At 37.6% G+C, this 144,179-nt stretch overlaps 3 protein-coding genes across 4 annotated transcripts; 1 reads left to right on the top strand and 2 right to left on the bottom strand.

The window, feature by feature from the left end:
* Positions 1-16,235: 16,235 nt before the first annotated feature.
* Positions 16,236-36,482, bottom strand: mpped2 (metallophosphoesterase domain containing 2b). Its single transcript, XM_077210568.1, has 7 exons — positions 36,196-36,482; positions 34,094-34,306; positions 32,715-32,896; positions 31,728-31,953; positions 19,249-19,364; positions 18,996-19,109; positions 16,236-17,375 (listed from the first exon to the last, which is right to left on the bottom strand). Exons 2-7 carry the CDS (start codon positions 34,219-34,221, stop codon positions 17,257-17,259), a joined length of 885 nt encoding a protein of 294 aa, XP_077066683.1. The 5' UTR covers positions 34,222-34,306; positions 36,196-36,482; the 3' UTR covers positions 16,236-17,256.
* A 32,383-nt stretch (positions 36,483-68,865) lies between these two features.
* nav2b (neuron navigator 2b) lies at positions 68,866-140,239 on the top strand. 2 transcript variants are annotated; one of them, XM_077210520.1, is made up of 41 exons: positions 68,866-69,090; positions 73,298-73,415; positions 73,883-73,935; positions 75,618-75,690; positions 75,773-76,025; positions 76,840-76,908; positions 77,251-77,390; positions 81,447-82,401; positions 82,500-82,609; positions 85,240-85,351; positions 87,017-87,367; positions 92,620-92,742; positions 110,635-110,764; positions 115,711-116,008; positions 116,909-117,548; positions 119,020-119,397; positions 119,609-119,674; positions 120,439-120,590; positions 121,249-121,425; positions 123,534-123,586; positions 123,773-123,796; positions 124,173-124,247; positions 127,620-127,703; positions 127,792-127,912; positions 129,452-129,618; positions 130,258-130,296; positions 130,737-130,909; positions 131,919-131,999; positions 133,616-133,769; positions 133,902-134,049; positions 134,137-134,234; positions 134,320-134,415; positions 134,507-134,675; positions 134,773-135,008; positions 135,251-135,405; positions 135,515-135,586; positions 136,199-136,395; positions 136,806-136,924; positions 137,006-137,209; positions 138,527-138,611; positions 138,704-140,239. In XM_077210520.1, exons 1-41 carry the CDS (start codon positions 68,866-68,868, stop codon positions 138,760-138,762), a joined length of 7,032 nt encoding a protein of 2,343 aa, XP_077066635.1. In that variant the 3' UTR covers positions 138,763-140,239. The 2 variants fall into 2 exon arrangements, with proteins under 2 accessions (XP_077066635.1, XP_077066636.1); XM_077210521.1 differs by lacking the exons at positions 130,258-130,296; positions 131,919-131,999 and having other exon boundaries at positions 138,527-138,778.
* Positions 140,240-140,945: 706 nt separating this feature from the next.
* dbx1b (developing brain homeobox 1b) lies at positions 140,946-143,530 on the bottom strand. The gene is made up of 5 exons (XM_077210567.1): positions 143,176-143,530; positions 142,883-142,984; positions 142,408-142,410; positions 141,338-141,537; positions 140,946-141,236 (listed from the first exon to the last, which is right to left on the bottom strand). The coding sequence occupies exons 1-5, from the start codon at positions 143,528-143,530 to the stop codon at positions 140,946-140,948; spliced, it is 951 nt and encodes a 316-aa protein (XP_077066682.1).
* Between the last annotated feature and the right edge of the window lie 649 nt (positions 143,531-144,179).

The raw sequence follows: 144,179 nt of genomic DNA, 5'->3' as shown, positions 1-144,179 counted from the left end.
CATGTAACATGTTTAAAATGTCGAAATATTTCGGGTGCATAAGCAACTATAAAAAAGAAAAATCATAAATGAGAGCACTTTATGATTCTCTCAGACAAAACTGAGACTAAATTTGCTGAAGTGTCTTGCTTCTATTGTCTCCTGAGAAAAAGAGCCCACTCGGATTTGCTGAGATACCAAAGTGCAGTCAAAAGTCTGAGATCTCGTCATGAGCTCAAACATTTCTCATCAAAGTATATCAAGGCTAAGTTGTCTTTAATTTGATACTTAATTTGATACTTAAGTACTTATTACTGAGATAATATACTTGTAAAAGAAAGTGTACTTCGGTGCAAACTAAATGTAATGTTTTCAGACTCTTAATTGCAATTAATTGAAAATGTTATTATAGTTAAAATGTATATTAAATGCAATTAGTAGAACTTTTCTTTTTTGACCCACTTAAGTACTATACATCTTTGTATGTAATTTTATAATTACTTCTATTGTCTTAAAGTGTACTGCTGGATGTTCTGATACGCATTCTAAATTTGATTTATTCTAAAATGATTTTCTTTTGGAACTTGTATTTAACTTTAAATGTTGGCATATTGAATAACACTACAGTTAAAATTATAATCAAGCACTGCATATGTGCTTTAGCATCGACAACACATCAAAATAAAACTATTTGAAGTGCACTACAAGTGCACTATGAAAAAGCAACCTTTGTGTAATAACATTCTCCTATGAGTTGTAAAGAGACTCAAGCTATTGTTAACCACAACATTTACAGTGATTACTTGTTTACTTTTCCAAATGACAAGATTATTCTGTGATTGTTTGCATCAGTGTTGTGTAGATGCATGCAAGTGCCGTCAGGGTTGTGCCTTCGCTGTGTGTCTGCAAGGCACTTCCAGAGGTTACATTGTGCTAAGCTAATTATGAGCTTGCCTTGTCACTAGCCGAGAGCTAGCATAACGCCCGGATCAAGCGTGTGCTTGCCATTGACTTCAAGTGATGAGTGTACAGGCCACGGCCGAAGTTATGTAGAGCTTTTCAGAGTTGGATTGAGATGTCAACCGTCAGACAATGAAAATAACAGACGCACAGTTGAACCACATTCACTCCATTGATCCATTTTCTCCAAGAGTAAACAAATCATCAAAGCGAAGATCCGTGCCACAAGGTGGGTGGTGTAGCCGTGGCAGATTTGCGCACGTTTGAGATTTAAAGTGTAACAGGCCAATGTGGATGTTTGTATCCATGCATTTGTGTGTTTCCCTGTGCGGACCTGTGTGTGTGACAGCAAGCGCGTCTTCGCTGTATAAGGGGGAGGGCGGCATTCTGCACCCTTTCTCACACTATCCCCAGTGGTGCGTGGGTCTGTGAGGCTGCGCTTAGTCAAGCAAGCCGCCCATGCTCACTGGCATTTCCTAAATGCGGCCCAGCTGGAGGCCGACTATCTCGCCCGCCTGAGTGGCACACTCACACTCTCTTAGCAGGAGAGGGAGGGACGGCAGAGAAGGAGGGAGACGTGTGGCGGCTGATGGAGTTCTGCCCCTCGTTCGCCATCATCGGTACCGCTACGGCTATTAGCCACTGCAGCGACGCATTTGATGCGCATTTCCTGTCACAGTGGTCTAGCTCCATTTCGAATGCGCACGAGGCGCTTAATTTTCATCATCCGACTGTGTGATGCCCTTTCTTTTAAGTAATGTCAGTGTCTTTTTTTTAATGGTATTTCTGTCAAAAGTCTCTAAAGGTAATAAATGAAGCTTACGGGGGTGGATAGCTAGTGGGCGGGAGGGGCAGAGAGAGATAATTGACTTTCCAGAAAGCTTATGAAATTATCTCCCGACTTCAATCATTAACATGAACGGGCATCTGTCAGGAGGGGTTGCACATGCATATGCACACAAAATGCAGCCAAACATCAAAAGATCGGGGGGTTTTGGGCCACATAACCTGAATTTGTTAAAATGACCACAACAGGTTCGTATCTGACAATTATGACCTTGCAGTGTATCAGGTTTCTCACATTTGTGATTTTAATTCACGCAATAGTGACTTTATATCTCAGAACTGCAACATCATATCTCATATTAGGATTTTCAGATTTCACAATCATTACTTTTTATATTTCAATTACAATTTCATATCTCGAATTTGTGATTACTGGTACTCACAATTACGACTTCATATTTCTCATTTGTGACTTCAAAATATTTTGAACATTTGTATTTCCATGTCTTATCTAATTTTTCCTCACAACTGTGACTATATCTCAAATTAAAATTTTCATATTTCACATTTATGACTATACAGTACATCTCAAAATTAGCTATTTAATTTCTCACAATTGCAACTTCTTACTATTGCAACTTGAAATCTCACAGTTGTGACTTCATACAGTATATAATATTTCTCACATTTGTGACTTTATTTCATGTTATAGTGACTTTGTATTGCAACTTCAAAACTCAAATAAGATTTTTATTTTTTATGACTTTATATATCTCAATTACGACTTTGATGTTTTAGGCCTATGTGATTCTTCTCTTCAATTCTGCCATTTTATACTTCTGTATGGCTCTTAACATAATGTTTTTGGGAACACTTGAGTTTAGTGTACACAATTCTCGCTTTATTAACTAGTTGCTTATTAGCATGTACAGTATATTACTAGGGTATTGGCTGTTTATTAGTACTTATAAAGCACATATTAATTCCAACATATTAATGATCATATTCTACATTCCTTAATTAATCCTACCAAATACCTGAACTTAACAACTACCTTACTAACTATTAACCCTTTCGCACGTACGATCACACCGGTGTGATCAGTCTTGGCTGGTCCCTGGAGCGTACGATCACACCGGTGTGATCAGTCTTGGCTGGTCCCTGGAGCGTACGATCACACCGGTGTGATCAGTCTTGGCTGGTCCCTGGAGCGTACGATCACACCGGTGTGATCAGTCTTGGCTGGTCCCTGGAGCGTACGATCACACCGGTGTGATTAGAACGGTCAGTGTATCACGTGATCAACTGCTAAATACAACGTGCTTTCGCGCGTTGACTGCCGCTGAGCCAGAGTCAGACGCACTCAGTGCTGTCATATATCACAACTATTGAGTGTTTTCAACCACATAATGTTTATTTTTAGGTTTCAGACATTTAAATACACATACTACTAGCAAAACAATGATTTTGAGTTTGTAAAATACACACTGATGTATATGGAAGCGGCAATAATAATCCTTTCCATTATAATAAGACGACACTTTTGTTCATATCAGATACACATTGTGTAAGTAGCTTTACATTTTACCCTATTCATTTCCCAGTTCACCGGCCACTTACTTTCATGTATTTCGTGAGAAGTGGAGGAATTGACGTGTTGTAAATCCAACAGATCCGTTTCTCTGAACTGTGAAATAAACTAACATGGCGCCGGCCATCAGGCATACAGCTAAACTAACGCGATCGTTATAAAGTTTAAACAACAAAACACATCCACTTGCACATATTTGACAATCGGAATATCAGTGTTTCATGCTATAGCTAATACATTTGTGTAGATTTTTTAATAAAAAAGGAAAAATTACATAAAAGCAGATCATCATTCATTCAGCGCTGTGTTGTGGTTGCGCTGTGTCAAGTGACAAGCAATGACGCGTCACCATGGAAACATTAAAGTGACAAGTTCTAAATAACGGTCGCCTTGAAAAACTCATGCTGGGGGGTCAGTTACTGTACGTTCACACCGCCGCCGGCGAGAGCGGCAAAATTCGCTATCGCCGCCCTGCCAGCGACGCCGTGGAAAGATTCGTGGACGCTCTGATGCTCTGACGTAGATCGAACGCATGGTCTTTTTTACAACTGTATTTAAAGGTGCCACAAAGCAAACAAGGATGTCGATCGTTATTTTTGCAGAAAATTGATCGATGGAAAAAACTTAACAATTATAGTGACATGTTTGCTAATGAAATAAACAAATTAAAAGCCATTTGTGTGGTGTGGCTTTTGTGTTCATGGTTAAGTGCTATTATAATTTGCATTCCCGCTGAAAAACAAGCGTTCTAGCGCGAAAATATTGCCTATAAATACTAGTGTTGCGCGCCTTATCAAATTCAAATGATCAACCTCCTCAATTTTGCTTGGGAACTAATGTGGTCGGAACCAAAGTTTACAGGACTGCGTTCTCTGGACTCCTCTCAAACGGAGCAACTCTATATTCCGATTGGTTGCCGCCGGTTGCCGCCGAACCGCGTCATTGCTTATTACCATAAAGTTGACCTGACTTCAACTCTCCTCGCCGCTCTCACCGTCCAAGACGCGCCGCGCCGCTCTCGCCGGAGCTCGCCGCCGGCTCTCATAGACAATGAATGACTTCCGGCCACTTTGACGCTCTCGCCGGTGGCGGTGTGAACGCACAGTTAGAATATTTTAAACTTACGTGTGAAAGGGTTAATAAGCAGTAAATAGGAGTTCATTGAGGCAAAAGTCATAGTTAAAAGTTTGTTAGTGAGAATTTGACCCTAATCTAAAGTGTGACCTGTTTATTTATTAAATGTACAAACCTGTCTGAAATGCATTACAGAAACTGTTAATTGATCAAGCCTATTTCTGACCTCAAAATAGTCATTCTTATGACTTTTCCAAGTGATTTACTTATTCAGGCATTAATAGCAACAGCAACACTGCCTCGTTTCTGCATAATATTCATATACGCTATTGGTTATAATAGAGCTGTCTAGATAATTATTAGTCATCATTAAACTGTCCCTCAAGGGTTTATTCTCAGCTCATATTCATTTCATTCTTGAAGGCATAATCATGGCTCAAAGAATAAAGGCTTGCGGTTTAATAATTCTGTGTAAATACTTAAAGACACAGGGTTTTTTTTACCTCAATATTACAGTCATACTTAAGTTAAAAACACAAAAACCTCTATGAAACAGGCTTTGTTATCCAAATTGTGAAATTATGTTTTGTCATCTACTTTAATCACTCATTGTTCTCTTTCTAACAATGGAACCCCAAAAGGAATCACATAAATTGGTGGGAAATTACAGTACGCCTGTAACAGTCGACTCAAAACATTCCATTTGATTTAAATCCATTGTTGTGCCAGCGGAAACAAAATAAAAGAAAATGTTGAACCCCCCCCCCCAACATGCATTCTGCATTTTGCATAAACTCTTTTAGTAATTCTCCCGGTGGACTGCATTGTCTCCGACGTGCGTTTGAATTATCCAGCTCTAATGTGTTTTTCATTAACACAGCTCTTAAAGACCCTGCGCACTGGTGGGTGTTGTGTTGACCATGTCAGATCCAAGTAAGGAAAGAGAGAGACGAGCAACTAAAAAAAAAACTTTCTAGTGCCATTTTGTTTTGTGTGCACTGTAATTAACTTGCCAGCAGTAGCACATTAGCATTGCATTAAGCTCTCAAGAGCGGAGCTCAGCCGCTAGGTAAACAACAGGAGATTGTGTTGGCCATGACTTATGTTGCTTTGGAGACTCGGTGACCCCCATTAGAGCGCTGCCCTCCTCCTGGTGCCCACAAAAGCGGGCACGGCTTTAACTGTCACCCTAGCACCAGCGTGTAATGCCCACCATTCTGGCTTGGGTAATTATTACTCATCTCTGATAAGATTGCTTACCGATGTGGCTCATTATATTCAACTTTTGTGCAGGCAAAACTCTGTCACATTCTGTATGATGCTTTAGGAATTTGAAATGTTCCCTTTTCAATATTCGCCTTTTTGCTGTACATGATGATTACTTATGATTAATGATTGATTAGATGTTATATTGGCCTCAGATTCAAAAGGATTGGATGTTGATTTCAGTCCATTGTGAGGGAAATCTGGGCAAATTGTCTCAAGTGTTGTTAGTCAAATCACCTTTATTTATATAGCGCTTTTTACAATACAGATTGTTTCAAAAAAGCTTTACAGAGATAACAGGAAAATAATGTTGTAATAGTATTGTTAAATATAAAATTAAATGTCCCCAACTAAGCAAGCCAAAAGCCAATGGTGACAAAAACCGAACAGTGGCAAGGAACCAAAACTCCATTAGGTGACAGAATGGAGAAAAAAACCTTGGGAGAAACCAGGCTTAGTCAGGGGGCCAACGAACGAACATTGTATGATTATGATTTAGGCAGCATTACAGGTCAGAAGTCAGATGGGATCAGAGCTTTCACAATATTTATCCAGTTCCATCTGGTTGGGGTCGGAGTCATCACGCTGGTATGGAGATGAGTTTGTTGAGGTGTCCATGAGGCCTTCACAGGGCTGATGAGGCTGGCACGTCAGGGATGTGTTGTCGTCGTGTCCAGGCGCAGGTCCTTCATCAGATCTGGATATGGACTGGATCCAGCGGACTGCGGTAAACCTCGGGATAAACAGAGAGACTAATATTAGCATAGACGCCATCCTTCTTATGATGTACAAAGTACATCAGGATTTATGGGAAGTGTTCCTGTTTCCGGCTGATCTCAACTATGCAGTCTGACATTGAATTATAGAAGTCTATAATGTGTTATGTGTATGCCAAGTCAAAGAGATGTATTTTTAGTCTAGATTTGAACTGACAGACTGTGTCTGCTTCCCGGACAATGTTAGGAAGATTGTTCCAAAGTTTTGGTGCTAAATAATAAAAGGATCTACCGCCAGTAGTCGATTTTGATAATCTAGGTATTATCAACTGGTCAGAATTGTGAGATTGCAATAGACATGAAGGACTTTAATGCGTTAAGAGCTCGCTCAAGTACAGGGGAGCTAAACCATTTAGTGCTTTGTAAGTAATCAGCAATATTTTAAAATGTATACGATGTTTAATAGGGAGCCAATGCAGTTTAATAGTAAGTCATACCAATTTTTGCACAAGTATGTTTTAGCAGTGCTTTTTTCCTCCAAACACTTCATAGCATTTTAAAGCATTAAAGTTGGGGCGATTTGTTGCATGTTTTATACAAATTTTGCATAAAATGTATAGGTAAGCCAAAACAATGTTTTGGTATTTTAACTAGCTAATAAATTATTTTGTGTTTGGTAAAAAAAAAAATTTCTATGTTCCCTGTGGTTTTTTATGTCGATATAACATGTATGTTGTATTTTGGGGACAATTGAACAACCCCCGCCTTAATTTAAATTCTAAACAATGTTTTGCTACTGTTTTATTTTAGAATTAACATTTTAGCTAGTTCGTAAATAATTTTGTGTTGCTTATTGTTTCTTTTTGTATGTTGATTCTAATCACTTTGTTCAACTCTTTGTGAGTTTTTATCAGGGCAAGTTTTCACCTGTGTTTCATACAAATTTTGTACATGATTTCTGTTAGCCAAAACATTTCTGTTGGCCTTTCCATTTTAGCTTGTTCATTAATTGCTTTGTGTTTCATAACAGTGTGAAAAAAAGCATGTAAAAGGCTTGTTCAATTGTGACTTCTTTTTTTTAAGTTGAATTTTGATCAAACACGGACTCAATTAAGTCTCAATCTGAGCAATTTGTTTCAAAGTACTTTTTAAAATGAAGGTCGATAAAGCTTTTAACTATTGGAATGGAAGATAATGTAACTATCATATGGTGTTTTTTTGCCAATAACTGTTTTATACATGTCTGTTGAAATTTCATTTTTTTACACAATATCTGATAGCCAATTTCTGTCACACATTCCATTTTAGCTTGTCAATGAGTTTCTTATTGTTTAAATTTAGTTGAAAAACTCTTTAATAGGTAGAGAGTGTGAGTGTGAATGTGTCCCAGTGCACTCAGTGCTGGGTTGTGACAGGAAGGGCATGCGACGTAAAACCTGTGCCAAATCATGTGTGTGTGAAGCGGACCCTGCAAATGAGCGGGAGTAACGCTAAGAGAGAGAGAAAAACTCTTTAATAGGCTGTTCCATAGTGACATCTTGCCCCACATAATGCATTAACCTTTTTCTTACATTTAGATGTTGAATATTGCTCAAATTGAGAAATTTTTTTTATAGGAAAAAAATAAGAACTACAACTTCTAAGACAACCTTCTATGGCGTTCTGGTGATTTTAGCGAGGTTTGGTGAACATTTCTCCAGCTGTGACATTTCAAACCTCTGCAAAATAGCCTTGAAGCATTTGGACGCCTTCCATTCATCCATTCATCTCAATATGCACTCATCCATCCGTTCTTTCTGTCCATTACATGCGGTGGCTCCTTTAGCGAAGCTCTCGTTCGCACCAGACGTGTCACCCCTGATGCGCAGTGCTTACAGGAACCCAGCAGCCCCGGCTCTGCGTGTCCTGTCACGTTGCCGTATGACTTGTGTCAGGAACAATCTGTTGCCGATTTGTCCGTCTCTGGTGGTGTCCAGCCATGCGGCAGGTCCGCGGCCTCTCTGACCTCAGGTGATGGGACACTGCCCTGTCACATGATATTTGCAGATAGACTTGCACACCGTGTACGTGTTTGCGAAAGTGTGTGAGTGTTTGAACCCTGTAGGCTGTTTGTACAGTAATTAGCTACAGTAGGGAGGAGGTGGCAAAAGTAATTCGAACAGACAAGAGTTTTTACACTTGAAAGAGAGATCTCACACACACTCAGATTTTGAAGTGTGTGTGTGTGGGAGAGACTGAGAAACCGACTTATACCTCAAAGATGTTGTTGATGTTTTAGTATTGTAATTCCAGTTATGTCCACAATATGCAAGGCCTAAACTTTTAGTCATGTGGCTTATTATCCCAAATCTTTGCCCAGAATTATGGATAGAAATAAAATACAGTAACGTGCAACTCACACAAAATCTCTTTTTGGCCATAAATTCACAAGCAAAAACATGTATTTGACTTTCAGTGCATTCAAGATAAAAATTATATAAGTTTGTGTAACAGAATTATTTTTTATTTATATAATGTATTTTATTAATTGTGTTATATGTAAATTAAAAATTGTAAAATAATTATTATTTAAATTAAATGATTGATTAAAACATTTACACACACATATATATATATATATAATACAATATAAATAATAAATATTGTATTTAAAATAAAAAATATTAAATATAGAAAGTTTTAAGTATTTAATAAATATTTAAATAAAATATTTAAAATATATGAAGTTAAAATTTTTCACTGAAAAAGGAAAATTTACATTTCAACTTAGCATGAGAACATAAGAAAAAAAGGCATCTTTAAATGAAAAAGCTAGCTTTATTTCTCTTTTTTTCTTACTTTGAAGTTGAAATTGAGAGAGACAAAATTGAGAGAATGTGTCTTAAAATCTACAGAACTGCAACTCTAGCTAGACAACGCTAGCTCAGAAGTGTGTAACATTAAAATGTAGCAAAAAGAGAACAAAAAATAAAAATATGAAGATATTACAACATTAAAACATGCATTTCCATGATGTATGATGTTAGGCCTTTGTGTTAAGTCTAGAACAGACAGTCTCCTCAAAGCATTGTATATGTCCCAACAGGAAAGGCAGGGGTGCCCGCAGTGTGTGTGTGTGTAGACGTGAGGTTTTGTGTGAAGTGGTCACTGTGGGGCATCGGCAGCAGCTGGGACCGTCCACTCAGGGGTGTGTGTCCTGGGGTGTGATGGCCACTGACGGTCTGCAGAAGGTGGTCGGGCCACAGCATGGCAAAGTCGTCTGTTTGCTGAGGAGGTGACCAGGAACCCTGGGGGAAATGAAGAGGACACATACACACTTACACAAACACACATGCATGCTACATTTGAAGAGTCAAACCGAGACACCATCCTGGACATTACTGGCAAAAAACACCAGGTGATATTTGCATTATCTTCCACTCCAATAGTTGAGCGCTACATCCATTTTAAGACTACTATGTTTTATTTCTCAAATTTTGCTCTTTGAGTCCTAATTTGTATTTTATTGAGCTGTCAACTTTGGCATTTTGCTTTGTAAGTTGTACAGTATATAAAACACAAATGAGATATTTGTTTACAGTAAGAATGAGCTATGAAAGCTATAAAGCTGTAAATTGTAAAAAATAAAAGATGTAAAATTGTATATATCAAAGCTCAGATCATTTATTTTTGGAATAATGCGATGAGAAATGTGCTTTTATATTAAAAAAATCTGAGCAAGACATCTTTGAGATCTGAAATTCTTGATCAGGCCGGCAGTAGCTAAAGTTTTGAACTGGATAATTTGAGTAAAATATTATTTTGTCATATTTTGTTGGAAGATATTTGTTGTGCATCTTCTTCAGGGCCATTTTTAAGATTGTGTTTTTTTTTTCTTATAAAAAAAAAAATCAAAAATGTTCAAAATCAACAAAAATGTACATTTTTTGTTGTTTTCATATTTTGTCGTAAATATGCAAATATATTGTGCATCTTCTTGAGGGTATTTTTATTGTTTTATTTTTTAAGATTGTATCCCTGAAAAAAGTTTTTAACAAAATTTACAAACATTAAAAATGTAGTTTTAACATAAAAATAATAAAATGTAATATTAAATATTTTTTTAAGTCTTAAAAAGTAATGTTATTTTTAATTAAAATAAATTTTAAATAATATTATAATAAAAGAAAAATAAATATTCTGTTTATGATTAAAAATAGTTCAAGGGGTGTGCAAACTTATGAGCACAACTGTTCATACATGTGTAAGAGTGCGTGTGTGCGCGTGTGTGTTTACATCCAGACCGACCGTGTCTTTGATGCTGCAGGTGAGCCGGCCCCAGAATCAGTCTCCTCCTTTGCATAAGCACTAATGACAGCAGCCAGAGCATGTAAATGAAGACGCTTCGCTCTGATTGAGAGAAAGCAATGTGTCTGAGTAGCCACACACTAATCATCCCAGCGGGAGCTCCATCTGATTCAGTCCCATCATTCCGCATGTGTTCAACATCGGCCCATTTAAATGTCAGGCCTTGATGGGCCACCCCAACTGCAGACAGGAGGGGGAGGGGTGCGGTTGTGATCTGATGAGACGAAATTACCTTTTAATTAGTCGATTCTTTAGACTTTCATAATTGTTTTGGTCTTACAACAAATGTGAGGCCTGTAATTTTAAAAGCTATTTTCAGGATGAAAGCCCAGGCAGTATGAGAGAGTTTGAGAGGTTGAAAATTAAAGCAACAATTCGGTGTTTGTACAGTCATTTAGTGTTTATGTGACTGGTTTATGTTTATGACTGGTTTGAATCATACTTTTTTAAAGTTCAAAGAAGGTAATTTAATAGTGAGCCTGATCCCAGGCTAGTTTCTGTGACAGGGACCTTTAACCTCACCTTTGCTTGTCATGTCATTGGCTTTTTGGGTGTCCACTTTACTTTCAGCTCTCTGAATTATTGATTCTCTTTTGAATGAAATATTAACATGCTCCATGTGCATCTACCTTACTGTGATTTACTCCTGTATCTTTTATTTCAACATAAACAGAGCACTATTGATATCATAAAGAAAGCTAAGAGACAATGAGTTTATGTGTTGTTTTTATGGCACTAGAATGTAAAGGCACTCTCAGATTTTCTGTGACTTTACCCTCAGGACACACACTCACACACTAACACTCATGTTTGCCGGAAGACACAAATGACATTTATATTTCAATGTTCTGATTCTCTGTTATGAATGTGTATGTGTGGAGGGTAAATTATGTTTCATGTAAATGTAAAAATGCATAAAGTTAGGGTTATCTATATGAGGGTGTGTTTAGGGTTGGAGGATAGAATATACTGTTTGTACAGTATAAAAAAAATCATTATTTCTATGGAAAGTCCTCGTAAAACAAGGAAACCCAACGTGTGTGTGTGTGTGTGTGTGTGTGTGTGTGTGTGTGTGTGTGTGTGTGTGTGTGTGTGTGTGTGTGTGTGTGTGTGTGTGTGTGTGTGTGTGTGTGTGTGTGTGTGTTACAATTATATAAATATTGTCATGTGATGTTTTTTTAAATGTGAAAATTAAAATAAATTAAATAAATATACATATAGGCCTATTGCATATTTATATATAAAATGAAAAAGATAGAAAGAAAGAAAGGGTTAGAAATGGTCTTGACAGTTTTTATATTGTAACATTGTGTAGATCATGGAGTTCTGTTTCCCCCTAGTGGTCAATATAAATACAACTGCATCTTAAATGATATCTGTACTTTTTAAGTCACATACTTTGTACATTGAACAGTGGAAACCCATTATATATGGATGTCCTATTTTTTCACCATTTTAAATAAAAAATAGATATTTGTTGAAAGAATGGGTTTAACATATTTTATATTTGTATTATTATTAGAAATCTTATATATTATGTTCCAGTTTTTTAAGGCTTTACCTTTGTCACTTTCAGGATTTGAGCGCAATGACCTCCATGGTCAACAGGATATACCAATATACCAATTCATTAGTGTAATATGATTATTCATATCATACAGCCATGTAAGCACAAAACTCGTCTGTTTTATCCTATTATACTAATACCAATAAATGATTTAATTAATTATTAAGAAATTATATCTAGCAACGATGTAGTTCTGAAATATTCCTAGTATCAGTGCATGCACTTACTATTTTTAAAATATAAATTTTGCATGTATTGAATTAGCATTTATTTCCCAGAGGATGCATAATTAAATTAAATGTTGTTTGTTTGTTTTTGTTTGATCTTGGAAAATCCATTGGCCTACATGGGCGTTCAAGTTGGAATTCGTTGTCGACTAATGAGTGCAGACTTCTGAACTACTTGAAATAATAGAGGCATGAAGTTTTTTTTTTCTGTTTACAAAAGCAAAGAGTGAAACATATTCATCCCAACTCCTGGTAGGTTGAATATGAACTGTAAATACAAGCAGACTGATAAAACCACACACATATACATGTCAAAGACCAACAATTAAACATACTATCAATAAAAGTATTACGTCAGAAATGTAGCAGAGAAAACACAAGAGATAATTCTTAATAAATGAAGAATATGTTCATAGAATAATTTAATAATCATAACGGTTTCAGGCAAGGTGGCCAAGTCCATTTCTAACCATAGTTTTCTTTGGCCACAAGATGGAGCCAAAACCCTCAAGACTGAGATTCGTCTCAGACACATCATGTGGTGTGGTGTATATCAACAAACTATTATTAATAGTTTCACATATATTTAAACAGAGAAAAGGCATATTCCAGGTTGAGAGTTGGTTTGTGTATAGGTTGAAAAGTTTAAAGTGAATTATGGCATGGATTCTACTTTTAAATTGGTGGAATTTAGGCATATCAAAGAAGTCCAAATGTTGTGTACCTAAATAATGTAATATAGCTACGTCTCAAGCATATTATAATGAGCAGCAATAATTGGTTTCTAAGATTAGAGGATAGGATTAGGATTTGTTGCAGGGTCAAATTCAGGTTAAGCATAGGATTAGTATATATTTTAGGATTAAGAAAGGACACAAAGGAATAGGGGACATCTTGAAACACAAGGGGAGATAAGACTGACTGACTAGTGTTGACGTGTGATGTAAAGTCATCCCTAACATTGGCATTGACTGTACATTATCCCATTTATTACATGCCTTCTCACCAAATAAATATTTGCAAATTATTTTACATCTGTATATTATCTTAAAGGGTTGGTTCGCCCAAAAGTGAAAATTCTGTCATTTATTACTCACCCTCATGTCGTTCCAAATCTGTAAGACTTTTGTTCATCTTCGGAAAACAAATGAAGATATTTTAATGAAATCTGAGATCTTTCTGAGCTTTCTGTCCCTCCATTGGCAGCTTACGCAACTACCACTTTGACGCTTCAAAAAGTTCCTGAAGAGATTGTTCTGGAAGAATGTTTAATGGAATGATGTGACCATAAAGGAAACTTTTTGGACCCATGGATCAGCGGTAAGACTGGTGCAAAAAAAAAGGCAAAGCATATGAGCAGAACACCATCTCCATGGTCAAACGTGAAGCTTTCTGTTGCAGGAAGTGGACATGTTGACTGTATGAAGGACATCATGAATTCTTCGACGTATTAAGCCATTAAGCCATCAGCATACACCATCTTGTTTAACACATTGATTTTGTCATCATTTGCTATAACCAAATTCATTCGATAAACTCCTGAGATCATCTAACTGGGTGACATAAATTACATTAATGACACAATTTCACATGCTCTTCAGTAATTGATTTGCCTTGAATTATTTTAAGGCGTTAAGGATTTTTAATTATTTGCATGTTAACGCGTTAAAGGGGTCCTATTATGCACTTTTACGAAGTCTTGATTTTGTTTTTTGGGTGTACTAGAATATGCGTTCATGCTTGTTCGTTTAAAAAAAAATTATATTAAGGACGGCGTAAATTTCAAACCAATCCAAGCCTGATTCAGACTAAGAATGTTAACAAACAAGAGGCTCGTCCAGAACAGATGTCACCCACGGACTATGCAAGCAAAGAATTCACAGGACGTTTCAGAGTGGTATGTTTAATGATAAAAAAAATGTTTTTCATACAATGTTATACATCATTTAATTGTGTTATTTGTTGGAAAACTGTAATACAAACAGTAATCAATCACAAAACCATGGTTAATTTTCCCAAGGGGAGGTGAACAGTCTTACAAAAGCTACAGTAAACACTATATCAACACTAATGTTTGCGAGCGGAGGCTAACAGCTTTTCCCTTTGTTTCCATCGTAGCAACAACACAAAACTTATAATTGGAAATGTTAATAGAAAACACAACTACAAATAATAAGACATACTTACAAGTTGTGATCCACAAACAACAGATTGTCCTGACAAAGTGGGAACTGCTCCATTTCAGGGGAAGCTTTTGTGCGTAGCCTGCATTGTTGTTCTGGAAGCAGTTCTCCGTAAAATGTGCAGCACACATAGAAACGTTGGGATTATAATGTTCTGGAACAGTGTTTAAAATTAATTTTAACTCTAAGTTTATCAGCCTTAGGAAGATCCAACAAATGATTTGTGTAAACGGGGTGGACAAAAAAAGTGTCACTCTTTGACATAGCTAGCAGCAGCTCAACCAGACCATGCACCTTTTTTTATGTATTCCGTGGGAGGGTAGGCCCTATTATTTAAATGAGTGACATTGTGACTTCATAAAACCGGGGGGAAACGCCTTGTAGTTCAAATGAGCCGTTATTTGTAGTTCTTGGAAAGAGTATTCTGTTAAATAAAATATCTCGCTTTGGAGTGGACTTTGAGCTATTAACCTTGCAGATCTTTTTATGCTCAAACAGCAACATCACACACTTAGTTCAGTCGAAAAAGTGAAAAAAGCAGGTCATCATGAGTGTATAATAGAAGGTCTCAAACAGGAAACAGCTCTCTAATGAAATTCCAGGACATTTTCAAGATACGTTTTTGCTTGGGGGTCGGGTGTGTGTGTAACCAAGCGTCGAGTCTGATCTCGTGTCTCTAATAACCTTGAGAGAGACGTTACGCCGTCGAAAAAAGTGCACCGTTCTGCATCTTCTTTTTCGCGTCTCGTGTTGGTTGACACTGTTAGCGTCTGATTTTACATCTTTGCGGCTGATATCAGTGGGAGCACACGCGGGGTCAGAGTTGGCCTCAGCCTGTGACATCCATCAGACGAGCAAGCCATGGCTGCGCTGACAAATATCCACGATCAATAGCATCTGACAGGACAACACGAGGTTATGGCCATCCCTGTCGACGCTATCTATTCTCTTTCAAGTCTGACAGATGTGGGGTAATTAACGGACTTCATCAATCAATCAAAGCCGTTGCTAAACTCCGAATTGAATGTGCGAACACATCGTTATTTACTCTGTGGGAAAGAAATAAAGCTCTTAAAGGGATAGTAGTTCACCCAAAAGTGAAAACGTCGTCCTCTTTAGTTGTATCCACTTTCACCTGTGACTTTATTTCTTCCGTGATATAAAAAGGAGATGTTTGTACAGGTCGAACAAGCTGCACTTTTCCACATAGTGAGTGGTTACCACATTAAGCAATGTTTTCAGTGGATATTATTTCAGTTTGGTAAACACAAAGCTTACATTTGGCTTCATGTGACCCATATAGCCTACATGTCTTTGCTATTATTTAATTTATTGCTCTTTTTTTGGCATTTGACAGCACCTGGTCACAATCAACTTTCTCTCTCTGGGGGGGAAAAAGCAGCTCAGACATTCTTCTAAACGTATTTTGTGCGCCACAGAAAAATTCAGTCAAGTTAGGCTTGGAATGAAATATGGGTCAATAGGTGCATAAATAATAACATTTCTTTTGATAGAGTTTAAAAAGAAAAAAGACAGACATCAGATAAAAACCTTGTTTTATTTGCATATAAACTTGGCTAAAAGTCACAATGGATAAAAAAAAAGCCACAAAACATAAAAAAAGCATTTACAATATCAGAAATGACAAAAACGTTTTTTTTTTGTGTGTTCACAAGATTCCAGATCCACAGTGAAATATACAACGCACATATTACAACTAAAAATGGAGATGAGGAGAACTGAAATGGCTTAATGTTGTCGTATACAGTTTTGAAAAATGCGATGGTGTTGCAAATCTATACGATAAACAATTGTTTGAAACTTTACAGACATTTACCGAATATATCTTTGTTTATCTCCTGAGGCAGTCACATTGTAAATTCTCATCCACTTTTAAAACATGGTATCTTTATGATCTCGAAAATTTGTACAGTCAGTCTAGCCTAAACTGTAATTGTAGGACAAAGCACCACAGCAATAATGCGAAATTAAATTCACAACACCCCATTAAAGAACGCTTTCATCTTTTGACACAAACTGTGCCACTCTTTATGTAGAGAGTACAAAATGCTCGCCTGATGGTGTTTAATGACCTGGTAGATAAAGATGTCTTCATGATTAGAAAAGAGCAAAGTCTGATTGCAGCAATAAAATTCAGACCCAATGGACCCTTTGACATGAGTCTAAGTATGAACTTACCATTTAATCCAAAATTGAATACACCACACAATGAGTTCATGACTTTAAATAACTTTATAATAATTTTACAAAGCACAATTAAATCAGACATGGTCAAGTATTGCTGACGCTTTTAGGAGTACCTTTATAATGCACTTTTTAAGATCCTGACCAATAAAAAAAGGAAGTGAAGGCAACTGATACAACCAAATTACAAATATGAATTCACAAGTTCTTCTTCGCCGACAATAGTCATTTAAATGGTGTCGGATTCAATCCGACTTTAAAAAATATTTCATTTCCATGCATTTTTAAATACAAGCAGTACAAATAGACCATTAATTAAGGAAGAGTTATGTAGAAAAAAGGGCTTTAATGAGTCTCAGGAATTTGCTGGGTTGGGGAGATCAAAAATGATTGGTGGATTGGTGGGCTGGAAGCTGACTGTACATGTGGAGGAGTTGATAAATGTTGTGTAGCCATCTGTCATTGTTCCATACCCTGAGAACAAGAAAATATTTTTATGAATATGTTTTATGTACATTTTATTTAAAATATTTAAATACTTGTTTATGCATTTAAATATTAGTTTAATATATTTAAATTCAAAATATTTTCAATTAATTAAAAAAAATTTACTTGCATTTAAATAGTAAATTAATAATAAAAAATAAACATACACGCACACACATATATAAAATAATTAGAGGTGGGCATAGATTCATTTTTTAAATCTAGATTAATCTCACTGGAATCTTGGAATTAATCTAGATTAATCTAGATTAAAATGGCTCATTTGAATTCTGCCGAAGGAATTCAGAATATGTGTGCTACCCAAATAATGACTAAAAGTAAGTCTTTGAGAATAGTTCGCCTCGCGTAGGGATGTGAATTTGTGCCGAAAATGTCATTCGACATTAGAGGAGCAGAAGTCGAATATCGGTCAAAAAAAATTATAAAACAAAATAAATAAATAAAACGCACAATTACAATGACAGAAAGGGAGGCCAATTTCATCTTTAGCGATTTGTCACCAAACAAACTGTTTATTAATTGAACAAGTAACATGTTTTCGTCGTTTTTTTTTTAACATAGTAGCCTAGGCTAATTGAAAGAAGAAAAAAACAATAAGCACGACGTAGCTACAGTCCGTTTTTGCATCGCCAAACCAGATGCTCGTTAGATCAAAAAATAATGTCATATGTCATAATGATTTTATGTGAACCTGCCTTTACCGGCAATAGCTTCCTCCTTTTTAAACAAATTAGTTTCAATCAACGTAAACTATTCGTGTGACTATGCCCCTGCGCAATACACACACATTAACGCAGGATGGCGGGTGTTCATTTCATAAACTGTACACAATGGTAGCTTATTTATTTTGTAGCCTATAAATTAATGTATATGTCCAACGGATAATGTCATACTTTTTAGTAGTGCTATCGCGACGTAATAATCTGTTTGGTTGTAAAATGTATTACCTGAATGAAATGGAATCGAATGTATCGTCCTGTGGAATCATTCATTCACAGACAGCTTACGAAGATGTTCAACTAATAAAGATCTTCATCGCTGGCAAAAATATGATGCATTTGCAGATTTGCGTTCACTAGACTAAACTGTAGCTCTTGATGTTCTTAAATCTTCCTGTTACGACTCCGTGTCGAGTGTGATTGAACGCGCTTCAGAGTTCAGACGATTCAGTGCGTGAGGAACTGAACAGAACTGATTCGCGAACCGATTTAGACAGATCTGCCAACTTGTTTGATGAAGTCTTTGAACAGAATCAACCCATCTCTGATTCATTTGTAAATTGAGCATCTCTCATGCCCATAAAAAAGATAGGCTACAGCGCTTGGAATAAACTCATTTAACAACATGTAAAGTAATGAGAGGAACGATCAACGTAACATGTAAAAGTATACACCTTGTGTCCCTGAAAATATAACGATATTCGAAAAAGCTATTTTATGATCCCAACCCAACTTTGTGAATAGATTAACGGCGATATTTTTTTTATCGCCCGATAAGAGTCTCACGTTAACGCAGCACGTTAACGCCGATAACGGCCCACCACTAAAAATAATATATATATATTATTAAAGAGAGTTAAGCCCTCACCTTCATGGATTCCTCCATATGCGTGAAGTTTGGGTCGGACCCTCTTTTGAACAGTGTTGAGTAGTTCCACACAGCCGACTCTCTGAAGTTCTTTGGGGACCCAGTCTCTGAACCCTGGACAAAGTCCAACATCACATCCTTAGTGGCGTATCATCACATTTATGATGACTTTAAAATGCAACCATCAATCTGCAGACACAAACTAATGTATACTCTACATCTAAGGTAACATTCACATTTCCTCAATGCTTACCTAAAGGAGGCCCATGTGTCATAAGAATATCTACGTCTTCAGGGATCTGGTTCCACTTATCGAGGAGAGACTGGCCACGAGGTAAGTTAAAACCCCATCCATTAAACCATGGGGTCCTGTGGGAGCAGACAAACGCATTTTACACACTTCATAAATGTCAAAATCATAATGCATATGCCTGCATGCTGTTCTCACACACGTACGGCAAAAGTCGACAGTATTTGCAAAACTGATCTCAAAATATGTTAGTTGTTACGTTGCATGAATCTGCAGCAATTTTTTTTAAAATATATATAATTTTAATAACAACTAATATATATATATAGTGTGTGTGTGTGTGTGTGTGAGAAAAGTTGACATTTAAATTTAGACTAAATGACCACTCATTGACAGATAGCTGATGGGCAACTAGATGACACATTTTTGACCATCATGATCTAACCCAAACAGTATCCAGATTACTTTTTCTTTTAAAGAAAAAACAAACATGAAAAATGCCTCAAGAGTATTGCCGCATTAGATATGAGGCCACGGCACAACTCAAGCTATTCATTTGAGCCTCCATCAGGACGTCCAGCGGTTCGGAGCGGAGCAGAGGTCATCTGCAGAGGAGGCAGATTGATCAAGCTGTCAGCACCAATGAGCAGAAGCATGTTAATAAGAGTTTTATTTCCCCTCTGGGATGGGCCTGCTGACAGCCTGCGGTAACCCGGGCCAGACCTTTATTTACCACTCTCAGACCCAGTCTGATAAGGGCCAAGTGTCTGGGCCCAGCTAGACAAGGCTGTGCAAGGCCAGGGCTAAATGTAGGCCTTGGTAGAGAGGGCAGGAACTGACCCCGTGCTGATAAGCAGAGCTGGGTGATGGATGGAGACTGAGCAGACAAATGAGAGTAGGAAGCACTGCGTAGAGCAACGTCTGCAACTGCTCAACGCCACTTCAGAAGCTGCACTACAGTGCAGGGTTTCAACATTTCTTGAGAATGTTCTTAGATTTTATATTTTCTTAAGACTGTCCTTTAAAAAGAAAAAATTAAGAATTTGAAATCCTAAAATAATGTACTTTTTTAATCATCTTATTACATGACTCTGTGGAATACTCGTTTCTGATTGGTCAATAGCGCCACCCAGCGGTAAGTTATTCCCAGATAACAACCGCTCAAAACAGAACGCTTTTTCTTCGTGGAAGTTTTGCATTTGGTGAGCTAATAGAATATTAAAACTCAGTCAAATCAATATTTTGTATACAGTTATTAATTATGCCATGCAGTCGTGGACTCGCGCTCTCTCGTTTCATACAAACGCAGCTGCTGCCATTTTGTGACTATTGTTTTGTACACTGTTGGATTATAAGATACAAACACGTATGATTTTAAAAGAGTTCAATCTGAAATCAATGTGTTATCTCCATAATTATTTATGTGGCGAAATGCTGTGTATTAAGTGGTATGACTTTATACCGTCCGTATCTCTTGAATGTCCGTCTAGTTTGAACTTGCCGCGCTGCAACCGCTATCTCCGCGGAAACTTTGCGTTTTAAGAGCTAATAAAATATTTAAACTCAGATCAATATTTTGTGTCTAATTATTTACTTATGTGGCAAGAAGCCATGTAATAAGTAAGGAATAATTGACGACAGGCCATTGAATTATTAGAAAAATAATGCACACCCGAGGTGGTAATGCGGTCACGACGCGAAGCGGAGTAATTCAACGGCCTGTCGTCAATTATTCCTTACTTATTACATGGCTTCTTGCCACATAAGTAAATTATTAGACACAAAATATTGATCTGAGTTTAAATATTTTATTAGCTCTTAAAACGCAAAGCTTCCGCGGAGATAGCCGTTGCGAGGCGGCAAGTTCAAACTAGACGGACATTCAAGAGATGTTCAAGAGATGTAAAATCCAACAGTGTACAAACATGCTTCTGTTTTAATTAATTTGTTCTTGTTTTCTATAATTGACAGTAGAAAAACTAATAAATTAAACACTCAAAGCCCTTTAATAAGTAGGCCTATCATTAAATATTTGTTTGTATATAATATGGAATAATTACGAAAACCCATGCAGCAGGACTATCAATTTATTTCAGTTTATTCAGTTTAATTTTCTATATACTTTATTTATTAAAATTAAACTGCATGTGTCCTTTGATTGTGAAGTTAGACATCGAAAATTGCAGATCAAGTGCATGGGGCTGCATGTTTTTTCTTGTTATGAATTGGATCCTATTATCGTTATTACTGTTAACTTCGCGCAGTGATATGGAACTGTAATTCGGTCAAACCTGCCTGAAACTACTTTAGCCGTGCGTTTCCCTGAAAATAATTGCACACCTTAGAACGTTCTCAACCAATCAGAATCAAGCATTCAACAGCCCTGTAGTACAAGTAGGATTATCCCTTACATAAATAACCTCTTAAAGTTAGGACTTTTCTTGAGTCCTCAAGAAGAAGATGTTTAATGAATTTATTGGGTTGCTTTAAATATTAAGATTTACAAGATATATGAATCACTGCTCACGTAGAATTAAATTTCTTTTGTTCAGTGTGGGGAATTTGCATGACCAACTTGAATATGAACAAAATATGTGTTGGGAACTTTTTCGCCCTCACGCGAAAATTCCGATCGTGTGGATTCCTATCGGAATGACTGAATTTCCCCCATGAAATTTCTTACTAAGGATGTGCACTAGTACTCTGAAGTGACACCAAGTCAGATCAGGACTGATTACTAAATTTCTAATTATATAATTATACAAGGCTCTTTTTAAAACACTACGCATTTAAAAATGTCATTTAAAAATGTGCTTAACACAAAATATGTGTGCGTATTTATTATGATCATTACGATAATCTCCAAGAAGTGCAAAGAAGTCTTTGGCAAGAGCATGACTTAAGAAATTTCTTAAGATAAAGTTCCTAACTCCTTTCATAAGTTTAGTAAATCCGACTATGATATGACCTGATAGATAAATCTGATGATTATAAAAACATTGGGAAGGATGAGATAACAAATATTAAGTAGCTAAGTTGTAGCAGCTAATAGCATTAATGAGTCTCAAAGAGCTTGATACTGCCGTACTCACCGGCATGCATTTATGTATGAGCACACATGCCCAGTTGTCCAGAGGTCATTTTACAACGAGCACTTGACAAAGTCGGAGCCTCTGAGAGGCAGGAGGTTAAGACTAGAGGGGGAAAAGGTTTTCAAAGCATGTTCCCTGAGACCTGGATCTTTTTTCATTCACTGAATAATGTTGAAATAGACGAGGAACTAGGGCCCAGTCCTTTGTACCACCTCAAAATAACAATAGAGAGAGAGGAAGCCCTGGAGCAGTGTATTGAAAACCAATTACAGAGAGAACGAAAAAGGTTTTAGAGGCAAAAAATAGAAACACATGGACTCTGTCGCTTTAAAATAACTGCCAATTAAACTTAGAGACCCAGTTAAACAGGGTCAGTCAAATAACAAAGTTTTCCTCACCAGATGCATGTTCCAGCATCTACTCTGCAAAAAAACAAACAAAAAAACGCTATATATATATATATATATATATATATATATATATATAATTACACAATGTGGCGATTAACTAATCTAAGACAATTGCTGAGAAATTACCCCCAAAAGATAATTTAAAGTCATTATTGTGTTAAATGAGAAAAGCATCAAATAGACATTACAAAAAGTAACTTTAGAAATAATTATATTGGATTGAAGAATTATATAGATATTTAATCCAGCATATAATTTATTACACAAACTTTTAGGCTACAACATATACATTATATTAATAAACATTTTTTCCACTATACCTTTAATGGGTTTTTTATTAAAGTTTTTATTACAAGTCACCTTCATTTAGAAAGCGCTGTTAACAGTATGGATTGTTGCAAAGCAGCGTTACAGTAATAATAGAAATTACCGTAACAGATTGTTTAGACTTTACCGCAGCTCTAGGATAAAGTTATTGACCAGCTAAAGTTAGTTTTGATTGATTCACTTCCGTTGCAAAGATCATTAGTTATTAACTTAGGGGTCGCTAACACGACACCGTTCTAACAGGAAAAACCCTTAACGCGCTCCGGCCACCCATCCGCATAAAACAGCTTTACACAAAAATTGCTTTTAAAATTGCTTTACCAAAAGCAATGCTATAGAAATAGAATATAAGTAAGCAATCAACAAAATGTCAATCATTGCTGTTGGTCAGGACAAAAAATGTACATGAACAAATATAGCTTTTATTGCTTATTTTGATATTATTTATTAGCTTTTATTTTTTATTAACTTATGTGCTTTTGCCATAGGCCTAATCTTTGATTTGCACATTTAACAGTGATTACCACCATTCTTTTGTGTTTGAGACAAAGATGTAATCAAATTTTCAAATATAAGCTGTCACTTTACTACTATTCTCCTAAACCAAACTTAAGAGCGGAGCCATATGTGGATACGACACTACACGTCCATCATCACAGGCTGGACTCATAGACTCGGCAGTATCCACTGTTTGTCTATCCATTAACGCTTCTTCATAGATTGGAGAGAATGGAGTTGATAGTGGATGAAATAGAGGCTGAACACAGGAAATGGCTGCTGAGGTCTCAGTGTAAGTGTGTGTATGTAGACTTGTCCATGGATGATTGATGGCAAGGCAAATAAAGGCGAATGGTTGCTTTCGAACCAGGCCTGTACCCTTGGGTACAATCTCTCAAACCCTGTAAGTTTTCCTGCAAAAATACTCAGGCTCGTCTGCTTTAACTCACACATCAACGTCAGACTCCGAGTCGGGCTTTCATCCGCACATCAAGATAGTCATAAATGTGATGTCATTACATATCCCCACATAAATCAAACAAATAAAGGAAGGCAGGATAAAATAAATGTATTATTACAGGGCTCTCTGGATCTCCTAAATTTTGCGGTCTCTTTTTTTCTTAGTCTAAATCTCAATCAATATTTCATGTCCATTCATTATTTAAGTAGCTGTGTAATAAGTGAGCAAACGTACAGTCTGTTGGTAATTATCACAAAATAAATCACCTGTGCTGAACATTAATATAATACATTTAAAGATCATAAAATAAATGTTTAAGTTTTTTACAAAATTTGATATAAAATTTGGTATAATTAACCCCCAAAATGTTTTAAATTAAATATAATTATCTTTTTTTAACTAAAAATAAAAAAATAAAAAATACTAAGAAAAGGAACAAAAAAGTTGTATTTTTTTTAACAGAGAGAGAAACAAAGCTTGCACTGTCAGAAACTGTTCATTACTGGGACACAAATGTATATGGGCCCTTCTACAGAATTGGTGCAAACTGCTGTCCCACAACCAAAAAACACACTTAAAAAGCATTTAAGTATTCAAATTTGAGATGGTTACAAAGATCCTTCTATTATCCATTCAATCCCACAATAATATTTAAAATATCAGTAAGCTTAATATAATATAAAATCATAATTTATTGGGTACTTTCAATTGGGAGGTGGCTGTCCCGAACCCTAACCCCTAAATTTCAACTTGTGAAAATGATATTGAAATGTTTTTTTTTAAAATGTTTTTTTTTAAATATCTTTTTGATTTCTTTTTAAAAAGTGAAGTTAAAAAAAAAAACATTTATTTTATATTTTATTTTTAAATCATGAAACTTTATGTAAAAAAATGTGTCTCGCATTTTCATGCCACTAACGAAACGGTGTGTGTTTTAGTCCATTGGCTGAGACTGATTTTAACCACACCCCTACATTTTTGATCAGGAAATATTCCTGTGTGCCTCTCTCGCATAGCCTCTCTTTCATTGTAGATAGTTACCATCATGTTGAGGGAAATGACTTCAAAAGTATTAAAATGTGTGTGTAACTTTAAGGAACGTCACTACCAAACACCTTTTTTCAACAATTAAGCAAACTTTTTTGGGTGTTATTCCATAAAATTTAGTTTTTATGTCTGTACAACTGTTCAGAACGGTGCTATGTAACCTTGTGCTGGTTATCATCTTTGAGCTAGGCTCAAAAGTATCTTAAATGGTCACTACCGAAACATGTGAAGATTCGGTTGTGACATTGTTTTTTTGAGTGTTATTCGATAAAATTTAGTTTTTGTGTGTGTATAACTGTTCAGAACTGTGCTAGTTAACCATGTTCTGATCAGCATCTTTGAGTTAGGCTCAAAAGTATCTAAAATTGTCACTACCGAAATATGTCATCATTATTTTGGTAGTGACAAAAGGGAACACAAAATTATTTATTTGGAGGAAATAAAATTGTTAGTACATTTATGGAAATCATTAGTGTATCTAAGTATACTGTTTTAGTATGAGAGTTAAAATTCTGTGATGTGATCGCTACCAAATCATTACTGTCACTACCGAAAATGTGCCGTCACGACCCAAACATTGATGTTTTGTCTAAAATAAAGTATATTGAATTATCAACTAAGATGTTTTTATAGTGTTTGGTTCAATGTATATTCAAACTAATGAATCATTAACTTTGAAATCAGTATGATTAAATTAATATCTTTTACAAAGAAAGATTGGATTCAAAATACAACAGATCTTATAAATTATACTTGAAATATTGTTAAAATTCTAATAGTTATTGATTTACCTGTGCTCGCCTTGCTCTGTTCTGTGATGCACCTTCGTTGAATGAACGAAATGACTCGAAAAAAGATTTGTTCATTTTGATAAACGAGTTCGAACAGGAGAGTCACGAACGTGCATCACAGAACAGAGCAAGGCGAGCATTTGTGCCTATAAAACTTAAACTTTTTTATTTATTTTTGAAATGACCGATCGTTTCGCAAGATAAGACCCATATGCATCGTCTGGTGTCGTTTAAAGCCATTTGAAGCTGCACTGAAACTGTCATTTGGACCTTGGACCGTTTGGTACCCAATGAAGTCCATTATTTGAATAAAAATCCTAGAATGTTTTCATCAAAAACCTTCATTTATTTTCGACTGAAGAAAGAAAGACATGGACATCTTGGATGACATGGGGGTGACTAAATTATCAGCAAAAGTTTTTTAAAAAGTGAACTACTCCTTTAAATTATTTATTATTGTGTTTCGGTAGTGACAAATTTGGGGAGAGGAAAATAATCCAAAACTTTATGAAAATACAATATAATAATAAGCTGCACAATTACTAAAAATGTGTACCTTGGATATTATACAATTTGCATACATACAAAATTTGTGTAAAAAGACAAGTCGTTTTTTTTCAAGTCGTTTCCAACACTGACTTTGAACCAATTCTGTAGAATGGCCCATATTTGTGTCTGCGTGCGTGTGTGTGTTTGTTTTGGCTGTGTCAGCACTTTGTTTTGATGAACTCAAATTGACCTGGACACACTCACAGTGGCACACAGGAGCAGCCGGCTGAGCCTCAGTAACTAACTAACACACACAAACACACACACACACACACACACACACACACACACACACACACACACACACTGCTTGCTTTGGAATCAGTGTGCCACTCTAATGCACAGGCCTGCTATTCCTTCAAACACCTCACATGCAGACAGAATAACTGAAATATTTAACAGCCTCTGACAGAAATGCAGCGAAATAAGAAGATCAGAGAAAGATTTGTGATTGGGAAAGTAATGTTGGAGACGGTTATCAATGGTCAGAAGAGAAAAAGCAGAGATGAACACGGGACAAAAGAGAAACTAGAGAGTAGAGAGGAACTGAGACGGGATACATACAGCACACATCCCAAAGCAAGATTGGCAGCAAATATATTAGAACATTAAAAAAAAAACCAGAAAGGTTAGGTAACGACTTGCCAACAAAATTTAAAAATAACCTCAGACCTCAAAGATAGACTAAGGTAACAAAATATGTTGTGTGAAGAAATTTGTTTTGAGAGAAACTTACATGAGGTCAACATATTTCCATACAGCCTGCTTACTAACAGCATCAGACTCCTTTTCTAGTCTCTCTCTCTCTCTCTCTCTCTCTCTCTCTCTCTCTCTCTCTCTCTCTCTCTCTCTCTCTCTCTCTCTCTCTCTCTCTCTCTCTCTCTCTCTCTCTCTCTCTCTCTCTCTCTCTCTCTCTCTCTCTCTCTCTCTCTCTCTCTCTCTCTCTCTCTCTCTCTCTCTCTCTCTCTCTCTCTCTCTCTCTCTCTCTCTCTCTCTCTCTCTCTCTCTCTCTCTCTCTCTCTCTCTCTCTCTCTCTCTCTCTCTCTCTCTCTCTCTCTCTCTCTCTCTCTCTCTCTCTCTCTCTCTCTCTCTCTCTCTCTCTCTCTCTCAGCTTACTTTTATAGAGGCTTCTGTTCATAGCTGAGAGGACCGGATGGACAGAGGTAATTACGAACAGCATGCAAGTTCTGTGTTTCCTCCATCAAGGTCAGTAACGCATGGAAAAAATTTAAACCATGAGCAAGCTTAAGTATAACAAGAAAATGCTTCTGTAACTCAACGGTAAGAACGTGGCACAAGCAACACTAGGCCCATGGGATTGATTCACAGGTAACATGCAAGCCATCATATTGTGGATAGATGAATGTGAAAATCAGAAGAGAGATGAGAAGATTCATGATCAGACTGTTATAGATTCTTTTCAACATCTTAATTCAGTCAATTCAATTCAGAGGAGTCAATTATTATTCATTAGCAGGCCTTCAAGAGTCTAACACTACCTAGGTGCAGCACATATTAATACACATTTAGCTCTCAAAATGTTATTAACAAGCCTGTCAAATCTTACATCTTTACTAAAGTCAGTGCATTACATGATTTAACGCTTCATAAAATGCTTTTAATTCTCATCCTTGCTGGTGGAAATGGAATCTTTTAGAAAGGAGGCAAATTTACATGAGAAACTCAATACGGTGCCTTGACAGTTTAGAGCAAAGCAACCAACACAGCCATTTGTAAAACCTGCTTTATCCCAAATTCAGTTCTCTTTCATGTCTTATTGTGCTTGAATGGTGGAATACACACACATTTATGTTAAAATGCCCATCGTGTGGAGTACTTACTGCTCTTGACTGAATAACTTTTGTAGCTTTAATAACAATACATTTATATTAATTCATATAATGAATGCTATGCAGTATTTTATTTTTACATATGATTATTCAATTCATGGTAAATAACATACATGGTAAATAAATCTATTGTACCTGAAAAACGTAGTTAAATGCATACTTCGGGTCTTTATATTAAATAATTGAATACAAAGGTTTGGGGTTGACATTAAAATGTCAAAACATTAAAAATAAATTCCAGCACTCATTGTAACAGGATGAAAACTCTATACCAATGCTTCATCTGCATTACACGCATCACAAGCCAATTCATAAAATGGTGGGGACATAATCATCCTAAGCTAAAATTTGTGGGGACTCTTCCCAACCGTCCCCAACTTAAATGACACCTATGCTACTAATACTTACTACCATCAAGTAATAAGCGCTATAAGTTTCGCACTGATCTGACCACACACATGGAGAGAAAACCTCACACTTCATATCTAGTGTCCGCACAAATGCATATAAACGGCTTTGCGGTGTTTACCCTAAAAAACCCACAAATTATTATTATATCATCCCTGATCATTCATTCGCAAGCACACCATAATCAAAACACATTAGCACCGAGGATGAAGCCGTGAAACGGTTTTATATGGCAGCAAGAGAGACACACCCCCACAATCTATCGTAGCCTAGCCTCGCAAACACTCACCCAAGATGAACTCAGGTCACATGACTTACGTCTGCCTTTCCTAAGAGGATTAGAGAGTCTTTGATTTTCAAAAGCCAAACCACCGTCTAGCACAACAAGCTTACACGTTAATCAAACCAATCACAGCTGCAAGCTGGAATATATGCGACACGTATCGGTGTGGATATCAGGCGTAATGTAAGTAGGATTACCAAACGCGCCGTTATCAGGATAGCGGTTGCCAAGCTATGCAAGATAGCCCTGCTTCTATTGGATGATCTGGTTAGGCATACGAAGGTATATCAGATATTTGTCTGGTACGACAGAGAGGGTAATCAAGCCAAGGTCAATGTAGCGACGGGAGCCCTGCCATGAAAGGGAATACTGAGAAATAAACTGACATAAAACAGGCTCGTCTTCTACCTTGGGCCAGACGGGAGTCAAGCCTGACTGAGCACTTTGTAGGCCAGAAGAATGAAGCCGTGTAAATGACCTCCTTGATAGCTGAGGCCCGGGGTCAGGCAGGTCAGAGCGGCTCACTGTGAGCATGCACTTGGAGGGGCACAACGGGGTCGGCCTCACGTTTTGATCCTGGCTCCCAACAAAGCACCAGGATGTGTTGGAACAAAAAGCACTTCCTGCAGGAGAGGCTGGGAAAAGTATGACCAAAGTGCACCCCCACCAAGACCACCCATCACAGATGTCTGGTTTCCCCACTTCTTCACAAAATTAGCATTCTAATTCTGCCTGGCTGAAGACGGCAAGATATTTTAGATAAACATACTAAATATAGTTTTATGTTTGGTGTATGCTCTACGAGAGATATAAATCACAACGTGGTGGTTTAAATAGTGGGTTTGATTCACTAACCGTCTATGTATTTTTGTGTAATGTTTGTTAAACCACACACACAAAAGGTGGCTTAAGAAACAAAAAAAACAATATATAGCCTATATTAACTGGAATATATGCGACGCACACTCACACAGACACACATATATATATATATATATATATATATACACACACATACACACATACTTACGATAAAAAATAAGATATAAATAACATGACAATAACATATTAGGCTAATGAGGTTTCGAATATTTATAATATTGATTCAGAATAATCTGGATTCATTCATTAAAATAAAATTGTATTATTTATTATTATAACTAAATGAGTTACAATAACACTAACTTAAGTTTTAATGTTAAAACATAAATAATATATACAGTATTATATAATATATTCATATAATAAAATGTAAATATAATATATATAACAATGCAGCCTGCAATGATTAAAGCAAATGAGCAAAACATTTTTAAAAAATTTTGCATGTGAACTTTTTCTCTGCACAAACACATTTTGTATGACATTGTTAGTGAATGAAGCCCAATGCGTCTTCCACAAACAGATCTGCAGAACCAGATACCAAGGAAGGACATAGCGACCAGAAAATGGATGATAATACAAACCTTATTAAATTTGTACACATATTTTTAACAAAAAAAACAAAAAAAAACTTCAACTGTCAACTGTCATTCATTTTCAACTGACGCTCCAGCATCGTTTCCAGGGGCAGGTGATAAACTGCTTTCTAGTAGCTGTCGACTATTGTGTCACACTGCCACAAAGAAGCTCTCCGTGCCAAACACTGCTAGGCATCTATTCACACCTGAAATCTAACAGAGCTTTGTTGGTCTCCCATCGGAGAGGGGGCCAGCCCAGTGGGTGAGGGGTTAACTGGGATAATGATCTGCTTATCAGAAGCTGAGGTCTTTGCATTAAAGATGCCAATGTGTGATGGCGGCTGACTGTGTGTGGGTTAAGAGTAACAGAGGAAGAAAGATACAGTAGATGGAATGAAAGAGAGAGAGAGAGAGAGAGAGAGAGAGAGAGAGAGAGAGAGAGAGAGAGAGAGAGAGAGAGAGAGAGAGAGAGAGAGAGTGAATGTGCGTATGTGTGTAACACTATCTGTAGCGAGTGAGAACATGTCTCGTGTCCAGCGGAGCAGAGAGTACAACAGTGTCTAGCATGACCCAGGTCTACAGAGATCTCTCTGTAGACTATCAGTTGATCTTAAGGAAGAAGACAGCCATGAGAAATCATACAAGAGACATAAACATTATTTGATTCCACTGAATCAAACACAAACTTAATGTGGGTCAATCAGTCATCTGTTACTTAACTAACGGACTTTACATTTGTTGCATATGTTTTGTACATAGCACTGATTCTGATTTATGGCGCTTTATCTAAAACTTAAAGCAGCTACATTCTACATTATCCTTAAAAAAAGAAAGAAATCTTGGAAATATGTTTTACCAAAAAATATTTTCTAAGTGTTTTAGAAGTTGTTCTTAATATTTACAGTACCATATCTGATCAAATCAGATTATCCAAGTACCATTATTATTTAATATATACACTATTTAAAACATGTTTACTAAAAATATAAAAATCCCAGTCCTGTGATGTACCATCTAGGAGTAACAGTTCAAGATTTACAGTCGACATGAAATAACATTTGAAACATTTTATTTCCATAACATTATGTTTTTATGAGTGAAACAGGATATTCAACAAGATATGTAGGAGTAACTTAAGTGGACTGTGTGACATTGTGTGACATCACTTTACATAAACTAAGCCTGATTATGCTTTTGCTGAGGATATCTGATTCAAATGTCTGATACTTCACTAAATATTCTGCTCTACAGATGTAGCAAACAAAAAGTAACAAACTATTTAATAACAGTGATTTAGAAATGCTTACCACGGAGTCCCGTATATCCTAAATCCTTTAATGGTGACCTCAGAGTCCTGCAAGTACACACAGTTTGTAAGGAGGGACTGAACGTCGTCAAAATCCTCAGGCCTCAGCTTGGACACCGAGGGGAAACGGTAGTAATCCTGCTTTACGAGTTCCGCCATAAAGTCTTTATCGAAGGTAAGTTCGTGATTTCCCGCGATGACAACTTTGTATTCATATGGAAGACTGCCTGTAAGAGGAGAAAGATAATGAGAATAACAGATTTTGGCAGAAAATGGAATTTTGCAATATTGTGGCCATATGACTTCAAATGAGATGTTAGACCAGATTCTTTAGTGACATAGAATCTTAAAAAAAGAAAAAAAGATTATCAAAAGGCTTTGACCAACCGAAAGTGAATTTACAGGTCACTGTGGCTGCCATTCGTAGGCGAAAGCATGTCTTTGATTTCCACAAATAAACAATGGTTCTGACCTCTGTAACCCTAAAGAACCTTGATTTCATCGAAGTGAATTGCTGCCGAGGCCAACGAGACCCGGCCGAAGGGCACCTATTAAAGCCAACAGATGGGCATTTTTCAATTTCCAATTTGACCTCCTTCACCTCCAGTATCAGCAAATGCCTTCCTACTCGTTAGAAATGCTGTGCACATTGTAACTTACTTATTTAATTCAGTCAAAATTATGGAACAATAACGTCAGTTTTTGCATCAAAATTACAAAATATACAACACTGATGTGCATCAATCTTAAAATAGGGCACTGGCCAGATTTGCAATTTGCAGGAAGTTTTTTGCAGTTAAAACAAATCCTCAAAACAGCACAGCTTTTAAGTTCATAAATGAACCGTTTTTGTTTTAAATTCTGCCATTTCTGGTAGAAGCAACTTAAACGGTATCATTAATATTGACCTTTTGTTTGGGAGTTTGTGTTGTGACAGCAGGGGAAGTGCTTGTCAGCAAAGGTGACAGGACTGGTTTTGCGCACTTACCTAACCAGTCATTAAACTTCTTCACTTCAGACGGCAGGCCAAGCTCTGTAAAGTCGCCCGTGTGAAGCAACACGTCACCAAAGGGCATCTGGATTCCATCAGTCCTCGAGTGCGTGTCTGAGACACAGACAAAACGCGTATGACCCACAGGCTTCGGCGCATCGTAGGGAAGTGGCTCTACCCTGTGAAAATTAAGAGTGTGTTTGTTTCTGAAAGAATGTTTGTTATATGTTTGTCTTTATATGAAAGAATTTGTTATATGTACAGATGACTTATTAGCGAATTAAGGACCGGTTAAAGATACTTTACAAAAAAAAAGACATTTTTATAGACATGTCTATACAATGGAAGTCAATGGGGTCCAAAACAACTTTGGTCCCCATCGCCTTTCATTGTAAAGGTGGAAAAAAAAAACACTTAAAAGTCATTAAGGCTTGCTATTAAATTCAAGTGTGAATTGAAAGTGTAAGGAGGAACATCCCATTTTTGAGATTCTTATTTGTGAATCATGTAATATTCTACTTGTTTTCCCAGCATTATTGCCATATATTGAGCTGATAAATTGCTCTGTCCTGCACATCTGTACATTGCATCAGGTTACATAATAGAATTTAACGACAAATGGATGTTTCTTCCACACTTAAGCTAAAAGCAATTCAATGGCACATGCATCCTGGTCGATCCCTTTTGCTTGTGCTGATGTGCCTTAATTGCATGGTACCATTAAAGCAGCAAAGGCTCGGCTAATCAGGCCGTTCCATTCTTTCCATTCATTCCAAGCCTCATTATGCCATCATCAGCATCAGTCAATAATCAGGTTTCTTTAGAGGTGAGCTCTGACCCTGGGGTCAAAGAGCTATTGTTAAAGAGCTAATCAACTCAACTAACCTTTGACCTTCCCCCGGTTAATAACACTCTTACACTGCTTTAGCCCTAAGATCTCTATTATGATTACAAGAAATTTAGGCACAAATGCTGAAAAAAATAAATAAATGTACTGGTTTGATATATACACAACCTAAAATGTTTACATGTCTCTGATTCTTGCGTTCAGTCTGAAAGACAGCTCATGGCTATAAACAAAGAACGAATAATTAACAAATAGCGAATTTGAAAATGGACTGGATTTATACAGTGCCATTATCTTGTTATGGACCCCTCAAAAATAGCATTAAAATGCCTAATCTGAAACAAAATTAAGTTAAGATGGTCAATTTAATTCATTACAACAGAAGTGAAGCCCCAGGAGCCTCTGATCACCTGGCGGGGTGAGATGAGACAAAAGCGGCCAGATGTCCTCTGTCAGCATTCTATTCTGTCTTCAATCAATCAATGAAATCAATGTTTCAGTTACAGGGACACTGTACACAGACACTCACATGTGGACGTGAGGGGGCTGGAAGCGGCTCTGGTTGATGTTGTAGTGGGTGAAGGCCTGGGTCGGGTTGGAGCTGTACTCATCCACAGAGATGGTGACCTTCCCCTGCGAGGATATTCTGCGAGCCATGGCACCTCTGTTTGGGGCATGAGCAGGTCACAGTGGTAGAGTGCAGATCTGGTGAGCAAGCATCCTTTAGCCCCAAGGCTTGGATCTGAGTCACCACATACAGGGACACCAAGATGCAAAACGTTAATGATGCAAATCCAAATTAAACAAGAAGGTACTGAGTATCAACAAAATATTCTAAATCTGTCCTTAATGCAAGTTTAATATATGACGTTTTGGTAGAAATTATCTTATATCTGCTGCTACTGATATATTCTGTTATATTGAAAAATAAAAATGTTATACTCAAAAAAAAAAGAGCTCAGCAATCAATTTTTCGGAGCCCCAAGTGGACATGGTGAAGGGGGGAAAAAATTAGTTTAATGAATCTCCATTCCACAATAAATTTGTATTTGTGAAAGAATGAAAAATTTTGTTGCACCAAGAAACTTTGATGATTGAAATAATATGTGCTGGCAGAAAAAAAGCTAAGTTTCACGAACAGACACAATACTTTTGTGGGAAAAGAGATAAGACTAAAGTTTTGCAAGCGAAACACATTTTTTTCCATCACCATATCCCTTTAGGGGCATTGTATAATTTCACAAGAGAAGTATTATATCAGTTTATGAAAAATCTCAACAAAAGAAACTATTTTCTTTTTTAAATATATTAAGTTAGATTAATTAAGAACTTTTCACATCAATGCAAGCAAAATGTTTACTTCAATATTCATTTTATGGTGAGCATAAAACCTAAATAAAATCAAAGGTTTTATGCACACTAAAAAAATAATAGTGAAGTAAAAATCTAAAAGTTCAGGAGTCCCAAAATTTACTTGGAATAATAAAGAACCAGTAAGAAATAAAGAGCTGAATAACAAACAACTTAAAATATAGCAAAATATGTTAAATATGTGCTAAATATGATCAATAGAAGAAGCAACATTGATTGCTGTGAGAGTTAAATAAAAAAACATTTTAAAATCTGTTGCACTTGGGCTGGGGTCCTAAACATCCTGTCATGGTGTATTTTGTAATAATACCCATCTAACTGTATTTTATCCATTACATAACTTATTCTTCATTTTTTTTTCTTGGTTGAGAACCTCAGCTCTGCTTGCTGTTGTTCTTGCAACATGGATTTCAAACTGTCAAATGCACCTTTCCCACAATGCTTTACTGCCTTCTCCCTATGACAACAAAGACAAAAGCTAAATTCATTGTTTAAAAAATAATAATGGCTATTTATTATTTTTAAGTCATATCAATATGTGTCGTAGGTAATTAAAAGACATATACAAGATTGTTTTAGGGGGGGGGCCTCCCTCATTGTTACCTGCATCCATTTATTTTGTTCAGCTGCACCGCCTCACACAGTCTCAGACGGGCTAACCTTTTGCCATAAACTTGAACTTTGCTCACCCTCCCTGGAAGACTTGAGACCGGTCACATTATTAACACTTATGACCAACAGCTCGCGGTGAGCTGGAAGCCTCTGACTCTGTAATTATCTGTCAACAAAAGCCAGGCTTCTAAACTGGCGTCAGACTGCACGAGGAAAGTCTATATTTCATTGTAGGCTACTGTTAATGCAAAATCTGTTCTTCTTACTATGAGGCAACTGAATCAAAAACGTTCATTCAGATAGCATAAATAACCCGTAAATGACATAGAATTTGTGCACAAAGCAAGGCACGAGTAATCCTGAGCACATAATAATCAATAAATAGAATCGTTTTACACATAATTCCTCTATTCAGATGCAGAGCTATGAACGTGAAAGAAACTTGACGGCGCGAAAATGTTACAATGTATCACTGCGAAAATGTTACAATGTGTCCGCTGCGCTCGTTTAAAAATGTTCCTATGTATTTTGAGGTAATTCTAAACGATTTCCCTCGAACATGATAACCAGCCACCTCTAACCCATTACCGCTTTGTGCCTCGCTATTTTCCCCCCTAGCGCTCTTCTTCAAAAGCGACTTGTGTGTACCTTCTCTTTTGGCCCAGAACCGCTCGGGGGTTGTCCGCTGATGTGTCAGAGACGACGGTCATCTGGTATTTCGGAAGCCGTGAGGGGTTGAGGTCGCGGCGTGCAGGGCAGAACCTTCGACCCCCGGGGTCTCTCTCCACTAGCACTCTCACTGAAATGCGACAGACGAGGAAGGAGGGAGACAGACGAGAGAGAACAGCCTCGACGTGGGAAGAGGGGGAGCCCGAGAGAGACGACGAGTGCAATGAACGATCGCTGCCACTGGGGTCAGAGAGCACATCAGAGGAGTCGAGAGGTAAAAAGACGGACAGCCATTGGGTTGCACCTTTCACCGGAAGTGTACGCAATAGGTCAGACAGCCAATGAATTTGGCAGCGTTATTTGCATATATTTTATAATAAATATAGACTGTCATTAAGGTAAAATCTTATTATTTTTTTAAGCAAGAGCTGGCCCATATATCAGTTTGGCTGTATGGTCTAGCACAGAGGTTCCCAAATATGTATATTATAATTAAAAAGTGTAAACGTATTTTTGTAGAACATTTTTTTATAATTAAAATTGTCCCAAAACAGTTTTACAGCACCCAGTATATCAAAAATCACTGTGTAAAACATATTCATTAGTTTAACACGTTAACTTTAACAGCCTTAAAGACACCATGATATCAATATAGACCATTCTTGTTTTTTATTAAATATTGCAGCTTTAGTTATAAACTATTTACCATGTACATCATTATTTTATTTTTTAATTTATGTGCCCTCGTATAAAATTTTTTTTTTTTAAAAACTTGCCCTCCCTCTTCCAAAGAAATCTGTTCTCTGATGATGTTTACAGGCGCGAGGGCGGGACAACCAGTCACTCACATGAAGTCACAGCAACAACAAACCACAACTATCCAATCAAATTCCAGATGGATAAAATCAAGTCTGGTCCTAAATTTTTTTCTCGTTCGAGAAGCCGTTTAACTCGGGTATACATCACAATAGGAAAGAAAAGACTATCACAACTTCTGTTTCATGCCGATTTTAAAAATGTAAAAACTTTTTTCATTTTTTGCAGTTAATTGTTATCACTAATAAATCTGTATCAGTTTACAGAGTTCATAAAAGCAGGGCTGACATCTGGTTGATAAGGGCAGCGGCTGTGTCAATATTACAAAGCTTTAGGCAAGTAATTTTTCATTACCAGCAGGGTTGACTTCTGCAACAGACTCCTTCCCGGAGTACCCTCTTATGTAGCCTACCAGTTATTTTATTTCACTTTATGTCCATTTATTTATACTTTATTTTAATTTCCCTTTTATGTTTTTAAAAATGTATAAACTTGACTTGGCTATGATACAGATGAGATGCTCTTTGAAATACCATACTATAGAAATAACTATACAGATTGAATACTGTTTATTTAATTGTTCAATTAATGCAGTGACACTGCTGAGTAAAAGAGATCAAACCTACATGCTCGCATGCACATCCTAAAACCTTTATTTTGTTCTTGCATGGGCACGGTTGTCATTATTGTGTGTGCATGTGTGTGAGAGAAGATACATTCTTTGAAGAACAGTGGGTGAGGGAGGCAGGGAAAGCAAGCTGAAAGAGAATTTCAATTCCATGGCAACCAGGCTGTTCAGGCTTCCATGCCTTCTGTCATCCAGCTCTATAGTGACAGAGCCTGGCATCACCAGCACTGCTCTCTTGTCTGTTCAGCACAGGAGAGCGAGCGTCAGATCATTACTGCTGTTTTCCATTCAGAGCAGAGTTGTATTGGTTTATGTGGGATGGTGGATGTGCTGGTGGGTGTGTGGGTGTTTTGGTTGGTTTGCCTTTGTTGTGCATATTCATTGCTAAGCCTTTTTTTGGTGATAAAATATGATGAATGCTCTCAAAGGATGGATCAAGATGAAATCCTCTCATGTCAGGATGATTCTCCCTCAGGAGATGTACCATACACAGCATACAGTGTTTGTGTTGTTGTGCTGCTCAGATTCTTTGTTGTATGTTCAAAGAACTTTAAAGAGAATGTTAAATATAGCCTATATATAATATATATATACACTGTATAAATAAAAATATTTTAATTGGCCTTGAAACTAATATAAAATATTTATATATTTAATACATTTATTGTTATTTAATAAATAATATAATATATGGCCACAGCACATAATCATACAATTTATATTTGTTAAATATAGGCTACTTAAAAGATAAATCTATCTCAGAAAGATATCACTCAGAAATGCGTCACTTTATGGAGGTAAAATGGATTGCAATTCGACTTTAAAGAAGTACCGTATTCATTAAAGTCAATATTCAAATACATTTTCTAGCAGTCCACAAAGTACAGTACAGTAAAACTAATCCCTTTTTAAAAAGATGACCGTTAGCTGACCTCCAAAAGCAATGAATAAGGGACCAAATCCATAATCTAGAAAGGATGAATCAATACACACTAATTCCACATAATGCAGTGGGGTTTGGGGCCTCGGCAGTGGTCACTGGGCATTTGCTGTTCCCTGCAGAGTTCTCACAATTGCAACAGCTTGCCAGGAGTCATTATGAAATGAATTGACTCTGGGAGGCTGGGGTAATTAGTGAAGGGGGCACAGGTCCACACTTCTTTGGACCTTCTTCTCTAACAGTGACGCATTCATTTCCATTATAAGACAGCAGCTGATTCAAACCATTCATTGTGAATATTTGGAATTTTGGGGGTAAAAATTACTAAAATAAAATAAAATAATTTATACAGGCTTTATTGATGTTGTAATATGAGAAAGAGTGATATATGTATGGGTAAATCGCATTCAAAGCTTGCCTGTATTATTTGACCTCATACCACACTATACTAATGCTGAATATGTTTGTCTGTCATTGACTGATGTAGAGTTTGATATTGATCGCGCAACCCAGCTAAACCAGTTTATGCGTCTTTCATGAACATGAATATTTGTCAATATGTCAAAGGCACTGTCACTTCCTGGGCCCTTGGAACTCCTCCGGTACACAGTTTAACCCCCTTGGAGGAGGAAGGCCTGGTGCCCTTTGACCTTTTCAATAATTACAGGAGGACTGAGGAGTATAATAATGGGGCACTCAGCTATTCCAGTGAATAAGGAAAGAGGGGACTTTCCTCCAGCGCAGTTGTCAGTCATTGCAAAAGACATGTATAGTCAATAGTAAATGTGCATTTTCAGCATATAGGTCAAAACAACAGGATGTATACTGTATTATCAAGGGGTTATAAGAACTACAATGATCAAACTGCAGTGTACAGTTATTGATCAAGGACATACACCAATCACTGATCGAACTGGCTTGTACAGTGGGTGCTGTTTACATTGGTTGTGTAGCAAAGTAGGATTGCAAATTGATTTTGAAGTTAATTAATCATTAGAAGAGATTCCCTCAAACTTTTCTTACATTACTGCATGTATTGATGCTGCTTTCAGATACCAGACACATTCCTTGTGCCACTTGCTTTGCAAAATGCTGACTATTTAAAAGACTGTTATTGCTCATACTAAGGATTAGAAGTCCTCAAACTTACTACTGAATCGGAATGATACCCGGACACCCTAACAACAACATTGCACTGCCCTAGTAACCACCCAAAACATCATAGCAATGCCCTAGCAACCACTCAGAACACCCTAGCAACCTCCATGCAACCTCCTTAAATACTGCACTAAAACATTCTAAAAACTTCTCATAACACCTATAGCTAGCTTTTCCTCTGACAGGATTCACTCACAATTTCATCAAAAAAGTGAACTGCAACCACATAGCAACACCCTAACAACTACCAAGAACACCCTGGCATCCGCTAAACAAAACATTAGCAACCACTAACAACAACCTAGCATAGTGTCTGCTTTTGCACTGATAAGCACCACTTACCCTTTCTTCAGAAAGTGTACAGCAACCACCTAGCAATGCCCTGGCAACAACCCAGAACATTCAAGCATCCACCTAGAAACACCCTAGCAACCACTCTCAACAACCTAGCATAGTGTAGGCTTTTGCACTGACAAGCACCACTTACAATTTCTTCAGAAAGTGTAAAGCAACCACCTAGCAACACCCTAAGAACTACCCAGAACACCAATGTAACCTCCTAGAAACGCCCTAGCAATCACCCAGAACACATTAGCAACCAGTGTCGGTTTTTGCACTGATAAGCACCACTCGCCATTTCTTAAAAAAGTGTAAAGCAACCAAGTAACACCCAAAACACCACATAGAAACTCTACCGCACTTCAGAAAAATCGTCTTCTGAGGATGAGACTAATCGGTTACATTAAGCAGGATAGTTATCAGAGGCTTGTTTTGGCTCTTTTCCCCTTTCTCAATTAAATCAAGCAATTAGCAAAACAACTTTTATGTTAATTGCATTAGATGTTCTTTCACAAAAAGATAGTGTTCACAGAGATGCAAAAACGGAGTTTAAACTTATACAGGGCCTGACCTCACAAATGTGCCTCGACTTATAATGGGCCTGTGCCCTGTCTGACATTTATCAGGTCTTGAGAAAATTTAAGATCTTAAAAGGAGTTTTTCACCAATTCCAAATCACCTTTTTTCACAACAACTGATATGGCAATGGAAAGTAAATCTTGCCCAGCAAATGAAGTATTGATCTGTGTCTCTCTGGCCTTGCTATCACCTTGTCTTCAACGCTGTTATACACTGACTTGTTTCTACGGGCTATACAGAGAGAGAGAGGGCAAAAAAGCTACAGATAGAATGTCATGTGTCTCAGCTTATTTAGACCTCAACCTCGTTCCTACCCTCCCTGTCACCTCAGGACCTCTGTCTCTCTCAATCTCTGATTCAATTAATTCTTCTACCGTCAATCACTGATGTTGCCAAAGCAGGTTTATCAAAGGTTACAGTTCTTGCAGTCTTCCACAAATGACAGCTGTACTTATTACTTGTTCAAAGTAAAGAATTGAATTCTATTAAACACTATCAGTCTATCACATCACATGTCACACGTACCTCGAGATCACATGGGTTTAGGACCACCGAGAACCTTCATGAATTTGAATGCATCACTTCTAATATGTGTTTCAAGTGAGGAGCTTGCAAAGCAGCAGAGATTACTCCAATGATATGCATCTTTTTGTGTCATAAATTTCCGGGCACCGTTGACAACTGTCGGGTTATTATGTGCTCGCATTGGCGAAGCAGTGAATGAACTGCCTCGTCGAGACTCGCTGACAGCACAGACAGGAGCATTGTTTGAGGAATTATGGTATTCAATTTCACATCAGTGACAAACTCTCTTCCTGTGTCATAAAAACAACGATAACAGGACAGATTTTATGGCCGGCCTCCTTCGCTCAAAGTGGCCTCGTGAATTTCAATGGAATGAAACAAAGGAAAGGGTGCATTTGTGTTCCAGCTGCGAAATAAGAAAGTTGGAGGCGGTCATGGAGTTTTGCCTCAAGCAATAACAAACGCTCTATAGCTTCTATTCCACATTATACGACAAATCCAGTTCCAGAATCTACAATAGCGCTAATGTGTATCCCAGCAGCACTGTCTCTATCACTGCGTTTGTCTGTGATTGCGTGTTTCAGGTTACATCGGTATGCAGGTGGCACCATGTGACTGTCATTAATTCGTTGATTAAAACAATTATCATGTGACCAGCATCAGTTCTGTCACTTCACTGGCATTCCCAATGGCCTCATGGGATGGTAAATATAGTTAAACACTATCAAACGCAGCCAATGATTCATTCAAGAATGAAATGACGTCAGAACCCGAGCGACTGTCTGAGTTAGTGAGTCATTGAATCATTCGCTCAACCAATTCGTTCAAAACAATGATTAATTTGGGAACTAAACATGTATGAATCTATCATTCACTGAGCTGATTCGTGCAAAATTTCAGAATAAAAAAAAAAATTACTGTCTTAATGATTCACTCAAATCATTTATTGTAATCATAAAATCATTTATTGTAATTTTTTATTATAATTTATTTACTGAAATAGCTTATCATTCAGACAAATGACTTGTTCAAAGTACAGTTTAATTCGGGAAACAAAACACTGTTGGATGCGACGGTTTATTTAGCTTTGTTTACAACTTTTTTCTTTGGCAGAGCAAAAATGGAAAAAGTAACTGCAATATTGTAACTAATATGTGTAAATTCTTTGTTCAATGGATCCATAGAAGCAATATCACACCACTGGGCAAATCAGTATAAATGAAAATAAAATAAATTCAAACGATAACATCTGGTAAAGGTTATGCATGTACAGTAGCCTATACATTTGCTTTAGATGCTTGGTGTTGGGCAAAAATGCTATAACCTATCTCTTTCAATCCTTGATATTATTTTCCTCAACATTTCCATAATTCTACAGTATTAGACTGCAGGTGGGAAATCGAGTCGGATGGGTAGTCCATCAGAGACTACAACTGAACTGTCATGTCTTGTATACATGAGTGAGCATGACGATTTGCATACAAATTAGTATATTTTTTTCTTGGCGCTTTACTTTGGCTAAAGGGATTGAATCAGTCTCATATCCTGCTGTCTTAAACTGTTAACAGGCAGAGGTTGACAGTAACAAAGTACATTTACTTACACTTTTTGAGTATCTATACTTTACTTGAGTATGATTTCTTCTTTAAACTTTTCATTTTCAACCACAATACAACGTCTGTCCAACATTGGAGATTAATGTCAATCTGGCGTTGGATTCTGACATCAACCTGATTTTCATTTTCAACATTGGGTTTGGTCTTCTGTATCCGAATTTTGTCATTTTTTTGGAGCACACTAGCTTATAGATAACATATTCCTACTAAAAGCCAAAACACTTTAAATATGGTACTATTTGAGGGAACAGCATTTGGGTGTCCGAAACCATTGTGGATGTTATTGAATGCACTTATTCAATTTCACATTCAATCTCACTACTGGAACTGTGTTCTAGAAATAAATTAGATATTTATATGAGGGTAGGAAGGCATGTTCAGAGGCATAAGGTACTGTAAGTATTACACGCAACAATAATAAAGCAATGCATTGAAATTAACTTTTTCCTTTTGATACTTAAGTACTTTTTAAAAAACAAGTACTTCTGTACTTTTACTTAAGTAAAAATTGGTCTTTACAACTTTTACTTGTAACAGAGTAATATTTGACCAGTAGTATCTGTCCTTTCACTCAAGTGTATAAGGAAGTTGTGTACTTTGTCCACCTCTGTTAACAGGAATGCAGCTAACAAAAGACACCATAAAATTCTGATGCAAAATGTAACTTTTGGATTCTGCATTTTCACTATATAGTTTGAAGGTTTATAGGTGTTTTAAGGGTGTTTTAAGTGTTATTTTCATACAGGGCTTAAAATGGGAGTTTATTTATAACATATAATGTTGGAATAAAACAGACAAACTGAGTCAAAAACCGCAATGAAGCCTTTACACCCTCATGCTGTTTTCATGTATCTGTGAATAAAATAATTTAATTTAATAATTCAATTAAATACATTATCTTTATGTGGTCTGAAACATACATAATTATGGATATTTATTGTTAAATATCAATTTAATGTTAAGGATGATGATGATTTAAGGTTTCAAAATTCATAACCCCATTATCATAAATCCTTTATAGGCCTGGAAGTTAGAACAAGGATGTAAATATTTATTATGTGGGATTTTAGGCCATCTGATCACACAGTCACACTAATTCTGTAGAATTCAGGCATATTTGAATAGAGGAGTCATCTTCAAGATCACAGATGACGGATCTTCAGAAAGCCACAAGTAAACATGACACCTCCTCTCTGTCTTCATACGGTAATCCACAAATTAAACCCTTAATCAGAGTGACGATGACCCAAATCCCATTACCAGCCCTCAAAGCGGCTGTTGCTGATCTTAATTAAAAATAAAGTTTACTCTAATTAGCGGCTTTGAATGAGATAACAGTAGGCCTATCTGATAATTGTAGGCTGTTTATTAAATAGACTAGATTTGTGTCAAGTAACAAATTATCTTTTTTTCGTGAAAAAAACAAAAACATTTATAAGTTATTGTTTTGTTCCATACATTTAGTCGACTCGAGTCAACTGTGTGTGTGTGTGTGTGTGTGTGTGTGTGTGTGTGTGTGTGTGTGTGTGTGTGTGTGTGTCTCCGATGTATAGGCGTTCTATATTGCATTATGTCTATTTTTGCTCTCTGGCGCCTCTTGCTGTTATGTCATAAGAATTATTACACAAGAATTCAAGAAAATAAATTATATGCTATAACACAACAACACAAGAAAATAAATTATATATATATAATGTATTTATTAATGGAGATATCGCTATTTCAGGCATATTAGGGCTTTGAATCAAACAAAAATGTTGTGTTCAAAGTCAAACTACCACCCTCGATCTCCTTGTGTGTCAATCTGCATTGGCTCCTCTAGATGGCGTAGCCTACACATTCTTCACTAACAAAGTTCCCATTACGACGATAAACGCTGTTGATAGACGGGATTGGGTGGTGTGTGTGTGTTCTTTTGGTTTGGCCATGACGTCATAAACAACACCTACTTTTCCAGCCGGTCCCGCGTGCATTACCCTAAAGAAGAGTTACACCGTTTTTGTAAAGCAAATGGAGCGTCATACTGCGGTAATTTACTTTCCACTTCTACATTTTCTGTTATAAAATGCTGCCTGAGTTAAAATATTGCAGGTTACTGTGACAGTGTTGCAAAGTGTATTTAGGTGCAACCGTGCAAACAATTTGTTCGCACCTAATTTAGTGAATTACTCATTTGCCTAGTGCATTTGTACTCAACTGCACTGAAATTCAAAATGTAAATGTTTCTTTAAAGTGTGTCCAAAAATCATCCTTTCTGATGGATCTCTTCATGTTCAAAAGTTGTTGCCATCAGAGATGTTTATTTGTACAGACCAGTTTATGACACTTTTACCTTTACTTTTCTCTCTCCTTTACTCACTCACTAAGACACACACACACACACACACACACACACACACACACACACACACACACACACACACACACACACACACACACACACACACACACACACACACATCTCAATCCATGCGTGACTCTAGGTGGCAGAGGATCTCCAATATGACAGCTCTATGGCTAATATGAAAAGTGACTTGAGATGCTCACTCGTGCATTGCTGGAGAAAAACGAACGTTCTAGGACTGAGCCACTCTCAGTCCCCCAGCAACTTCCATTACTCCTCATTTGGGATCATGAACCAAAGATCAGTGTCTGCAGATCCTCCAACTCTTGTTGTGTTGGATCAATCAGTTGAGCAGCGGGGCAGCCAAATGAAGGTTAGCAAAGCCCCTCGTTTGATTGTAGCTTTAATGACTACATTTAATGTCTGATAAGGGGGATCAAGGAACATCTTGATCGAGGAAGAATCTCGGAATATCTCGCACGTTTCAGGAGTGTTTCAAGTTAGAAGCCCCGGGGTTTCGGATATAATGGAGGTAGGTTCAGAGACATGCCAACACCTCTGTCCTCATCACCAGAAACAGCACCTTCAACAGAAGAGGAAGACTGTCACCCATGCTCTCGAAGACCAGAAAAAAGTAAGTTGGGCATATTTAATTCACATTATCAAAAAATTCGTAGCTGTATTTGCTGCAAAAACCTCTCTGAAATCTCCTTGCCTATTTTGCTCACAAGGTGAACATTTGGTGAAATAGGTTTATTTATTTTTTAGCGTTCTCTCTCCCACGTTTGTCTCATTCAAGAATGCTTGGAGATAGAACAAGAACTTTTAAAATTAAGACATTTTAAAGTGAAATCCAAATTCTGTCTTATTTTACCCAATCCCATGACTTTTCCACTCTTTCTTCAGTAGAACATAAAAGAAAAACTATTTCATCCATACAATTGAAGTAAATCCAAAGCACAATTTTTCCACAGAAAAAAAAAGTTTTTGAACAACATGAGGGTTAGTAAATATGACAGAATTGTTATTTTTGGGTAAACTATACATTTCATAAACAAATAAATCAAATACTTGGTAGTTTCCACATGGATGGCAATTCCCGAGCCTTCGCTCACTAAATATTCCAAAACATGTGCTTAGAATAAATTAAAGCGAATGCTCAAGCACCACGTCATCCATATGGTCTATGGAGTGTTTCTATTGACACTGGTACCCCAGATGCCTATATTCGAACAGCTGGGGCACCATCCCTGCTCGTGCTTTGAAGAAGCCACATTCCATGTTCACTGTCAAATCCATTAGTTAATTTGCCATGATAAGTGAGGGTGATTAGATCTAATGATTTGCTGGGTGTTAGACGGACCTAGAGGCCTTCGTAGGAACTTAAACATCATAAAGAATCTGACTCAAATCTCTCCTGACGTATGCCAGGCTAATTGTCTGGATGAACTAGGTTTCTGATTAGTCAAAGCATGTGTTACTTCAACACACGCGTGTATATATATATATATATATATACGTATGTGTGTGTGTGTGTGTGTGTGTGTGTGTGTGTGTGTGTGTGTGTTTGTGTTGAATTAACACGTGCCTTGACTAATCATAAACCTAGTTCATATATATATTTGGACACAAAATTACCTTGAGACCATTTAATTCAAAATCATGCTCAAGCATCAAATACTAATATTATTAAGCATAGCTTACGTGTCAGAATACTTTTTAGGGTCACTGCATACTGGCATGTTCTATTCCTTGTAGAATGGATGGAACATTCATCTTCAGATTTTTCCCTCCTTCTGTGGTCAATAAAGAACGAGTGTTTGCTCAGTTCACCTGCAGTGCAGCTGCACATTCATTATGACGATAAGGGTGTCACGGCTTGACAGTTCAACAAAGAACAGGTTGTTCTCACCAATCTTTGGCATACCCCATTTCTCTGAATTAAAACGAGATGTTGATTTTATTGCAACCGTTTATATGTGGTTTTCCAGCAAAATTTCCACTGAGGTCTGCAACATAAATCCAGATTAAATTGTTGAAGCCCTCCCAATCACCCCCCTCCGAATGCTTTTCTTTCACGACTGAGCTTAGCTCGGCCTGTGGACTTGTGTGTTAATTCACTGTTAGCCCTGTCATCACCATTAACTGTTTCCACTGACACGGAATCTAATCACTTTATAGGGGCCATGAGGAACGAAGAATTGTCCAAAGTCCTCCTCCTCAATGAAGACGAGCTTGCCAGTAGACATTAGGCTCTTCTGGGCTGACTGACTAGCAAAGCTAAAGTTCTTTTCGCTAAACTTTGTTAGATGCACATGTGAGCTGTTCTGATTTAGCTTTCTATTCCAGGCACTCGCCCAACCAGGTTACACTGGGCTGAAGTTCAACATTTTGAAGTTTGTGGTTTGCTTTCATGTCTTTTAAGTTTTTCAATGCACCATTTTTCAGTTGTTCGAGTTGTTGGTTCACCTGTACTTAGAAATAGAATGTGCTCCAGTGTATATATTCATATTAAACTCTGACATACAGTATTTTCACTATTATTCATTGAATACTGCAAGTTGAAAAGTTTATGAGTAACCTTGTTGAACCAATAGGTGCATTGATGTAATTTTTTTTTTTTTTTGGTGAAGTTGCTTCGAGGTGAGTAAAAAACAGCATTGAAATACAAAGACGAATTTTCTATTCAGTCCTAATTTACTAATCAATCTATTGACAGTTTTTTAAATTTATTTTTTGTCAAGTTAAGGTTCTGTTTCTTGTGTGGTTGTATCTCTCACAAAATCAACCATCCGCTGTAGTACCTGCTTTGTTCTGAAATCGGACTTTCTGGGCATCCAAACAGTTTTAGAGAGGCACATGCACTTATGTTCACATATAAACATTCATCAACTCACACATCAGTTGTGGTGAACGGATGCTAAAGCATGTTTGTTTGACGTGCGAGAACCAATGAGGTTCATTTTCGTGTTACGCAGCACGTTTGAGCTTCCGTAAGAACCAATAAGGTTCATTCTCGTGTTATGCAGCACGTTTGAGCTTCTGCAAAAACCAATGAGGTTCATTCTCGTGTTACGCAGCACGTTTGAGCTTCCGCAAGAACCAATGAGGTTCATTCTCGTGTTACGCAGCACGTTTGAGCTTCCGCAAGAACCAATGAGGTTCATTCTCGGTTTACGCAGCACGTTTGAGCTTCTGCAAGAACCAATGAGGTTCATTCTCGTGTTACGCAGCACGTTTGAGCTTCCGCAAGAACCAATGAGGTTCATTCTCGTGTTACGCAGCACATTTGACCTTCCGCAAGAACCAATGAGGTTCATTCTCGTGTTACGCAGCTCGTTTGAGCTTCCGCAAGAACCAATGAGGTTCTTTCTCGTGTTACGCAGCACGTTTGAGCTTCTGCAAGAACCAATGAGGTTAATTCTCGTGTTACGCAGCACATTTGAGCTTCCGCAAGAACCAATGAGGTTCATTCTCGTGTTACGCAGCACATTTGAGCTTCCGCAAGAACCAATGAGGTTCATTCTCGTGTTACGCAGCATATTTGAGCTTCCACAAGAACCAATGAGGTTCATTCTCGTGTTACGCAGCACGTTTGAGCTTCCGCAAGAACCAATGAGGTTCATTCTCGTGTTACGCAGCACGTTTGAGCTTCTGCAAGAACCAATGAGGTTCATTCTCGTGTTACACAGCACGTTTGAGCGTCCGCAAGAACCAATGAGGTTCATTCTCGTGTTACGCAGCACGTTTGAGCTTCTGCAAGAACCAATGAGGTTCATTCTCGTGTTACGCAGCATATTTGAGCTTCTGCAAGAACCAATGAGGTTCATTCTCGTGTTACACAGCACGTTTGAGCTTCCGCAAGAACCAATGAGGTTCATTCTCGTGTTACGCAGCATATTTGAGCTTCTGCAAGAACCAATGAGGTTCATTCTCGTGTTACACAGCACGTTTGAGCTTCCGCAAGAACCAATGAGGTTCATTCTCGTGTTACGCAGCACGTTTGAGCTTACGTAAGAACCAATGAGGTTCATTCTCGTGTTACGCAGCACATTTGAGCTTCTGCGAGAACCAATGAGGTTCATTCTCGTGTTACGCAGCATGTTTGAGCTTCCGCAAGAACCAATGAGGTTCATTCTCGTGTTACGCAGCACGTTTGAGCTTCCGCAAGAACAAATGAGGTTCATTCTCGTGTTACGCAGCACATTTGAGCTTCCGCAAGAACCAATGAGGTTCATTCTCGTGTTACGCAGCACATTTGAGCTTCCGCAAGAGGTTTGTTCTCGTGTGTCAAGCAGGTTTGGTTAAGCTTCTGTTTATGTTCGTTGATCAATGTTTGTATGTGAATAAAAGCCAATATGTTCATCATATAAAGCCATCGTGTCTCTTCTGAAAATTTGGACTAAACTACTCAATTCATATGGATTAGTTTTACAATCTCTTTATGAACTTTTCTAAGCATCAAAGTGGTTGTTGTGTAAGCTGCAAGTGGAGGACAGAAAGCTCTCAGATTTCATCATAAAGATATTCATTTGTGTTCTGAATATAAACAAAAGCTTATGGGTTTGGAATGACATGATGGTGAGTAATTAATGAAAGAATTGAAAATTATGTTTGTCATAATGTTCGTAATTCTGTCATCGTAATACTCACTCTAATGTTGTTTCGTATTTGCTCTGTGCAAACAAAAGACACTAGCTCCTTTTTCTATGCATTTACAATTTAAGAGACACTGGAGTTTCAATGCAAGGATGCAGTAACACCATAAAAGTGACAATGTTCATTTTTGGCTGAACTGTTTCTCTTGCTGTCCCATTGGATAACATTCTCTGTAAGACACTTTTGTGAACTCTTCATTTATCTTTTGTAATGCTAATTCACATTTTTTTTTCTTTATAGTACCAGCAGTTGCAGTTTGGGTTAAGTTAGGTGAATGACTACCCACTATTCCATTGTGGAAATCTTTTGTTCATTTCATCTCAACAAGGTTTGAATTCAAATTGGTTTCACATCAGATGCAAAATATTACATCCTGGTTTTAAATTGAATTCCATTGATTGAATTCCATAAATTGTACTCCTCACAATAATAATAATAAATAAAAAATCCCTGGAGTTTAAAAAAGCAGAATGAGATGCATACTATGCTATACTTATCAGTGCATCATTGCATCTTTACTTTTTTTTTTCTTTTTTTTTTTGCATTATCATTTTTATGATAGACATGTTCCCTTTCGAACGGTCACTTCGTATTGCGTAGCTATACGCAGTGGGGAAACTCCTTTTCCTCGATTTACTGAAGCCTTTATGTAAAGCGCATTTGCAGCTGCACAGCTAGAACATGAGCGTCTGGCTCGCTCATAGGCTGCGCTGCGGCAACTGCACATCCAATGGCGCAGGCGCCTCTGACGTGCAACCAATGAGATCACTCTGCGTCATACACGTCAGAGCCCGCCAAGGGGGCGTGACCTCAGTCTATAATAGTCCCCGAATTCGCCATTATAGCAGATTTTACTCCTTCAGCGACAAACTTCACGTCTCTGACCATTTATTGAGCCTTCGCCGTCGAACAAGCCTTCAGTCTGAGCGAGCTACAGTTCAGCAGACTACACATCTCAACCGTGTTTCTCCTGACGCCGTCTCTCCTGTGGCTATCCGGCGATATCCTTTTCAATATCTGTTTATTATGTGTTTATATCTGTATCAGCATTGTTCCATATGCCTCGTGTTATGCGAGGCCTACGAACACGCGAGCTGCATTTCATGCCTGGGACTCTACCACGCAGAGAATGCACTCTCTGTCGGCGGATGTGCGGCCTGCGCGTGCATGCCTATCTCCGTGCTGCGAACTCGGCTAACGTTAGCTCTCTCTCGAGACGGCGGCGCCGCATCACGCGCGCTCCCTTCTCCGGCCCTACTTCAGCCGAGGAAGAAGAAGCGCCACAGCCAACGGCATCCAGAGAGCACGGACGTTTGTGAATGCACGCCGGCCACGTCCCCGCGTGCTTCACTCACTCCAGCTCAGTCATCTCCGGTCCCGTTCGAGGGAGATCAGCGCCCCCCCACCACCACGTGGCGGGCCTCGTCTCTTTCGGCGGACCCAGCGAGGCAGGACTAACTCCGACGCTGAAATGCTTCGGATCCTAACACAGGCCGTCGCGGACCTCGAGCTCGAGTGGAACTAACCGTGCTAGCTGGCGCCGACCAGCAAAGCCGGCGAAACAGGCCTCTCAGCCCCGCCCTGCGGCTGATGCCGAACGCTTCCCGCCAAAGCCGTCCTTGCACGCAAAGGAAAGAGAGGGCACGTGTCCCGCGCTTGCCGGACCACCCTCAAAGAAGCCAGCAAAACTTCCCACAGCCCCCTGTACAGTTCAGGCGGCTGGGGATTTTATTATTGTAAACAGGCCCGCAGCAGTGAGCGCGTCTTTACAAACAAACGCCGTTTTCACGGCGACCCAAATAAAGCACACGAGCACAACACATGGGTTCACGGTCCCCCTTCACTAGGCGGCCCCTCCCTTGTTGTAACACTGACTTCCCCACACGCAAATGCTTGTGCAGTCAGTCCAACATTCAATGTGTGTACAAATCACAATATATGGGTTCACGGTCCCCCTTCACTAGGTGGCCCCTCCCCTGTTTTAACACTGACTTCCCCACACGCAAATGCTTGTGCAGTCAGTCCAACATTCAATGTGTGCACAAATCACAATATATGGGTTCACGGTCCCCCTTCACTAGGCGGCCCCTCCCCTGTTTTAACACTGACTTCCCCACACGCAAATGCTTGTGCAGTCAGTCCAACATTCAATGTGTGCACAAATCACAATATATGGGTTCACGGTCCCCCTTCACTAGGCGGCCCCTCCCCTGTTGTAACACTGACTTCCCCACGCGCAAATGCTTGTACAGTCAGTCCAACACTCAATGTGTGCAAAAATCACAATATAAGGGCATCAGGTCCCCCTATGTTAGGTGGCCCGTCCCAATCAGTGTGTCAAGCCCTAGCCACACGGGTTATAGCCTGGCAAGCTATCCCCGATGTGTCGAGTTGAGTTATAAACGCTATAAAGCGAGGCAACTCGCTCCAATTCGCTCGCAGACCCCCAAAGTTTCAGGCGGTTCTCGAGACTTCGGTGAGAAGCAACGTGGGTCACATGCTTCGCACCGATGTACAGAATTCATTAGCAAAAGGGGTGATAGAATTAGTCCCCCCTGTGCTAAAACATACGGGTTTTTACAGCCGCTATTTTCTAATTCCGAAAAATGACGGCGGCCTCAGACCCACTCTAGATCTGAGACATTTGAACAAAGCTCTCATGAGACGGCCGTTCAAAATGTTAGCTATCAGTTTCACAAGCACAACACATGGGTTCACGGTTCCCCTTCACTAGGCGGTCCCTCCCCTGTTGTAACACTGACTTCCCCACACGCAAATGCTTGTGCAGTCAGTCCAACATTCAATGTGTGCACAAATCACAATATATGGGTTCACGGTCCCCCTTCACTAGGTGGCCCCTCCCCCGTTGTAACACTGACTTCCCCACACGCAAATGCTTGTACAGTCAGTCCAATACTCAATGTGTGCACAAATCACAATATAAGGGTATCAGGTCCCCCTACGTTAGGCGACCAGCCCCAATCAGTGTGTCAAGCCCTAGCCACACGGGTTCTAGCCTGGCAAGCTATCCCCGATGTGTCGAGTTGGGTCATAAACACTATAAAGCGAGGTTACTCGCTCCAATTCGCTCGCAGACCCCCGGAATTTCAGGCGGTTCTCGAGACTTCGGTGAGAAGCAACGTGGGTCACGTGCTTCGCACCGAAGTACAAAATCTATTAGCAAAAGGGGCGATAGAATTAGTCCCCCCCGCGCTAAAAAATATGGGTTTTTACAGCCGCTATTTTCTGATTCCGAAAAAAGACGGCGGTCTCAGACCCATTCTAGATTTGAGACATTTGAACAAAGCTCTCATGAGACGGCCGTTCAAATTGTTAACTATCAAACATATCCTCGCACAAGTGCGCCCGGGGGATTGGTTTGTCACAATGGATCTGAAAGATGCTTACTTTCACATTCAAATAAATCCTCGTCACAGGCCATTCTTGAGATTCGCCTTCGAGGGCCGGGCTTATCAATACACCGTTCTGCCGATCGGTCTATCGTGGGCACCCCGTACATTCACGAAGTGTGTGGATGCAGCGCTTTCTCCTCTGAGATTTCAGGGAGTGCGCATGTTAAATTATCTCGACGACTGGCTGGTGCGGGCACAGTCGAGAATCGAGCTATTAGCTCAAAGGGATTTGATTCTCGGCCATCTAAAATGCCTGGGTTTCACAATCAATGTTTCAAAAAGCAAACTAACCCCCAGTCAGAGCATGATCTTTCTGGGCACAGTTTTAGACTCGAGAGCTATGACAGCGTGACTCACACAGAGCGCGCGCTCTCGGTGCGAGCGCTTGCAGGCACTTTCAGATTGCGCGAGCGCGCGCCACTGAAGAAATTTCAGAAACTGCTTGGTCTCATGGCAGCAGCATCGCCAGTACTCCGCATGGGATTACTGCGCATGCGCCCGATGCAGCATTGGCTGAAACGCTGTGGGCCAACTCATGCATGGCAGTCAGGCAGCTTGCGCGTTATGGTGAATCACGGTTGTTTAAGAACCCTGATTCCCTGGCGGGCTCAGAACTGGCACCACGAGGGGGTGACAATGGGAACAATTTCCAGGAGGAAAGTGGTTCTTACAGATGCGTCCAACCTGGGTTGGGGAGCGCTGCACGAGGGCATGCCTGCATCCGGCCTCTGGTCGAGCACGGAGCAGAGCTTACATATCAACTGTCTGGAGATGAAAGCAGTTGGGTTGGCCCTGAAGGCATTTCTGTCGAACCTCAGAGGTCACTACGTCTTAGTCCGCACAGACAATACGTCAGTGGTGGCCTACATGAATCGCCAGGGGGGCATCAGGTCAGGGAACCTGCATGCGATGGCGAGAGACCTCCTCTATATGGGCACAAACCAACCTGAGCTCTCTGAGAGCAGCGCATATCCCGGGCGTCCAGAATGTGGGCGCGAATATGCTTTCATGGGACAACACTCCCCTCGGCGAGTGGTCCCTGAACCCACAGACGGTCAGTCTAATATGGAAGGTGTTTGGCGAGGCCGAAATCGACCTTTTCGCCTCGAGAATCAACACCCACTGCAAATTGTTCTTCTCGAAGAACAGGGACGCGCTGGCCCATGTCTGGCCCAACCGTCCCTTTTATGCCTTCCCCCCCCCCCGTCTCGATGATTCCACAAGTCATCAAACGGGTCAGAGAGAGCGGGTGCCCAGTCATTCTGGTGGCCCCTCTCTGGAAAACCAGATCGTGGTTCCCGGAACTAGTTCAGTTATCGGACACAATCCCATGGCCTGTCCCACTGAGGAAAGACCTCCTCACACAGGTGAACGGGACATTGTGGCATCTGAGACCCGATTTATGGGCCCTTCATGTTTGGCCCCTCAACGGGTACCCAAGGACCTTCCTGAGAAGGTTTTAAGCACTATATCCCCCGTCGACTCGGCGCCTGTATGCTTCAAAATGGTCAGGTTTTTCCAGCTGGTGCTCGAAAAATCAGGCTGACCCAGAGTCATGTGTGATATCAGTGGTTCGCTCATTCTCACAGGAGCTGCTGGACGCGGGTTGCTCCCCGTCCACGCTCAAAGTGTATGTGGCAGCCATAGCAGCACATCATGTTCTGACGGCTGGCCAGTCACTGGGAAGAAACGACCTGGTCGTAAGATTCCTGAAAGGTGCGAGGAGAATGAACCCCTCCAGGCCTCCGTCTGTGCCGCCTCTGGACCTCTCCACGGTCCTGGGGGCTCTGAAAGGTCCGCCTTTCGAACCGCTCCAATCGGTTGATCTAAAAACCCTCTCGCTGAAGACCGCTCTCCTTATGGCGTTGGCATCTATCAAACGAGTGGGAGATCTGCAGGCGCTCTCTGTGAGCCCTGCATGTTTGGAGTTGGGTCCAGATGACTCCAGAGTCATCCTCAAGCCCAGACATGGTTACGTTCCTAAAGTGCTCTCAACACTGTTCAGAGCACAGGTGGTGACATTATCAGCCCTCCCTCCTTCTGCAGAGGATGGAGAGGTTAATCTTCTCTGCCCTGTCTGAGCGCTGAGAATCTATCGGGAGCTTTCTGCGTCTTTTAGACAATCAGAACAGCTTTTTGTCTGCTTTGGTGGTAGATCCAAGGGGGATCCAGTCACTAAGCAAAGACTGTCTAGATGGATAGTGGATGCTATTTCTATGGCTTATACCGCAGCGGGTCAAGTTTGCCCTATAGGTATCAAGGCCCATACGACCAGAGGTATGTCTCGTCATGGGCTTGGTCATCTGGCATTCCCATAAGTGATATTTGTGATGCGGCCGGCTGGTCCTCGCCTTCCACATTTATGAGTTTCTATAATAGGGAAGTGCCTTCCCTGCAGGCGAAGGTGCTTTCGGTATGATTAAGACCTGTCGGTGGCTGGTCTTGTCATATATTACTGTGCACTATCACATTCACATATATATATAAAACCCGCTGCTGGCTGGTTGTATTCATGCATAAACCCGCTGTTGCCGGTTATATTTACATATATATAAAACCCGCTTTGGCCGGTTATATGACATATATAAAACCCGCTTTTGCCGGTTATTTTCCATACATATATAAAACCTGCTTTGGCCGGTTATAATTTCATATATAAACCCACTTGACTGGTTATATGTTCATATACCAATAACCCCGACAGTGTCTGGGTTCATTGGTGTAGTATTTTGGGTTATTTCTAACTGATGTGTACTATTTTAGACCTGACGGTGTCTGGTCTATTTATACATAATTATGCGGTTATGGCTTGTTCTGTATGCTCAGGGGCCTGAGTTGCAGTGGCAGCCAGTTACTCAGTGCGGCGTTTTGCATGGCGTCCCCACTGCGTATAGCTACGCAATACGAAGTGACCGTTCGAAAGGGAACTACTCGGTTACTCACGTAACCTCAGTTCCCTGAGTTAGGGAACGAGTATTGCGTAGCCAGCCGCACTATAGTAACATGGCAAGTTGTCGCTTCAGTCGTTAAACCTGCTATAATGGCGAATTCGGGGACTATTATAGACTGAGGTCACGCCCCCTTGGCGGGCTCTGACGTGTATGACGCAGAGTGATCTCATTGGTTGCACGTCAGAGGCGCCTGCGCCATTGGATGTGCAGTTGCCGCAGCGCAGCCTATGAGCGAGCCAGACGCTCATGTTCTAGCTGTGCAGCTGCAAATGCGCTTTACATAAAGGCTTCAGTAAATCGAGGAAAAGGAGTTTCCCCACTGCGTATAGCTACGCAATACTCGTTCCCTAACTCAGGGAACTGAGGTTACGTGAGTAACCGAGTAGTTATGTCTGTTTGGAATCCTTTGGAATTTAAGAGTCGTAAACATTTTATGATAAGGAAATTCCAAGTCTTTCTTAGCAAATCCCGTTCCCCTATTTCAGTTCTATTTCTTTTTGTCCTTTCTTTGAGCTGGAAGCTCAGTGGCACAGTGTACTGTAAATGCCCCCATGTGATGTGATGGGAAATGACTGGTGTTCTGATAGACTCAGGCAGCTGAGTTTTCTTTCCTTTTAACTCTGCCTTTGGCTTTCCTATTGTCTCTTAGCCCGCTTGTCTTTTATGCTATTGAAGCACACTGGATAAGATCAGATGCATGCAGATAAATATAGGGTGAATTCAGGTGAATGTGGCAACTTTGGTTATATCAAAAGTGGCCTAAATTACCCTGAATTCACCCTAAATGTAATAAAGAAATTAAGTTGTCTAACCAACTAATATAGATTCCTGTTGAAATGTATCTATTTTAACCCTCTTTCATCCATTTGTCCTCCATCTTTGCTTGTGGAGAAACGAGAATGTGGCTTTTTAATAAGTAAGTGACTGGGACTGAGGGTGTGAAGACCACCTCATGGCAGTGGTGTGTTTTCAAAGGGCAAACCTCCCCCATCTGTGCTTTGCTTCTCTAAATAATAGATGCAGTCTCAGAAACGCCTCACAATCAGAGTAAGGGGCTGCTGAACACAAGCCTCTCAAAGACCCCCAGATGGAATTCAATTGAATAGTTTCACTGTAAGTGATTAGTTTACTTACATCAATGCCTGAAAATGATTGAAAATCATCAATCATCAATGCCATGTACCATTTAGTTAAATTTTTTTATTTTATATTTGCACCCTTTAATTTTAAGTGAAGCAGAGCACTTGCAGTTCAAATCCAAAGTATATTCCCTTACAAAAGTGACATTGATGTCTTTGTGAGAACTGAAGAAAGTTTTGCTGTCTCATATGGTATTTGAACACTGAACAAAAGCATGTTACTGTGCTTTGCTGTGATGAGGTCAGTCTAACAGTAGGTGGCAGCACTGCTTCAAATTGCACACTTACTGTCAAGGTAATGATTATTCTCTATGACTGGTTTTAAATACCACTTGACTCAAGCATTGAATTATGTCAGGGTTTTTTATGCACTACAGAAACTGAAAATGCCTTAAAGCTTACTCTTAGGGTTTGGGTTCATATATTTAAAAAAGTCAGGCTAAAATAATTGGGGTTAGCCGGCTAATTTATTAGAATTAGACCATTGGAAATGACAATATTGGAAAACATAATATCTATAGGTTTCCAAAATTAAGTGTGCTTAGTAAGGTGGGTATTGATTTATTTTATTTTCTGATATTTACTTATAATATTTAAAATTTAATTACTTCATATTCTACAATTTCCTAATCTACAATTTCTACCTGAATTTTAAAATGTTTAAATTTCAAAAATATCTCATAGATGTTGAAGGAGGGACCCAGTCTATACAATTTATTCTATTTATTGAATTATTATTTATTATATATTTTTTTCAAATATTAACTTTTTCTTTCTTTTTCGGTTTACAACATTCTGCCATTGTAGTGGTGAGTTTTGCAATGTATAATTCAAGTTACTGTTTTTACTTGCTGAATATTCTGGAATCATTGCCACATTTATGCGATAATCCCACCGCTAACTCATTATAAGGCTTGGAAAAGTACTTCCTAAAGTAGTTCCTGACTTAATTTGTCCCAGTGGTTGCATGCAGGCTGGTATATTCTGGTTCATTTTGCCATGAGCTCAGAAGTTTTTGGGGATGAGTGACATCACACAGGTTGACGTGTTTTTTGGGGTTTTTGTGTGTTTCCTGCAATTAGCGTTAAGTTGGACTGCGGAGTCTAGAAGCGGGTGTGTGTTTAACCAAATATCAAAGCCATGAGGATCTGGCAGCAGAAGAGTCTACAATTGAACAGCCCCAAATATGACATTAATCGGTTGGTTTGTTTTTATTTTTATCTGGCTCTGTCGTCAATTGATTTAACATGTGTTCTTCCTTTCCTCTAATTCAAATCTTTTCAAACCACCTAAATGAAATTTTCTAAGTGGTGTATTCATTTCTAGAAGTTTCTGAGAATGCTTAAGGTTTCAGCATTGTTTCTTTAAGGAAGCAACTATTTATCTCATTGCACCTTATCTCCCAACGGAAGGTGAGAAGAGCACAATCTCGGGTCCCTCAGACACATCGTCTTATCAAGAGGCATTGTTCCGTTGGTGTTCCTGTTTCACACGTTTGCTTCCTGCAGGCCAACTGTGTCTCATGTCGCGTGCCACTGTGATTCTCTTCTCTATCTCCTTCTATTTATACCTCCTTGCATGTTCTCTCAGTTCAAGCAGCACTGCTCAAGGCTTTGACCTGCTCCTAGCTGAGGATGGGAGGCCATTCAGGGAGTGTAGAAGTGCCGTTAACCATAAAGATTGATTTCAGTTGAGTAACATCTCCCCTTCTCTTTTAAATGGCACAGTGTAGGCTACTATGTGTTAGGTGGCCAGACGTCTCGTTTTTCCCGGTACAGTCCCTTAATCATTTTAGTGTCCCGACTTAAGACAAAATCCTGTTTTGTCCCGTATTTCATCGTTAATATATATATAATTTTTATATATTATAGTTTTCATTTTCGAAAGGCTACGTCAATATGTATGTTATGTTCAAACCGTGTAGCGCGCGCACGGGATAGAGCGAGAGACCTTGCGTGTGTGTGCTAGTGTGCCTCATGAAGCGCATGTAAGACGCACTTGTTGCAATTAAACTTGTGTTTTGAATTTATTTTGCTACTTTATAAATAATTTATATAATTTTATTAAATGTTATATTCATTTTATTTGTGTGAGTACATTTTATAATGAGTACTTCATACATACATCTACAATAGTAAAAAAAAAGGTTAGTTATAAATAACAGCACTAATTTAATAAAATAAATATTTTAATAAAATATTCATATTGAACATTGTTTTTCAAGGTTGATCTATAGTGTTAATAAGTTACAGTTTGTTTTCAAGCTCATCACAACAAGCAAGCAATGTTTTTACAGATTCCACCTCCAGCTGCTAGCGTGGCTCGGTTGTACATGCTAACAGGCTGATACGCATTAGGCTAAGATGCTAATCTTGTGTGATATGTCACTAATGCCCTTATGCTATTAGCAGTTTGTGAATGTTGCTATCTCTGCTGACTGCAGACTGAGCTGGAGATGTGTGGTTTTGGTAAGAGGATTCAGGAGCAGGTGGTGTTTGGTGTGACGACGTGACCTTCTGTGTTTGATTCCGAACAAAACAACACATTCGTTTACTTTGGAAACACCGTGTTAAAGCTGAGACTCCTCCTTTGTCCTTTTTCTTCGTCTCCGTTTGAACTGTTTTGTGGAAAATAACATTTATAGTCAAATCATTTTGAGAGGCTCTTGCTGAATGGCAACCCAAAGTTAAAAAAAGGTCATTTACTCACCCACATTTAATTTGTGATTGAAATATACCTTTAAATCGTATTAATTGCTTGAAAGGTTATTTACATAAACATTGTATGACTACTGTTGACATTTGACTTGAATGGCAATGTATTTAGCTGTGATCCCTCAGAAGGTGTGATCTTGTCCCTGAACCCAGCATATAAGCCAGTAACAAGATTGTTTGCTGACTGGGCATGCAAACTGTAATCTGATCATTGGCTTGGAAAAGTGGAGTAAACTGCCGTTCCTAACAGTCCGTCTGCTGCTTCTCGCCAAGCTTGTGAAAGGAAATGGATGGGGTGGAAGAGATCTTCATAATGACCCTGAATTTACTAGGTCAAAATCTATGTTTAACCCTCTTTTGCTGGTGACCACTACATTGGGTTGTGGACACATCTTTAAAATTCATTATTAAGGTTGATTGATTAATTGATGAAGAGCCAACTACCTTTAAAATATCTACTTCAGTAGAATAAAATATTTTTTCAGTGGAATAAGTTCTAAGGAACACTTTCAAAGTACACTACTATTCAAAAGAATGTATAATATAACAACATTATTATAGCATGTTGTTTTGTGCGTTCATAACAATTGTGTGCAGTTGGTAAAATATGATTTTTTTAATAGTTTAAAAAGAGTATGCTCTTTGGTTCCCTACAAAATGTGGCAAAACTGTTAACGCTGGTAATTGTTGTAATCTTTTCAAATAAAAGAAACATGTCTCTGAATAGGTTTTAAAAAGCAGTACGGACCGCTTTTGGTCATTCTCTGATATACTGTATTACTATCTCTGGGTCTGCATCCTGTTCAGCAGAAGCTTGCCACTGTCAATGTGCAGCTGACACTTGGCCATGCACTCATTTAAAGTTGGACATATTGCACAATATGCCTGAATATACTGTTTTGTGTTGATCAGTTGTGGACAGCATATATACTGCATAATGCAAAAATTGAGAGTTTGAGAAAATGAGAATTTGATATTTTTGTTCTGAATTATTAACAGGAATGGGAGTATGTGTGTGTGTCCACGTGTGCATGAAGATGTACCTCAAAGTGCCTGCATAGTTTTGGATCCGGAAGTGATTGTGTTTCTGTCAGCAAGAGTGTACTGATAGTCCTGTGACTGTCCAGCACTGTGGAGATTTGATGAAGTGGTGTGTCTGTTTCACATCCTGCACACACTTTTGTCTGATACCGTCCAATGATGGCCTCTGGTTCAAATTGTTCCAAAAGTGAGTTTTCACGAGTGATGCCATAGAAGATCCAGTTTTGGTCGCCCAAAGAACCTTTTATTGATCAGTTCTTAAAAGAACAATTTTGTCTAGTGTGAAGATATTTTTTAAATAATCTAAAGAACCTTTTTTTTTTCACTATAAACAACATTTTGTGCAATGGAAAGTTTTCATGGATGCTAAAGGTTGTTCATGGAACCATCGATGCTTGGGGTTAAACGGATCGTTGATTCGTGATCCGTACAGTCCAAGCCAAATTGGTTCGGCACACATGTGATTCGTGGATTTATTGCAAAGTTTAACCATTATAGAGTGAAATTTTCTCATTTGCACGTGTTTTGTCTTGCCAGTTTACAAATTCAAGTGATTTTAAACCATTCCAGTGCAAGATGAGGCAAAAGAGAACTCAATTCGTTACTCGTTGCGCTATGTTCACACAGCCACAAAATTATGTCAAAATACCAATCTCAGTAAGTATTCTCGTAAATTGGTTATGTCTTAAGTGATGGTAAACATAAAATGGATATGTATCATAATATTGGATCGGTGTGTTAGGTCTTAAAGTGACAGCAGCCTACAAATACCTGCGCTGTCTGTGTCATCAATCAAACAACAAAACAAAGCTTTAGCAAAGATTTATCTATATTTAATTTATACAGTGAACACTATATACATTTAGGCCTAATTATAACATTTCTGTACCTGAATACTAATGTTAGACCTTACTTTATTTGTAATTGTTTTATTTTATTTATCTGTGCTTGTAATTTGTGTTTGTCCTTATTTTTTTCAAAAAATTATCTGACCCTTTACTCAAAAAGCGTAATATGATCCGAACCATGAGTTTTGTTATCTGTTGAACCACTAATCGATGGCATTTAAATAACTTTTGTTTTTAAGAGTGTAGCATGGTGATAACTTACTACTTTCATAAAGCTGTGCACTTTTACACTTTTAACAGGCTAGTTCTAAACACAGTAGGTTCAGCAGGTTCATTGTCCATCCCGAGACCAGTGTGATGTCGACCTGTCCTTACAGTTTAAGGTTACTGTGACCTAAGAAGTGACCTGGCAAGCTCTGTCTGGAGAAACGTATTGAGTGTGAAGTGGGCAGATGTCCACTCACAACAAGTGACCATATGGAATAAGCTGCTTCTCTTGGGCTCTGTTTAAAGGCTAACTTTAGTGAAGAGTTGTTAATGAACTGGACAGTCAGCATTGATAACCCCCCTATGGTGTGCACGTACATTCTCTGGTCTTAAAGAGAAAATATGATAATTTGCTGTTCCACAACCTGCCTACAGAAGCAGCATTTTAAATTATCGTAGCTGTCCAGAAGGTTTTCTTTATGATACCTCATTTTGGCCAGATTTTAAGCCAGTGTATATATATTTTTCATATAGAGATTGCATTGTGACTAGTAAAAAATCACTTCAAGATGGTGGATAAAGTCAAAGAAATTTGATTACTATCAGTCTTGTTACTGTATTGTTTTGAATTTAGTTAAAATTTAATTTTTTAGCTTGTCCTTTCCATTTAGTTAAATTTTAGTTTTTCTTCAGTGTTTTTTAATAAGTTTTAGTTTTTAATTTGAGTATTTCTGTGCTATGATATTTAAATAACAGTAATAACAATAATAGTTATCAGTCAAATTAATTTTTACTTTGTTTATATAGTTTTTCTTTTTTACCCAACAAACATAAGGGTACAAACAAAAAAATCATGTGCAAATACAAAAATAAGATGGTTCTTAATAATCACCATTTATATGAACACAGAAACCCCCTGTTAACAGGTTAATGTCACGTTTTCCATTCCATGTTTAATAAAATAATCGCAATGTATTCTCTGTAAAAATGCGTAATCTGCAGTGTGATGGACACGGAGATGGGTAAAAAGGTTGGTGGCTACACATTGTGCAGCGCCGCGCTGCGTGTAGGACAACTCGAGGTATCGCACACCGGACGCGCACTTTCTCGGTTTATGGCCAGCAGTATTCTTATGTTTAAGGAGATTATGAAATTAAGATAATGTCTGTAGGCCTACTATGTTATGATTGTACAATTAAATACAATAGTTGCTGAGTCTGTGAGCTGAACACTATACCTCAGAGCATCCATTAACTGAATGAATTGAGAATATCACCTGAAAATCCGATAACATCAGCCATTTTTATTCAAGCAGCTGATTTCTGTAAATTAATGTAAAACTAAATGTACATTGCAGCACTGGGTGAAGTCATTTACGATGATTTGCGACAAATATAATGTAAATTTAATATAAAACTATGTAAATGGCGCTCTGTGTCGCGGCAGGATTCTGAACAAGAGCCGTTGCTGGGTGCCGCGGACAGACGCCGAATGGCACAACCGGTGTGAAAAAGAGAAAATGTGTTCGAATTTTAAAGACGTGGCCCTGCGTTTCTCCTCCGGTGTGCCGCGCGAAACCCCTTTAAAGTGCTGTTTTCGTTTGAGCTGAAAAACTCCCATTCAGGCGAGCTTACTTTTTTCGGGTGTGGACAGAGCGTTTCACTCTCTCGCTCAGACGACGTTCTCCTCATGGTGCGTTCACACCGGACGCGAATAGCGCGTCAGGCGCGAGTGATTTCAATGTTAAGTCAATGCAAAGACGCGTTACGCGTGTAAAAAATTCCTGCGGCCCGAATGAGGCGTAGAGCGCGGCGCGGTAGACGCGAATGATTTAGTTAGTGCTATTTGTGCATTCACGCGTTTGACGCGAATTCGCGTCTGCCGCCCGAGTTGAAAAATCTGAACTTCTGCGTCAATTCGCGCCGCGTTAACCAATCCGGAGCCTAGCTGCATGCTGCTGTCATGTGGTGAAGTATCTGGAGGCTTCAATAAATTATTTTGTAATATGACTGGTTCTAATGCACAACAAAGCAAATATTTTATCACATAAAACTTGATTTCAATATATGAGACATATTCATTTTGTATTGAATGCTATTTAATCCATATATAGATATATGAAATATTATTAATGTAAAGACAACTAACATAGGCTACTGCATAAGTTCGTGTCCGGACAGTGTTGTTCGAGAGAGAGAGAAAAATCACAGGACAGATTTATCACTTTTGGAGGCTGGCTCCATTTATCATCAAAACAAAAATAAATGACAGATTAGGTGGATGAGGGCGAGGGTGCTCCTCGCTCCGATACGGGACAACAGGTCATCAAGCTGGGCGCGGGACAGGCGGAAGTACCGCTGAAAGCCGCCGTCATCCAGGCGCAGCTCCTGGAGCGAGCCAATGATGAAACTCGCCACACTGGGTTCGCCTTCGAAGGGTCTGATGGACACAAATACGGCGACGATTACCCTTACGCCGCCGTTCTGCTCTCCAGAGCAAATACTGAGGGGTGACTCTCCGGTGAATGCTCGATCAACATAAAAAAGATGGCCGCCAACGGGTTTCGATTCTGACGCGCGTAAATTTCGCTTCAAACTTTTGTTTTTACGCGCGTCAGTTTCACTCTTGACACGCGAATTAACACAAAGTGGTCAAGCGTCAAACTAGACGCGGTAGAGTAGCCGCGCGGCCCGGGCTGCGTCTTCTTTGATGTGTCAGCGGGTGAAATACAGCTGAGACGTCAACCAGGTACTCGAGCTAGAGTATTTACGTGTCATGTTATCATAACAGTCCTATTCATTTTAAACATCGTGGTTATCGCCAATACCGGTATATCGCCACACTCTAAATTAACACGATGTGGATATTTCATGCTTTGAATATCATGAAACCCGCTAGATTTAAAATAGCCAGTAACAACCTCCAATGTTTTAAAACTACTTGCTTGAAGAAAAAAAAAACTTCCAAAAAAGAAATGGCTGAATCGTGGTCAGTGGACGAGAACCGCAGACCTTCCTCTTGTTAGTTGCCGAGGAGCGGAACGATCAGTCATAATCCCACCCACTTTGAAGCGGTACTAACTGCAGTGGAAAAGCAACCGAGCTAAAGCGAACCAAGCCGTGCCGCGCCGAGTCGTACCACTCAGTGGAAAAGCAAAGCGAGCCGAACCGTACTGAGCCGTACCGAGCCGTACCATCCAGTAGAAAAGCGCCATAAGTAGCTAGGTCAAGTGCAAAATGACGAATACCTGTGTCTGATTGCAGTAATTGGCGTGGGGAGACCGCATATAAACGGGCTGGTGCAAGAGAGCGGGAGAGAGAAGGATAATTCATACCGGGGACTCGTATCAACACTCGCGACCTGCTGGCTGACAAATGGACTGAGTTTGTACAACGCATTCTCATCCCAAGGCGTCATTTTATTCACACTTTTGACCATGCTTCCAAATCCGATGCGCATGGCACCCTTTAGCGTCAGGTAGATGACGCTTATCCTCGCGCGTCATCTAACGCCTTTAGCGTCAGTTAGATGACGCTTCCGTTTTTAGCGTCAGTTACATGACGCTTCCGTAATGGGTAGATTTAGGTCTGGGGTAGGGTTAGCGTCTCATATTGACGCTAAAGGGTGCCTTGTGCGTCGGATGTTGAAGCATGGTCAACAGCGTCAGTTAGATGACGCCTTGGGATGAGAATGGGCTGGTTTGTACGACGGAGAGAGCTTTATGAATGGAATGAGTTTACACATCGGGAAGAGTTTGATAAAAGTGGACTGAGAGCTGAACCAGCAGGAAAGAGTTTCTTTGAAGTGTGCTGTAGAGACTTCTACGGTGAAGCCGCATGTGGCGCACCTTTTCTTTATTTTGTTTTCATTTTTAATAAAGTATTCGAGTCCCCGTTACGCCAACCCTTGTCTTCTTTCATCCCTACAGTGAACCTTCGTTACACTCATTTGTCGACATGATGCCGGTAAATCGCAGTGCTGTTGCGAACATATCCACATCGCTATGATCAGATGCTTTCTTAACTGCTGCTTTCTCGCTGCTGTCATTTTTGTTGTGCGTTTATTTTTTTGTAGAGAGGAAAAGCGTGCAGCACATATTTTCATCTAAACGTCACTCTCAGCAGCGTGGACCGCATCGGGATGTTCGTTAAAATATATAGCTGCAAAGGTATTTCCACCTTTGTTTTACTTCTAAGCAAAATACTAAAAAGAACTTCACTGTGAGTATATCTCGGCATTGTTAAGTCTCGAGCACAATAAGTTGCTGGCTGCAGTTCACTTAACGGCCACCAGTGGTGCTAAAAACACAGGATTCTGAATTCTACAAATAGTTCATTTTAAAAATGAAATGTGAGTGAAATAGATGGGGCATGCACTACTGCTGTAGATGTTGCCGTCCAAAAGCAGTTTGCCTTCAAATGAGTATTCTTGTGGGTTCAATGATCAAATCCATAACAACATGGGTCTGTAAAACTGATCCCATGCTGTGTGTTGTGGTTGCACATGTGTTTACCAAAGCCTCAACCTAGCAACCTGCACCTACCACCCACCATTCCTGCGGTAGGTTTATTACTGTGTCCTCTGCTTGATTCCCAGTGCTGTTTTAATGATCTGAAATGAGTATAATAAGAATCCAAGTCCAACACGTCAACGTCTGTTTGTTTAACCAATGGAAAATGAAGGGAGTCCATGAGGGTTTGTTGGTGCAGTAATCATAAAATGTGGCTCTTTTGCACCTGTTGAGATAAACAGAGCATTGAAAATTGGTGATATCTCAAATTCACAAGAAAACATTGGCTGACACATATCTGTTCGGTAGTTGATATTTCAGTTTTCCAGATCCGTGCTGGACTGGCATCATCTCCAGTTTTGCACATTCAACATAGTTTTGGAGTCAGTGGACAGCATAGACTGTGAGGTGGACAGTGATTCTCTGAGGAAACAAAGCATCAGTGCCAGGCTTCAGAGAGGCAATGGGTTTCACTCGTCCCCACAGGGATTATTGGGTTCAATCTGCAGACACTCAAAACTGCTGCTCCAACAGAATTTCATCCTCCCAAAGCCTCGGCTCGGGCTGCGTGAATAACCAAACACTCCCTCTCTCAGCATGCTGTTAGAAACGCAACCGGGCATGGGAATTCAGCGACTGCCGAAAAACAGGGCGAATGAGACTTAACATTTCAATCATGGTAAAACCGCATACAAAATTTTAACTGCAAGTATAAAATACTTAGGCTTGAGGCAGTTTTGGTCATTTACTGATTTTAATCATGCCTAATAGATGTTTTTGGCAGTGGGTAAATTGCTTTGTTGAGATGACAACGAGAACAAACAATTCTCCTTACCATTTTGCCTCAATTAGTTGTACTTGTAGTTGGTAGTGATCACACAGCCAGATTGTTAAAAAGTATCCATTTGGATTTATCTTGGAACAGAATTAGACAGAGGGGTTTCCAAATTGGGGTCGCAAGAAAAGTTCAGAGAAAATTTCTATAATAATAATAATAATTTGAATTATTATTCTAATAATAATTTTATATATATATATATATATATATATATATATATATATATATATATATATATAACATTTTAATTTAAATATTAGAATATATATATATATATATCCATACATATATATATATTGTAATAATTCTAATTATTTTTGTTTTTTATTATTTTATAATAGTTACAGTTATTTTTTTTTTAAATAATAATTTTATTTAAACCATTAGAAGATTATAGATTATAATAAATGTTTTTTACACTTTAAAAATTATGCTTTGGAAATCATGACATTAGTCACAATTATTTTAATATGTTGACAGCCCTAGATTTATTTCTCTTCAAGTTTATACATATAACAGTACTTAGGTAGAAAAATATACATTGTCAAATCAATATTTTTCCAGATAATATTTTTCGTTTTTTCCAAATTTGTAATATTTTTATATTTCCCCAAAGTATAAATTGGTCTTTATACTTTCTAAAAAAAAATGCAGCCGTATTTAATATTTTAGGGTCTGTGGCATCAAAAAGTTTTAAAAGCTATAAACTAAAGCAAGACTTTTCTTCCTCACTTGCTAATTGTCCGTTTCTCCGGTGCATTGGTGAGAAAAGTGATATAATGGCTGATTGGGCTGTCACCCAGGGGTGTTAGCGTTGAGTTTTCCCATAAGACACATCTGCTGTCTTGCTAATGGCTTGTTAATCCTTCTCAAGCTTGAGACTCATGCCTTGCTGCCACTGCATCTGTGGGCTGGTTACACTTCCATGTACAAACTGTGGGTTTCTTCTGCTCTGACAACAAATTGCATCCTGCCTGCTTCCCACTTATCTGTGATTTCTGCCTGCCAGAGAGTGTCCGCTTCTCTGGGCTATATTGGGCGACTCCTCGCTGCTGTGGGACTAGTTGCAGGTGGCGGGCGGAGTCCAGATACCAAGTCGAATATGGAGTAGAGCTTCATTGGACGAGAAGAGCACTGAAGATACTGATGACGAGGAAGGATTTGGCTGATTGTCATGGGAAAATCACATTATTAGAAGGTTTAGCAAGACGTCTGTGTGTTGCCAAGCTTTCCAGTCCTTCATGAATGTGAGTTTGTGGACACACTTCCCACTGCATTGCTCCAGCTGTTAAGTACGCGTGTGCGGTTGCTCCGAGCCTTGTGCCTCTGCAACCAGACAACTTTGTGCCAGCGTGTGCGTGGTTGAATGTAAAAGGATAAGAAGATGCCTGCTATTCTAGTCGCGTCCAAGATGAAGTCGGGATTGCCCAAACCTGTGCATGGTACCGCGCTACCCATTCCAGCTAGGGTAACAACCCAACAGAATGGACCAATGAAGCCCACGCAGCCCAGCCTCATCCCCTTGAAGTCTCCCATCTACAGACAGCAAGACACTGCAACTTTACAGAAAAAGTACCAGAATGCCAAAGAAACATCAGGAGACCCTCAGGTTGGAACACTGATGCTTAATTTGTATGTGGCTTTGTGGTTGCATTGATTCATGTTCTAACAGATGCTCTTCCTTGTATGGAAAGTTTGATTCCACACAGACAGTTTTATACTTTGATTAAATAAAAAAAGGTAATTAATAATTTGTACATTGACCGCTTGGTCAGTTATTTTTACTAGATCCCTTTAAAAGACCTCATCAAAAATATCAGGCTACAAGAGGGTTTTTTTTGTTTCTTGCAATGAAACTTGATATTTCACAATTACGACTTTGTTTTTCGTAATGGCAACTTTTTTATCTCGATTGCAACTTTGTTTCTCATACTTCAGAGTTGCGACTATATCTTGCAATGTGAATTTTCAAGTAATTGCGACTATATTTTTACAATATGACGTTATATCACAGTTACGACTTTGTAATGGCTACTTTATATGTGAAAATTACAAAGTTCTTGTAACTTTATCTAACAATTTAGTTTTCTATACTTGCGACTATATCTTGCAGTGTGACTTGTTTCTCGTAATTGCAACTTTATATCTCACAATTAAAACTTTGTTTCTTGTAATTGTTACTGTATATCTCAAAACTACAACTTTCTTGTAACTTTTTATCTCATTGGGACTGTTTCTTATATTTGCAACTTTATTTCTCGCAATGTGACTTTATATCTCAACTACAACTTTGTTTCTTGTCATTGCTACTGTAGATCTCAAAACTATAACTTTCTTGTAACTTTTTATCTCATCATTGGGTTGCAACTTTATATCTTGCAATGTGACACTGTCTCACAATTGACACTATATCTCACAATTACAACTTTGTTTCATTGCTCCTTTATATCTCAAAACTACAATTTTCTTGTAACTGTTTATCTCATAATGGGGACTGTTTCTTTTATTTGCAACTTTATGCCTCGCAATGTGACTTTGTCTCACAATTACGACTTTGTTTCTTTTTAATTGCTACTGTAGATCTGACATTTGCGACTGTTTCTCATACTTGAGATTTTTATCTAGTTATGACTGTATATCTCGCAACAAAATAAGTTTCTCAATTGCAACTATATGTCTTACAATTGTGACTTTAAATGTCCTCTCTCACAGTGTGACTATATCTCACAATGACGTTTTGTTTCTTGTAATTGTAACTTTGTATCTCACAATATAACTTTATCGAAAACCTAACATTTATTTTTTTACTCTATGATGGAAACAGGCTTGCAAGGTGTTAATTGTGTTTTTGGAATATTAATCAACAGAGAAAAACATTTATTTGTAACTCCAAAATGCTTTTGTTGGTCATGTTGAAGTTCAAACTTTGCAGAGTAAAGCTTGTGCCCGTATTCCACCATGACTTGACCCACAACAGCTGTGTACATTGTATTCATCTCTTCGAAACAGTTTCTCTTTGGCCACATTACAACCATTGTAACTACTGTTTGTAGAGCTTCCCGCTGAAAGCTCATGTGTTTATACATTTACATGTTAAAAATATTATGCTTTGTAAGAATAGATCCTGCTGACCTGGTCAAAGCAAATTGCCTATGAAAAGTCGCAATGTTCTTCTTTTGGTCCACGGCAGCGGTGTGTAAGTTTATGTCTATGTGTGTATGCGTACATGTGTTTATATAGCTTCATACGTTCAGTCGAGCTTTGAAGGCAGCGAAGAGCCAAGTTCTTCATGTGGCAGGGTAGAATGAAAAGCTCAGCCAGTTGGCCTGTAATTACAGCGCACACGCACACATAGACACGGTCATGGAGGTTTTACTACAGTGCTCCATTAGTGGCGGTGAGCCGCACTGCAGGTGGGCATTTGGCCATATGGATGAAACGCCACACACACCAATCCCAAAGGCCAATAGTGGGCACCCTTTAGCCGACACTGGTACTAATATACTACTATGCCCCCACACTGCACTGCTGTCCCTCTTTGTTTTGGCCAGGAAGCTGGAAAATGCTTCTCATTAGATGAACACACTAAATGTGTTTTGGGACAGCATTGGTGTGAGGATTAGTCATGGTTGGTTGGCTTGTAAAACAACGTGATGATTGCTGTTAGTTTGTTAAATATCTGCTTTTAGTCTTGTGTTTGGAAATGATGGAATTACCAAAAAAGACAAGGAATGGAAAGTCCATTACAAATTTAGGGACCACTTTTTGCTCTCTAAATTGTCCTGCACAGATTGAATTGCTTGGGTTTTATTCAGCTGATCTTTAAAAACTCGATTTTGAACCTTAAATGGAGAAATGCAATGTGGCCTGTTTGCTCTGTTTTACAAAAAGTGCTTTGACGGTACCATAGTTTGGTGATTCTGTCCAAATACCATAGTTTACCAGTAGTGACATGGTACTCCTAACAAAGTATGTCGATTGAAGTACTCCTGTGGTACTTAAAATGGTATTAGCATTGTAAAAGTCCAACAAAACCATGGTAATACCATGGTGCTCCTTTTTTTTTTTTTTTGAAGGTATCTTGTTTTTAGCAACACTGTAAAAAAAGTATTTTGTCAAATCAACTTGGATAGTTAATCTGGTTTAGATAACATAATATTTTGAGTATGAGGCAACCAGGTAACTTACTTTATTAAGTTAAAACAAATTTGTTTTTTACAGTGAGTGTTATTGTAAACTACTATTAAAATTCAGTAATTGAAATAAAGCTTACATAATATGAAAATGTATTAAAATTCATTCATGTTGCCACATAAAAATATAAAAAATAAAAGCTACATCATATTGTTAATAAATCCTATAATAATATATAAATAATATTAAAACATCTATGTCGATTGACCATCAAAACACTACCTGTTGATTAATCTTGAATCTTAACCCTCAGTTTTTTGTTGAGATCAATTAATGTAAAGACGTTTATTAACAGTTCTCAGTTCTCAGACCCCAAACAGAACATGATGGCTAAACGCTGATTTGTTCTAATGTAATGACGTCCGTAATGCATCTTCATGTTAACATGGAACCTGGTTACTCATACCTCTTCCCCTATATTTTTATTATTCAAGATTATTATTCCCACATGCTGTCCACCGCAGCCTAGAGGTTTTGTTTACAGTGAAGGGGGTGGAGTGGTTCTCCAGGCTCTGTGGGCAGAAACACAAACAACCCCCTGCAGAACTCACAAGGAGTCTCTGTATTAAAACCAGCAGTGGCTCCAGTTTTAAATGGTCCATGCTAGCTCTGATCTGCATGATAGGCAGTCACACCAGTTCTTTATGTCCCATTTAGACATAACTAGACCAGCAACAAAACACCTACAGCCCTTCATTTCTGACCTCTTGGGGCCTATTGAATCTCTGCTGCCTCCCAATGCTCACTTTTTGTAGTTGCATGATGATTTGAAGATAGAAAGGCTTCAGGTATGTTTGGAATTGCATAGTACCATAATACACATGCTAATTTTGCATTGTATACACAGTATTCAAATATATTGTATGCATATAACGTCAAATTCGTTCTGTATTATACAACCAGAACACATGACGTACTGTATCACACAATGCAATGTGCCTAACTTGATCTACCATTTTTGAGAACGGTGAATGGTCTGGAAGCCATAGCAACCTATCTTTTTTCAGACTGCTACTTTTTTCCTTTGTGTTTTATTTAAATTAATTCTTTAAATATTTATTCACAAAACAACAACAAATATTATGATATTTGATCAGACTGCCATTTTTTTTCATTTATAATTTGTGCAAATATATTTAAAAATATAGGCTATATTTTTTTAACAATAACATTTTTCACCAGACCTCCATTGTTTATATAAAATGTTTTAAAACATTTCAAAATATTTATTCAAATAAATACAATAACAATTATATTTATAATTACTATTTAGACATTTTTGCTATTTTTAATCCAAAAAATAATTGAACATAAAATAATCAAATATGTTTCTAAAGATAGCATACTGTTTAAATTGTTTTTCACTTTTTTGTGTTAATGTTTCAAGTATAACACTTTTTAAAAAACAAATAGATGTACAACCTGATATTCCAGACACTTTTGACAGCTTGCTTTTATTAATTTTCTTGGAAATTTCCCTGTCTACACTCTGATATTTAAATGGTAGCTGATCGGCCACAATGTGGCATTTGTCTTTCATCCATGTAAGCTCTAAACCCAGAGTTAGATGTTAAGTGCCTTTTCCTCATTCTGTCTCTCTCTATTTTTCTTTGGATGAATAGATTTATACAGATTGGGCCAACCACTACCTAGCCAAGTCCGGACACACACGCCTGATTAAAGACCTCCAACAGGATGTTGCCGATGGCGTTTTGTTGGCAGAAATCATTCAGGTTGTAGGTAAGATTAAAGATATAAAAAAATAATTTTCCATACTTCAACAAACCACTCTTCTTCCTTCTGAAAAGGTTAATACATAAAACCTACAATTTTGCTCCACCGTACCAGTAAATCTAACCATAATGAGTGTTCGAGGAGGACGACTGGGAAAGAAATGGACACATATAAGTATCAAGAAAACTCATCACCTTTGTTATTTTGAATGTGTTCTGAAGCTGTTTTATGAGATCAGTTTCTGAAAAGATTCAATTTGTGGATGGTTTATGAGGCTACAAACTGTTCTGTGAACACTTTATCAAGCCAAAATGTAATAAACGTATGCAAGAGGATGATACGCATTCTCATTCCTATTACAAAAGCCTGAATACCACACCAAGTGGATGATGTGTTCATAAAACCAACTAGCAGGTAGGCTATAGAATGGTGTTACTTTAATTCAGTGCCTCTGTTTTCGTTTTTCCATTCAGCAAATGAGAAGATCGCCGATATCAACGGATTCCCAGAGAGTCGCTCTCAAATGGTAAGACTCAAAGTTTGTTTATTGTAATTTCTGTCCGGTGTGATTGGAAAAGAAACAAACCACAATATGTCAAACTCTCAATCGAATATCACTGTCACTTGGTGGTGGATCTGGTGAAGAAGTGATCAGAATATTGATTTTTGAAGATATTGAAAATTATAGTTTTGAGAATATGGTAGACAGGCCTTGACATTTAAGCCTTGTCATGTGCTTGTCCGACCTTTGGACAAGTAAATCGCTCATTCATTTTTGTTTTGTGGTGTAAATATAATTTATTCTAAAGCAATTTTCTCAGCAGCTTTCACAAATACTTAAATCTGCATATTTTTTTATATTTACCCAGGGACGTTATTTACTTTTATAAAGTATTTTTTGTTTAACCTTATTGAATGTATGCATCATCTTTCATGTCAAATTCTTACATTTGATCAAAAAATTCAGTTAGACACTATAGGGCTGTTACCAATCAAATGAAGTAATTTACATTGCAAAATTACAACTGCAATAAATAATGTTATGAGATTAATAATGTAAATAAATGTTTGAATATACATAACAAAAATGCAATGATACTTTTAAACATAAAACTAAACCCCCAAAAGGTGGCGGCAAGTGACCGTCTTAATGAGTGCGTCATTGAGTCATTCATTCAAACGATTCGTTCAAAACACTGAATCATTTAGTAACAAAACACCGCGCTGAGTGTTGCTTTGGAACCCTTTTCGTCGTTGAAACAAAACTGTCTATATTCTGTCTAAAATGTAAGTAACTAAACTAATTTTAACTACTTATTGAACTATAAAATTAATGTAACATTTGCAATCGTGATAATATTCAGCAAAACAGCTTCCTTGGTAGTGTTATGTTACTTAACTATATCGTGTTCAGTTATAAAAATATTATATAACTCAACATTTGTATTTTTTTCCTCAGTATGTTTCTTCTGTGCTGTTATGCTCATTTGTTTTGATTTATCCAGGAAAGTAACGTTAACAAGGCAGCGCGAGCCTCAATAACGCGCCTATTATCAGAAATACACCATTAATCGGTGTTCAATCGGTGTTTAAACTGAATGTTATAAAATCAGAATCATTCCATACGATACTTGTTTTTGTTTTTTGTCACTAAAGTTTTTAGCTAAGTTACCTGTCTGGTCGCGCAAGTAAAATTCTCTTTCACTTGCCCCTTCAATAAATCCACTTGTCCCTTCAATAAATCCGGACATAACTTACTTCATCCAAAAAGAAAATTATAATTCGTAGATTTAATATTCGCTGAACATCTTCCATTTAAGTCAAATACACATGACTGCAAATGAGAGTGAGTATATTATGACATAATTTCCATTTTTGGTTAAACTGTCCATTTAAAAAAACAACCTCAGGGATGACAATGGCAGGTCTTGTTGACCTTAAAATCCTGGTGTTAACCAGCATGCTGTAGTCTGTCGTCTCGCCAGTGGTCAGGATATACATTGTAATGTCGCAGGATGTACCCACATGGTTTTAAACCACAAATCTGCCCTATTGAGGACCATCTGTTTGGTTATGTTTCCTGTAGGCCTACACCTGAGTAAGTGTGCAAACCGGAAGTGGTGGGGTCATATGTTCCGAGGGAACATGATTAGGCTTGATTTCTGACGGCAAGCTCTTGATGTATGTTCGTGTTTCTCTCTCAAACAGATTGAGAACATTGATGCCTGTCTGTGCTTCCTGGCTGCTAAAGGAGTGAACATTAAGGGAGTTTGTGCCGAAGGTGAGTGGACTCTTAACTAATGCTCAATAATATTTGAAATAAGATGTCAACAAGATTCTTTTTTTTTTCTGCCAAACCACAGAGATCCGCAATGGCAATCTGAAAGCCATTTTAGGCCTTTTCTTCATTCTGTCGCGCTTCAGGCAGCAGCAGCAGACTTTGAAACAGGCCTCCAGCAATGTTCAGATGCTCCAGAACAATCAGGCCCACCGATGCGCCATTCCTGCCCTCCCTCCTCGCACTTCTCCCCGGAGCTCTCCCTGTCCTTCTCCTATCCAGCAACACTACACCTCCTCCCCATGTGCACAGAAAACACAGACAGACCTGCAGTCCAGGTATTATTTTCAATTCATTTACTGGATAGATTCTTCATAGACAGACAACATGTCAGCTGGATCAATTTTTAATCTTTAAATAATTTGGTTGGAGGAAATGTTATTATACACACACACACACACACACACACACACACACACACACACACACAATCTTTTTTTATTTTTTTTATTTTTATTTTTTTGACAACAATCTTGTCGCATTGGACTTGCTGTGACCATGACGCCAACATATTACATTTTCAGATGCTCTCATACTGCTCTTATTTTTCTTCCTCTAAATTTTTCTTCCCTTAACATTTCCAATGATTAACCTTTCATTTCCATTTCTAATTTACAAGTTTTCTGTTATTTACAGTGTTATGTTAGCATTATTTATTTATATACTATTATAGTATTTATTAATATTTTGAGTGAACTTTGATTTTTATTTGAGTTTTTATTTTCATTTTAGTTTAAATATATACTTAAATATTTGCTTTTGTCATTTGTATTATTTTTTTAATATTTTCTGTTTAGCTTACATTTATTTTAGTTTAATTTTAATGTTTTAGTGTTAGTATGTATTTTTATTTTTTATTGTAGTAACTCAACTAAAAGTTATTTTATTTTAGTTAGTTGCCAAGGCAATATTTCTTAATTAAGATTTTTAAGTAAAAATTTTTACTCTAATATGAAATATTTGTTTATTTCAATGAACAAAAAACTATTTTAATTATTTTAGTTTTAGTTAACAATAACAACGCTGGTTATTTCTCTAACTCTTCTATTCATCCCTTTTTCTTTCTCTTTTGTTTTTCTCTTGATCTTGAAGTCATCAATCAAAAGGCTCTGATCAGAAAAAAGCCGTGAGACTCTCAGTTGCTCAGAAAAAGAACTCTAGGTCAGCTTTCCAGATTTCTATGTCCATTCTTGAAAACATCACAATGTGCCTGATCTGCTTTTCCTCCTAGTAAATAACTTTAAAGTTCTTCACCACAGTACCATCTACTGGTGATCTTGTGATTCTACACAAGCCTATCTTGTTTCCTCAGGGCCAAAAAACATGTGAATCCCCTTCAATAGTCATTTTGTTCTTGATCATATGATCAGATGTGGACTTTAATATAAAAAGGTCACTGAGGTTTATTTATGTAATTTGCACTCCAGTCTTGGGTCTTTGCAGCATAAATAGTTATTGTTTAAAGAGAAAGGTTGAGTTTGTTCTGACTGAACTCTTTGTCAGGCTTCAGAGCCCCTCTGTGAGGGCGGCTGGAACGGTCGGAGAGAGTAAACCTCGAACCTCAAACACCAACAGACGCAGCCAAAGCTTCAACCAATGTGACCGATTAAAGCCATCAATCTCTGCCTGCACTCATGAAAGAGGTGAGTTAATCACATTCATTTACACAATCTTGAGAATATTCCATGTGTTATGTAAGCAGTCATTTAGTAAAAACTGTTATTGTTAAATCATCCTGAAAAAAAACCCCCAAGTTGTCTTGCTCAGTGCACAATGAATAACTCTTTGAGGTATTCAAACCTATAACCTTTCACCCAGATCTTTAACCACAAGGCCACACCACCCATGGAATCGGCAGGCTTTATTTCAGTATTGTTTTTTACTAGAATTACCTGTGAATTTTTTTTTACAGATTTATCTCACTTTTCCTTGCTCAAATTGGTATTGGTATTATTGGTAAAAAAACTTTTTTTTTCAAGAAAATAAAGCTGTTCTTTTTTATTATATAAATATATTATTAAATGGCTGTATTATTATTATTTTCAGAAACTAAAACTGGAATTTTTAATACATATATATATTTCTCAATAAGTATCCCCCCCCCCCCCCCAGAAATTAAAATACTATCAAATATAAAGCTACTTAGAAGAATGTCCAAGCTGCTCTTTTCTTTTCAACAAATTGTAAAAAAAATATTATTTTTCATAAATAAGTGACAAAGTGGAAGTTGCTTGGACTGTCAATGGAGGGACATAAATAACTCAGATCTCATTAAAAATAACTGAATTTGTGTTGCGAAGATGAACAGAAGTTTTACAGGTTTGTAACGACATTACGGTGAACAAATAATGACAGAATTTCAATTTTATGTGAAATAACACTTTAAGCTCTGAAAAAAAACATTTTAAGTGGATAATGAAGAGAATTTAGGTCTGTTCCTCATGCTAAGTTATCGTAATGCTTAAAAAGACGGGGAAAAAGCGCACAAGTAAATGCACTTGTACTTCATGGTACTTTTATGGTAATTTATGGGTCTTTTGACCATAAAGGCAACTTTATAGTTGTATTCATTTCTTAAAACCAGCTGTTATTGGACATGAATTGTCACTTCAACTTCTACAAAATATTTCGAACCAAATCAGTTTAATGTTTTCATGAACATTTTTCTTGCTCACAATGAGTGATCCAAACCATCCTCCCTTGATTTGTTTTAACTCTGAGTTGGGTAACCGCTCATATTGTTCACATTTTTATGATTCTTTAATTGCATGCTGTTGACACATTTTTGGCACGCTGTTGTTACATTATGGCGGGCTTGGTTCACACACTTCAGCATCTAGTTATTAAGCGTGGATGTTTCCCCACTAACATGTCACATAGTTGAATATGTGGAATTGTTGTATTCAAGACATATTCATAAAACCATATAAAAAGTTTTTTTTTTTTCATTTGCACTTGCATGACATGTCTGTGTGCATGCATGCAACTGTGTTTGTGTGTGGTACGTGTGGACTCACAGCCGCACATTGCTGGATCTGGTATGTTGATGATGAGGCGTTTGCTGCTCACTAATTCAGCTCTAATTAGTGTACTTGTGGCAAAACCAGCGCAAGAAGAGAGAGAAAAGTCAATGATAAGGACAGAGCTTTATATACAGTGAGATCAAACGGCTAGGAAGACATGCGAGGAATATGACTGTAATGTGAATTTTGCTCAGATTGCCTGTAAGGTAAGCACTGCTAAAATTAGTTTTTATGCAACAGGCTAGTAAATGATTGAATAATTACATAATGCATACAAGGGCAACCAGTTTAGCAGTGCGGGAAACAGGGAAAGACAGTGACTGATCAGAACAGGTCAAATGAAATGTTTAACATTTTTACTTAGACTTTGCAAGAATTTGGTTTCTTTACATACTGAATTTTCATGCAATTCAGGGTAATTATATATGCTTTTAAATATTATATTATATTATGTATTGTATGTAATAATAATAAAAAATATTTTGTCCTTTTGTTTCTTACATTAGTATTATGACAGAAAGCACATAAAAAATGTGCCTTGAAAATGGTTTGTTTTTATATTTAACCAAATAATTAGTTTCATCACTCATATCTCAAATGTCATGAAATGCTCCACAGTCACTCTCCTCTCCTCTCCTGGCTCCTCTCTGAGCCAGATTGACCATTCGTCCTCCCTACTTGTCCAATTGTTACACTAGTTGAATGTACAAAAAGTGACACCAAGCAACGGATAAATATATATATATATATATATATATATATATATATATATATATATATATATATATATATATATATATATATATATATATATTTGATTAATTTATAGTCTTAAATAGTTTACTTAAGCAATTTTACTTTTTTACAATTTAATTATATACAGGTCCTTCTCAAAAAATTAGCATATTGTGATAAAGTTCATTATTTTCCATAATGTAATGATAAAAATTAAACTTTGATATATTTTAGATTCATTGCACACCAACTGAAATATTTCAGGTCTTTTATTGTTTTAATACTGAGGATTTTGGGTCTCTAAACGAGCTATTAACCTAATCATCTGAATCAACTAATTAACTCTAAACACCTGCAAAAGATTCCTGAGGATTTTAAAAACTCCCAGCCTGTTTCATTACTCAAAACCGCAATCATGGGTAAGACTGCCGACCTGACTGCTGTCCAGAAGGCCATCATTGACACCCTCAAGCAAGAGGGTAAGACACAGGAAGAAATTTCTGAACTAATAGGCTGTTCCCAGAGTGCTGTATCAAGGCACCTCAGTGGGAAGTCTGTGGGAAGGAAAAAGTGTGGCAAAAAACGCTGCACAACGAGAAGAGGTGACCGGACCCTGAGGAAGATTGTGGAGAAGGACCGATTCCAGACCTTGGGGGACCTGCGGAAGCAGTGGACTGAGTCAGGAGTAGAAACATCCAGAGCCACCGTGCACAGGCGTGTGCAGGAAATGGGCTACAGGTGCCGCATTCCCCAGGTCAAGCCACTTTTGAACCAGAAACAGCGGCAGAGGCCTGACCTGGGTTACAGAGAAGCAGCACTGGACTGTTGCTCAGTGGTCCAAAGTACTTTTTTCGGATGAAAGCAAATTTTGCATGTCATTCGGAAATCAAGGTGCCAGAGTCTGGAGGAAGACTGGGGAGAATTAAATGCCAAAATGCCTGAAGTCCAGTGTCAAGTACCCACAGTCAGTGATGGTCTGGGGTGCCATGTCAGCTGCTGGTGTTGGTCCACTGTGTTTTATCAAGGGCAGGGTCAATGCAGCTAGCTATCAGGAGATTTTGGAGCACTTCATGCTTCCATCTGCTGAAAAGCTTTATGGAGATGAAGATTTCATTTTTCAGCACGACCTGGCACCTGCTCACAGTGCCAAAACCACTGGTAAATGGTTTACTGACCATGGTATTACTGTGCTCAATTGGCCTGCCAACTCTCCTGACCTGAACCCCATAGAGAATCTTTGGGATATTGTGAAGAGAAAGTTGAGAGACGCAAGACCCAACACTCTGGATGAGCTTAAGGCCGCTATCGAAGCATCCTGGGTCTCCATAACACCTCAGCAGTGCCACAGGCTGATTGCCTCCATGCCACACCGCATTGAAGCAGTCATTTCTGCAAAAGGATTCCCGGCCAAGTATTGAGTGCATAACTGAACATTATTATTTGAAGGTTGACTTTTTTTGTATTAAAACGCTTCTTTTGTTGGTCGGATGAAATATGCAAATTTTTTGAGATAGGAATTTTGGGTTTTCATGAGCTATATACCAAAATCATCAGTATTAAAACAATAAAAGACCTGAAATATTTCAGTTGGTGTGCAATGAATCTAAAATACATGAAAGTTTAATTTTTATCATTACATTATGGAAAATAATGAACTTTATCACAATATGCTATTTTTTTTAGAAGGACCTGTATTATTATATAATATTTTTGCAAACCTTAATTTTTTTAACGAATATAACATTAAATACAAATAATCTTTATTCAGATTAAATTTAAATCTCATGGAATTAAAGAAATTGGAAATTAGACAACCTTGCATTTCACCATTGTGATATTTCAAAATACTGATGTTTACTTGAGCAAAAGTTTTGCAAAGTACAGAAGCGTTTGTGATGAAGAGCTTATATATAAATGTTATATTTCGTCGTGAATTCACAGAGAAAACAACCTCATCACCAATAATGGTTGATCATGGACCAATCAGCTCTTCCATTCCTCCACCCAGCTGCACCAGCACCACAACTTCCTCTAAACCCTGGAGAAGCAAGTCGCTCAGCGCTAAACACACTGCTACATCCTCCATGGTCACGGTTAAACAACCAGCTCCAGATTCTCTTGAGGTTCCTCCTAAGGTGATTGCCCAGAAGTCCATGCTGGAAAAGCTCAAGCTCTTCAACAGCAAAACGGGTTCCAGAGCCTCCAAGGTTGTCAGTTCAGACGATTTGGAGGATGTTGAACCCGAAGGTGGCCAGATTTGCCCCATCCACCCTGGAAACCAGCGGCCTGTCACCCCCAGCAGTTCTGGCAGCTCAAGTCCCAAGCTAGCGCTGAAAGGCTTTGCACAGTTGACACTTGGAAAATCTTTGTCGCCGAAAACAACATCGGCAAAAGCATCTGAAAAACTTAAAGAGAAGTCAAAGCCTAAAGAGAAAGAAAAGCTCAAACAGCTTCCTGTTACAGAACCAAAACACCTTAAAGGAGACACAAAAACTGATGGACTTGTTGTACTAGAGTCTAAGAAGGCTGCTTCCAAAGGAAACAAAGCAAAGAAAGACAATGCAAAATCAGCCATGAGTGGAATTCCCAAACCAAGCCAAGGAGGAAAGGGTTCAGCTGCAAATAAGACTGTAGCGTCGCCCCCTTGCGGTGCGGAGGGAGAACGGTCACGGAGCACAAAGATAGGAGGTCTGTCTGTGCATAAAGGGCAGAAAGATAACATAAACTACAGCTTTACATCTAGCTTAGCATTTTTAGATGGGAAAAGTTGCCAAGATCTCACCCTTGGTGTGCAGACCCACTCAACTACCAGCAATATGGTCAGTGTACAACTTCCACAGCTCCAGCAACAATTCAGCCATCCCAACATGGCCACAATCGCCCCATTCATGTACAGGTAACGGAACAACTGTGTGGTGCTGTAATGCGTTACCCTACATACTCCATGAGACTTTATTTGGCTCTAAACTAGTATGTTGTATTGTCACTATCTAGGTCTCAAACTGAAATTGATAAGACTGGGCTAGTGGCAGGAGTGGAGGAAAGGAGGGAACGAACAGGCCTGTGCAGCAAATCTATCCATACTTCTCTTGAGAACCTGACAGGTAAGCATTGTGAGCATAATGAGAGTAAGTACAGAAAACAAACTTGAGTTGCAAATAGCAGTGTTGGGGAAGCTATTTTGAAACTGCAATTGAAAATAATATAACTAGTCACAGCCACAAGTGAGTTGTTTAATCATTGTAATGATTCACAGTGAATAATTTCAGGGATTCATAGTGAATAATTTTAGTGAATTGCACCATTATGCATTTAGCAGAATTATAGCAAATCATTTTAGTTACTCGTAGTCGTAGCAAATCTTTTTGGTGATTTCATAGCAAACCATTTTAATGTTTCATAGTTTATAATTTTAGCAAATGATTTGAATAATTTAACAGTTCACTTAAATGAATCAGACATTGCAATTTTTTCTAGCATGTTTGTTGAAACCATGGAAACCATGTGAGGTAAAAACAATTCTGTTGTTTTACCATGCTACAAGGCTGAATGTTGGACATATTGCTTGTTACTGGGAAAAACTGTTTTAAAACAGTCTAATATCACTCTACTAAGCATTTTAGTAGTTTTGCCACTTTTGGATAGTTACTCCCCAACTCTAATGCCTGGTTAGGACAAGGTCTTTTACTGTGTCTTTGTATAAAATAACGATTATTTAAGAATAAGTGAGCAGTGTTTTCAGAACTTTGAGGCCAATGTCAGGCCAGTCTGAGAGTGAACAAGAAAACAAAACAGCACTCATCTGCATGTTAAAGGCTATGAATGCCAAGGAGTTGCCAAGGCCTACCAGCGTGTGGGTGTGTTTGTGTGTGTGCGCGTGTGTGCGCGTGTGTGCGCGCGTGTGTGTGTGTGTGTGTGTGTGTGTGTGTGTGTGTGTGTGTGTGTGTGTGTGTGTGTGTGTGTGTGTGTGTGTGTCCTTTCTCAGTCTGTCAGAACTTTGTGTAGAGAGAAAAACTCTTCTCCACAGGGGAAGTTCCCTGGGCTGGTGTGGACATGAGAGCTGTATTCTAATTTCCCCTCTCTTTTCCATGGAGGAAAGGAAAAGGCAGGACCGCCGTCACAAGAGTTTCTTTCATGAATCAATCGGGACATTCTCTGGGAAAACAACTCCAAATGTGTCAGACAGACCTTTTATCCATCTTTATAGAAGCGTAGGAGAGTCAGGGACACGTTGCCACCAGAAAAAGCAAAGGACATTAGTAGCTATGTGAAGTCTTTTTCTGCAACCGAGACAAATATCTGTACCACTGGAAGAAGACCTAAATGAATCTTCTTCTCAATGGAATGTCATTGTCCGTTGGCATCTCCTCTCCGAACTGGAGGAACAAGAGATGGTTCTTATGAGGACATCGTACACTTAGATGACTGCTCCAGTCTCAGGAGAAAGGACAGGTTCTGGGGTGTAGACAGTTCTGGTGAACCTCCAACATCATCTAAATGTTTGGCTGAACACACTCAACCAAGTGTTTTGAATGAAAGGGAGCTCAACACGTTCAGCTCTGTATATCAGCTGCATTTGAGCCAACACTCTTGTGTGTGGGATGGAATTGCTCGGGTTAATGAGGAAATCCTTCTAACCATGTTGGACATGTTTGAGAAGCATGAAAGTGAGTAGATGAGTGTTGGACGACATGATCTGTTTTAAAAAGCTACCTCGGGGCATTTAACATACCTGAAGTCTTTATTATCCTTTTTTTTTTTGTTTTTTGTTTTTTGTTGGAAGTCTGCCATTGTTGGCTTGAAAGAGAAAACTGACTGTACAAGAGGATGTTTTTGCATAGTGCACCGTTTGGCAATTATAATCATGTGCGTTAACTGCTTGGCTACGGCAAATCTGTTCAAATATTTTTTTATTTTTAGATAATGAACCTGCTTGGCAGAAATCTGCCTCGACAGCAGTTGACTTGAAAAACTGAATTGGACGTTTACGCTAATGTACGCTAGCGCCCCTTGCATTGAAAATCCAATCTATAGCCTACTTGCGTTGCATTATAAACTTTCATCCCATCAGATATCTTTGCAAATAAAGATATCTGAATGCTGTTTTAAAATTAAATGTCCTATATGTGATGTAGTTTGAGAGGAAGCTAGTTTTTTTTTACCCAAAAGGCGGGTAGAGAACAAAGCTTTAGCATTAGCCTCAGCGAGCAGTTCTGAAAGAGGTTGTTTGTGTTTTTTACAGCCTCTAGGAATGTACTTTTCCACGGCACTCATTCTTTTACACGTTTTACATCATGTGTGAGTGTTTGTGTGTGTGTGAGTCTGCTCTTTACCTTCTGAGCCCCTTGTGGACCTCTTATGATCAGTAAACAGCCGTTAATCCAAGCAGCCAAATCCCCTCTCACCTACGGCATACACTGCGTGTTTATTTTTAAGCAGCGGTTGGCTAACATTTCGTACGTTAACACTGGTGCAAAAAAACAAAAAGCTCTTTTATGGAACTCTAGGAGATTTAACTTCATGAGCAAAAGGGGCAGAGTTAGTGCTGTGATGCTAATACAGAGTTCGGAGTTGCTTCATTTAAACTATCCCATGGTTCTTCGGGTTTTAGCTGCATTTCTGAAGCATTTTAGGTGGGTGAATGTTTGTGTTCAGACATGCTTTTTTCGTAGCAAGCTAGTTGGTAGCAGCTGTTTTCAGACTGTGGTGATGGTGATGAGTCTGGTTTCCTCAGGTGAGGACTCCGAAACCAAGAGGCTACGTACTGCAAAAAATATTGCTGATCTGAGGCAAAACCTTGAGGAAACCATGTCCAGTTTGAGGGGGACGACACATATCAGTCACAGGTAAAACCAGTGTATTTTTCAGCCTGATAGAAGTGACTAAAGTTAAATTATTCATCTAAAATATTACTTATTTTAAAGGAATGTTCTGGGACTTGTTCCTCATTTTCCTTAAAAAAAGCAAAGGATCAGAGTGTTACATTTGAAGCGAATGAGGCCAAGCCGTAAACGTTAAAATTTACTGAGGTTTTTTTTAACAGGTGTGCTTTTATAGAATTATAAGTTACAAATGTTTGCTTTTTAAATCATTAATTTAAAAATAGGCCCCATTCACTTCAATTGTCTAAAAGTGTCTAAATTATTTTGATCAACCCAACGATGATCTGGCAAACTGGTGATCAACCCAAAGGGCTCCCGCTAGTGGTAGTTGCTTCTTACTGCACTTTCCCTGGTGTCAGTTCATGTTCAGACTCTAAATGACTTCTATTCAGTTGGGTTGAAGTACAACATGACATTAATAATGACTGGGCACAGAGATCACAGCACAGTTCAGAAAGCACCCCATTGTTCCCGGGTGTGTGAACCCTTTTATCTCTGGGGGTTTGTGGGGTTAAACTCTAAATGGCTTTGAGGAAGACATTTTGATTGGCATTAGGAGCTCATTTGGGGGGTGCCGGGTTTTTGTCTTTGCCTTGATCAGTTTGATACGCATCTCGGCCTTCCAGGGTACAAAAGCTGGCCATGAAATCGTCTGGAGGCCACATACTGCCTGCTAATACTAGATAAAAAGCTTGTTTTAATATCCCAATGAAACCCTGTCCCGACAGGATGCATAATTTTGCCAGAAATTCAAAAATGCTTTTTGCTTGCTGCTTACACTATTTCTTTCAAAAAGGTATATTTACCCCCCAAAAAACTTTCATAATTTACTCACCTTCGTGTCATTGCAAACCCATATTATTTACTTTTCTTTTGTGAAACAAAAAAGGATTTTTTGATATTTTGCAGAATGTCTATGCTGAAATATAGTGTCAGACGTGGCTTGCATTGTTGTTAGTTAACTAACTAAAAAAACTACAAGAATTAAAAAATATTTTTGTTAATTGAAATCAAGCTGAAAAAAAATTAAGTAAAGAATATAAAAAAAAAAATATTGGCAACTAAATAACATCAATATAAATTAAAGCTAAATAGATATATGAAAAAAAAACAAAAGTGACAAAAGCACATAATAGAATTACTCAAAACATAGGATGAAATGAAAACTGAAAACATAGAAATAAAAGCCTATTTAAAAAAGTAGTAAATAGTATAAAGGCATAAATTATACTAAAATAACACTTTTTTTCATTGATAGAAAAACACTATCCAATAATAAGAAATGGTTTGACTATTGTGTTTGCACATACAAAAACCTGAATCATGTAAACCTCTTCTTTGACACTTAAGATTTTTTAGGTTAAGAATATGTTTTAAGCATTATGTACTAGGTCTAACAAGTGTGCAAACAAAATCAATGCATAATAATCATTTATTGATTATTCGCTGATCATTGGTATGTGTTTTGAACATCTTAAATTAATTTGTCACATGGTGTTGTCAGTGATGTTACAACACTTTTTTTCAATATTGAAATAAAATGGAGAACAAAGTCAAGATGTTAACAAACCTATAGTTAATGGTTATGTCATTAACTTCTTGTTTTTTTTCTGTCTCACTGCCTTCCAGCACTCTTGAGACGACCTTTGACAGCACAGTAACCACAGAGGTCAATGAGAGGGCCTTGCTTACCCTCAGTTCCCGCCCTGTTTCTGCACTGCCTTGGCGGCTGGGCTCATCCAGCCCTCGTCTACAAGCTGGTGATGCCCCCTCTTCAGGAAACACGTTCGTACACCATGGTAGTGGCTGTGAGCGGCATACGCACATACATCAGACCTGCACAAACAACAGAGTCGTCCGCGGCCTTGAGCTCTCAGAGAAGGTGGAGGAGCTGGAGGGCGTCGCCACGGAAACGGCAGGGTACATGAGTGATGGAGACGTCCTGGGCAAGAGCATGAGGGTGGATGGTGTTTCCAGTGGGTGAGTGTGGTTTGATGGCGTGTTTGCAAAAGTTTTCAAATGTTTCATCTGCATAACTATTGATAGATGATACATCAGCTTTAAAGGTAGGGTAGGCAATTATTTTATATATATATTTTGTTTTGTTGGAAAACTCTTTTCACATCCTGATAGCAATCCATATTAGAAGTGGTCTAAAAACTAAAACATGTAAATGTATCTTCTGTGGAAGTCTCAGGACCAAAACATTTTCGTCCAATCATTGCATTCGGTCTGATACGATGTCCTACCTGCCTGTCAATGTTTACATGTATATGTGTGTGTGTGTGTATACACATAAACAAAATTACAGTAAGACATTTTTCAGGTATCATACAGGTAAGAATGCATCTCTTTGCATCTACCTCTGGGTGGCGCTCTTTAGTTAGTCCTTTTTGACTAGTTTATTTTGAGTGAGTTACTTTTAAACAAGAATATTATAACCAATCAATTTTCAATCAATCAATCAACTTTTTTGAATATGCAAAATTTTGATGATGGCTACAAAAATGTGCAACTCATCCTTTTAACAAGTTAAAATATCCGTTTAACGCTATATATCAAAAGATTCAGTGCTAGTGCAAGTGCGCAGTGGCTCGACGCGCCCTGCACTGAATTCCTACCGTGTCCCATGAGCGGTTAGCCACAGCTTTTTAGCATGTAATCATGTAACGGCGATCCAGCTTTCTTTATTCACATCACTCTTTCTTTGTGCCGTTCCCTAGGAGCTCTGCCAGTTTGTGCCTGCATGCTCAAAGTCCCCGGTGCACTGGTGTGGTTTGTGGCAACATGCAAATTACAGTATGTTTAGATGGTGTTGTTTCTTGGCTCTTGGCTTTGTTTTGGATCATGCAATCACATCCCAAGCCCGCCTGCTTCTTTATGCAGCTTTAAGTAGCTACTGACATAAATGTGCATTAGAGCCCCACTGCTGTACAATAACATTTTAGAAGCCTTGATAGCTCTTTCATGTTAGCAGTTATTTTGTTCATATGTCTGTTATCAGCTGTTAATTTCGCAGTCCGTCAGTAGGACATGAAAACGCAACATGTAGCCTGTGGTAAGAGAACGGGAGTCAAGGGTCATGGGAAATATTCATGGTTGAATCCTGAGAGAGGGTGAATATATGAATATTTGGGGCACAAAGAGAAAGAGAGTACTTGAACTTACCTCACAGAGATGCATTCAGCTGACTTTTCATGGAAAAATGTGCAACCTTTTGACCCCATGGAAGAGATATGAGGTTAGATCCAAATTTGGAAATGCGACTAAATGCACAAACACACGCTGCAGATGCAGAAATGTCGTGCATAATCTTTCCTGAGTCCTGTTCAAACAGGAATCAGACAGACACCTTTTATTGGATTCTCATATTCCTTCTGCTCAGTGCTGAATTCCAGTAGAGTGATTCTGTCACCACAAGAAAATCTTTGTGAGACATTTGATCATAGTTGGAAAGCTTTTAAGCCCAATTACTGAGACCATATATGGATGGATTTTGAAACGCAGTCAACATTGGGTACTTACAGCAAATTCTGTTTCTAAAACCAGATGCTTTGGTTTGGATTAGTGTCTTTTTACTAGCTTATCTTAGTACCATCTTAGTTACATGTTCGAATAATCGGATAAGGATAACATAAAAGGCATTTAAACAAAGTTTTGTGGGAGATTATGTAGGGATAGTATCGATTTTATCCACCTGGATTTGACTGAATTGTGGACGCTGTGATTTTTATATACATTTTATTTTAACATTTACAGAATAATTTGTTAGAATTTGTAGGACATTTACTGATTTTATCCTTTGAGATCTGATTGAGGTGTTTTTACTTTATTCATTTATTTTATTCTATTCTATTTTAATAACTTTTAACTAAGTAAAACTGAATATTTTGTAGAAAAACATAAAGGACTAATGTTATCCATTGGGATTTGATTGAAATGTAGATGCTGTTTTTTGGGGGGGGGGGGGCTATTCAGCCTTGGTTATGTCAACAGACACTATAGAGAGAAACTTATTACATTTAGATGAAAGATAATAGAGACAAACTTTTTTGTTCTTTACAAAGGGGGTTTTCAACCATAGACAATGTATAATCAAATAATAACCTGGTGCTATCTATCTGTCAGTCTGTCGAGTCTGCTGTTGAATGACTTGTAGCGGTTCACCAGGTCAGGGCAAATGAATAACTCAATTTAAACCAAATAATCTTAAGCCTCTGTTGCTCAGTAACTAAAGTTAAACAGAAGCCGTTGATCCCAAATGTGCCCAGTATTGCACCTGTCAAGGAGGTGTATATAATAGGAAATATTGTCCAGTTATAACATTTAAACAGACACTATTCACAATCATAGATAACCTCTTCAAAAAGTATAATGCTAGTACAGTTCAGGGATGGTATCATATCGTGGTTCTTGTGATGTATACCATAGTATTATTCATTTACCAAATGTACCATGCCAAGACAATTGCCGCAGGCTACAGGGTAGACATACTACAATAAAATTACTTTTAATCAGTTTAATCAATGTTAAATGGTCACATAAATCTACTAAACTGGGTTTGTCACAGTTTTGCTGTTTAATAAAAAAAGCCAATTAAATATTTTTGCTGTACTAGTTTCTAAATCTTTGATAGATACTTTGGAAATTATGATTGATCAGCCACAGGATTGTGAAATTCATATTTCCTGTCTTATGATCTGAATCACACCTGATGATTCATTTATTATGTAATTATCTGTCTGAACTGAAAAACATAAATCATTAGTGTGGCGTTTGCTGTTTGGAAATGTCCCACCTGTCCAGCAGGTTAGTCAGCCGCCCAGATGATGAAACAGTCACCTGACTCAGAGTGTGATTGCTTCACAGCAGGAAACGAGAGATCAAGCTAAAGGATGTGTGTCTTTTAAGATGCTGTGCCATCTCCATCTGCAAACCTAACAACCAAAACTAACTCACTCCCATTATAACAAACAATCTGATACAGTAAAAATGCTTATTTTTATATTATACAACTGCTTAATTATATATTACGTGGTAAGGTTACTGTGTTTAAACATTTATTAGATTATATGATAACACCTTTTATAATAAGATTCTGTTTTTTAACATTAGTTGCTTGTATTAGTTAACGAGAACTAACAATGAAAAATACCAATGCTTTTTGTGAGCTTATATGTTAAATTCAACCTTTAATACATTATTAATATTATTTAATGGATCTGTGCTAACATGAACTAAAATATGTTTTTATTGCTCATCATTGTGAAATGAATGTTAGCATTAATGTTATTGTAATGTGAATTACTAATTATCAGGATGAGACATGTAATTGTTCTGTTAAATCTAATAACAAATATTGTGAAATAGTTTATACCACCACATAATTCACGGTTCTATATTATTTTTTACCAGGACAATTCGTTTACTTTCAATAAAATAATGAATATTGAAGAATAACATTCATGATGGATAATATATAATTATATTATTTAAACATTTATTTAATTACTGTAGGTAGTGAATCATTTGTTCGTGATTCATTACATTTGTGTGTATGTATTTATATATATATATATATATATATATATATATATATAACACAATTTTTTTTTTAAAGTGCAACAAGGTGTTATTCAGTATTATTGTGTTGTAGTAGTTCTGTCATGCATGTGATGAACCTGTTTTACTGTGAAAATCATATTAACCTGAAACATTAAGCTATCGGATCAGCCTGTTATCAGCGCTGCTCTCCCCCTGCTGTTGTTTTAAGTGTTTGGTTCATATTGCTTGTCGCCAGAGGGCAAATGACTATCCTTTTGAGAACCTGTAGAACATCCACTTAAATGGCTCAACAGAGTAAACACTCATCCACCTTGTGCCTCAGGTTATAACACACTGTCCCACACAGCTCTCCTGTCCACTTCTGCCTGCAGTCCAACCCACAATCTGTCTTATTCTCTCTCTCTCTCTCTCTCTCTCTCTCTCTCTCTCTCTCTCTATGCAGTGTGTCCCTAGGGATACTAAGAACACAGATAGGTGCTTACAGTAAGAACATAAACACATAAGCGCACACCTTAACAGTCAACAGACATGGTCATGTGAAACCAACGACTTTCTTGATTGTCTCAGTCCTAGTTTGTGACTTTTAGTGAGGTGAGTGAATATTTTGAGTTATATGTTGGTTATGGTTTTGTTTGAGTTAAACTGAAATAGGCACTTGGTCAAGTCTATAGTTGCTTTGGGCTAATATGAACTGCTTTTGAATTGAGATTCATTTTAACCAGCTAAAGAAGTTTGTAAAGTTCATATTGAAAGTTATACTATGTGAGGTTTCATCTGGAACTTAATACAAATAAATGTTTGGGCATAATTGTGTTTTTTGTTTGTTTATTTTTAAAAATATGTTTGTATGGGTTTGTAAAATTTTATATATTATATTTTTTTTTTACGCATATAAACCCTTTATATTTCAAAATATCAATATAACATAAAAAATATCAATTATAATAACAAAATATCTTGGCTTTGAGGAATTCACTATGTTTGTTATAAAATGACTAAAAACTGTATCTTCCATAGACATAAAACATTTATTGAGACCCCAATCATCTCAGCCATGGTTATTATTAACTAAAACCAAAACCATTAAAAAAATTATTTAAAATAAAATAAAACATTACCTGAAATGAAATAAAATCTATTTCAGAGAATTAAACCTATTATCAAAAACTATACTAGTATACCAATACTACAAAACACTGATCTGACGCCCCCTGAAAATCTATATAAAGTATATAAAAATACATAGTAAATGTGTCCTTTCAGTAGAATCTATGACAATATCTTCTAACATTATAGCACGTCTCTACCTATGCATTTGCACTACATTTGGTAAAACTGGTTTTTCCTGTGGCTGATTTCTCTTGACATTGACAAACGTTTGTCTTTACACTGTTTGTAGAGAGAATTGAATTCATTTGTTATGAAAGTGAACGTCCAGACACAACATGCTGTCAAAGGAGCTGGATAAGTATAGATCATCAGACGGCGTGCAACATCATGTAAATTATCTTTTTGTTAATGCGTCTCGCTACATATTTAACTCCAGTGTTTCACAAGACAGCCTGTCCATGCTCCATTAACAGATAAGACACCGCATTAGACCTGTAATTGTGTCTTGTTTATATCTTGTGTGTTAAACTAGCATATGTGTGTGTGTGTGTCTACAGCTACATGACTGACGGAGGTCTCAACCTATACTCTCGGAGGGTTAACCGGGTCTCGGATGGCATGAACTCCGTGAGAGGGACCGTTCACCACTTTAATCCCAAGAGTCAAGAAGACACTGATAGGTAGGACTTAACCTTTCACCTTTGCATTGCATGCACTAACTCACCCTGTAGACTCTCATTTTTCATGTATTCTGTTTCTTATGATCAGTAGTCTTGAGTGTAGATCGCCACAGGACGTATGGTAGTCAAACCGGAGCATTTCAGATGGGCAACAGAGTTGCTTTTGTTTCCTCTAAATGGAAGAGAGTATTCATTGTCTTTGTGAGCGCCAAAGGCAACAGCTAATGCATCAGTTTAGACTTACATCCACTTCTTTTTGCATGTGCTTTCACATTCGGTGTGCTTTTGTGCCGTCCTGCAAGCCCTGCGGCTGTTTAACATCCCACATCCCTCACCGTTTGCACTGTCACTCCTCAAGCGCAACAATACTGTCTGTAAACATGGAAAACTGTCTGTGTTTTTACTAAACACATTCTGAACTGACAGTGGATGGAATATTTATTATTAAATGCGTCTGGTGACTCATTAGTTCAGAATAGAAAGATGTCTGATTTGTCTGCTTTAAAAGGGAAAATTAAAAATGAAGAGATAGAAAGCAAATACATAAGAGAGGATTTGGAAGAAATGAAAGTGAAAAGCAGTGGGTGGGTAGGTAAGTAGGAATGATTGATGGAAGGATTGGATCTGAAAGAAGCCTCAGAAAAGACTGAATTTTCCTTATTTCTTTTTAAGAGTTTTTGTTTGTGATCATCATAAGCTGCTCATTGATCATTCATGTATATATTCTGTGGAACACAAAAAGATATTTTGAAAAATGCCTGTTTCTTTTCTTGTTGTTTTGGACCCCATAGGGTTCAGGTTCCGCAAGTAATAATCCCATTGGGTAGGGATTTTTAATGATAAGTTAAAAACCTTTAAAAACGGTCCTAATGTGAGCTACAATGTTGTTAAACAATGGTAATCTATTTGTTGAAGCCGTCAGTCCACATTATTTCAACTTATTTTTAACAGCAAAATTCTTGGTGAAAAACTACTTTACCCATGATTCAGCAGAGAATCTCCTCCAATCAGAGAATTGAGAAAAGTAAATTGCAGCAAAACAACACTTTAGTGCCCACCGACTCCCATGAAGCACTGCAAATGATGTAAGAGTCACTCTCTCTACCCTCTCAAACTACTTAAATAATTGTATATGCATATTTTGCAACATTTTTAAATCAATAGTTTCTCTGTAACGAAGTTCGTTGTTATGGGAAGGAGGAGGTGGGAACCGGCGAACATTCAACAACTTTTAATAAAATAAATAAATACAAAAACGAAAACAAAAGTAAAGACGGTCTTACCTTACAACCCCTTACGACTGCCGCACACATAATAAAACAGAAACATAAATCCAGGCCTGGCCTCTCTCGTCCTTCACTGTCGTCGCTCCTCCTTTTATGCTTCCGCTATTCCATTTTTTTTTTGCTTCTAATCAAAGTTTGTAAATTTACCTCGTAGGTAGTTCCTGGTTGGTTGGTTATGGCTTTGAACTCTTTAAAAAAGACTTTTATTAAAACCATTTGAAAAAAATGTATGCAAAAAATACTTCTGCAACCAAGACGGCTTAAAAAGTTTTCAGGCACTGTTGCACTTTATTGACTTTAATATCTTTTTTTGTGTTTTCGTAGAAGAAGTTTGTATAGACATGAGGGTGAGTAAATTTTGACAGAATTGTCATGTTGGGTGAACTCTGATTGGTCATTGACATTTTGGTTTGACAGCCCAGTCCTGCAAAGTGGACCAGACATTGTCTGCAATGAAAAGTCTGGCTCTTCAAGACTGAACTTCCCCTGTCCTTGAAGTCAGTGCAGAACATCTCTCAGATAAAGTGGCATTCGATCACAATCTTGGCAGAAAAAGAGTCAGAGTCAGATTGATGACCTACAGACCAGCTTTGTAATCCATGGTTTTCCAAATAAGGTAATTTTCTTGAGCCCAGCCAGGTGTGTTCCCAGGATTCTGTGCCCAGTACCTGTCAAGATATTGTCTTAGTGCCCAGATTGATACAGGTGAAAGAGGGATGATCTAAGACCTTGTGAAGTGTAGCTGGAGGGCAGGAATGGCGAGAATCCATTGGGAAATCCTTTTCTGTCCTCTTTCTTACTGGAAATGCTTGATGCCATGTATCATTTTGGAATTCTTTCTCTAACAGCAGCTGGTGTAAAAAACAAAAGCTTTAAATCTTTTTGCTCACGTTATTTTGACTTGCTTTGTCATCAAATCTTCCAAAACAAACTCCGGTCAGTGAAGAAAGATGAGGTGGTGTGAACTTCAGTGATGCATCCCTCTGAGAGCTGCTTAAATTCCATCGTGAAGGGAGCCATGTTGGTTTTGGAGTTGGATGATGTGGATGCTGTAGAAAATTATTTAGATTAATTTGCGCTATACTGTAAATTCAGTCAACACTCCTGTGATCCGATCAGAACTCGCGCTTTGATGGTTTGGTGATCCTTTGCAGCTGATGATTCTTCTTCTTGTTTTGCTTTGACTATATTTGTCTTGCAGATGATAAGTAATTATAGATATTTTGCTATGATTAGTATAACCAGGGCATATTCGCATAAGCACGCTAGTGTTGTCATGATACTGCAATTTCTAATTTCGATACAATACCTTGAAACGCATCGATACTCGAAACCATTTTCGATACCGTGGGGAAAAACTGTCATATAGATATTTTTTATATGATCTCATATTTTTTGTCTATCCATTGAAAGTCTAGATATTCAATATTTTCAAACTTCAAAAAGTACATGACACAAGTAACAGTAACCAATATGAATAAAGTGGGTTTAACCCAAGTCTTCTGAAGAGACATGATATATATATTTATATTTACATATATTATGCATGTCGCACCTGTGTTTTTTGTGATAAAGGAAATAGGACCACCCTGTACTTTTGCATAGACATACAGACACACCCTCAGAAATGACAGTCGTCTCAAGCATGTGGTGTCTGAATCTCAGTGTAGTTTCCTGCCGGTTGAGGGATGTCCGTTTTTCAGGTCCACGATGACTGCTACATTGTGTGTGACTGTGTAATTTGGCCGTGGCAGTTCAAACACGGCTCTGAAACGTGATCGGGGCGTCTCGCCCTGGAGAAAAGGGGCTTTGGGACCATGTCTGGACTGAAAGGAGAGACCTGGTCAAATCAACACCCACACACAGAGGAAATGTCCCATATTGCACACACATTTGTGGGTCAGTGGGTTCCTGTTCTTCGTTTCATTGCATGCAGATGCCATTGGTATGCTACATGCTCTAAACCAGATCAAGCTTTTAGTCAGATTCGCTACTGTACCTTTAAGACTTCTGTATGTAAATGACCTATTTGTAATGATTTTCTAACCTCCGTCTACCAGTGTACTTGACACTTTAGTTCATCAGGGTTGGTAAAGTTGCTAAATACAGAACTGAAAGACTATATAATAAATGTATCTTGATATTTATGTATTTGAAATCTTATATTTTTATAATAAAATAGAAAAAGCCATTGTTTAAAATAAATAAATCTTTAAAAAATTAATTAAAATAAAATTAAAATAAAAATCTGACAAAAAATGAAGGAAAAAAACTAAAACTAAAAACAATAAAACAACACAATTTTAAAAATCTGACTTTTATATATTTTTTGTGCATTTTGTTTAATTTTGTGTTGTTTTATTGTTTTTATTTTAGTTTTTTTCCCTTAATTCTTGTCAGATTTTTATTACTTTATGTTCTTGGTGATATTTGAATTATTTTATAAAAATTATTGTAATATATTTAAAATTTATATGATTTATTTAATATACGTACGTTCATATATTTTTCAGCCTTTTGATTAGACATTTATCTTGATATTTATGTATTTGATCTGAAACCTCTTTTTCCTGTATGAAACCATTATTACGAGTAAATTCAAAACATTCAATATATTCAATGCAAGAGGTAAAATACAGTAAAAAATCTGGTTTAAATAAAAAAATGAAATGAAGACAAGGAAGAATAATTTTCATTTCTACAGACCAATATAATAAACATCAATGTTTACCTGGATGTATTTTTACAAAAACATTTTAATTAAAAAAAGGCAAACTTTTTTGAGTGATTGTGCAAACAGTTTGAACTGATTCACAGAAATGTATTTTGTTACTTGCAAAACTAATCATCGCAAATATATTGTGCATATCCAGTATGTTGCCCATTAAAAATCATTGTAACTATATTGTGAATTTTCAATATATCACCCAGAAGGTAGCATTGCGTGTGAGTATGTCTACATTAGAGCAGTAAAATGATATGCCCCCTTTAAGCAATATTTGATTTGCGTTGCAACCTTAGAATATTTTTCCAAAGGCATTTACATGGAACTGAAAGTGCTTCTTTCTTTTTCCTCTCATTGTTTTTAGGTGTCAAAATAATTGTCTTGCTGATATTTCTCTATTATGCAGTTTTGTATTTTGTTAGTGTCTGTCCGCCAGTGTTGTTTGGCTGTTGATAAATGAATGCTTCTGCCTTCTGAATTTGACCGGAAGTCTTTGGGCTACAAGACTTTCCGCCTACACAAAAATGCTCTCCAGAAGAGATGCAAAAAGAGAGATGAGCTGGCAACTTGCCTTCTTGCCAACAAGCAAGCCCAGCAGGTACAGTCATTAAGTTCATGGGAGGGCTTTAACGCTTCTCTCGCACCCTCTGCCCCTCACCGCACACCCAGACTCTGCCGTAAAAGCACAGTGGCGATAGTGTTATGGCTGAGAATGATTAGGATCTTTGATAGCATTGGTGTGTCTGGTTCTCAGAGATCTGATAATGTGTCCCTGTGATCTGCTGTACTTCTAGAGTGCCAGATAGAAATGGACTGAGAGAACTGAACACATTGCACTTGACAGACTGGTCTAAAGCTTGTGTATGAGGCAGTGAAGTAAGTGTGCTATTGAGGGTGACAGCTGAAGTCTCTTTGTATTTGTCTGTGAGTTTGTGTGCATTTATAGATGTGTTTGTCTAGTAACTATACCAGGAGTTTATTTTGGCTGGTCTTGAACACTTCCGATTAAGTGTTAACGCGTTACATAACTTGAATATAGCTTTTTTAGGTCAGTTTGTTTTATTTAGTTTTGCAGGTATTTTTTTTTATCTTGTCTTGAAGGGTTTTGTTTTTGTACTTCATTCAATTTGCTTTATTCTATTTTTTTTGTATAATTATTATTTGTTATTTTTAATATTTTATGTTTTTGTTAATTTATTATTTATTTTTGTTTTTCATTTTATTTATTTTATTTATTTATTTTACACAAAAAGACGAGGACTGCATCGGTTGATGACAGGTTTTTGAGATGTATATTGCTCTTTTCATATGACACCAGAGCAAAGTCTGTCATTTTCAAAGAAATATTCAGTTTTGGTTGTATTATTTTAACTATTATACATTTTATATATTATATGTTTGGTTATATTATTATAAATATGATCAATTTTATGTATTATATATTTGGTAATATTATTATAAATATACATTTTGATTAAACATTAAAAAGTTTTAAAAAATTCAAATTAATAAAAAATGAATCGCATGTGTGAACACTTTTATCATATTTCACTTTTACATTGGCAAATAGCTATTGAAACGGGCTGGTCTATTATTGGTAAATTAGTAACATGGGTGAAACCCAGAAAGTAATTTAAGTTTGCCTGCAGAACTCCTGCACAAAGGGAGACGCAGCCTCTGTCTATTGTCATCTGTTACGCTTAAGTCATCACCCTCATCCATCGCCAAAACTGCGATGAGTGTAAGTCTGGTTCTTTCACCTTAAGCCCTCAGGACAAGCTCAATGACAGCATGTGAAGCATTCTTCACTCTTAAGCTGCTTAAGTCGCCACCCGTGCAATTATTTTTTATTGGCGTGTTGAGGCAGAACATTTGGGAAATCTATGGATGTTTTGGATGTTTTAAATGCAAGACATTGATTGATTTGTTGTTTCGGGTTGAATCAAGAATGCAAAAGAACATCCGTCCATTTGCCCTTGACACGTCTGGTATTGATGGAGAAAGCGATATGTAGAGAGAACTGTTTCCTCTGTGGTTTAGGAAGGGCGAACATGGGCTCTGAGGGGGGCTTAGCAATCACATCAGAGCGGTCCCCTCTCCAAACAGTTAAATGGATGGGACAAGAGAGAGAGAGCTCTTATCTGACATCTGAGGAAACAGCTACTTCCTTTACAACAGTCTATACATACAACACACGACTGGCAGCCAATGCTCCGTGGTTTCTCATCTGATGGAGATGTACTGTACGTTGCTGGATGGGACCATTCAGAAATTATGGAATAGGAGCTATTGACAAAGTATTATTGTTTGACTTTTTGTTTAGAGGAAAACTGAAGTTGCTCATTCTTAACTGAGAACACTCCTAAAGGCCTGTTTACACCAATAACTATAAATATATAACGATAACTATATTAGCGTCCACACCAGCACACAATGTCATTCTGTTTATTCTAAGCGTGCAACAGTTTTGTTGTCTGCTGCTGTAAATGCTTGTAAAAGCAGGATGGATTCTGATTGGCTGTCAATGTTTATCGTCCATCAGCTGAAAAAAAACTGTTATTCCCGAAAGTGTTACCAACTATATTGTTTCTCTGTGCCATTATCATTATAGTTGTGGTGTGGACTAGATTTGCATACTTGCATTCCATTCTTTGTTTTCAACAACATGAAGTGCTGTAAATAACGCATACATATTACAGAATGAGAAAAGTTTTGCAGCTTGGTAGATTCTGACAAAATTGTTCACGTGGACAATGCGATTGTTTTTATGGGGAGGAATCGCACCTTTAACAGTGCTAACTGGATGCTTGAGACAATGATCTTAATCACTCAGCACAGCCATCACACCCAGCAGCCCATTCACATGCAAATGTTTCCGGAGAACAGGAAGTTGGAGATGGAGGGACAGAGAAAAGAAAAGAACAGAGGGAGAGGGAAAAGAACAGACTAAAAGACAGAGGGAGGAGGATATCCATCAACACATGGGACCCCCATCCCCCCACAGTGTGTGCGAGAGAGTGAAAGAGAAGGAGAATTAGTCATATAAATGGATTGGAAAGTGTCAGTAATACTTAACGTCATTGTTCGGGAGCAGGACAGTAGCCAGTAGTTGTTTTCAAAACAATTTTTCCTGAAAAAGCTTTTTCCAGTAACAAACTACTTTTTTTTTCTACCAAGTAGCGGTTTAATGTAATAAAATGCTACAGAGCATTATTTTTTGTCACCCACAACTATAGACAGCAATAGAAAATAATAATGTCTGCTGTCTAATGTAACACATTGAGAGGATTCAATAGGGAATCTGTTACTTTGGATTGATTTGTTTAAAATCTATCTAACTGTCTGTCTAGTTGTTTAACTATAAATCTTTAACTTATAGTTTAAGCTATAGTATGAGCAATCGATATTGTGATGATCTCATTTTGTACAGGTATTTCATATAAGAATTTATATTTTAAGGGGAAAAAACAATGCAAAATGTGCAGCTTTTGTCTACCATCATGCCGTCCTTGTGTGTATTCTGTGATTGAAAGTGAGAGACAGAGAACGAGAACAAGAGAATATTTGTGTTGTGTCAGTGTGGCTTGTGTATTTGCAACAAAAGAACACATAGAAGTGAAATGGAGGGATGGAAACACAGGAAGGAAAGAGAACAACAATAGAGAAATAGTCATGTGCTTAGTATCCTCTTGGCCCCTACAGACCCATTGGCTACAATAGAGCTCTTCTCTATCTATATATTTTTTTATCTTGTGTAAATGATTTTTGCAGCATTTGTGAGGTGAGAACTTCTACTACCGTTTCTAATTTTACACTTTTTTGCAGTTAATTTTACATTAAAATGTTCAGCCTTGTTGGCAAAGCATATTTTCACTAAATACCCACCTTTGCTCGTGCAATTTACCCTTAATACAAATAGCATATTATTTCTATTTCAACTCAGTGTACCAAAAGAAACAGAAAAGCTATTTAAAATGTTACAAAATAGTTTTATTTCAAATACATGTTCTTGAGCTTTCAATTCATCAAAGAATCCTAAAAACTATTATCCACAAAAATATTAAGCAGCTCATTGACTAACATTAATAATAATATATACAGTATTTTTTCCTTGAACACAAAATCATAATATTAGAATGATTCTGAAGGATCATGTGACACTGAAGACTGAAGTAATGATGCTGAAAATTCAGCTTTGCATCACAGGAACAAATTACGTTTTAAAATAGAAAACCGTAATTTCATTTTGTAATAAAACTTCACAATATGACTGTATTTTCAAATATAGACTTCTATCTCGTTTGGTCATTGCTTTGTCATGTAGCTGCATATTTGCGATGAAGGCGTTGTTATATACTGAATTGTGATTGTTTTTTATGACGCATATATTATCACACGTATTAATGCAAATCTAGTATGTTGTTGTTGCAAGCTGCTTTGCCTTTGCATGTTTAAAAAATTTTTCCATATTCAAAACGATTCAAATCATGCTCTGCGGTTCCCTAGAAATCAGGCCAGAGTCACAACAACCGACGTTTGAGGGCTGAAAAGTTGTTGTCTTGTTATATTTAATGTTATGTGTAATTCATGTTGAAGAGAAGAGAGAGAATGCGAGCAGGATGGAGAAAGGAACTACTCCGAATTCCTCATGCTCACTAGCAGCTCTGTCATTACAAACGTCTGGCGGCAAAGGTTTGGGCACGAGGGCTGGAATATCTCTCTCTCTCTCTCTCTCTCTCTCTCTCTCTCTCTCTCTCTCTCTCTCTCTCTCTCTCTCTCTCTCTCTCTCTCTCTCTCTCTCTCTCTCTCTCTCTCTCTCTCTGCCTGTTGTATTATTATACAGTCACACACTCAAAACTGCTCTATGAAGACAGAAACCTCTTGTCACAATCACACTATATATACTGTATATATATATATATATATATATATATATATATATATATATATATTCCCAAGGATTTTAGACGTTTATGTGCACTTTTAATAGTTTTAGCGCTAGCAAGATTAGCAGCTACTTGTGTTTTTATGTATTTGTGTATACAAAAACAGCTCAGATGCTTCATATATATGGTCTCGTTTGCCCACAAAGTTTTGTGCCAATGTTTAAGGCCAAAAATGTTGTTTGCTTTTGTTTTGGTAAACGCAACAAAGTTGCATCTTTGTCTGTTAGCAGGATCTTTCCGCTAAGGATTAAGGCAGCTTGACCTTTAACTATGGGATGTGACCCTTAAAAACTTTTGTGAACAGCAGGGCATGAGAACGTGAAGCATTGCGGAATGAACTAATTGGCCGGGTTTGGTGAAGTCTGTAGGTTAGTCACTTATTGACTTTGTGCCTTTTAGCCACAAGCTAGCCACACGCTAAACCCCAGACAGACAGACAGAACTGTAAACCGAAAATGGATTCCCACACTCGTATCATGGTGGACTATGCTTCCAAGCTGTAAAAACACACTTAAGCCATAACTTATCACAAAAGATGGTGTGCTTTAGAAGATTAGCCTACTCCTTCACACACCTACACACACACTTTTAACGTACACACAAACACATTTCGTGTAGGAACCTGCCTTGCCTCAAACCTGTAAGGTCACCTGGGATTTACGACGCAACGCAGATGTCCAGATCTAACTCGTGTGAAGACGGTGATTTTCAAACCTGTCCTACTGAGATGAAAGACGAACTTTTGAAAACACATTTGCTTGCCACCAGTTGATATATGAAATAAAATATAAACATAAATATTAGATGAAAAATTTTAACTTCAATATTGCCTTGGCAACTAACTTTGTAAAGTACTAAAATTACTTAATTCCTTTTAAAACTATAATTCTAAAGCTTTAATTTATTTGTTTATTACAAATGACAAATGCACAAAACAAAATTACTAAAACAGTGACAATTTTTGAAATGTACAAATAAAATCGAATTAAATTTTGTAATAAAAACTATAATATAATTGTTCTCCTCCTGGATCTCCCAAAATTTTTCAAGTGATAGTTCACCCCAAAATTAAAATTGTCATAATTTTTTCACACTCATGCTGTTCCAAGCCTATGACTTTCTTCTTCTGTGGAACATAAAAGACACTATTTTGAAGAACTGTTTTTGTTTATACAATGGATGTCAATGGGGTCCAAAACAACATTGTATGGACATTTTTCTAAATATCCTCCTTTTTGTTCCTTCAATAAGATGCCATTCAGATGCATTCGTTGACCACTTCTGTTCACATTAATTCTACAGATCTATACTCCTACTGTTTGCCATTAATTGTCCCTCTCCCCATCTGAGAGAACTATAGGTTGATTTGTGAGTATTCACAATAAACAGTTGATAATAACAAGTTTTTTCGTCCACTTGAAAACACAATTTGATTTAAAGCTTTAGCTCATTACACATGAACAATTCAACTTAATTAACATCTTGACATTCTTTCTAATCCAGCTCTGCTCTGAGACCAGTTTATAGAGTCAACAGCCATCTCCTTTTGAAGTCCTGCCGGGCTTAAAGACTGCTTTGTGATCAGATTACCATTCCTTCAGTTGGTAAAGCCGCTCCCCTCAGCTTGTGGTTGGCTGCTGGGTTTGTGTGTGTGTGTTTGCGGGGAGAATCGGTCTCTCTCTCTCTCAGAGCAGTGAGAGGCAGAGTGAGGGAAGGAGTGCAGTGGAGCCTTACTCATGAAGCTGCCTGCCACTCAGCCAAACTTTAGCGGCCTCTCGCCGGTTGTCCCGGGATCAGGCTCTTGCCAGGGAATTCTGCAGCCTGGCTCCGACACTCTGAGGTAGAGAGGAGGAATTTTCTTTGTTTGAGGATTTATGGGGTGGAAAGTTGCTTTGCCACGTGGGACTGTTTTTGTGTGAGTGTCTGAGTGTGAAAGAGAAAGGTGTGTGGTTACGCCGCTTTACTGATCTTAGATTGTATTAGAATAAAATGAAATATACATTTCATATATTTTTAATATATGCTAAATATTGCCGTTATAAAATAAAAATAAAATGTTTAAAACAAGTGAAAATTAGTAATATTAATATCTTGATGCTATTTTGTTTCTCAGGTGCATTTTTAAAGATTTTTTTGTTTGTTGACAAAAAAAAAAGAATATACTGATTAATAATTAGATTTTTACAGTAAATGTGTATGATTATGATTGTCGTCATGTTTAATTTTATACTGTATACTCAGAAATCACAATTTAAGCCACAATTTCCAGGATGATTTGTGTACTTTATGTATTTTGTAACAGTATGAAAGATTGTGCTCAGGTTTGGTACGTGTGTCAAGAAACGTCTTTTTTTGCTATTTTTCAGGTATTGACAATCTCAAAATTTATGACAGTGTCACAGCTTTGTCTGTTTTACTTTATTTAAACACATTATCATTCAATGGTTTGAGGTCCGTCAAAGAATTTTTTTTTTTTTTTACAATTACAATTACATTCTCTTTTTAAAGAAATTCATACTTTTGTTCTGCAAAGATGCATCAACTTGATTGTTAATGCCAGTAAATACATTTATAAGGTCACAAGAGATTTCTTTTTGATCTAAATTCTGGTCTTTTCACATTTCTATTAATCAAAGAATCCTGAAATAAAATCCAACAAAATATTAAGTAGCACAACTGTTTTCAACATTGATAATATTAGAGATGACACTAAAGACTGAAGTAATGGCTGCTGAATATTCAGTACATCATCAGGAATACATTTTAATAATATTTCACAACATTAAATTTTTTTCTGTATTTTTGATCAAATAAATGCAGCCTTGGTGTGCATAAAAACCTATTTCACAAACAAACAAAAAATCTTGCCGAACCCAAACTGTGCTGTAACTTTTAAAATAATTTTCCAAAATTTTGGAAAGCTAAAAAACCAGTCTCCACCACCATAATAATTAACATGAACCTTTTTCTCAAAGCAACAAGCTTGTCAATGACCCATACACTTTTATTCTTGCTGTTCCTGGTTAAAGTACCTTTCCTGATCTCCCACAATGCCTGGCAACAGGGTTGGGGTTGCTGTAGAGATGGGTATCCTTGCAGAACTAATTGATAGGCCACCCAAAGCAAACAGGACAAGGGTGGTGTGTGCAGTCAAGCTGTAGCTCACAACTCCACACTGCTCTTCTAATAACAGGTCTTTAGAAAAAAAACCAATTTCCTGCCCTGTGGATCAACCCCCACTATATGCTTTTACTTCTTTGGGGCTTGACACTAATCTAATGTCCCAGACGGGGGAAGGGACCGGTGCCGGTGTTTCTGCATGCACGCGCGTGTTTGACTATTGTGGGATAGATGACAGGTTGTTTTGGGGCGCTTTGCGCTCGGTGTGTCACACCTGTGTCCTCTGTCACTGCTAATTCATTAAATTTGCCAATTCATAATATTAGTTTAAGATTATTGGTGCATGTTGTCGGTGTTGGTGATGATGGATTGTGTTTGAAAAAACAAAGCAGGTCTGACAGAGAGAAGGTTTCAGATGTTTTTATTCAAAGCATCTCAGTTGGGTGTCAGTTTATGATATGGAGATTTGACTGTATGATTTTTTTTTTTTTTTTGATAGATTTATCTGACGCTTTTATCCAAAGCGACTTACAATTGCTATATTTCAGAGGTCGCACGCCTCTGGAGCAACTAGGGGTTAAGTGTCTTGCTCAGGGACACATTGGTGTCTCGCAGTGGATTCGAACCCGGGTCTCTCACACCAAAGGCATGTGTATTATCCACTGCGCCATCACCACCCCTGATTTGTTTCTTAGACTGCAATTGGGATTAAATAAAGCACTTATGTGTCATTCCAAACCCAAATTACTTTTTTGTCTGTGGAACATAAGATGAGAAATTAGCACTTTTCAATACAATGATAAGGAATGCTGACTAAGAATACAAGCCTAAAAAAGGACACAAAGTCCCCAACACATTTGCTATATTCAAAGTACTCTGAAGCAATAACTTGAGTTAAGTAATAAACCAAATTTAAGTCTTTATTCACACAATCACACAAGTCAGTGATTTGGACTGAAGAACTTAGTCATTTGTGAACAACTCATTCAGAATGGTTTGTTCATTGGCTCTAGAAGACCTGGTAAATAGTGCATGAGATGTATGGACTACTTTTATCAAATGTTCATGGTCATTTTGCATTCTTTTTTAGGCTTGTTGTTGCAATTTCACTTATGTCTCACAAATCTCACATGCAGGTCCTTCTCCAAAAATTAGCATATTGTGATAACCTTCATTATTTTCCATAATGTAATGATAAAAGTTAAACTTTCATATATTTTAGATTCATTGCACACCCACTGAAATATTTCAGGTCTTTTATTGTTTTTATACTGATGATTTTGGCATACAGCTCATGAAAACCCAAAATTCCTATCTCAAAAAATTAGCATATTTCATCCGACCAATAAAAGAAGTGTTTTTAATATTTAAAAAAGTCAACCTTCAAATAATTATGTTCAGTTATGCACTCAATACTTGGTCGGGAATCCTTTTGCAGAAATGACTGCTTCAATGCGGCGTGGCATGGAGGCAATCAGCCTGTGGCACTGCTGAGGTGTTATGGAGACCCAGGATGCTTCGATAGCGGCCTTAAGCTCATCCAGAGTGTTGGGTCTTGCGTCTCTCAACTTTCTCTTCACAATATCCCACAGATTCTCTATGGGGTTCAGGTCAGGGGAGTTGACAGGCAAATTGAGCACAGTAATACCATGGTCGGTAAACCATTTACCAGTGATTTTGGCACTGTGAGCAGGTCCGAGGTCGTGCTGAAAAATGAAATCAGATGGAAGCATGAAGTGCTCCAAAATCTCCTGATAGCTAGCTGCATTATTGCCCTTGATAAAACACAGTGGACCAACACCAGCAGCTGACATGGCACCCCAGACCATCACTGACTGTGGGTACTTGACACTGGACTTCAGGCATTTTGGCATTTCCTTCTCCCTAGTCTTCCTCCAGACTCTGGCACCTTGATTTCCGGATGACATGCAAAATTTGCTTTCATCCGAAAAAAGTACTTTGGACCACTGAGCAACAGTCCAGTGCTGCTTCTCTGTAGCCCAGGTCAGGCGCTTCTGCCGCTGTTTCTGATTCAAAAGTGGCTTGACCTGGGGAATGCGGCACCTGTAGCCCATTTCCTGCACACGCCTGTGCACGGTGGCTCTGGATGTTTCTACTCCTGACTCAGTCCACTGCTTCCGCAGGTCCCCCAAGGTCTGGAATCGGTCCTTCTCCACAATCTTCCTCAGGGTCCGGTCATCTCTTCTCGTTGTGCAGCGTTTTTTGCCACACTTTTTCCTTCCCACAGACTTCCCACTGAGGTGCCTTGATACAGCACTCTGGGAACAGCCTATTAGTTCAGAAATATCTTTCTGTGTCTTACCCTCTTGCTTGAGGGTGTCAATGATGGCCTTCTGGACAGCAGTCAGGTCGGCAGTCTTTCCCATGATTGCGGTTTTGAGTAATGAAACAGGCTGGGAGTTTTTTAAAAGCCTCAGGAATCTTTTGCAGGTGTTTAGAGTTAATTAGTTGATTCAGATGATTAGGTTAATAGCTCGTTTAGAGACCCTTTTCATGATATGCTAATTTTTTGAGATAGGAATTTTGGGTTTTCATGAGCTGTATGCCAAAATCATCAGTATTAAAACAATAAAAGACCTGAAATATTTCAGTTGGTGTGCAATGAATCTAAAATATATGAAAGTTTAATTTTTATCATTACATTATGGAAAATAATGAACTTTATCACAATATGCTAATTTTTTGAGAAGGACCTGTATATCGTTCTAAAATCGCCCTCAACCATTGTGCTCGATACCAAATTCTTGTTTTTTATCAAATTCTTCCAATACCAAATACATATTCTTCCAATACATATCTGTGATATGTTATTCACATCAATGTCTCTGTACTTTTATTGTATGTAAATAATTGTCTTACATGACAGATGAGCTATAATTTTTTCTTCTGAGCGGTTGTAGTCACTCTTTACCAATAGTTCTTAAGTTAGTTTTTAACTCTGTTTTGTGCTTTTAATTTATTCAAAATGTTTGTTTTTTCTCTGGCACTTCAGAAAATTCCTTTGTTTGCATTCCATGCCTCTTTCTAAAGAGTTCAGAGGCAATATTTTGCACACTCCCCTTCTATTTTGAGCTGGTTTGCACTTGGGCAAAGCAAGGGGAGGAATGTCTTTGGATTATATTGGAAAGAAAGAAAGAGAGAAAGAAAGAAAGACAGAAAGAAAGAAAGAATGAAAGAAAGCAAGAAAAAGAGGAATAAAATCTTTGAATGCGTATAAAAGTACCACTTTCTGACCCACCTCTACCCTCTATGCCACCCACCCACACCCTCTCTTTCTCTCGCTTTCATGTGAGAAGTATTGTGTGGAACTTTTGCAGAACTTTGTTTTGTTGTTGTAAAGATCAGAGCGGTTGACTTGCTGGTCAACAAGGAAATTGTATGTTGACCTATTCTGTTGTGTAACTTCAAAAATGGGACAATGTTGCATAGGAGTTGGTCGGGCTGACCTCATTTATTCAATACAACATACAGTATTTAAAGCTTTAATTTACTTGTAGTATAACTTTATATGTACACTGCAATTAAATACTACTTACTATTTACAATATTTACAATAAATACTAACTTACTTTCGTATTTACTTTTTAATATAGTTTTCCCCCTTTTTTACTTTTACAAGCCAGTTTCAGGTGGCAGGTTCTCATTCTAATTTAATAAAACTTTTCATGCGAAAATAATCTAATAAAAATAGCTTATGAATAATTCAATATTATTATTATTAGTAGTAGTAAATTAATATTTAATGAATATTAAAAATTGACATTTAATATTAATATAGGCGTTCTCATTCCATTTAATAATCTAGCTATTAATGTTATTTAAAATATTCTCAAAATTCTCTTTGCAAATATTCTTTATTAATAATTGTAATTGTATCAATAATAAACTAATATTTAATGTATATTCAAAACTAAGAAAATAATTCATTTTTAATATTTTTGCTACATTTTCTTAGACAAAGACTTTTACTAAAACTTTTAGTAGGGCACTACTATGTAGATGGCTTCAGATAAACCAAATGCTGTAAAATCCACAAAACAATGTTTTGGAATTCATGGTGTCTTTAAAAAGGAAAAAGTTAACAATTCATGTTTGTTTTCTTTCCATTTTTGGGGGCTTTTTTGGTGTTTGTTTGCATTCGCCATATATATCTGACAGCATATGGCAAATGATGAATGAAGCAGATCATTTAAGCAGAGACCTTCAAGCAGACAAACACATTAGCACAGTGTGTGTGTGTGAGAGCTATTAGTGACAAATAGCTCCAATGGGACCAACTTTCTCACAGCTCATTAAAACAGGAACCACAGACGTCCTTCCACGGCAGTTATGTCGAGTCAGTTATGACAGACTTGAGCTATGGGGACTTTGCTCATATCAAAACAAGTATCTATTCAGGTCTTTCGCGGGACGTCAGAACTGTGGTGGATGTTTGAACACACCTCTCTTGATTCATGACTGTCTGTGAATGAGCTTAAGGGCTGGTTTGTTTGCCTGAATGATCCTGAGAAATGAGGAGGATTAGGTGGTGATAAGATGTTTTGATGTTGATAACACACTGTTGATAAAGCTAGTTCTTTTAGCATCGCTCGAGGCTGGAGTAGCCATAACTGGTGGCTTGTTAGAGTTTGGGCAGTCTGTGTTTGGATTTAGCAAATAGCATGGAGGGACTTCCTGTTTACACACCCACAATACATTCATATCAGCAAATGTCATTTTCTCTCTCCCTCTCTCAATCTTGAGTTGAGCATCTTGAGAATCAGGTCTTACGATAGTGTGATATTAGCTTTACCAACATGGATAAAAAATATATTTTTCTAGCCTCATTCAAAATAAATTATCCAAATGTATGATTCTGTCATTGTCAGACTTTGTCAAATAAATAAATACAACTTTTATTTATTTTTAGATAAAGTATGTTTTATATATGTACTTTTAAATGAGCAATACAACACTCGTAGTTGTGCCATATGGCTCTATATCAGCATAGCCTGTGCATTACCTATTGCTGAATCACAGCCATGCTGATATGGAGCCATATCGCATACTCATGTGATATTGCTCATATATTAATAATAACCTTTTTTCGTGATTTGAGATAAAGTAGCAAAATGTTGATTCTGGTATTGTCAATTAAATGTCTTTATTTATATATATATATATATATATATATATATATATATATATTTATTTATTTATTTATTTATTTATTTATTTATTTATTTATTTATTTATTCAAAATTGATAATTCTGTTGTCAAATTTTATTTAAAACAAAATACATAAAAATGTACAATAGCACAATTGTTAAATCTATTGCTGTCAGGTTCTATTATTTGACAATAAAAATGTACAATCCAAATCCTCTCACAACTAGGTTTTCCCTTTATCCAATAGTGCCTTTGGTCCATATGATTTTGGTTGAGTCCTGCTGAGCATCCTCATGGATTTCGTGGGGGGATAGGGGGATAGCCAAGCAGAGCGCACTGAGAATTTGAGGCGCAGAGCTAATTAAAACAAGTTTTGAGGAGCAGAAAGACGCGCCTAATGTATGAAGCATGATGGGAATGCAGGTTTTTATGCCCTCACTGTCCCGGTGCAGACTTCATGACTCTCCACAGATGTTGTTTTTGCTTACCTTTCCTTCCATTCCTACATTTTCCATATTATGCTGAACATTCTGAATCCGTGATTTCTATTTTATTCCTTGCAGTCTTCCTCTCAGTATATTGATATCATGTTCCTCAGAAATGTAGAGAATAAACTGTTCCTCTCTCTTTCCTCTTTGTTCTCAGTTGGGACGACAGCAGCTCAGTCAGCAGCGGGATCAGTGACACCTTGGACACAGATGACCTCAACACCAGCTCGTCCCTTAGCTCCTACGTCAACACCCCATCTGTCCCACACAGAGACGTAGATGAACAGGTCAGTCATTGATACCAAAGGCAACTTCAGAGCCTCATGGTCTATAGAATCAGAAACATCTGTAGAACTTCACATGGGAAACAACAGAGCACTTAAAAAACATTACCATAATAAAGTCTACATCTATCGTTCTATATATATATATACTATAGATAGATAGATAGATAGATAGATAGATAGAGAAATTATATTATATGTATATATTTAAAAATGTATTGAATGTTTAGATTTGACATTGTATTAAACATTATATACATATATTTATATTCCATTATGATGGAATTTCATATATCAAGATATATATTATTAATATATTAAGAAAGTCTGGAACAATAGTAAATAAAAATCTATTTAATATTATTTTAATATATTGAGTAATCTATTCTATACAACTGACAAAGGCACTGTAAAAAGTTTTAATGTAACCTTTAAAAAAGATTATGTATATATAGTTCCACTTTAGCACTTTACTTAAGAATATATTTAGTTTGACCAAGAGTATACTGAAAAAAGTATACTTAAATTAATTACAGGGTATTTATATTAAGTACATAAATAAATACATAAAACATTTTATTTGTATGTTTTTGTTGTACACTGTTGTATTTCAAATACATTTTGTTTTTTGTTTTTTTCACTAGGGTTGACAGTTAATATAAATAATAAATGCATCATAAACCTTTATATAAAACTTTGAAATCTGTTCATTTTAATAAATATCAACCCCTGGGGCATAAAAGTGGTTAACTTTGAAGACACCCATATATAGAGCCATAATACAGAGAAAGCTTGCAGTCTTACAAATATCATGTTGAACTGTTAAAAAGTCCTTTAATTGTTTTTACCATCTCTGTTTATCATTACATGCAATCAAAAACAGGCCTGCACATAGCACTGCGTTGTTGCTTCATTGTCCCTTTTGATTCAGTAAAACATTGGTGGGCCCTTATCAGAATTGGCCTGAACCCGCTGTGTGCAGTCTTTGTGAGTCAGCAGACTGACTCAGCTTTTGCTCGGTGATTGATCATCTTTACAAGCTCAAAGCAGGTTAACATATGCTGAACAAATGGACCAGTACAGTGAAGCTAAGACACTGTGTCTCTCTAGCCTGTTCTAACAAGATGAGCTTTGTAAATCCAGACGTGGCACCCTGGGTTCTGTGCCAATAAGTTTGTCGACACCTGTGGCTTCTCGGTTTGTGCATTTCTGTTGGTCATTGAATGTTAAATCCATGACCTTATTTATCTACAGTCTTCCATATTCATCTCCTCAGATGAAAACACTCATGTTTCTCCATTTGTTTTTGATCTTGGTACTGCAACAAAAAAAAAGGCCCAGATGTGGTTTTCAGTACCCAGTGTTATTTTAGTATTATTGAGATACTATTTTAGTTTTAGTATTCTTATTCAGTTATTGTTTAAAATATTTCTTTATAGATTTTTTTATTTCAATTATTATTTATTTTATTTTATATTAGTACATCAAAAAAAGGCTACGTTCACACTGACATTTCTTTCAATCCATGCAGTCTTTGGGAATGACAACTGAATTTACTTACAGGTGTGAGTCTCAAAATGTCCCGTTCTACCAGCAACTTACAGTAGTGTCTCAAATTTTGTCTGTATGAACGTGCAACAGGAGTCAAGCCCATATTCTCTTACCAGTAACCATAACGACAGTGAACAAACTTATATCAAAGACGGCAACGTCCATACAACTGAAAAGTCTTATTTCTTTGGACACGACAAGAGTCCAATTGAGTCCCGAGTTCATCCGTCAAATCTTCATCATCCGACAGCAGCTTTTATATCTGGGTGGAGAGCGGAGCATTTGAGTCACTAATGGGAGCCGCTCATCTAAAACCTTCAGATGACACACAGCTCATATCTCTGTCGCTGTAAGTTACCGAAAACAAAACCACACAAAACCCTACAACAAGCGCGTTTGTGCAGCGCAGAGCGGCTCTCTCACACTGTATGACGTGAGAGACAACTAGTTGTTCAGTTCCGGTTCTGTTCACTCAGCAAGGGTTTTCCGAGAATGTGGTTTTGAGTTCTAAAAATGTACAGGTGTGAGTTCAGTTATAAAATGTGCAATGCGGTTGTCACTCCGGTAAATAACTGAAATGTGTGTGAACATAATTGTATTAAGGACTCAATTACTAGGACTGACAACCGTATTCTCCTGCTGTGTGACCGTGGCCTAAATGAAAACTAAAAAAAATTTGCTTTGGCAACTAGCTGAAATGGTTTTAAGTTTTTTTTTTTTTTTAGTTGATGTTTATTTTATTTCAAGTAATGAAAATGTTTTTTAGGGTTTAAGTTAACTACAATAAACCTGCTTGTAACCTGATTTCAAATTCAAAGAGTTGTGACTCAAAAGTGCGCCTGAAGCCAAATATCTGCCACCTTTCACTTCCACACCCTTGTACTTTTTCCCTATATAGTCTCCCCTCATTCTTCAGGCTGGAGTGGAGGAAGGATTTATTGTATCGGCTTTGAGATAACAATGTTTTGGAATTGGCCTGATAACAACTGGAGACTATTAACATTCTTTCCCTGGCAATAATTTTTATGAGGATTTTCAGTAGCAGCTGAACAACGGACTTTCCTAAAGGGTGTGATGTCATCGTGGCTACGTTGTGGAAGGTCATGTAATGAACGAGTTGGCCCTTATGTCTCACATAATCAGATTTTATGATGACTGTTGATGGTGTTGCTGAATACATAAGACGCAAATTAGCTGTCGTGATTTTGCATCTCAGTCATTACATATATTTTTTTATATATTTAGTCCAGAGACTTTTTATTTACCTTTTCATGCAAAGGTCTCTCAAAAATGATGATCCCTTTGCAGTGATCCGCTTCTAAAATTAGAAAACAGTTATATGATTTTATATATAATCAATAATTTATACCATGTGTGAGAAATATCAAGTCTGATATTATAAAATTAAACAATTGTTTCCCATATTAAATAATTGACTTTTATATTGACATTGTACTAAAGAAAATTTTAAAAAATAATGTGTTTTTAAATCATTAAATTCTTTCACAAAACTATGCATTATGTACACTCACTACCCACTTTATTAGATACACCTTGCTAGTAGCCTTCAGATCTGCCTTAATTCTTCTTGGCATAGATTCAACAAGATGCTGGAAACATTCCTCATAGATTTTGGTCCATATTGACATGAACCAGTTTGAGATGATTTGAGTTTTTTGACATGGCGCGTTATCCTGCTGGAAGTATCCATCAGACGATGGGTACTACACTGTGGTCATAAACAGTGTAGTACACTACACTGTGTGTCATCAGCTCCGGTTTCTACCAACTTCGTTTACGATCTAAAATCAAAGGCTTTCTTACTCCGATAACTTTGGAAATGGCGGTTCATGCATTCATCACGTGTAGGCTAGACTACTGCAATTCACTTTATTGTGGGATATCAGTTTCTCAAATTGCCCGTCTTGAGTTGGTCTAAAATACTGCGGCTAGACTTATTCTCAACTGTCGCAAATATGACCATATCTCTCCAATTCTTAAATCATTACACTGGCTGCCAGTCCGGCAGAGAGTAGATTTTAAAATCCTCCTTTTTGTTTTCAAATCTTTACATAACTTAGCTCCAGTCTATCTTTCCGAACTTATTCATCAATATACTCCGTCCAGAAGCCTAAGGTCTCACGACCAGGCTCTGCTGGTATTCCCTCGTGTCAGACTTAAGCATAGAGGGGAGCGTGCTTTTGCAGTGCCAGGGCCTCGTCTGTGGAACACCCTTGCCCTAGAGATCCGAACGGCCCCCAACCTTTCTATCTTTAAGTCTGTGGTAAAAAGCTACCTGTTCTCTTTAGCATATTGATCTCTATTTTTAATTATTTTACTATTTTACAATTGAGTCTCTGACAAGGCTACTCGTAGCTTTGCTGCTTTTTATGTGTTCTATGGGTTGTTTTGCTGTTTTTACTTTTCTTATTTGTGTGTTCTGTAAAGCACTTTGGTCTGTCTAAGCGGCTGTTTAAATGTGCTATATAAATAAATGAACTTGAACTTGATAAAGGAATGGGCATGGTCAGGCTCAATTGGTACTAAGGGGCCAAAACAAGTGTGCCAAGAAAATATCCTTCACACCATTACACCACCAGTAGCCTGAACTGTTGATACAAGGCAGGATAGATCCATGCTTTCATGTTGTTTACAACAAATTCTGACCCTACCATCAAAATGTATCGGCAGAAATCGAGACTCCTCATATCAGGCAAACGTTTTCCAAGTCTTTTATTGTCCAATTTTGTTGAGCCCGTTAGAATTGTATCCTCAGTTTCCTGTTCTTATCTGACCGGTGTGTTTTCTGCTGCTGTAGCATATCTGCTTCAAGGTTCGACGTGTTGTGCGTTCAGAGATGGTCTTCTGCAGACCTCGGTTGTAATGAGTGGATATTTGAGTTACTGTTGCCTTTTTATCAGCTCAAACCAGTCTAGCCATTCTCTTCTGACCTCTGGCATCAACAAGGCATTTTCGCCCATAGAACTGCCTCTCACTCTTTTACAGACCATTCTCTGTAAACCCTAGAGATGCTTGTGCGTGAAAATCCCAATAGATCAGCAGTTTCTGAAATACTGACCAGCCCATCTGGCACCAACAACCATACCACATTCAAAGTCACTTTAAATCACCTTTCCCCATTCTGATGCTCAATTTCAGCAGATCGTCTTGACCATGTCTACATGCCTAAATACATTGAGTTGCTGCCATGTGATTTGCTCATTTGATGTTTCTGTTAACGAGGAGTTGAACCAGTGTAGAACACATATCATACCACATAACACCTACCATAGATAGACATTTTACTGATTTGTAAAAAAAAAACAGATTTATATTCTCTGAGGTTTGAAGACCAGAACATTTATTTACAGCTAATGATTTAGTTTTCTCTCCCACAGCTCCAGACGGATGCGGAGAAGCACTCTGCAGTGAAACACAACCCCAACTGGTCCAACAACGACCTTAAACATTCAGAAGGCTGTTCTAAAGGTAGCATCAAAATGGAGACCACAACCAAATGGAACCACAGGTCTTCAGACTTCTCAGATGAATCAGAACGGAGCTTGATGGGTCGCAAGACTCCTACCATCTCCCAGACGGGCTCTTGGAGGCGGGGAATGACTGCTCAGGTGGGCGTCACCTCCCCACGGACAAAGGCAACATCAACGACAAACTGCAGCTCACTCAAGGCACATGGTAATAGTTTATGTTGATGGGTTGCATGTTGATGTTGCATGGATGTCACAGTTAGCATAACCTTGTGTCTTTCAAACCTGTATGCCGTCGTCTTCTGTGGAACACAGAAGTTATTTTGAAGAACACTTCATCCAAAATCAGTGTGGTCCAAAAACATGTTTTGTTTATGTATGGACAAAAACAATGAGACTTTTTTCAATGTATCTCCTTCTGTGCTCCACAGAATAATGTAAGTCATACAAGTTTGGAGTGACATGAGGGTGAATAAATGATGTCAGAATTTTCATTTTAGGTTGATTTGTTCGTTTAAAAATAACTGAAATTTAAACAATTTGTAAAAAAATAATAATAATATATATATGTATATATATATATATATATATTTTTTTTTTACAGTTTATTTTGCTCACAGAGCTGAAAAATAAGAATGGCAGGGGCTTGAGGCTAAATACAATCTAGTCCAGTGTTATTTATATAGTATTATAGTATTTATTAATATTTTGATTTAGATTTTTATATTGTGATTGTTCTTTTAAGTTTTGTTTGTTTTAATGATATTATATGCTTTTGTCATTTATATATTTATTTAATATTTGCTTTTAATTTATTTTTATTTCAGTTTTGCAATTTTAGTGCTTCAAATTGCACTTTTTATTTCAGTTAGTAACCAAGGTTACATTTTTCATTTTTTAAGTTTGTTTTAATCTAATATTTCAATTAACATTTTTTTTATATAGTTTTAGTTAACGATAACAACACTGACTGAGCCATGTCTCTGTTTTCATGTGGTTTCTTGAGGGATGACAGCCAAATAAGGCGTATGTTCAGATGAGTCATGACATGGACTGTGCTACTGTATTCAAAACTGTTGAAAACATGATTTCATTTTGTGCTTGACAGTCCGTGTCGTTGATCATCCCACAAGTAAGACCGACGATGCTAAGGTGTCAGAGAAAGGCCGCTCCAACGGCACCCATTCCTCAAGTGTTGATGACACCAAGAAACCTCCCCTCAATCAAACCGTACGCACCCCGACCAGTACTTTTGGCTTCAAGAAGGCTCCGGGTGCAATGGCGACAATAACCATGAGTGGTGCTGTGGTAACTAGCGGCTCCGCTACAGTGGGCAAGATACCAAAATCAGTCGGATTTTCTGGGAGTCGAATTGTGTGTCGGCAGACGGCTCTTGATGATGGATACCTTCCTCCAAGTGCTCGGACAACTCTTCAGTATCGCAGTTTACCGAGACCTAGCCGTACCGGCACCGCTCGCTGTTCTAACCGCACTAACATCTCGAATCTTGATGCTAATTTTTGTAATAAGGGTACTGCCACACTTCCCAACCCTAAGAGTCGCAACTTAGTCAAGTCCCCAATGGGAACTACTAACCAGACAGACCGAGAGAAGGGTATATTTTCCGATGTGGAGAGCCAGGTACTTAAGACTAGCGCGACTACCCAGACGGGGATGCCAACTCAGTGCCAAGCTGGAAGGCAAACAGGAGGAAAGTATTCAGAAATGTCCTCGCCAACCCTTCGTAGGTAAGTTCTCCACATTCACAGAGTTAGCTTATGAAGACTTGAAAGACTGTTGATGAAAAATGTATTTTGCAAAAGCATGATTTCTACTTGATGTGGATGAAAGCACCATTTTAGGTCCCTCAAATATTTACACAGCAGTTCTCAGCTGTGTTGTGTGAGTTCCAGAATATTCTCCTCCTTGGGTGCTGGAAGGTGTTCACAGAACTCATTGTTTATCTGAGCGATTTGATGTTGGTTGAGATTCTGAAGCTTGAAAGGCGTCTTCTGGCCACCACAAGTGCATTTTCTTAGGGCTTCTTGATGATTCTCTAAGACATGGCACAGACCAAGAAGCTTGTGTTTGTTCTAGCTGATTAGCTTGCTAGCTTTGACTGATTCCTCTCCTAGTTAGTAGAACCAGACTACAGATAGACTGATGTTATCTGACCAGTCAGTCCATGAAGTAATGAGAAAAATCAGAGATGCCAGACTTTCCTTATCTAATATTTTATTTTGTGAAGAGCAGGGGTGTCCAATCTTGCTCCTGGAGGGCCAATGTCCTGCAGAGTTTAGCTCCAACATGCCCCAACACACTTGCTTGGACATTTTTACTGATCCTGAAGACCTTTATTAGATGGTTCAGGTGTGTTTAATTAGGCTAAACTTTGAAACAAGGTGGCCCTCCAGGAGCAGGATTGGAAACCCAACAACAAAAGACTAATAAAATTAACTTTGTTAATAAATGGCGTAACTAATGATATTTTTTGTAGAATATTTACGTTTTTTTAATTACTATTTATTACAACAGATCTCTGTTTTGAAAATGTATCTTTAATTACGTGTTTTCATATTAATAACCAGTCTGTAAATAGAATGATTCCTACAAACCTAAAATATAGATCACCGTAACACTTCCAAGTTCACTTTGAACCTGCCATAACTGAAAACTGACTCATGATTCAGTGAGGGAGTCAATTGTGAACTCACTAATAGCTGTGAATCTAATTTAAACCACTAACTCACAAGCAAGTTTGTAAATCTTAGACTGACGCATTAAAAAAATCATAAGAGTCATTTGTTTACAAATCAGTCATTGCAACCTAAGCTATGAACGATTCTCTTTCTGGTTGAGTCTGATTCAAACTGCTAATTTGCATGTGATTTTGAGACTGTTTCAAGAATCTTTTTGACTGATGCATTAAAAAGAAATGGTTTACAATAGTCGTTTTTTGGGGAAATCACTCATCGCATGCCTGCTCTATGAATGATTCTCTAACTGATTAAATCTGATTCAAACTGCTAACTTACAAGTGAGTTTGAGACACTTTCATGAATATTTTGTACTGACTCACTAAAAAGAACATCACGGCTGTGGTCATTGCTGCTGTGTGCAAATGACACTGGCAACTGACAAAACCTAGATTTTCAATTATTGTCACAAAATGTTTACTTTTGGTCTCATTGTTAAATCCCCTTCCCCTTTTGCAACCAGACTCTTTGGTAGCAAATCTTGCAATAAGCAAGCTCCGGTCACCACCACGGAGAACATGAAGAACTCCACCATCATCTCCAATCCCCATGCCAAGTCCATCCAGCAGAATGGTTGTCTGGAGACGCCATCTGTCACCAGTGGAGGCAGCGGTCCAGTTTACACTGACAATCTGGAGCCCTCTGGAGGTCATGGAGAGCAGACACTTTCCTCTGTGGCCTCCAGCCCAGGATCGGCTTTCTTTCCTTGGGGAGGCAGGGATGGATTGGACTTCCCCTGTCAAAGCTCCAACCACAGTAGTGACTCTGTAAATGTTTCCTTGGGAAAGGAAGGTTTATGTCTTAATCGGACCAACAGTGCTAGAACTGGCCTCTCAGACAGGTAAGAAATGAATTGTTCAACCATGCTAACTTTACATCAACACAAATGATGCTTCCAGCTGTTTGTGAATTGAAAATAGCATTGCTATCTCTACTTATGTTCTACCTTCCTTTACATGTACTCCTCTTTAATCATTTCTTTATCTCCTCTCCTTTTTCTGTCACTTTTATCTGCTTCTTTTTGTTTTGTCTGCCCCTGTACCCTTCTCTAGCCCTCAGTCCTCCCCCTCTGCTAGCCCTAAATTTACCCACAACACTCTGCCACGGAAACAGGACAGGTAATGCTATATGTGTGGTCAAATTATCACTTTTGCTTCGTGTTTTTGTCTTGCTTGTGTGCATTGTGATTTAGGGCTTGTGATTTAAAATCTACCTGTAAGTTGGAGTTAATTACTTCAGTTCTCTACATGCAACGAACACAGTTTCACCAATTCACAAGCAAATACTCTTTTGAACTGGTTCTTTTTAATGAGTCAGTCAAAAAGAATGACAAAACGGTCTCAAACTCGCATCTCAGTTAGGGGTTTGAATCAGACTCAGTCTGTCAGTGAATCTTTTTTTCTACATTTTTATGTCTGATTCAAAATGTACAGTGGACCATAGCTTGTATTTAAAGATACACGTTCACAACAGATTTTTTTTATAATAAATATTTTAATTCTGTCAATCTAAATATGTAACTTATCTCCAAAATGTTAAATTTTATGAGCCAGTGGCTAATAAAATTAGCTGATAATAGTATACCAGTATATTAATAGTATGCCAGTGTAGTTTGTTAGTGAGTTTTGATTTGTTTAGTACACAATGAAATGTGGTATTTATTTAATATGTACCAGCTGGTTAAATATTGCAATACGCAAATAAATATGGGAGTTCATAGCTGTGGACTTAGGTTTTCTGTTACCCACCATAAATTCGATAACTGTGATTTTCCTGGCATTGTGGCGTTTTTCTTGGAGATGTTTTCATGAGAACTTTCATGCGAAAGAGAAAAACAACATTCTGTTCTACGGACTTATGCACACTTGTTTTAAACCTTCAGGTATGCCCATGGGCCTCAGGTCAGAGGTCATGAGGAGGCCCGTGATTGGCTGTGTTCCCCCTCAGCTGTTGGCCTCTCAGATTCGACCCCCTACATCCCTGCCTCTACACTCAGCTCGCCCTCCGGCACACGCTTCAACTTTAGCACACTTGGTAAAAACAAGCAAACTTGCGTAACCAGTGTCTTATCAGCTACTTCTGTGGTTTATACTAGGCATGCACTATATATCGGTTATTAGACGATATTATATTATTATTATTATTTTTATCAGTTGTAATTGGTATTGGTTTTAATTGTTATTTTAAATGGTATCAGTTGATATTGTTTATTTAATTGTGTAAATGTTATTTAAAAATGCTCATTTCCCCTATTTTTATATATAGAGTACCTGTGCTTATCTAATCTCAAAATTACTATCTTTTTTTTTATCCTGTACATTATAATGTTTTGATGCCTGAATTCACTTGTAGCATTTAAAATTATTATTTGTTTTTCATCTGCCATAACGTGAAAATAATTAGCGATTTATCAGAATCGCACATAATTGTTTTATTATGTAATATTATTTTGTTGCTGAGTATCATAACTAGCAAAAGAAGGTACTAGCAGCAAGTTAACTACCAAAAAAAGAGAAAGTTTATGTTAGAATCCTCACTTATGTATTATGATTTTATTTATTGGTTTACATATGATTTAACAACTGAAATAAGTACTAGTCTCCTCCTTACTGTGAACTTTGAATACACATTCATGTCATTAGGGTTTAATCGTAGTGCTTATTTAACCTTGATCCCTGTGTTGACACTCCAGGCAGTCCCACCAGTGCTTCACAGATGGCAACTTTGCGCGGGACCAATAGTCAGGGAAATCACAACGGCCCGTATGACCCCTACAGTGACCCACGTCTGAGGAATTCCTCAATGAGCCTGGAGGAAAAGAGCCGCACTATGAGCAGCTCCGGATCGTTCCGTGAGTGCCTGGAAGAAGGTGAGAGTTTGGTTGTAGTGGACCTTTTGTGTGTGTGTTTTTTGCTGTGCATACCAAGAACTATTATCATTTCTGTCTGCCATCATAATTTACCATCACAACTCAATCCATAACGTCATGTTTTTGGAAAAGAGCAAATAGACCTGCATTGTTCTGTTACCTGATAACTAAATGATAGGTTGTTATTAATGTTAGGGCTTTTGACAAAGTCAGGCTGTAACGTATGTCCTCACTTGCGCCAAAGCATAAACAAACAAAGAGCAGCTTTGTTGGCCTGGCAGCCTTTACCCCACAGTTAATGTTTGATTTCATGATTAACTCGCCTGTCTTGGCTCAACACCACTTGTCCCAAGGCTCTCTTTTGCTTTCTGTATTTATGATTCATGTCTTTCTAAGGTGGTGATGGTGTTGATATAAATGTGCCAATGAGCAATAGTGTTTAGGATTGTAAAACAGAACACAGTTGCTGTTCACAATGATGCTTGACTCAATATGATGCCATTTTTCAGGGTTAATTTTGACCAAAGTTTGTTTGTTTATTAAAAATGTAAAACTAAGCTCAGATAGGATTTACTATTAAATAAATGTGTATTTTTAAAATTAATGTGCACTGCAGACTGGTATTTTGATATGTACAAATGAGATTTACATGGAAATTTACAGAATTACAGTACATGGTAATTACAATTATGCGATTATATAAATATAATTATTCTTATATGCACAATAAAAAGTCATGTAAATGTATTATTATTTAATATATACTAAAATAATTATAATCTGTGGTCATTAAGGAATGGAGATGGTCAGCAACAATACTCAGGTAGACTGTGGTTTTTAAACAATGCTCAATTTGGTACCAAGGGCCCAAAGTGTGCCAAGAAAATATCAAACACACCATTACAATACCAATCTGAACTGTTGATACCAGGCAGGATGGATCCATACTTTCATGTTGTTTACAACAAATTCTGACCCGACCATCTGAATGTCGCAACAGAAATCGAGACTCATCAGATCAAGCAACGTTTTTCCCATCTTCTGTTGTCCAATTTTGGTAAGCGGTGTGAATTGTGTCCTCAGTTTCCTGTTCTTATCTGACAGGAGTGGCACCCGGTGTGGTTGTCTTGACCATGTCTACATGCCTAAATGCATTGGTTCCCATCTATAAAATCCATGTGATTGGCTGATTAGATATCTGCATTAAATGAACAGTTAAACTGGTGCACCTAATAATGTGTTTACATTTACATTTATTCATTTAGCTGACGCTTTTATCCAAAGCGACTTACAATTGCTATATATGTCAGAGGTCGCACGCCTCTGGAGCAACTAGGGGTTAAGTGTCTTGCTCAGGGACACAATGGTGTCTCACAGTGGATTCGAACCCGGGTCTCTCACACCAAAGGCATGTGTCTTATCCATTGCGCCATCACCACCCCCACAGTGTTGTGTTGTGTGTGTGTATAAACAAATAATTATTTTCATATATTTACATTTTACATATATTCATTTAGCAGACTCCTTTACCCAAATTGACTCTTCTGACATCACAAGCAAATTGTTAGAGAGCCAACAATATTCGTGTCTTTCTAAAGTAAAATAATATAATGGCTTAGTGATTAAAAAAAATAAAAAAAACTTGAAAAAAATCAAATGTTCTCAAAGTTCAGTGAGGCTTTCTTTTTTCCAGAGTTAAAACGGGCCCTTAAGCTGCTTCTCTGGAGCGTGAAGGAATCATTTGTTCCTTAATTAGTCATAAACACTGATTTTGCAACCTCAAATGCAGTTTAGTTTAAGTACTTGACATAGTTATTTTTTTATTTTTTAAAATACAATGAGAGGAACACACATCTTTGTTTTTTCAAGCTTGTATTGCCTTTTTGTTCTTTCTAGGTTTTTTGGTTCGGCAACACATTAAGAAAAACATACACGTATACCTTATCAGAAATATACGGGCTGTAACGGTTTGCTGAGGTTATAAGCACTTCATGGTGTTTCAGCATGTGCTAGCTTATCCTGCTACTTTTTCATGCTAGTTTTGCAATGACTCACATGCCTCTGTAATACTTGATATTATTTTGACTGTAGTTTTCTTCTCTCCATAGTTCATGGCTCCTCTTTGTCTCTGGTCTCTAGCACATCATCAGTTTACTCTACGGTGAGTCAAAAGATTTCGAATTGATGATAAATGTTAAAATTTAATTGTTATTTAATGGTTTAAAGTTTAATGTATAAAGTTTCATTTGTGGGTGAACTAAACCCATTTAAGTACCTTTTCTTTAAGTGAATGCTAAAAAACTTTTTCAAACTTAATCTTTATCTTTTCTTCCTTTTCAATCTCTAGCCTGAAGAAAAGGCTCAGACAGAGGTGAGAACAGCACCCATCATTTCTTATAATGTAAATTATTGAGTGTGTTGCACATGGGTGCCTGTAAACTGTCCAAAACACTGTTTTTTTCAGCTGGTTTGTAATTTTAAACACACTTTGATGTAACTCTTTTTAAACCCTTGAAAATGTCTGTGTTTGTCATGATGGTCTTCTTGGTAACTGTCCTTGATATCTACTCTTTAATCTCTGTGTTTTATGTCTGCAACCAAAGTTTCTCTTTCATGCTGATCAAGGGCCAGACTCTCCTTAGCACATTATTATATGAGAAACCACAAACTGGTTCCACATTAGCTTCAGAAATCAGCTTCTAGCAGCATGACTTGTTTTTGAATAACTGACTTTAATGTGTGTTTAGATCCGCAAGCTTCGGAGAGAACTGGACTCATCACAGGAGAAGGTTTCGGCTCTCACAACACAGCTCAGTGCTAACGTGAGTACACTAGGTAGTCGTTTTGGCATGATTACCCACAATACACCTTCAGTACTCACAGAAACGCTTATTCCTTTCAACCAGTTTTCATTATCTGCATAGCATAGATTTTGACCATCAAGGATCATATATGTGTAAAAACATATAAGCAAGTCGAATGTGAGATAAAGTTTTTAAAAAAACGGAAAAACATTTTTTGGATAAAAAGTCACATTGTGAAATGTAGAGACAGTCCCCGGTCAGTAGTCGTGAGAATTTACCAACAGAGGTCCGAGGAGGGACTCATCAATGCATAAGGGCAACGAAGGCTATCCCGTCTCGTCCTAGCCAACAGAAGGTCTACTGTGGCACACTAAATTTTAATGATGGTTATGTTAGGAATGTGTCAACACACAGTGCATCGCACACTTCTGCATATGGGGCTGAGTAGCCAGAGACCAATCAGAGTGCCTATGATGACCACGTCCTGTCCACCGTCAAAAGTGCCGACAATGGACACGCGAGTGTCAAAACTAGACCTTGGAGCAGTGGAAGAAGATCGACAAGTCAGATGAGTCCAGTTTTCTTTTATATCATGTGGACGGCCGTGTACGTGTGCTCCATTTATCTGGGGAAGTAATGGCACTAGAATGCACTGTGGAATGAGGACAAGCTGGTGGAGGAGTGATGTTCTGCTGGGAAACCCAGAGTTCAGCCAATAATGTTGATGTGAATTTGATACGTGCCACCTACCTAAACATTTTTGCAGACCAGGTACACCCTTTCGTGACAATGGATTGAGGAATGTTGTTGAACATGATGAAGAGTTGAAGGTGTTGCCCTGGCCTCCAGAATTCTCAGATCTTAATCCAGTTGAGCATCTGTGGGATGTGCTGGACCAATAAGTTCCATGGCGGCTCCGCCTCGCAGCCTACAGAACTTGAAGGATCTTTTGGTGACGTCTTGGTACCAGATACCACAGGTACCAGATACCACAGGACATCTTCAGGGGGCCTCAGCCATGCTTCGAGGGGTCGGTGCTGTTTCAGCAGTACGTGGACGACCAACCACATATTAAGCTGGTGGTCATAATGTTTTGGCTCATCGGTGTGCATAAATGCTCATTGGCAATTTTAAATGGTTTTTGGCTTCGGGAAATTGTGGTGTTAAAGATGTGGTTAGTAATTACAGAACTGGTTCATGTTGGATTTTGTGCCGTTGTGTTGTTTTGACTTTTGTACACCTTTAACAGTTGGTAAAAGAGTGATTTAACACTTGTTCTAGTGTTTTACAGTGTATTGAGTAAGATTGTTTGTAATTTGATCTTCGTGTCATGCGGAGTGGAATTATTTGCTCAATAACAAAAAATATGACAGCCCACATTTGGCCTACACAACCTAATGAATCGTCACATCCTAAAACCCCCATCCATCCGTCGGCTCTCATACAGGCTTCACAAACAAAACTGGAGGCTTTTGCACTTCAGGGTGTTTGTTAAAGTTTTACACACACAAATGCACCAACTGCTACTCTGCTTGGATGATAAACATCCCTTTAAGGAAAATGTATTGAAGGTTATCTGATGTTTGAAACAGCACATGCACAAACACAAACCTGTGACTCCCTCCGATGGAAGTCATCCAGATCTCCAGTCCCTTGATTATCGGCTCATGTTGCATGTTGATACGCTTGTTGTGTTGTGTGGTTGCTCAATTTTGGCGGCTACACCTGAGCAGAAATCTAAGGTGCACGTCGTCCTCGGTGTCTCAGTTCACACGCAGTTCATCACCCCAGAGATGTTGACGGGCAAAGATAACCACACTCGAGTGATTTGGAAGCCTCTGAATTATTACCCATCCTTGCGGAGGGTCTGTGAGAGGACTAAACCAAAGCCACTCAGATACCGCAAGAGCCACGGTAGCGGGAGTAAATGGAGGAAGCGAGAACTCCGTGAGGTGGGTTATTAATGATTAATTTTTTTTCGTATGATGTTACCTTGAGGGAGTTTATCTTGAGGATTTTGATTTGATAATTTGAGCTATTGAGATTAATCTTTTGTTGTCGTGGAACAGGTTGTGTGACTCATATTGTTTAGTTATCAAGCTGTTGTGTATATGCTTTAGTGAACGTTACTTTGTGGTTTTCCTTGTACATAGCACAAAAGTTTAATTAAATTGCAGTTGTGGGTGTGTTTTGTGGAATGTATATTGTTTATTATTCCACAGCTCTGTGGAATACTTGATTCTAATTGGTCAATCGTGCCATCCAGGGGTATGTTATTCGATTTTTTTCTTCGTGGTGTTTGTTGAGCTAATAAAATATTAAAACTCAAATCAATATTTTTTGTACAGTTATTTAATTATGTCATCCGGTATCACAGGCTCACTCTCTTGTTTCATAAAAACGCAGCTGCTGCCATATTGCAACGATTGTTTTGTACACTGTAATGGATTATAAGATCACAAATAGGTACGATTTTAAAAGAGTTTCATCTCAAATTAATATTATTATTAACCATAATTATTTATGTGGGAAAATGTGTGTAGTAAGTGGTATGACTGTACCGTATCCCTTAAATATCCATCTAGATTGTACTTGCCACTTGCTAGCAACTGCTTTCTTCGTGGAAGCTTTGCGTTTAAAGACCTAATAAAATATTTAAACTAAGTCAATATTTCATGTCTAATAATTTACTTATGTGGCAAGTATCCATGTAATAAGCGGGATAATCTGTCCGGTTGTTATCGTAAAATAAAGACTGATCAGCCTGTCGGGGTTTATTCTGCGATAACATACATTATTAGTAGCATTATAATAGTATATATTATATATAATTTTATATTCAATTATATTTTATTATTGTTGTTAAAAATAAATTATGCAGTATATTACAAATACATTTTCATTATGTAACCTACTATATTATATAAAAATGATAATTCTATTCAATATAGTTTGTAAAAGTTTATTATATGTATTATTTATTATATTTATTAGTTGTAGTTGTTAATATATTTTCAATAACAAATAATAAAATTACAAAATAATATCAATACAATTTTAAAAGGTACAATTTTATATTCCTGGTTTGTTTACTTCAGGTGAGGGTCTTTAAATTGGCAATGGAGATGTATGTAGCTTTTACCAGTTTCTGCAGCTTAACAACCCAAGTTCATGCCACAGCTTGTCTTTATCACAAAGCCCAGTCACACAGACATATTTGGCACTTTTAGATGCATTACTGACAAGCTGCAACCCACATTTTCTTCTTTAGTTGACTGCTCAACATCTGGTTTAACTCTACTTCTGCTTTGAGTCCTTGTCCATTTATGGCATTTTTCTTATTAAAATACAACTGATTTACCTTGTAAATGAAATTGTGTGTGTCCCCAGTCTCACCTTGTGGCAGCTTTTGAGCAGAGTTTAGGAAACATGACCATCCGGCTGCAGAGTCTGACGACGACAGCGGAACAGAAGGTGTGTGTGAGAAAGAGCTGCTAAGTAACTAGCAGTCTAACTAGCCTTTTATGTGGTATTTTGTCGTTCAATATTGTTTTATCTGCAGGACACAGAGCTGAATGACTTGAGGAAGAACATTGAGCTCCTTCAGAAGCAGAACACGGCGACTCAAGCCACCATCAATGGAGTCATTAACACATCAGACCCAACATTAACAAACCGCAAGGGTGAGAGTACAATAAAAAATAAACAGTGTCACAACTTTTTGCCTTTGTCAGACCTCAGTTTCAGTAGTCATGTCAAAGCAATAACTAAATCAGCATACTACCATCTGAAAAATATTGCAAGAATTAGATGCTTTGTTCAGTCAAGACTTAGAGAAACTTGTGCATGCTTTCATCACCAGCAGGGTGGATTATTGTTATGGTCTCCTCACTGGCCTTCCCAAAAAGACCATAAGACAGTTGCAGCTCATATACCCCTTTTCCACCAAAAAAGAACGGGTTCGGAACTGGTGCTGGTTCAAAGTTGGTTCGGAGTTGGTTCAACTTGCGAACCTCCTCAGAACCTGTTTGTTTTTCCACTTCTAGAGCGCCCAGCGAACGACGTCGTTACGTCACTGTGTACGTCGCTTTACGTCTCAGCTAGAAACGCTTGCAAGTACAACATTACTTTGGGATTATCTCTAACTCGTGAACCAAGAAGGCTTTAAAAACAATTGAAATATGTAAGTCTTTTAATCTTTTCCTTTGATATGTAATCTTTTCTGATTAGTTATGTACACCTGTCTTGTCTTTTTTTTCTCTCCGTTTATTTGTTCTATTTTGTGACTGTTTTCTTCTTTGCTTACATAATGTTTTCAATAAAAAAATTTTTTAAAAAGCTAGAAACGCTTGCGCCAACTTCAAGCATAACAATTACAATGGCGGACTACATCGTGTTTCTGCAAATGTTTCTCCTGGCTTTGCGGTCAGAAAAGATGTTTAGGACACATCTAAACCCGCCCCCAGCCCCTGATGTAAGCATGACGTGGTCAAAAAACGGTTCTCTGGTTCTAGTCCAGCTAATAGTTGGTGCCGCTTTGGAACCAGTTTTCCTGGCCGAGAACCGGTTCTTTGGCTGTCGAAACACAAAGAACTGGTTCGCGCGCAGGCACCGGCTCCGAACCGGCTCTCAAAACGCTTTGGTGGAAAAGGGGTAATACAGAACGCTGCTGCTAGGATTCTGAGCAGAACCAGAAAACATGAACGTATCACAGTCTTCAGATCTTTACACTGGCTCCCAGTTACATTTAGGATTAAATGCATAGTATATTACTGGTATATAAATCATTCAATGGACTAGGACCTCAATACATTGCAGATATGCTCACTGAATATAAACCCAACAGTTAACTCAGATCATTAGGATCACATCAGCTAGAAAGGGTTCACTTCACTCTAAACATGGCGAGTCCGCTTTTAGCTACTATGCCAGCCGCAGCAGGAACCAGCTTCCAGAAGAGATCAGATGTTCTCCTACAGTAGTCACACTCAAAACACATCTGTTTAGCTGTGCATTTACTGAATGAGCACTGTGCTACTGTTCGTCCGACTGTTCGTACTGTATTTTACTTTTTTTGTCTTAATTATTCTAATTTCTTTTGATTGTTTTAATTTCTTCAATGTAAAGCACTTTGAATTATCATTGTGTATGAAATGTGCTGTATAAATAAATTTGCCTTGCCTTGCCTATGCTTCATTTTTATTATTCCTTCTCTCCCTCAGTTTCTCTAGACTCTGTTAGCGGGTCGCCTCAGTCCCGGCGGGAGTTGCGGATCCACAGGCAGCCTTCATCGGACAGCGTCTCCAGCATGACCAGCGCCACCAGCCACTCCAGCATCGGCAGCAACCTGGAGCTCGACGCTAAGAACAATAAGAAGAAGAAGAACTGGGTAAGTGTTCCAGCCTGTCCATCCAATGCATACAGTTCTTCTAAAATATCTTCTTTTCTCCTAATAGATGCTTCTCTCCAAGACTAAACAGGTTATTTGGAGTTAGACCAATACTAGATTGGATTATTTTAACCATTTAAAAGTTTGTTTTTTTAAATATTTGTTGATGTATCATCATCTGTCTTCATGTGGTGGAGGAAATGTGAATACTTTACGAAAGAAAAAGTGTCCTAGTTTTTTATCTGCCAAAGTCTCTTCACAGCAAGGATGATAACTGTAACAATAACATTAAAGATATAGTTCTAAAAATCTTTCGAAATATAAAAGAATAGCAGAGTCCACATCGCAACTATAAAGATAACAGCAAAGAGAAACGATATCGTTAGAAATGCTTTCAGATTGATTTTTGATAAAAACATTGACAGCCAATCAGAGTCCATGTTGCTTTATAGAGCTGGAGCATTTAAAGTGGCAGACGACAGAACTGCAGCATGTGCTAATAAACAGAACGATATTGTGAGTTGGTGTGAATTGGCCTTTAAAATTGTGGGTTGATACTTATTGGCTTTGTTTTTGTTGAAGGTTTAGAGTGAATATCAGTCATCAGTACCATATATTCATTTGTCCTCTTGCATTCAGGCTATATCATCTGGGGGAGGAAAAGCAACTGATAACTATGTATGTGATTCTAATTTTTTTGTTATAGTGTTGATGGTGTTGTGTGGTTTTAGAGATGGCACCAGTGTGTTATCACTGGATTTATTAATTTATGTAGTGTAGGTGATCTCCCCTCCTTCAGAATGTCGTAGACTGGATCCAAAACACATTTTTTAGATTATATTAAACTCTACCAAAAGCGATTAACATTTTAGTGATTAACATTTTAGCTAAGGTGTTTAAATGTTTTTGTCCGATTTCCCCTGTGCTTTCATGTCATGGTACAGGTGTTTGAGGTAAGATGAGATAAATATCTCCTTCAGAATATCTTTAATATAATCTTTTATACTCTTTGAAAGATTTAAAGGGATTGTTCTTAAAGATAATCATAAAAAAGGATTATAACCACTAGCAGATATTGTGACAAATGTAACATAGTAACAGATTTGTTTCTTCCACAGCTGCGGAGCTCCTTTAAACAAGCGTTCGGGAAAAAAAAGTCTCCAAAATCGGCATCCTCTCACTCGGACATTGAAGAGATGACGGACTCTTCTCTGCCATCTTCACCCAAACTTCCATATAGCGGATCGACAGCCTCTTCTCCCATGATACGCAAATCCCACTCCAACTCCCTGTAAGATCCTCACAACAATAAAAATAATGATCATTTATTATTATTTTAATACATTTATTTTATTCATTTATAACTCTTTTTTATTATTATTATTATTAATAATAATAAAATCTGTAAATAAAAATAGTTTTACAATGAACTCAAAATAAACCCATAATCCCTTATTCTATTTTTATTTAATCTCAGGAGTAATTCTACATTAATAAAATGTATTATTATTATTATTTTATTATTTATTATTATAAATTATTATTATTTATTACTGTTTGTTTTTATTAGTATTATTGGTATTTATTATTATTGTTGTTGTTATTATTATACGTTTATTTATTTACTTTTTAAAAAAATATATTATTTTTTAATTTCTTTTATTATTATATTATTCATTTAAATAATCAATGTATTATTATTTCTTACTTTCCCATAATAATAATAATCTGTTAACAATTTTTGTGTGGTTAGCACATTTCTGGAAACTTCTTTAAGAGGATAGTTCACCAAAAAATGAAAATTCCATCATTATTTACTCACTCTCAATTTGTTCCAAACCTGTATGAATTTCTTTCTTCTGCTGAACACATAAGAAGATATTTTGAAGAATGTCAGTAACCAAACAGTTGTGGGGCACCATCGACTTCCATAGTATGGAGAAAAAATACTTTGGAGGTCATTGGGGCCCATCAACTGTTTGGTTACTGAAATTCTTTAAATTATCTTCTTCTTCTTTTTTTTTGGTGAACTATCCCTTTAAACCCTCGTTTTGGACGGAGGAAGGATTTATAATAGACAAGCACCATTTACAATGTGATTTAGTCTAGGACTAGGTGGTGTGTTTGGAAAATACCACCCATTTTATAAACTAAAAAGTTACACACACAGAGATTTGATGTTGCCACTGAGTAACTCTCAATGTGATGGCACTATTGGATATAACAGTTTATAAATGTCCAATGCAACATGGAACACCCTCAGAGTTTCTCTCATGGTTGATATATGTGTATGTTCATAGTCCTCAACTGTCTTCCCTGCCTGCACATGGGCCTGTCTGGGGCTGTAGCAGCAAGACCATGAGGTCTGCCTCACTGGCACGGTAAAAGAGAATGGCACAAATCATACCAATATTTCTCAATCTCTGATGATCTGATGATCCAAGAACACAATGCCAAGAACGTCTCGGTTACGTATGTAACGGAGACGTACTCCCAATCAGTCGACACGTCGACTACATCGAACTTGAGCGACTGAAAGGGAACGTCTCGGTTACGTATGTAACCCTCGTTCCCTGAAGGAGGGAATGGAGACATAGTCGACTGAAAGGGAACTGATGTTCAACCAATGACTCCTAGATTAGCCTTTCAGGACTTATTCATCCTGAGCAATTAACAATTTTAAAACACTGTGTGCCCTGATTCATAAATAATTAAGTATTGCTGCTATTTCTGAATGGTGGTATTCATTCGTTACTTCCACAGTTCATTGATAGAAAATTAACTTTCACGGTTAATCATTTTCTGATGGTTTGTGATTTTTCCAAAAACACAAAACAATAATCTAATCTTAAATGATTGTTTTTTGTTTTGTTTTTATTTTTTTATTTTGTTTATATATTGCCTGAATATTTTTTTTTTTTTTTTTTTGCTTTAATTTGTTTTATTTATTTTTTATTTTTATATAGGGGAGAGCCGGGACGATTGAAACGCGGGACGGATGAAACATTGAGATTTCCTTGAAAACCACTCACGTTATGTACGTCAAATTCCGTCAGCACGTGCAGCACGCAATGCCTATCAGACCCGCGAAAACATTTCTTCTTTACGTCTTGCCGTTTTAAAGTTAGAGCCGGAAAGCTGTTTTTGAGTGTGGTTAATGAAATCTTTTGTGCGGTACTTTTTTTTTACTGACAAGTTGTATTTATTGTTTCATGTGCCATTGTAATAATAATATGGCAGGTGTATTAGTACTGCATCACACCCTTAAGTGAATAATATCAGAGTTTTTTAGTTTACGGACAAAACAGGTTTAAATGGCTGGAGGCGCTGTCGGGACGGTTGAAACAACGACTCGTGCCAGTTAAACCTGGTCATAGGAAAACACTCAATATGACTAAATCACTCAATATGACTCAAGGAATAAATGTAAGAATTAATTGTAAACGGATTTGTCTGTCTTCTTCAAAATAGCCTATTAGAAAGATTACGCAAAATGCACAAAGGCTTATCGCTGATTGTTTATTGGGCGACAGAACAAAAATGTTAATATGAACCTTAAAATGAAAATAAATGACAAAATATGTTTGTAACAATATGTACATAAGTTACTTGTCAGGTATTGTTCATAAAAACAAGAATTAGATGAATAGTTACCGTTTAAACTGTTATGTTTCATCCGTCCCACCCCTGTGTTTAAATCGTCCCGCTGTGGAGGGACGATTGAAACAAAACCCAACTCCCATTCAAAGTAAATTTTTACTTACATCATTCTATGTTTCTACCGAATAACACGTGATACTAAGAGAACACATATGTGAGTTGTTGATCACACACACACAAAAAAATCTATCTGTAACCTTATCTTAGAAAACGACGTTTATCTGAAAAGTGTTTCAACCGTCCCGGCTCTCCCCTATATATTTTTTTTTTATGTCTTTCAAAGCAATTTTGATTATATTCTTTTTTGTGGGTTACATTACGTATGTGTTTTTCACAGGATCTCTGAGTGTACGGACAGTGAGGCTGAAACAGTCATGCAGTTGCGCAGTGATTTGCGCGATAAAGAAATGAAACTTACAGACATCAGATTGGAGGCTTTAAGCTCTGCCCACCAACTGGACCAGCTTCGAGAATCCATGAACCGCATGCAAGTGAGCATCTTCTTAAACACATTTTTTAAATGCTCTTTATACGTATTTATTCTCTCTTAAACATTCAATATGTTTTGATGTAATTTTACCTAATTTTGTAGAGGTGTCACAAACGTAATTTTATTCTAATAGATTGAAATCGAAAGGCTAAAAGTGGAAAATGACCGATTAAAGATTGAGAGCCGAGGAAGCGGTAGCAGAGCTCCTTCTCAGATGTCCATCTCCCCTTCATCTGTGGGCCTTTCCTCTCAACTCAGCCTCACAGAATCCACAAGCTTAGGTATAAAAGACTTTAAATTTAATAATTATGGTATTTTTCAAAGAAATCTGGCATTATAAACTATTGAAATTCTTTGTTGACGCTTAGATATGTTGCTAGAAGATAGTGGAGATGGAAGTTCCTGGAAAGAGGGACAACATGTGAAGGTTGTGGTCAGTCTGGAGAAGGATCCAGACTGGAAAGAGGTACAAGTCAAAGACATTTCAGCAAAAATAACCCAGTGATCCCATCAGTCTCGCTTCAAGCAGTTCTTTGTGTTGCTTTTGGCAGGAGTGTAGACCTTCTCAGTTCCTGCTGGGCTGCATTGGTGTCAGTGGAAAAACCAAATGGGACGTACTAGATGGGGTAGTCAGACGCCTTTTTAAGGTACAAAAACTCCTTAGCTTAGTTCAGTGACATTTGAGCTGAAAACGTCTTCACAACACAATCACACGTCATGTTTCTATCACTCCAACAGGAATATATCATCTGTGTAGATCCTGTCACACAGTTGGGTTTGAACACTGACAGTGTGATGGAGTACAGCATTGGAGACATCCATCGCGCCAGTGATGCAGATACACCAGAACTCCTGCCCTGCGGTTATCTTGTGGGAGAGAGCGATACCATCTCTGTGAAGCTGAAAGGTACGCTTATTGCTATTTTATAAGAAAACATGACACATTGACAAAAGAGGTCTCTGGCAGTTTCCTCATGATCCAAACCCTCTCTCTCCTTCAACAGACATGTCTGACAGCAGTCTGGACAGTTTGGCGTTTGAGACGCTCATTCCAAAGCCGGTTCTGCAGCGATACATCTCTCAGCTTGAGGAGCATAGACGTATCATCTTTTCAGGGCCCTCTGGCACAGGGAAGAGCTTTCTGGCCAGCAGACTAGCCGAGTACATGGTCCGAAAAGAGGGAAAACAGCTGGAGCATCAAGCAATCGCCACCTTCAATGTTGATAACAAAACTACTAAGGTCAGCCAAGCTGCTTGAATAAATAATATTGAATGCAATTAACAGGTTAATAGGTTAATAATTTATAAACAGGTTTATATGCTACTCAATTTTTATTGTCAGCAGTGGGAGATTATGGGAAGCTGATTTAAGTCATTTCATTGATTTGAAACACTTTTAGTGCTTCCAAAAAACAAGGTTTCGCTTTCAGCGTGTGGTGAATTTGAAGGTTCCTGTAATAAGGTACAATGTGTATTATACAGGAGCTGAAGCAGTACTTGTCCAACCTGGCGGACCAGTGTAAAAACAGTGAACCGGCTGTGGACATGCCTGTGGTGCTCATACTGGATAACCTTCACCATGTCAGTTCACTGGCCGAGATTTTTAACGGGCTGCTCAAGTGCAAGAACCAGCAGTGGTGAGCAACACACACAACAGTTTATATCAATGAAGGATTCTGTGAAAATGCAGACATTTTCATGTTTCACAATATATTTCATTTATATTTATTTGTATTATTTTCTCAGTCCATGCATCATTGGAACCATGAATCAAACCCCATCACCCACTCCAAATCTGCATCTTCATCATAATTTCAGGTATAATCCCATTCAGATTACAGTGTGATTCTGTATTAGCATTATTTATTCATTAGAATTTTTGTTTTGTTTATTATATACATATATGACTAAAATTATATAAATATATAGTAAAATCATAAAAATATCCTTTTTTATTTTCATATTTATATATATATGGGAGGTGATGGATAGATAGATAGATAGATAGATAGATAGATAGATAGATAGATAGATAGATAGATAGATAGATAGATAGATAAAATCAAATCATTAAAATAACTTGTTTTAAATGTGTGTGTGTGTATATATATATATATATATATATATATATATATATATATATATATATATATACACACAATTAAAATAAAATAAAAATAAATATATGTGTATTTTATATATATATATATATATATATATATATATATATATATATATATTTTAAAAAAAAAAATGTATTATACAGTACTTGTTTTATTAAAATATATAGCATATACTGGAGTTAGCTGGTTGCTATACCCCAAGTCTCCACAAGAGGGCCCACAAGCATTTCTCAAAACTTATATAGCTTAAGCTTATTATGCATGGCTAAAGGTGGAAACTGGTCTTATACTTGGTCTCTTATTTCAGATGGATTTTATGTGCCAATCATACTGAACCAGTGAAAGGTTTTCTGGGTCGATTCCTGCGGCGAAGGCTTCTAGAAACCGAGATCAGCAGTCGTGTAAGGAACGGCGAACTAGTTAAAATTATAGAGTGGATCCCGTGTGTTTGGCATAATCTCAACCGCTTTCTGGAAACGCATAGTTCTTCTGATGTCACAATTGGTGAGTGAGTCACAATCACCCAGATGCCTACCTGTTAGTTTCTCAATTCCTTCTAATGATGGTTTATATAAATAAGTAGAACGAAAAGATACAGGAGTAGCTTCGTACAAAATGCGATTAATATGATTAACCAATTGTAGAGATGGATTTTAGGTGGATTTGCGGAAATGTTGTACTAGGGGTTTTATGATTTTATAAAGACCATAAAGACCACATGTAATGTTTTGAGAGCATTTTCTTGAGTGTATTTTAATAAGTATGAGTATTTATTTAGTTTGTCTTTATGTGTTGTGGAGTGTTTTGTTTTGTGTGTTTTTTGTACTGGATGCCATAGAATGTCATTGCACTGTAAAACAAATGTACCTACGGGTACAATAAAGTAACCTGAACCTGAAATAAAATCACCGTAGGTCCTCGGCTCTTTCTGTCCTGCCCAATGGATGTAGAAGGCTCAAGAGTGTGGTTCACCGATCTGTGGAACTACTCCATCATTCCTTACATGCTGGAGGCTGTGAGAGAAGGGCTACAGGTAAGGCCATCATATGTTGTATCTGTTGCTGTAGTAGGATGCTAAAGCAAGCAAACGAACACTTCCCCATGTGTTCTGCAGATGTATGGGCGTAAAGCAGCATGGGAAGACCCGGCGAAGTGGGTGATAGAGAGCTTCCCTTGGGTGGCAAGTCCACAGCAACACGAATGGCATTCCCTGCTGCGACTTCGGCCAGAGGACGTAGGGTTTGACGGGTACAATATATCTCAGGAGGGCAGCCCAGGCAAACAACTTGCTCAGGGAAAATCAGAAGAAGACCCACTGGTAAGTCTTAAGCATAAATTTTAAATTTAGCAAAAAATAAATAAATAATTAAATATATAAAAAATATATATATATATATATATATGTTTGTGTGTATATATATATATATATATATATATATATATATATATATACACATAGGGCTCGACATTAACGTTTTTCTGAATACCATAACGACTGAAAATGTGACACTGATTTCATACGACAGTTTAAAGGGAAAGTTACGTTTTTTAGCTCTTAGTATGAATATGTTCATATTTTTTTATATTTGCCTTAAGGTTATGAATAAGCTGGTGTGTTCCTAAACAATGACAACATTTGCATTTATGAGATATAAGCATTCAAAAGCGACTGTGGCTGTACCTGTACATTCGGCAGTAAACGCTTGCTCAGTATCAGCTGCTCATGCTCATCAGTTCTCTCTGCACAACATATTGGGATATTGGTTTATTTCGGTCACCTCCTGCCACCTACTGGCGGTTTAGTTTCAAGTTTACAAGAATCATTCTTAAAATATTTAAAACAATCTCATAACATTATTTAATGCAGTTGTAATTTGTCAGTGTAAATGATTTAACTTGATTGGTAACAGCCAATCAGTGTCTTATTCTAATTGAATTTATTAATCAAATTTGAGAATTTGAAATGAAAGATGAAGCATACATTTAATAAGATTAAGAAAAAAATGCCCTTTTATAAAGGTTAAAAAAATACCTCTGGGTAAATATCACAAATATGCAGATTTAAACATGTAAACGCTGATAGAACACTTAATGGTAATATTGCTATACGGTATTGGATATTGCTTTTATATTTATTAATATTAACACCAAAATCCTATTTTTTTTCCAGACAAGCAACTTTTTTACTCGGACTAGTGAATGACTGATTTACTTGCCACACGACAAGGCTTACTGTCGAGCCCTGATAAATATATATATATATATACATATATATATATACATATATATATATATATATATATATATATATATATATATATATATATCATTCTTATTATTATCTAGATGATGACAATTAACATAGTTAATTTTGAATATATTACTGAATGTCCACTCAAAGTATACAAATAAAAAATCTCTGATGTATCTGTGTCTAAAATAATAATAATAATAATTATATATGTGTGTATATATATATATATATATATATATATATATATATATATATATATATGTGTGTGTGTGTGTGTGTATATATATATATGTGTGTGTGTGTGTGTGTGTGTGTATATATATATATATATATTGACAGTTTTATATTTTACTATGTAATAAGCTGTTCGTATCACCACAGATGAATATGTTAATGAGGCTGAAGGAGACGGCCCACTGCACAGGAACGGAGAGCTATGATAGTGATTCCACCAGCAACAGTCTTGGTGACTCTTCACTAGAATCTACACTGTGAAAACACTTTCAAATGTTAAATTAGACTTTTCGATATCAGATCCGGCTTTCTGTGAATCTACAGGGTGCTGGAAACCTGCAGAACAGGGTGCTGGAAACCCTGAAAAATCACTAATCACCTGAAATATGAGGGAAAACATGCTCAAGAGCTTCAGAGAGCATTATTTCCTCAAATTGACTGTAGATGGCGGTATACGTCTGTTCAATAAGAAGAACAACCTAGTTCAAATTGAACACTTTCTAAACTTTCTACACTTTCTAAAAGGGTCTCATGTTGACTGACTTTAATGCACTAGTGAACTTCTTGAGAACAATGCCTTACAATTTTTGTGTAATAATTGGTTGAGATGGGCTAGCTTATGTCTTCTACCTTTCTACAAATACAAATAATGCAAGGACATTATAGCCTTCAAATGATGCACTATCTGTGGGACCTAACAGAGTGTAATGTGAACTATATTGTGGTTGCTTTTTGCCACCAAAAAAATGAGTGTTTTGGTAACTTGTCCTTATCATTAAGAGATGTTTGGAATGTGTTGAAAATATCAAAGTGATATTGTATGTTCTATCATTTTGTGCCAAGAGAATATGTTGTGCCTCTTAATGTAGTACAATAATCTCTATGCAATATTGTTACATTCAAAGAATATTTTACTTAATCATGACCGAATCTCTGGTAAAACTTTAGTCAACTGAACGTGGTTCTGATGACAAAAAGTTCTTAACAATCTGAATAAACAAAAACCATCACAGACATCCATGAGACAGTGTGTGGCATTATACAATGCAACCTGTTGATATTAGGAAGACATACAATAAAGCCAAAACGGACCTATCTTTTATAATTCTCATTCCCAAATAATTCTGAGGAACAAATGTGAGTCCTCTTTGTTCAGTGTAAGAGTGTGTTTTTCTAAAATACTTGTTGAAGGGAGAAACATGGGGGGTAGTTAGACATACATTTGTAAAGGTCTGGCACATGGATCTGTGTGAAGTGCTTTAGTCTGAATTGAGGGTTAGCGTGTCTAGTGGCCCCCTCAGCAGTATTAATGTGGCAAACATTAGCATGAGATCCAAATGGATTACTGGGAGTTGCTTTATTTAAAATATTGCATTTTGTTCACCAAGAAAATGTCTGGCTTTTTTTTTTTTTTTTAAATGTTTAAAATAATTTCCTGGAACATGTTTTAATAGACCTCATACAGTATTTATTTCTTGTTTGTGTTTTTCTGTGTTATATCCCACCAAATAATCTTGTTGTGCTTCAAGTACTGCCAAGATTAATTTTTTTTCTTTTCATTTTAAACACATTTACATGTGAAAACACTTGTGTGAATATAGCCTATTGAAATGAGTTTAAATAAAAATAATAAAAGAGGCAAATAGTCTAATTTTCCATAAAATGCAGGTAACAGGTTTTGATTTTATTTGTGTATATTTTCAGTTGTACTATATTTTTGTAAATATTTGCCTCATATTTTGTTGTTGGTGTAGTCTTTAAGAGAAATTGTTTTAAGTTGTTCATGTTTAATTATCTTTTTCAGCCTAGTGATCGCATGTGACCCTTTTTGCAATAAATGTGATAATTTCCCTGTTCAAATATCAGTTTCTGTAAGTTATTCAGTGGCAAGTTGTCAACAGTTGTGTTTTTCAGAAGGTGAGGAAGGAGTAAACAAGTAAATGTTTCATTTATCATTGGCAGGACTGATAATATTGGGGACCACAACTGGGAAATGTGAGCCATTTCCTTATCACTTTTTTTTTTCTTAAGTTTATTTGTTGAAACTGTCTCCAGGCAGGCAGTTACAAATATTGCTTGTAAATTAGGAACAATTTTATCTTTTCAATCTAGGCAAAAATTTTATGAAATGATAATTTTATTATTTACATGGCCATACATATTTTAAGGCAGACAAACGCAAAAATGAAATGAAATGTTGGTATTTTGCTTTGGATTTTTAATTTGTAAAAATATTTATTTTTTTCACATGTATATACATTTTTACAAAAAACATCAGTATACAAAATAATATAAGATTTTTTTAAGTTAGAAATGTGCCATCTACGCATTTAAAATTATAGACAAGTATCCCAAATCATTAAGAAAGATTATAATAATCTTAGTATAAAAATTCCATACAAAATATTCATACAAAACACTATACAAGCTGCCAAAAACGCAGCGGTTACAACATTCTCCCTTCAACTGAAAGATTCCCTATGAGTAAAGTTCACACAGCTACCGTGTCAAACAAGTTTTTGTGCATAAACATAACTCAATGGAAGTTACATAGTCTGTTTAATGATTATGCCACGGTTATTTCCTCGTCCTCTGATTCTGATAAGTCTGAGTGCTTGCTGGAAATGGAAGGGGACTTGAAAAGTAATTCTGCGTTGAGCTCGTGATCTCTGATTGGCGCGCGCGGGCTTTCTCTCAGAGCCGCGTCATTTTCGAACCTTTTTCCAACGTCGCTCAGGTCAGGATTGGGGTTCATTTTCGTCGGCAAAGTTTGTTCCCTGCAACCTCCTGACGATAGAAGCTCTCTTTCTTTGGAATTGCGCCATTTCATTCTTCGGTTTTGGAACCAAATTTTTACCTGACAACAAAGAATAAGCAAAACATGAGCGCAACCAATTTACCTCAGACATCCACAAAGGTACGATAGAAAAATTATGTTTGTGGACAACTTCAGCTTACCTGAGAGTCTTTCAGGCCCAGTTTCGCCGCCAATTTCTTTCTGTCTGGTTTGCTGATGTACTTCTGTTTTTGAAACATCTTTTCCAGTGCTTTGCGCTGCACGTCAGAGAAGACTGCCCGTCGAAGCATTCCTCTCCTCGGCTTACCTCGACCCGTGAGCGGCCATGCGAAAGTTCCGGGAATGGGCACTGCTGAAGATGCTATAAGAGAAAAAGAAACTAAACAAATTAATTTAAATGTCGATATTATTAACGTTTGCCTGAAAATAAGCAAATATTGGTGTTTTCTAAGAACAGGAAGTATTCATTGGGCTTGAAATGAAACTTGGGCTTTAATGTTTTTTTTTAAACCAGTCCATTTGAGTGATATGGAACGAGGAAGCTAATTAGCACATTGCTTGGTTCCCAAAAGCATTGGTATGGTAACAAGGGCGAGCAGTCATTCAGAGCGCTCCAGTGAAAGATAGAGGTGCTAATGAAGCGTGGACGGTAATTGTGTAGTAATGAACTGACTGAAAAAGGCTTAGGACAGGCCACTAAAGCCATATATTACGGCCACAAAAGAGATTTACACTTTAAAACTAAACACAACGGCATGCCAGGGACATTTTGAGAATACTGATGGCGGGGGACTATGTTTGCCCCCAAATATTTTCATTAAATGGACACGAAAAGCCATTCATACTGCTCAAGTTGTTTTGTTGACGTATTCACACCGCGGTGAAAAGAATCAGTCTATTATCGTTGGTCTGAATAAGTGCACGATCCACAAGGCTATTTGTATCCCGCATTCACTGGAGTGATGGACATGAAGCTTACCGCAAAGTAGACCCACTTTTATTGGTTTTCTCTGAGGTATACGAAATCGATTGAGCGTTAACCCACACACAAATACATTTGTTGTAAACATTAAATTGTTTAGAGTAAATTTTAAGTAACTATAGGCTACAATCCATTTATATTGCTACTACTTGAGGTACACAGTAAGACTACTACACCTTGTTAAGCAATTTTCATGCTGCTACATGAGACCAAAACTTTAGCTTGGACGTCCCGCGTATTACTCCCCACACGCTATGTGGTCTTGTGAGAATATTGAAACACTGAATAGAAGCTAATAGGGGAATTAGTCCATGACTGGTAAATGCCTATCAGCAGCATGCTCAAGTCAACGACGGGTCTGTGTGTGGCTGCCCAGAGGGAGCTGACCAATTGGTCATGGTGCTGAAAGCATTGTTGCCAATCAGTAACTAAGTACACTGTCTCGGTGGGAAAAGGCAGCGATGAAGAGAAGCCAACAGTTGCTTGTGAGAGTGGACCCGCCTTAAATTGGGACCATGACAATTCCGGCTAATTTGTGGATTAGGGGAAGCGGTGCAAAATGTCAGCAGTCACTGCATTTGCTAAATAGGGCATCAAATTAGCGAGACTGATTTCACAATGTCCTACAAATTCCAGCATTGGAAGCACATTCTGAAAGCCCATCAGTTTGACCGAATTAAGAAGTGACACAGCGATTTTTGTATGAATAGTGTAGTTGACCCACCTGGGAAATATGATGCTCTGATGAATGGGTGGAATGAGCCGTCAAAACATGGGAACGGGAATGTTTTCGCATTCATTCCGTGCACTGAAGGTGGTGGTGAAACTATGACAAAATAAAGTGGACATCGATTAAATGAAGTCAACTTGTACAAGTTGAATGTGACAAAAAAAGTAGGCAAATGCTTAACATGAGTGTCATCGCTATTTTCTTAATTAGCGTATTTGAAACCAAAAAAATGTGTTGTTTTATCGATTACATTAAGCTGCTAGTTTATAAACAAATGAGAAACCTACCGTTTCGTGTTGTTGACGCGAGAATCGCATTCACTCCAAACTTCAAGTAATTTGGATCGTTGGAAATTGAAGTTTGTGGAGAGCTTGATCTTTTTGGCAAAGTAGACATGGCGATGTGGACAGCGGAGGAGTTGTTCAGAGTTGTGGCTCCTGTGGCCGGAGGAGATGCACTTGGGGACGGGATCCTCCTGTGCATGAAGGTGTCAGGTCTGCTGATCCGCAACAGGTCCTCTACCAGGAAGCTCGAGTGCGCGGTGAATGCCGAGTGGAAAGTGGGAGGCAAGGAAAGAGCCGCCGAGGGCCGCAGAAAGTTCGGATACATAGCAGGAGGCGCAATAACACTTGGCAACATCATTGCACCGTTTTTAAAGAAAATGACAGCGCGGAATTAACGTGCTACTACTCTCACTGCAATGGCTTGCGTAGATTAGAGTCCAATAGGGCAGAATGAAGGAGCTCTAGCCCTTCTCTCTCTCTTCCAGGGGTTTTATAGTGGACCGCTGGAGAAGCCTTTTCATGGGTGACAGCTCTAACAATGAAGTTCAGCCAAATTCTCCACGTGAGTTCCGTTTACTCTAGAGGCGAAGCGCCCTGATTGGACAGAATAAATTCGGATTGGATTAGACACCACGAGCAAACCGCGGACAACGGCCTTTTAAGAATAAAAAGAAGGGACTATCGTTAATCATAGTCATGCCGTTACGAAGATAGCAATAAAATACACATACAAAATGTCTGCTTTGCCTACTAACGCGGTGAAATTATTTTAGGCAATCTACATCTTGAGACAAATGATAAAAGATAAATAAATAGTTAAAAGGGACCCAAGTTCTGGGAAAACAGTACAATAAAAAAAACTTATTTTAATCAGTTTAACTTTTCCAACAAACTGGTTAATGTATTACTTTTAGCCACTTTAATTTGTCTTTTCAAATACAACTGAAAAAAATCTCTGAAACCTCAATGATAAAAAAAAAAAACTTTAAAATGTAGTTTTGATATAT

The sequence above is a fragment of the Siphateles boraxobius genome, unplaced genomic scaffold, assembly GCF_051911475.1.
Source record: "Siphateles boraxobius isolate OS27281-9 unplaced genomic scaffold, OSU_SipBor_1 65, whole genome shotgun sequence".
NCBI lineage: Eukaryota > Metazoa > Chordata > Actinopteri > Cypriniformes > Leuciscidae > Siphateles > Siphateles boraxobius.
This window is presented reverse-complemented; position numbering and strand designations above follow the sequence as displayed.

Bases quoted from the DNA above. Each gene is read 5' to 3' on its own strand.
- mpped2 (XM_077210568.1), bottom strand. From the start codon at position 34,221: ATGGCTCGCAGAATATCCTCGCAGGGGAAGGTCACCATCTCTGTGGAT. The intron at 19,110-19,248 runs GTAAGCATTGAG...GACTTTGTCCAG, and splicing joins GACACATGGGCCTCCTTTAG to GGTTCAGAGACTGGGTCCCC. The intron at 17,376-18,995 runs GTGAGGGCTTAA...TCTTGTTCTCAG, and splicing joins ATATGGAGGAATCCATGAAG to GGTATGGAACAATGACAGAT.
- nav2b (XM_077210520.1), top strand. From the start codon at position 68,866: ATGCCTGCTATTCTAGTCGCGTCCAAGATGAAGTCGGGATTGCCCAAA. The intron at 69,091-73,297 runs GTTGGAACACTG...TTGGATGAATAG, and splicing joins AAACATCAGGAGACCCTCAG to ATTTATACAGATTGGGCCAA. The intron at 110,765-115,710 runs GTCAGTCATTGA...TCTCTCCCACAG, and splicing joins ACAGAGACGTAGATGAACAG to CTCCAGACGGATGCGGAGAA.
- dbx1b (XM_077210567.1), bottom strand. From the start codon at position 143,530: ATGATGTTGCCAAGTGTTATTGCGCCTCCTGCTATGTATCCGAACTTT. The intron at 142,985-143,175 runs GTAGGTTTCTCA...ATTTTGTCATAG, and splicing joins CGCGTCAACAACACGAAACG to TTTCACCACCACCTTCAGTG. The intron at 141,237-141,337 runs GTAAGCTGAAGT...CTTTGTTGTCAG, and splicing joins TGGGCCTGAAAGACTCTCAG to GTAAAAATTTGGTTCCAAAA.